The following is a 144,179-nucleotide window of genomic DNA, read 5'->3' as shown; positions in this document are numbered from 1 at the left end:
AAACAAAAATGTGTTTCCCATCAGACTGATAAAAACGCTGCTCAGAGGTGTGGACTGCCAGGGCTCATCTACTACAGTGCAGACCCCCCACCTTAGACCTATTAGAAAACTACTGTCAGCATGCTTCTCACAAACATTCTAAAGTTTCTACAACATTTCTGCTATTGTCTATTCTACTCGAATGTCCTGCACTGTGTTCGTGTGAAGGAGTAAGTGTGTTTTGTATTGATTGGATTTGAATGCATTGTCTATGTGTGAATAGGAATAGTTCATATGGTGTTCAGTGTTTTGTTTGAGTGTGTGTGTGTGTGTGTGTGTGCATAATCCTCAGCAGTGTGTGGCCCATTGTTCTTTAATTAGTGATTTTTTAGGCTCTTTTCATCAGCGGTGACCTTTGACTTTTTAAACAAAGTGCAGTAACGTCCACTCGAACAGTGAGGAGGCCGGCCTGCCGTGAGTTATTAGGGTCGATTAGTCACACACAAACACGCACACACTTCAGAATGAACAAGTAGGCGCGTGCTAAACACACAGACACACACACGCACATGCTTTTTTTGTGTGTAAATGAGTGCAGGACAGGTCCTGTCAGAGTGGTTTCATGCTCTGTGTGAAGAGGGATCAGCTCCTGACAAAACAGATCAACCCAATGCTAATCCTTTACTGAGCTCGTCGGAGTTCCGACCAGAGATGGAAAACATCTAGAATTGAATGTTGTATTACTGCTAAAATAATGCCAACAGTTTCTAATAGTAAACCTTCGAAATCCAGTTTAAAATATTTATGCAGGCTATGGTTACTAACAGTGTTTTCACTCCTGCCTTATTTGGTCCAGACCTTCTGACTTTTCAATTTCCAATATAGAAGATGTGGAAGCTGCTGTGGATCATGGTCCAGACCAAAGGATCAAACTTGGTCCAAATCAAATCAAATTGGGATTGATTCGATTGCAGTGTTAAAACACTTTTTTGCATGGTTCAGACTTTCAGACCGACTGCAGGATGTGAAAGCAGGCTATCGCCACCATTAAACAATAGAAGGTGAAAAAGAACCAGTGTTGTCTTGGACGCTGACACTCTGGCCCAAGGATCACATGGTTGAATCCTGGGTTATGCTGCTTCGCCATCAGCAGTCAGAACCTGAGAGAGCACAATTGGCTATGCTGTCTCTGGGTGGGTAGATGGCTCTCTCTCCCCTCATTACTCATGTTGTAGTGCTGGCTGGCACAGGCATCTGTTGGCTGATGTATCAGAGCTGGGGATCTGGCGCTGTCCTCCAAGCGCGTTGACTGCCTAGTGATGCTGCATTGGCAGCAGTTGGAAAAGAGGCATATCGGAGGAATTATTATTACATTGTTCTTATTACAAGAGTGTTTTTTCTCAGTGATTTTATTTCCAACCGTGTGTAGATATTTCATCATTTCCAGTGGAAAATGACTTTTTCAGAGCTTTTCTCAAGCATGGAGGCGCTCGAGGAGGCATTTAGTTACCTTACCTTAGGAAACCTCAGTGAAATTCAGAAGATCAACCAAAGGACTCCCCAGAGGCACAACACTGCTGGAAACAGCCTAGCCTATAGCATACATACAGGAGCATATATAGCATATATACTGAATATTTTTAACTTTAAATTTCTTTATTATCATCACATTTTTTGGAGGTGAAGGCAGTGCATATCTCGAGTAGCCACTCCCATCTCAGTCATTTATGCAGAGATTTTACATGTAGTAAAATTGCTGCACCTCCCCATGTACAACTAATCCCATCTGAATAGGGCTTAAGACTGTATTTCTTTATATATTTAATTATTTAGTTTTCATTTTCACAATTTTCTCCCCAGTTTGGATCGGCAATTACCCAACTCATACACATTCTCCCCCTTGACATGCAATGCTCCCAACACTGGGAGGGTGAAGACCAACACACGCCTCATCCGCAGGGTGCTCAGCTAGCCAGCGTCACTTTTTCCCAACTGCTGCCAATGCAACCAACACGCTCCAAGGTCAACAGACGCCAGTGCTTGCCAACCTTGCACTGGAATGAATTGGAGAGAAAGCACCATCTACCCACCCTGGAGAGAGCAGGGCCAATAGTGTTTTCTTGGGGCCCCGGTTGCCAATGGCTAGCAGCATGACCGAGATTTGAACTAGCGATCCTCTGGTCATAGTGACAGTGCCTTATTCCGCTGGAGTAAGATTTGATTGGACTTGAAAACTGGACATAAACAGAACAGCAGAACGCATGCTAACCTAATATCCACAGTTGAGTTGTGTGAATCCTATTCTAACTTAATACCTGCAGCACGCTGGGCCTCTGAGTAAAAACAGAGATCTAAACTACAGCAGGGAGAATTACCTGCCTTCTTCTTCTTTGTTTTTACCTCATATATCCTTTATTTTACAACTAACTGCTTTGAACTTCTGCAATGTGATTTCTACCGGCATCCTGGCCTGCTAGGCCTTTGCATATGGCATGTGTGTGCGTGTATATGTGCTTGTGTGTACATGTGTGTGCCACTAGTCTGATTAGATTAGGTTCAGAAAGCTCTGTGCTCCTATTGAACTGCGACTGAACTCCAAACTGCTGGAGCCTTCATTCTTCCCCCTCTGACAGACAATAGGCTGGGAATTGAAATAGAACGGGCCTGATTAAAACGTATAGTCAATGAACACATGCTTTATTGAGACGTATGCTGACATAGGAGCCTGTTTACAGTCATTTTCCGTCATACATGCGACAACGTAATGCAATACAGAGAAAAGAGAGCTATTAGTGAGTTATTGCGAATGCGCGTCCGAGACCTGCGCATTGCATGTCAGTCTGCAGATTCATCTGACACTGATATTCTTTTAATTTCCCGCGGAAAAGGATGCCGTTCCTGATCGGAATTTTATGCGCAGTATAAGAGAATGCCCTTTTTTTCCTCATAAATATGTTAAAGCGGCTCAAACATAAAGAGATTCTGAAGCAGGCCAACGCAGGCATTTGCAATGCAATCGAATAAAAGCTGGAATGGCCGAGGCCCATTTGGACAGAATTCCCAAAATGACATCATGACCATCTCCTGGACCTCTATAAGAGAGTAAGAAAGAAAGAGAGAGAGACAGAGAGAGAGAGAGAGAGAGAGAGAGAGAGAGAGTTTGAATGGGTAATTGAATTGCAGAGGCTGTGCCTTTGTGCATGTGTCAGTGAAGGTTTGAGGAACACTAATACTGACACACACACACAGATACAGATTCTCTCAGCACTGTCACGCTGCTTTCTGCACCTTTTGTATGTCTGAAATGAACGCAAAAGCATGTCAACATGGGCTGTTCAACAAAAGCACACACACACATGCACACATACTTGCTTTTAAACAATGTCAGGGCCATATATACTTACTATATGTAAGCTAAGTATCAGGCCTCATATATGCCTTATATACTGTATATCATCACTTATGCACAAAAACCTTGAATCTCCAAAATGCCAACTTTACAGGAGAAAGAACTAACCTTCCTAACTTTTAATGGAAGTCAATGTGAAAATATTTTATTCTAGGGCAATTTGGAGCATTCGTATTGGTCCATTTATCATGAAAATTTTACACAATGTAAACAACATTGGCCAGATTCAAATTCTGTCAAAAATGCAAAACGGAAAAATGGAGACACAAGGTATGTATGCTATGTAAGTACCTATATGCAGTGCAGGTCAGTGGGTTTCATGTTGGGTTGCAGTGTAGAGATGAGTGGTTCATGAGAAAGCTGGAGTTTGTCCACTAGTGCAAAGCTCAGATGGCTTTTGCTGTGTGCAAGCTCCCTGCCACTAGAATCATGTCAAAAACACACTACGTGGGCAAAAGTTTTGGGACACCAGCTCATTCCTTGTTTCTTTGGAAATCAAGGACACAAAACCGAGTGTATGTTGTCTCTACTGTCCACGGAAGGGTTTCTGCTAGATTTTGGACTAGATGTCTACTAGATATCCAAGTTGAATGTTTGTAGAAAATGCTGCCTGCTAAAGTACCTTCAACTTGCTGATGTGTAAAGGCAGCACAGATGTATCCCTCACTGCCTTACATATCCCATGAGCCTCTGAGTTAGCACTGGCTGGTTTCAAAAGAAAAAGCAACATGGCGGAAGCAAGCAGCAATCTGTACTAACATACAAAAAGTTATTTACGATTATTTCCCCTAATATTTTATTTCTGATGGGAAATTGTCCGAGTGACAGCTGAATATTGGCTTTTTATGTCAAACGATTTAAATTAGTTACGACACCAGCTGACAGTGATGGTCGTATTCTGCCAATGTCATGACGTAAGAGCGTCTCCAATGCGCTGCAGTTGTGGGTACCTTTATCACAATGCTACCTTCTAACACACTGACTCATAAGACAGCATAGGCAGCAAGGATTCAAGGCAGTTGCCTTCCGTTTCAGACACAGCCTGGAACACGTTTTCGGTGGTCTTCTGAAGGTTGCTTGCATCAAGGCATGGTTCACACCAACTAGTCTTTCTTGAGTAGAACAGATACGTCAGTGCCTTTATTTAAAGGGCATCCATACGCAAAGAGCCCTAGCCCTTTTTCTTTCACTTCCCTGAGAAGTGATCTCTGTATTGATCAGAATTAACCCTCAACCGCAGGAGTGCACATAATATTCATAAATTTGATGAGCTAATGACAGCGCTAAAATATTTATTCACATAATAAGACCAGTGTGTGTATGTGTGTGTATGTGTGCGTATGTGTGTGTTGGGGGGGTGGGGGGGTTAAAAGGTGGGTGTGATTTCAGACAGATTATCAACAGCCGCTCTGTGACTCCCATAAGCACACACACAAGTCATAGGCATGTCCTCTCTCTGTCTGCCTCTACGTGCCTGTCTTTCTCCCTTTTGTAATCCCACGCCTGGCTCTGTTTTTTTTCATTCTCTATCAGACTTTGTGTCTTTCTCATTATTACTGTCCACATAATATGGACACATAGTGGGACACCTTATAATCATTGAATTCAGGTGTTTCATTTATTTTCATTGCCACAAGTGTGTAAAATCAAGCACTTAGCCGTGCAGTCTATCTGTCTGTCTGTCTGTCTGTCTATCTAGATCTATATATTTATATATCTATATATCTATCTATTCACATGTGTCAGTTATTCTTATTATTTTTCTTCTTGTTATTATTATTTGCTGGCAGTGCTGTAAGCAGTAAGATCTGTGGTTCTTTCTTTCTGCATCCATCTCTCTTTTTCTCATACACACACACACACACACACACACACACACAAACACTCTCTCTCTTTCTCTCTCTCTCATCCTCACACAGACACTTCCAGCCCGCACCAACACACCGTCAGGAATAGTTCCATTGATCGGGCGGCTTTTAAAGAAGTGACCTTTAAAAAGAGGGGCTTTTGCTTTTCAGTGATAAATCTGAAATATGGGGCCATCTGCAGCAGGGCAGAGAGATTGGCAGGCCAGGAGTGTGTGTGTGTGTGCATGTGGGGTCGACCCGTGACCTTTTGATCCCATGGCAGGCGTGGGGTTGCTGTAACCAGAGAGATGGCACAGGGTAGGGCGGGGTCGTCTGTCCGTCGCCGTGGCGACAGGAGGCCCGTCGTCACGGCGATGGCAGCACGGGCCGGTCGATGGACAGGCTTTGGCAGGCCTGATGCTGAAAGAAGAGACGAAGAGGAGGCTAAAGAGTCCGGCTCCTGTCAGACTGACCAGAGACCGCCGGGCTTGCGTGCTGACCTGAGATCAGATTCATTATTCAGTTCAGCTCAACTGTAATTGTAACCCTGTTTGTGATTAGCTGACTCACACTGCACAGTGTGTTCATATGTTCAAGCATGTGTACACTGGAAACAGGGCTGCATTACATGTTTCAAGTTTAAATAAAGAATCATCCAACGTAATTGCTGCCGTTTATTCATCTGGAAATAACACACATTTTTAATTCAAAGTTAATTTAGTAAGTAAATCTTTTCTGCCAAAACACTTTTTTTGTTTTTACTCATCCTCAACTTACACTACTGTTAAAAATTCAGTAAAAATTGTGAAATCATTGTTTTTAATACTGCAAAATAAATATATTTGATAAAGGATATTTTGGTTTGCACTATAAGTAGTCTAATTACTGTGATGTTACACATTAGTAATACATGCAACAACAATACAAAATATTACTGGTCAAAATAAGTATTCATAATTGTATTGTAAGTTCTCACAATTAATAAAGGGAATGAAGTTCTAAAAATATTATTATTTAGAAGAATAACATTAATACCCAAAAAGAAGTTCTATTAACATTATTATTCAAAATAAGTTCTAATAACATTAATATCCAGATTAATATCCAGAAAGAAGTTCTAGTAACATTAATATCCAGTATGAAAGCCTATTAAAAGTTCCTTCAGAAATCTCTCTCTCTCTATATATATATATATATATTGTACAAGTTTGTTATATATTTTAGGTAAACTAAAGGTAAACTTTAGTCATTTGAGTCTTTTTTGTATATACACTATATGGACAAAAGTATTGGGACATCTGCTCATTATATCTTCTGAAGTCAAGGGTATTAAAAGAGTTTATACTGCTTTTGTCCAGGGAAGGCTTTCACTGCTTCACAGTTCAATGCTGGGGGTCTTTATACCCCTCTAGCTCACACCTGGTATTAGGCATGGTGTAAATTGGTTCAGGTTTATCTGAGTTTATGTAAACAAAATAACAGGCAGTTGTATTGTTGTGACAAGTTGTGATAAAAATGTGGATTTGTTGCTTAATTTTGCTATCTTTTCAAACTTCCATCATAATTAATCCTCACCCGCTTCCTTTGTTGCGCTTCCAAAAACGCTGTGCTGTGTCTCAGCATCTGCAGGCTGTAGTTTATAAGACGTCCTTTAGAAGGGTAATTTAATAGAGTATCAATACAGGCACTTAATTGCACAATGACTATTGACAATGCCTTTAAACAGCTTTGTGAAGTCAAGAATTACCTAATGGAGATTGGATTGGCCAACTTGCCACTATTCAAGGCATAAATTGAGTGTGCCATCAGGAGCCGGGCCATTTGAACACACTTTAAAACGTGCACGCCTCTCTTTGATTAAAGACGTGTTTATCTCCGAGTCTGAGCGATCAGAAAAGCAATTAAATTGACTAAAAATAACAATGACTCCATTCACTCCATTATGCATGCAAGCCTTCAAAACGGAGGGGCTTTTTATTGTTTGTTTATTTCTTTGTTTGCTCTTTTATACACTCACAGTCCACTTTATTGGAAACGCCTACCTTGTACTTCCACTCACTGGCTACTTTATTGGACACCCCTGCCTTGTACTTTCACTCACTGGCCACTTTACTGGAAACCCCTTACAGTTCCACTTGTACTGTAGCTCATCTGCTGCTGCACTGTTATTCAGCCCCTCTCTATTATTTTCATCACTGGTCAGTTTCAGATCACAGGATTGCTGTTGACCAGATATTGGGGTGAGGTGAGAGCGAGTCCACCACCAAAATAAAAAGAAAATCCAGCCAAGAGCAAATCATTGGTCAGTAACTGGTCATTGTTGAAGGACTGTAGGATGGCTAACAAAATGTGCATCAATAGGTGGGCTACAGGGTCTACAGGGAGGAGAGTAAAAAAGTGGCCAAAGGATATAAAAAATTTGAGGTCAGAAGATTTCAGTTTCTCATTATGAGCATGTAAAAATATTTCATTATACATAATTTATAATATTTTTAAGAATTTATTTTTGCTTGTTTTAGGAAATTAGGCTTGAAAGCCCTGTCAGTAGCACAGTATCAGTATTTGACAAGAAACCAAACTGTGATAGCTAGACAACTGGGCCAGAACATCCCCAAAACATCAGGCAGGTCTTGTGGGGATTTTCTGATATGCAGTGGTCAGTACCTACCAAAATAAAGTACAACTGTGAACTGGCGACAGGGTCATGGGCACCTAAGGCTTATTAATGCGATCCATGGAGGCCCCATGTCACAACTTACAGGACTTAAAAGATCTGCTGCTAATGTCTTGGTGCCAGATACCACAGAATTCCTTCAGAGGACTTGTGGAGTCCATGGCTCGAATGGTCAGATCTGCTGTGGCAGCAAAAGGGAAACCTACCCAAAGTTAGGCTGAACGCTGTATATTTACTAGGGGTGGTACACAAGTACTACTGCCAAAGCTTTTTAAATACCACACTGGACAAAGCTTGCTAGTTTGTTTGGGATATAAGACTAATGTAGCTAACAAGCAATGTTTGCTTATTAGCATGAATTATCATGGTGCTAACTGCATGCCTAAATCATCACACAATCACCTCAATCTGTGTGGAGTTGTTCAGTAATCTCTCATAGGCTTGCTTATGTGGTGTAGCTGATCGTAGCTGGTTGAAGTTGTTATATGTAGATTCTACTTCTGTTGTTAGCTACACAACAAAGCATAGCGACATAGTTTAGTTCTGTGCTTCAGCAACACCATTGCTAATGCTTTTACAAACTGACTACAAACACCGGACTGACTAAAAACACAAGTTGTGTGTCCCCAAACTTTTGACTCACCATCGTGGCTGAAACACCTGGAATGGATTTGATGTCCCAAATCGCAATAGTCACTTATTGAATCCCTGCGATCCGCCTGAGCGTTTGAGAGTGGTAATTGTTATATGGATCTCACCCGACCACAAAGGGCAGAACGTGAGAATAGTCAATAGAGCATTGATCCCACACCATGTCTTTCTAGCTCCGTCAGATATATGGAAAGTGAGCGTACATATGCCGTATGGATCTCCACGAATGTTTGCTGGGTGATGACATCGCAGGCCGTGTCTCAGGCGGGATCCTACCAGGCTGCGTATCGACGCTGTGGCTCAATATAACATGGCTTTGGTAAAAATCGGCCCTGTGGGCGCTATGAAGCCTTTCCTGATGTTGTGGTTTTGGAGGGAAAGCCGAGTCTCTGCTCTGTTCTGTTTGTACTGAGCATGTATAAAGAGGTTTAAAGAGGTTTGGTTAGAGATTAAACTAGAGATTAAACCCCGTTCTTTAAATGTAGTGGACTGGGCTACACATGTTTGGTGTTTAATGTTTGCTTCTTCAGTTTAACGCTGGAGCTACAAGACAATCACAAACTAAACCTGCTTGTAAAGATTTTGTTAACTGTAAATTATAATACTTTAGGTTTCCTTATCTGTGTGAACATTTAGATTTTACTCTGTGTTCAATTTAAACTAAATTGCAAATTTCTAGCAAATATTCACTAACTTCAGATAATATGAGAAATGAACTTTTTGAAAATGAACACACGTTTATTAACAATTGCTTTCGCACAGTCCAAAATTAACAGACTGCGACAGTGTGTATTTTTTTTATTAGAGCCTGCTCTCTTTTCTGTGTTTTGTGGAGGTGTTAAAATCAGGCTAACCAATCAGACCTCCATTGTCATGTCAAATAAATGAGCATCGAGATGGCAGCAGAACAGCTCATCTTGTTTGTAGCAGAACACAAAGGCTTATATGATAAGCAGCAACACGCTGACTATACAAATGCAGAGGTTAAAATAAAATATGTGGTAGAGCAGAGCTGAAAGACTGGTGATGAATTTACAGTGACTTTACAGTATGTAGCCCTTTTTTGTCGTCTAGGTGCACCCTAGTATTATCATGTCCAAAAAGAACCGTAAAGAGTGGAAATTTACACAGGCTATGGAGTTTCTAGCCCCATTTACAGAGCACGAAGGCAAAAACTCCTCAGACTGGGTGTGAACATTGCACTACATTATGGTCCGGACCATGCTTCCTGGCTGAGGCAAGGAAGGAGAACTCGAGAAATTTGGGCTGGAGTTCTGGGGGCTTCGAGCTGATGGGACCTGAAGCCAGGCCAGATTTTCGTCACGAGAAGGAGAGGGGAGAGGAGCAGTTTTATAGTGAGTAGTAATGGAAAGAAGAAGTTTGGGCGTGGTCCTTCTCTCAAACTTTTAGTTATTACATAACTCCATTAAAAGTTGGTTCATTAGGAGATCACAGGTTTGATCCTTGGTGTTGCCACAACCATCCATGTTTGGAAGGCCCATTACTGAAACAAGGCAGGCACTGGCACTGTACGCTGTCAGCTGATGACAAATTTAAGAGTTTACATTTTCATTCAGCGTCACATAGTCTGGCCAGTATCGCCCTGTACGACGCATTCCATCGAGCTAAGTTCAGGTGCCTGAACTAAGATGCACTGTTTACATAAAGACAGCTTAGTTAGTCTCTCAGTCTTGGTCAGGCGAATACAGTATTAAACCATTGATGTGCATGATGTGCTTCTAGAAAAAGATACAAGCTTCTTCCAGGTTTCTTTAGTAAAGGCAATGTTTACAGGGTTCTTCAAACTGGTGGGAAATGTTTTGTAGATGTTTCTATGAAGAACAACCCTAACCCTAACATGTAATGGTGATTCTATAAAGCGCCCAAAGAGCCCCAAAACTGTTATGAAAGAGCCACAGTGTTGTAAGTGTATTATTCTGTGTTCAAAACAATAAAAAGTCTACAGCAAGTTTGCACCTGATTTTTCAAATGCTTTCTACAGTTAATGTAAAATGGCAAATTATACATGGTACCTTTAGGACTGAGGGAAGGACAAACGCGAAGCAGCTCATGTTTCAGGCCAACCACATTTACTGGTAAGGACAGTGACCGCAGCGACCAGAAAAGGCAGGGACACCCAGTCATCAATCAGAGGTAAAAATAGCTCAGATAAACTTTCAGATAGAAAATAATGATGTAAGGCATGTTTAGTGTTCACACACTGACAGTCAAAATGAGTTGCTTAATGTTGTTTCTGGTACTGGTTACTAATTAACAAATTTTTATTTTATTTTTTTTATAAAAACACACCAGTTCTTTTAATTCACATTTTTTAGTTCTGCATCTCAGTTTGGCCAACAATACATGGGCCATTCTAGAAGTAGGGGGAACATTTTGTGTCTCCCAGATAAACCTTTATTAAATATGTTTTGAACAATAATACTAATTACATTAACGTTTCACAATTAATGATGTCAGTTATGTGGTATAATTTCACAGCTCTGGAGTGGCCCTACAGTCTATCTGCCATTCATCAAGTGTGAGTAAAAATGTGCCAGCAAGGACTACATTGTCAAAAGACTCCCAGTTTGGAAGCATCATGTGACAGGGGGAGTCCCAAACTGCAGAAAATAAACATTTGTCCATCTGAAATTTGGTGTCTGAAGTCCAAATTGAGTCAAATCATGAGTCAGTCAACATATGACTCAAGTGTGAGTCAAACTCAAATCCCCATCCCTCGACAGTTCCCTCGTCCACGGGCACTGTTTCCAAAACGCTGCAAATAAGTAAATTCAAGTGTGAACTGCAGTGAACACTAATGCAGTAAATAAACCAGTTGGTGTGTGTGTGTGTGTGTGTGTGTGTGTGTGTGGTTGTGTGCATATGTAGTTTTGGTGCAGTGGCCCCAAAAAGCTCTGTATACTCCAGCAGGCTGGTACTGCTGTAACCTGAGCTGCAGCATCTCAGGGGAACCGAAGCTAAAGCCATCACACACATACACAGACATACACACACATACTAAACAGCTCATATGAACGACGCATCTGTTCACACACAGACACACACACACACACAGGCAAACATGCTAACACATACATCATGATCAGTGACATACAAACAAACATGAAAGTATGCGCACACAAAGGGGCTAACATGTCCTTACACAGTGCTCAGAGACCACCATTCACTAATTTAATGGAGAATTATAGGAGATGTTTCTGAGGAGGTCAGACAGAAGACAGAATTCAACTTTTTACTCCAAGAAATAACAACAAACAAAGGTTACAAACAAAATTTTAAAAATGAATTAAGGATTAAAGATTCAGAGAAAATTGGAACCTCCCTGAGAAGCTTAGGCTATGTTCATGCAGCAGGTAAAAGTTTCTCAAATCCGATCCGATTCATCTAATGTGACCCAGCTGTATTATTTATGTGACAGTTTCTGTTCTGATTTAATCCACTTTTATATGTGGTACTGAAATCTGATAAATATGTAAAACGTGGCAACAGGGCTCGGTCAGAACAGCCAGATCGGAATTCATTCAACTTTTACGATTTGATATAAGCCGCATTAAAAATATAGTGTAAACAGCTTTAAAAAATCAGATTGGAGAGGAAATCAGATTTGGGGCACTTCACCTTTACCTGCTGGGGCACTTTACCTACCGCTAATCTGAAAACATCCACAGGTGTTTGTGTCAATCCTTCCACTCTAGTTTTAAAAGGGTGTGGAGCTGGACAAGAAGCTCTTACTGAGAAAAAGATGCTGCTGCCCTTAGAACAATCAACTGACCAGCCCAGAGTCCACACCTCATCATCATTTAATGTGTTTGAGAGGACTAGAGAGGAACCAGAAAATGTCCTAAGCGTAACCTCCTGTAGATGTCTGCAGAAGACCTGTCCTGCAGAGGAATCTCCTGCTGTAATAAAGGTTAAGCTGGACCATCTAAACACTCAATCTCTGACATTAGATTTCAAAGCATCTTGGTCCTTCTTGTTTTCTGTCTTAAATAATGCACTCCTTCTGTACTGATCCCTTTCTGATTTCCTCCAACCTACAGCTTTGTAAAAGATTTCAGTCACACGACTGCATGATTTCTGCACCTTCACTCCACAGAACTCCAGAACTCCTCAACACACAGTAAATAAGCCAGTGTGTGCTGCGTAAAGTAAAGCCCAGGTCACGTGAGATAAATGGCTGATTAATCAGAGAGGCTGTTACGTAAACTCTCCGCTGTTTTCACACCTGCTGAAAGAATCCACTCTGTGTTTGAGCAGATTTCTTTATCTGAGGGACGTTCCTGTGGTGTTTGTCGATCTCAGAGCAGTGTGTGATTAGCTTCAGATATCAGTTCTCTTCAAACAGCAAATTACTGCAGAGCATTCTCTCCACATCGGGCCTTTTATCTCTTTTAACGTCTGAAATGGAAGAGCAGATTGCTGAAATCAGCATCTGGGAGAGCTTCGCTGAGCTGTGCATTCTGATGGAGTTAAAAATAAAGCCCTCCAACACCACCAACGAGGGAGAGAAGGCTACTTAAGAAAAAAATGCAATACTGGCCTCTCTCTCTCTCTCTCTCTCTCTCTCTGTCTCTCTCTCTCTCACTATATATATATCAATTATTAGTAGTAGTATTTTTATAAAAATAAAAAGTATAACACATAATTAAAATAAATACATTAAATCTTAACAAAATTTACATTTGTCTTATTCTTTGTGCATTGTTATGCTGCCTGAACCTGACCAGACATACAGTTTGCAATCCCATTACATGCTACAATTTTAGTTGCAGTCCAGTCCACGCTCTAAAAAATCCCAGTCCACATTCCCCTGACCTTGATTCGTCATTAGCTGATGAGTTTTGATTGACAGCGGGCAGTATTGGGCAGCCACCTCTGCCCGAGACCTAAACCATCGGCTTTCCACACAGTTTCACAATTTTCACAGTCTGAGAGGCACTCTGTATGAGTGTGTGTGTGTGTGTGTGTGTGTGTGTGTGTGCGGTTGCTCTGGGTCTGTCTCCTTGCTCCTGTCGCCATCACCCCATTTGCCTGAGTCAGGCCCGTCTGTGAGGGGGTTCGTGTTGCTACACATGGGGGTCTTCAGACCCTGTCCCGTTCAATAAAACCCTTCTGTGTGTCCTCTCACAGCCAGGATACGACCTGAAGCTTATTCACACTCCTCCTCGGTCTCCTCGGCCTCCAATCAGGCTCCACTCAGAGAAGAGCCTGTGATATTAAAGACCCTACATACATGTTCTACGTTTTACTGTGTGTGTTCTAAACCACAAACAGTCCAAATTAATTTTTACATGATCGTTGTACATAACCTCTTTTTTTCCTTAGACTTAAACAGCCTCTGTTCTGATTGGCTGTCCTGTATTGCCTTATTCTAAAAGCAGTCTGACCTGAAACACTCTTTATGATGTCAGTGTGAATGGGCGGAGCTAAACTGCTATAGGCTGAATAAGGGTATATGTAAATACTGTATGTATATATGTAAATCATGGCATAAAAAACAGTTAATTTAACATTAGGTTATGGTTGCTAAATAATGAAAAATTATTTCATTAATAGATGTTTAGTTTTGTGCTCTTACTGCTCTACCACACCTGATTTGACTTATTAGTTATTTGCAGGTTTAGCCAGTCTGGTAGAGCAGGAAACCAGCAGACTGTGCTGGACTCCAGCACCTCAGTTCCCCAACTGTGGTTCATATAGTGCAGACACCATATTAGTGTAGACACATTATTCTGGAAGCAGTGTAGTGACTTGATAGAGGTGTACTTATAATAATAGCGTAAATACACTGCTTATGTAGAAATAACAACAGTGTAGACACAATACGCTGGTATATCCTATATTAGTGTATATGCACTACTAATGTAGACACCTTCTTAGCCATTTACTGCAGGTTTATTTGGTGTGTAAAAGCAGGAAAAACAACAAACTGTGTTGGACTCTGGCTCTTGATTTCCTACCCCTGGTGTAGACACAAAGCTAAAGCAGACACAATATTAGTGTAGACACATTGTTATGGAAGCAGTGTGTTATAGAAATTAATAATAGTTACTTAACTAGTGACTTCATAGTGGTGTAAATACATTAATAGTGTAGATACACCACTAGTGCAGACATTATTATTTAGGTACACTAACAATGTAAATACACCACTAGTGTAGACATAATAGTGGTTTAAGTACAATAATAGTGTAAATACACCACTAGTGTAGACATAATAGAGGTCTAAATACAGTGTTAATAATAGTGTAAATACACCACTAATTGCAGACATAATAGTGGATTAGGTACGATAACAATGTAAATACACCACTAGTGTACACATGATAGTGGTTTAAGTACAATAATAGTGTAAATACACCACTAGTGTAGACATAATAGTGGTTTAGGTACAATAACAATGTAAATACACCACTAGAGTGGACATGATAGCTGTGCAGATCCCATATTAGTGTAGATACACTACTAGACACTTTATTTGCATGCACTTACTGATACTAAACTTAACATAATATTAGTGTAATACAGATGTACATACAGATATAAATATGCAATATCAGTGTAGGTCCACTAGTAGTGTAGACACACTGGTATTAGATACATTTCTCTGCTAGATACAGTGCTGTTGTGGACAATGGTGGGATATTCATAATATTAGAACAGGATGGCTAAAGCAGTAAGTTAGCAGCACACTAACAAATAGTGTAAGACATTGGTAAGACATAAGTGTATTACATTCTGCTAAATGGGCAGAAAATAAATTGAGTATAGAGTGTGCAAAAAGGTAGAGCAAGGCCTATATTGCTGCAAGGTGTAACTACGAAAGCCTTTTTTCCTCCTTTGCTGCTGCTGTACTGTACTGGAGAATGTCCCGCCATGATCTGATTGCATCTGAGTGACGCAGATCACAAATTAGCCACATAAGGTCACTCGGAGACCTTGGCGCGTGGCAACTTAATTGTATTACCATCGGAAAAAAACCTTGCCGCCGACACTACCGCTGTTTCCTCTGTAACACAACACAGGAGTTCTTTCGATAACTTCATCAAATGGATTATTAATGCAGTAATCAGGTATTGATCTCCATATCAGGCTCTGATGGATGAGCGGATTGAGTGATATTGGCTGCGAGGGAGGCGAGTTTATCGCTTTATCGCAAATGATGAACGTCCGCCAGGCTTGGGTCAACGCCATGGAGACTCCAGTGGACGGAAGAGTGGAGAGAGCTGGAGGAAACTGCTATGGCAGCGCTGAAAGGCCTAGTCATAATGCAATAGTTAATATACTACAATGTCTTAACGATTAGCAGTGCATTGCAGAACATTGTTATGCAATCCAATTTCCACAATACAAATTCTCTCCAAGTTTTTGGGAAAAGATAACTATATAAGGTCCCAGAAGTCCAAGAACAAGGGGGGGGGACACACGGGCTGAGCAATTGACCTTTGACCTTTCACCTTTCCTCCCCCCACCGTGCGCTGGCCGGCTGGACCAATGTGCAGATTGTGAAAAATCAATCTGTTCAATCGATAGGGAAGAGAGATGGAAAAAAATGCTGGCGCTAACTGGGCTAAATCGCTTCTGCGCTGACCAGCACGTCCCTCAGCGTAAAAAGAGCAGGCGGAAAAATTATTTATTAAGGCTGAGCGGAAAATTGAGTTTGGTTTCGTGGCTCTTTCTGCGGCAAATGTTAATCATCAATAACTTTCTCTGATTTCAGAATGAAGGAGTGCTCCCCGCTACGGGGGGGGGGGAGCCATTTTGTGGAGGTTTTCGAGCAGCGATGTCGCAAAATGGAGCCCAACCTCAGCAGGAATGGCTCATGTGGGAAGAGATTTGGGGCTGCGGTGTGCAGTAGCAGTCGAGGGAAGGAAAGAGAGGAAGGACGATACACACTCTCACCCTTTTATTACTCCAGTTCACTGGGTCATACTAAATTTAGCATCAGCTTGTAAGCTGATTAGTATAGAAAGGTAAGACCTTTATTTATTTGCTTTATAAATGACATGCAGCCCCACAATCGTGCTTAAATATGTGCAGCAGCCCACCCAAGCCTTTCACAAGCCTTTCACATTATTGTTTGCATATTTTTGTACTTTTGAGTCCTGTTTTTTTTTTCTCAGTCAGTCAGGTACCAAGGCTGTGACCGAAATGGATCCCTACTCCCTCGTAGTAATGTGCAGTATAAGGGAGGGTCTATTTCCTTTACTAAGTAGTGGTAGAAACACTAGACACTTAAAAAGGTGCACGTATTTGTCACTGTAAAGTGTACAGCGAAATGTGTCCTCCGCATTTAACCCATCTGGTAGTGAACACACACTCACACACACACATGTGTTAGGGGCAGTGAGTACACACACCCAGAGCGGTGGGCAGCCAACTCCAGCGCCCGGGGAGCAGAGAGGGTAAAGGGCCTTGCTCAAGGGCCCAACAGTGGCAGCTTGCCGAGCCCGGGAATCGAACCCACAACCCTGTTTTCGATATCCCGGCGCTCTAACCGCTGAGCCACCACTTCCTCATCATCAAACAAACACGTGGGTGGCTGACTGTGTTTAATGCTTCGTAACCACACCAAATGAATTCTGAGGAGCAACATAAGCCCACCATTAACAAACTACATGGAAAAATATCTAAAATTCACAGTGTTCAATCATCACCGTAAGCAAACGTCATCGGCTCCAATTCGTTCCACTGTCTGGTGCGTAATCACAAGACTACATTCAGCTGATGTAGTGAGTTATGTTGTTTACTATAGATTATGAAAGCATTGTGGGAGATTATAGTGCTCTCAAAATCACGTTTCAGTTCCACCTGATGTTTTTAAGAACATTTAAAGGCCTGTGTTACATTTGGATATGTTATGTCTTCATTTCATTTCAATGAGGACACAACAGGTTCATGGTCACTTTAATGCACCAGACTCTCATTATTCAACCCTGCCAAGATAAATGCAGTTTTCCATTCTAGTTTTCAGAGATTGTTTCATTATCAGATTCCATGAGCCGGGTTCAAAGGTGGTCAAAGTAATTATGTAATTATGACTATCATGGATGCTGGTTTCACTGTGAGCATGTGTGTGTGAGTGTGGATGCAGGCTTATTTATCGGTAGGTTATCAATTACAGCTGACATTATTACAGAGTACATTCTCCTCCTGTTTTGAGGTTTGACAGTGTATAACACACTGGTAACAGCAGTAGACAGACAAACAGCCAATCAAATCTCACATGTTAATGAGCTCATGCAAATTAATTATCAACAATACACCTGTTTTGGAGCCTAAACAGACTGAAAATGTAGAATCAGAACCACGGTAAACACAAGACAGAGGAGCAGGATATTTTGACATGTCTGGCTTTCAAAGCTGTTCTGTATTAATGAGCTCTGAAATCCTTCTCAAGAAAGTCAAGTTTAAAACCAGCAGTCCAGATAAGAACACTACAACTGCAAAAGTACGATTTGTATGCCTTTTAGAGTTTCTATGGAACTGCTGTATGGTGTTCTTCTCTACACCTCTGCCTTATATGTTCCGTTCCTTGGGAATGATGCTTCATTACAGTGGAACAAACAACCATCATATAACTTTGAGATTTCTTAAGTTAATATACTGTCATTTATTTCACTTTTCATTGCCTCATCTTGAGCTTTTCCTGAATACTCAAGTTATTTTATTCAATTCTAACTAGCAGTACACATGTCATGGAGTGTCTTGTGTAGGTAACTCTCAAATAAAGTGTTAATGATTTGGGGGTTTTTGTTTACATCTGTTGACTCAGTGCTTTCATATCCTCAGAGAGACTGAGGATCAGGAGGTTAGATAAAGCGGCCTGCAGGGCCTGCTGTCTGGAAGCTCATGACTGTAAGCAGAAGCACTCCAGAAAGCGAATGAGTGCTTAAACTCAACCGAAAAAAAGTGCTTCTCCACAGCTGTGCTGATGTCATGCATCTTAATTATCGTGAAGCTGGGGTCGGCCCTGCGGCCCCTGAGCCACGCCATCCCGCTCTGCCTCATCTAATCAACACACTCTCGGGTCTCTTTCGCCTCCGCGCCTGCAGATAAGCATCAGAAGGCCCCCTCCTCTCTCCACCACCAACCCTTTCGACCCCACCACACCACTCAAAATCTCCAGTTTCAGGTTTCCGCTGCTTTTACTGTGAGGATTTGCATTCATTTGTCCAGAAATGAAATAAGCAATAATCAAATTCCATAACACACATTCCCCTGCTTTTAAACACCAGAACAGCAGGTGCATTGCTTTTCTGCTATATATTAACGCAGCAGAGAAGAGAAAAAAAGACTGTGCTTGGCATTCGTGTTTATTTTGATGAACCACTTTCTCTTTAACTTATGATTTGTAAAATATAATTATTAGATTTCAAAACATTTTAAAACTTTACCTCAAAGTGTTCATTTTTCCCATGAAGTCCAATTATTATTGTGGTTAACAGGCATTATTATTTTTACATGACTATTTTCCAACCACTCTTTATCCACCACAATACAATATGACATTTTTGTTACCGATATATGTAAATGGTCTCGGCTCTGACTGAGTGCCCTGTGCTGTACCCTAGCCGAAGTCATACTTGGACAATACTGAGCTTCATCTACTCATTTCAGATGCATGGATCATTTGGAAGCTTTGCTGGTCCATTTGTTTCCCAACAGCCAGAAACAGAACAACACTTAATCACTTTTACCAGCATCTTCCTCTCCAGTAACTGTCTGCTGAACAATACCTCACATTACTGCAACAAGACTGGGTGGTGCTAAACTGCTGCAGGCTGAATTGGTGGCTGTAGATTGAATGAGTGAAGCAAACCTCTGGTAACCAGAATAGGTGGAGCTAAATGGCTGTAAGTTGAATGGGTGGGTCTAAATTTTGGTAAGTCGAATGGGGCTAAAATGAGGTAAATTGAATGGGTGCTAACCTCTGGTAACCTAAACAGGTAGGGCAAAGCTGAATGGGCAGTACTAAATGGCTGTAGGCTTAATGGATGGAGGTAACATCTGGTAAGCTAAATGAGTGGGGCTAAACTGGTGTGGGCTGAATGGGTGGGGCTACACTGCTGTAAGCTGAATAGGTGGCACTAAATGGCTATAAAATGAATGATTGGGGTTGAATTGCTGTAGGTTGAATGGATGGGGCTCAACTGGGGTGAGCTGAATCAATTGCCCTAAACTGCTGTAGGTTAAATGGGTGGGGTTAAACTGTGACATCACAACCATGTTAAATCCAAAACATACTGTACCAGCAGCTTCATTTTCAGGAGCAGGAGGATGAGGAAGAGGAGGAAAAGGGAAGGGGAGAACAGTGGCACCCAGAGAGTGGTGGATTGATGGACAGCATGAAGTTACAAAGGGCTACACCCCCCACAACTACACCTTCCTAATGACCACAGTACAGAGAAAGAAATAGAGACAAGAAGGAGATATACAAGAGAAGATTCAGAAGGGAAGAGAACTTCTTGGAGTTCACAGATCTGACTCTCGCTCTCTTTCTCTCTCTCTCTCTCTCTCTCTCTCTCTCTCAAATGTACATAATTTATATATTTTGTATATATATTTTTTTTTTATCACTCCTATTATATTTAGCCTAATGAAGATAATTGTAATGAATATAACTCCACCCCTCCTGCCCTTTCTCTCTCCCTCTCTCTCTGAAGGTGAGGCTCACCTCTGGCCCTTGCTCTCTCGACCGTCTCTCTGTCCATCTATCTTCAGATGCCTCCCTCTGCCTCCTCCTCTTCATTCTGCAGCCAACCAGCATTTCCTATTGATTTATTGATTGCTGTCTGCCTGTGCAGACTCCGCACTGCCTCCCTCGCTGCATAGATTTTTCTCCTCTCCTCTTCCCTCTCCTCCCACTCTTCCCCCTCTCCTCTATTCCCCGCTTCCTTTCCTCTCCTCCTTTCTCCCCCTCTCTTCTTCTTCAACCCCAGCTGGGCTAAGCGAGTGGGCTGGAACCTGTGTTAGAGCTGAGAGAGGCCAATTTACCTCCACAGATCAACTTTACTACTCATTCACAGTCTCTCTCTACATCCCTCGCTGTCTCTCTCAATTTCTGTCTTTCTCTCTTTCTCTCTCACTCTCTCTCTCTCTCTCAGTTAAATCTAATGCATGCTGGTTTATTGGCATGCTATATAATTATATGTTTGTACTACCTAAGCTCAGGGCTGCAAAATATAAAAAAAATAAAGATTTTAGATTCACCAAAAATGCAATAATACTGATAATATTGTAAAACTAAACATTTTTGGTTGTCACACCAGCCACAGGTAGGCCTCCACTTATAGAAGCAAGTGGGGATTCTAGAGAACAGGCCATAGAGTTTCTGGAGCTGAAGTGGAAGACAGGTGGTCTCAGAAACAAATTTACTTACATGTAATTAATAAATAGACAGGCAGAGGGACACATAGACAGACAGACAGACAATCAAATACATGTGCACGTATACAGTAAACACATACACACTCTCTGTAGCACTGTGTGTGTGTGTGTGTGTGTGTGTGTGGGAAGGTGTCAGCAGGTTCAGTAAATTGGATCAGAAGGAACGGATCTGTGGCCTCGCTGATGGCAAGACCAATCCATCAATACACTCCGTCACACACACAAGCAGGGGGTGTGGAAACGAAGAACACATGCACGTCCGCTGGATCACTTTATAATACACCCTGTTTCCCCCACAGTGGATACACAAACACCCCTCTGGCACAGTGGAATTCTCCTATAGACGTATGTTTTATTTATAGAGTGGAAATAAAACAAATGAGCATTTTTTATGGAAGAACAAGGGTTGAAGTTTAACCTACATATTGCTTGTTTGTGTCCTGTGCTGGGTCGTGTGACAGACTTTGATTCACCCTGATTCACAGTGCTACTGTGAACTTCCTACGGCTCAACTACATATTTAAATGAATCTGACCAAGAAAGTCTGAAAAAGTGGAGAAATAGTCAAAATCCCAAGGATTTCCAAAATGTATAGGATGAGGTTTCGGTATAGTGTATAGATAAGCATACCAATATAATAAAGTTAAAACCCAGTTTGTTTTAAAGCAAATAATTGTTCATAAATAACTATATGTGCATATCTTACATTTTATAAAGTGTGTTATAAAGAATATTATAATATACAGTATATGATAATATAGAATATTACACATAATAAACATCGTAGCTGCATTGTACTCAATGGCTAAGGCAACTGCTCTTTCCTAAACACATCAATAACTCAAACCCCAAAACACTCACCAGACTTTTAACTCCATTAGGTTTAAAAATGTTGAAAATTCTGCTCATCATTTCATTTTTAACAAGGCAACCAATAAAACGAGAGTTCACCTGAACTGGAGTGAATGCAGGGCTGAATGGTGGGACAGATTTACTCATGTTTGTGAAAATGCTAAACGTGAAGTTCAAGCTGTTCTCAGCAAGGTTTGGTTTGATACTCTGCTGCTTCCAACACTGAACAGGTTCACCGCTGAGATCCGGGCAGTGCTAAACAGCGTGCTGACGCAGACGTGCAGGGTCACGCAAAGGTTATGAATTTTTGAGCAACATGCTTCGGCCAAGACAGCCTATCCTGTCCGTGTTAGAGAGACTTTCAGACATGTTAACTGCCCTCCAATTGGCTGTGCTGAAGCCCGGTGAAGATTTTTGAGGAAGACTAAGACCTGCGAGAACTGTTTAACGATGAAGGTGAAAGTTCAATAGCTGGACTTGACGACGCACTAACAGTGATAAAGGCCTGACCGGTGTTTGTTTCTCCAGCATCTGAATATCTAATATCATTCATAAAACTGAGGTATAATTACAGTAATACCATCAAGATCATGCTGATCGCTGAACTGTTGGTGCTGGTGTGCTGATCTTCGACCACCAGTGCAAAAATCTCAAGATAAACCATTCATGTAGTATTGCATAACTAATGACATGCACATGATATGATTCTATCCTCCTGGTCATGGTTGCGGTGGGTTCAGAGCCTACCCAGAATCAACAGGTGCAAGGCAGGAATACCCCCTGGACAAGCCGCCAGTCTATCGCAGGGTACCACACACATCTATTCATTCACACACTTGCACCTAGTGGCAATTTACTGGAGCCATTTCACCTGTTTTGGAGAGGTGGGAGGAAACCAGAGTACCTGGAGGAAACCTGCGTAGACACCACCTCACAACTCCTCACAGACAGTGACCAGAAGAGGTATTGAACCAACAGCATTAGGCCTGTAGCTCACAGGTAGTGCAAGCATGACACATGCGCTACCTGCAGTGCCACCTTGCCACCCAAACAACATTTCTGCAAAACCAACTACTGCAGCTATAGAGCTGGGAGGTGTGTTGCTGGTTGGTGCTGGTTGCTTGCAAACCTTGGTCCTCGAGCGATGCAACTGCATCAGACTTCATAATTAATAGAGTGGTCATTTTCCACAGTGTATTGTCATATTTTCATGATGCATGTTATCATTTTGTATTACAATTTCACAGTTACACACCTGTGATAACTGGACAGACCAACCCCCCATTTCAAACTGGACTTTTAGACCCCATTTACACCTGGTCACTTCATGTGACTAGTGTCTGAATTGTATACCAACGCAATCCAGATTTTAACCACATGCATTTACCCTGAGTAGTCAAATGTAAAAGTTACTGAACATAGTCAGACTGAAATCTGATTGCTGGAATATGCAAATTTGTTCAGGTGTTACAGGTGTTTTGGTTGTACTGGGAGGGTTTTGGTTGTTGAATGTGTCTTGGGGAGATGGATCCGTTTATCCTGCTATAACATGTGGCTCAGATGTGTTTCAGACGCCCCCTGAAGTGGTTTGAGTGATCAGGTTTGTATCTGGTTTAAATAAGTCTTGCAGTTTTATGTGGCTTGGCCCCTTCCACATATAATCCTGATGCTCAAGACATATGAGGCTACCAGGTGTGAATGGGCTACTAGATCCCACTGTCTTACAGTATTTCAGACTGCTTGGGGAATGATCCACAACACAGGCAGCCAATCAGAACTGAGATCGAGTTTACTGAGTTCACGTCTGTTGGTTTTAAAAGTACAGCCGGTTCACTTCTAACTTCTAAGCAGTTGGAAATTGCTCATGTAGAAATGAGTTATGGCTGCTTTTGCTACAGAAACTCATGTAAAGGTAAGAAGTGGGTGTCTGGGGGGACACAGCACAAGAAAAATGTAGGATATGAGCCCTTTAAAAAGTCTTTAACAGGATGTGTTGGAGAGTGTCCCTGGCGGGGCATTGTGGGTATTTAGTGTCAGCCGCCGGTGTCCACAGGGAAGGCACACCTTTCTTTCGCTCACATCTCATCTGTCCTGCTCACCCGGGCGTGGGCGCCAGATCTGTGGCCAAAATCCCCTCAAGACTCCCCACCGGCTCTCAGTAATGTGTGTATGCAGAAAGGTTTTAGAGTGTGTGTGTGTGTCTCAGTCAGTAGGGGCCGTTAAGGGTTTCCACCTCCTCCTGTAGGTGTGAAGCACTCTCTAAACTAAACTTCTCTAATTTTTTTTTTTTTTTTGGTCCTGATGCCTGAAAAATACTTCCGCCAGACTTTCTTTTTTTCCGGATGACATCACCCGGCGATGTGTTCATCCGACTCTAATTGCTTTTGGATATGACGTGCCGCATCCCCCTCTAGACCTCCACCTAATGGCTCCATCAGAATAAATCTAATCTTCCTAAAACTTCAAGCTAAGTCTGATCACGCCGCTGCCAAAAAGTGCATGTTTGATGTTCTTTTGAACTCGGTTACGGGGAAGGGAAAAGTAAAGATTCCGCAGGAAAATGTATATATTACCTTTGATTTTGTCTGTTTTTCGCGCAATATGGGATGGCTTTAGTGGGATAAAAATTGATTTTTAAGCTTTTTGTGCATTAGCACGACTTAAGCTTTTAAGTTTGAAATTTTATTTGCTGAGGCCATTTCTGATCAATAAGCAAAGCCCCAATATATATCTCTGATGCAATAAGAGCAAGGCAGAGAGAGGAAAAGAGCAAGAGAGAGAGGGAGAGAGAGAGGGAGAGAGAGAGTAGAGTTGTCTTCACAATAATGTTTCTTATACAGTTGAAAAGCCACTTTATGTGGACCATGTGTTTTGATATGGCCTAAATTCACCTGCATTCTTATATTCCAATTACCTTTGATTTTTCTTTTTTGCCTCTATTATTAAACTACAGTCATTTATTTTGGCCCATTTTTTATACTACCTTTTTCCAACCATTAGAATTAATCAGGCTGTTTTTTACTGTCCCTGAACTACTTTATGCAAATGAAATGAGCTGATTGGCTGTCTTCCATTGTGCAATGTGTCTCATTCAAAAAGCAGGCTAAATTAAATACTCCTTATAACTTTATAACATTAAGGTACGTGAATGGGGTTAAATAGTTGTAGGCTGAATAGGTGGCTGTATATAAATCAGCTGTTTTTGGTGACATCACATAAACAATGAGACAGAATGCTTTACAGACAGAATGTTTTAGCAGCTCATTTCCATATCGTTGTTATCAGGTCAAAAACTCAAAAATCCAAAATCCATATCTCCAAAATGATTACTTTACAGGAGAAGGTAAAACCATTCTTAACATTCAGTCATTTTGGAGCATTTCTATTGGTCCAGTCAGTTTTTTTGACACAATGTAGAAACATTTTAAAATATTTATTTTATTTGATAATTTATCATTTATTTATTGTAACCCTTGTCAGTCTCTTTAAATGCAAATTCAAAAATGTTATTATATGAACCCTTTAAAACTTGAAGGAGCTTACTGTAGTAAATGTGGTTATGTTTTGAAATGTTATTATGATTAAGAACAATTGAGAAAATAATGAAAATACTTCTACGTTGTACTTTTAAGCGTAATTTGCTGTTTTGAAAATAATAATAATCATAATAATAATAATAATAATAATAATGATAACAACAATTTTACCACTACATTAAATGTTTGATATATTGCTTGAGACTGAAAGGACTCCATCAAAGTGTTTTAAACCTCAAAGCGAGCAGAAGAAATTAAAACTAGCGATTCTGCCGCTTGATCATACCACAGCAGAATTTTCCCATGGGATTAGACTGTGCTAGACTTTTGAAGGAGCTGGAGAAGTGTCTTAACTAACTTTCCTGAACCTTTTGCCCCCTCTTAAAAGCATCTCTTCTGTTTGAGTTTCAGAATAAACTGAATTTCAAATTAGATAAAAGGCTTTGATAGAGAACTTTGGTCTGGCACCGCTTATTTCTATCCATATTCATTCTCCTCACCTACTTGGTACTCATCACTCAGTGACCACTTTATTAGAAACACCTGCCATGTGCTTCAAATCAGTGGTCATTTTTAGAACCCCCTACTTTATGCTTCTGGCCACTTCATAGGAAACCCTTTGAAATTGGAAATACCTTCTGCTTCCAGTCACTGACCACTATTAGAAACCCCTTCCTTGTGCCTCCTCTTACTGACCACTGTTTCAAACCCATTTCTTGTGCTTGTACAAGTGTATTAGGTATGTCAATGTCACTGCTAGGTTGAAAGTGAATCATCTTTGATCTAGTCTATATCTAGTGCTATGTGCTATATATTTTATGCAGTGTAAGGGACACAAATACCAAATATGATGCTAGCTGCATGACTTTAAAATATGTGGAGTCGTTCAGCAATCTATAATAGCCTCTAATAGCCTCTAATAGACACTGTGTGACTCACTGTAGTCTATTACCATGGACTGAAGTATGTCATACAGAAAAGAAATGTTCCTTTCATCACACCTCTGTGTTCCAGACGCGTGTAACTTTCTCCACAGAACTCTCAAGAACTCTCGATCCGCCTTATTTACCCACAACATCTTTAAAAAGCCTTAAGCCATTAGCGCCGCAACTTTCTCATCAGGAACAAAAGAGCTGCCTGGACACATAAAAGTCCATTTCCCTCTCATCTCTCCATCCAACTCTTCCTCCTTTAATAACAGACCGAGAAGCAGAGAGTTTTAAGGCCGGAGCCTTGTGCCGAAGCCCACGTCTTGGGCTGGAGAGCCCTTTAGACGCTGGGACGCTGCGGCTAAATGGGGTTGAGGATGAATGGAATCTCAGCCGCTCGTCTTTTCTTCCACTTTCAGGGCATTGACTCCCGAGTACCTTGGAGAAAGCTGAAGACGCTGGAGCTTAAAAGCCCAAAGAAGCATTTGGAGAGAGAAAAAGAAAGAGAGGGAGCGTGTTGAAAGAGTGTTGGAGAGCGAGCCAGAGTGAGCGTGAGCGAGCGAGCGAGAGAGAGGGAGAGAGAGAGAAAGAGAGCTGAGAAGGAGCTTCTTTTTTTAAAGGAAGAGACGGAGTGTCAGAAGAGCATAAAGAAACAGATCAAGGGATGATGAGAGTGGAAGGAGCGCTCTGAGAGGCTGAGAAAGTTGAAAAGCAGCACTGTAGAGAGAGGAGGGAGAGATTCTGAGAGAGCTAATGGCCCTTAGACGGCTGTGACGAGTACAGCGCCTCACAAGTGCCCTCTTCTCAGCTCTAAAGCCCAGTTTGGTCTTATCATTAGCGGCTCTTTGAAAGAATTTACCGATCGTGCTCTGAGGCAACGCTGAGGGCCTGGAGATGAGTGGAAAAGTGTGTTTTCTGTGTATTATTGTAGGGCAGAGTAAATACACATTTGTTTGCATACTCCTGGGTCCCGCTGATATTGTGGTTACATTTACTATCTTCATTCATCTGGTAAATATGTTTTGCTAAAGTGTTCACAAAATGAGATAAAGTACACTACAACCGTACCACTGTATCCAGAACTAGCTAACATAGGTACTACATGGCTATATATTTTCCTCTGTGTTGGAGAGGTTTGGCACATAGCTGATAAATTTTTTACATTAAAAACAAGAAGAAGAAAAAAACAAGGCAGGAGTACAGGTTTGGTTTGACACATGCAGGGATCCAACATAGGTAGGCAACAGCCCACATACTACAATTTACATTGATCAGCCATAACATTAGCATCCCCTGCCTAACATTGAGTAGGTCCCCCTTGTGCTGCCAAAACAGAGCTGAAAATTTGAGGCATGGACTCCACAAGACCTCCGAAGGCGTCCTGTGATATCCGGAACCAAGACGTTAGCAGCAGATCCTTTAAGTCCTGTAAGTTGTGAGGTGGGCCCTCTATGGATCATATCAACGAGCCTTAAGTGCTCATGACCCTGTTTTTTCATGGACCACACTTAAAACCCCACAAGACCTGCCTGATGTTTTGGAGGTGCTCTGACCCATTACAGTTTGATTCTTGGCAAAGTGGCTCAGATTCTTATGCCTGCCAATTTTTCCTGCTTTTAATACAAACATCAAAGAGTATATTTTGACTTTTAGTAAATGATGGATGTGTTGTATTTATTGCTAACTGTATAAAAATATAATTGACTTACTTGCATAAGATCATAGATTCTCAAATGTCTCTTGGCTTGGATATGGAGGTTCTAGGAATAATGTGGCAGGAGGCAGGAGCATCACTAAAGATTGATGGATGGGAGGCTAAGGCTTTTGTAGGTGAGTCTGGGTGCATTAAATACGGAAATGGCCTTAAAATCTACATATCTTACATATCCATATCTTAATTCCCTAAAATGCTTATGATCTGCTGGTGGGCTGAAAGTGTTATTACAAACATCTATTACCAGAGAATAGCCCCACTAGAAGTCCCTATAGTTGCTGAGTAATAAGACTTAGTGTGTGATAAGCCCTTCTGTGTTATAGGTGTTAATAACATTACTAACCTACCTTGTGGGCCTCAATGATTAATCATTTTCATCTGGGCCTTTCTAACAATGGCCAGGGGTTCCTGAACCTTTGGATAAGACCCATACCCTGTTCCCACACTGTGTGTGACGTAATAAGCAAACAGATGCCGTATGAGGGAGGTGACTTGGTGTGGTTGTAGACTAACCAGTTGTTGGAGGCCAAATTTAAATCCAGAGGTGATGTTTTCTCATCAGTTAATCATCCAAACATCACTTAAATTCCTGCCCTCTGGAATATTTGTGCCTTGTGGTCAACACGTATACACTGACACACACATACAGACTCAAAAGAGCGGCGAGCAGCTGGACAGCTCTATCTCACACTGATTGGGCCTGATTGGATGAGCTGTCCGGCAAGGCCTCGCGGGAAATGCCCTGGCGTGGAAAACGAGGGTTCAACTGGCCTGGAGGTCAAACCCCCCCCCCCACAAAACACACACTCTCTAACACACACACACACACCGCATGGACTGCAATCCACTCCCCCAGAGCTGTGTGTTTGAACGGGCTCTTTTTGAATGGTGAGATATGGGTCCCTCTGTCCCTGAGCTTCTGATAACACGCACAAAGCAGCAGCGTCTCTTCTCTCCTATTAGATACACAGCTTATGAAACTCTCTCTATTTCTTTCTCTTCTCCTCTCTTTCCTCTCTCCACTTCCTTTCTCCTCTTATCCTTTCTTCTCTGCTTTTTTCTTCTCTCCTCCTCTGTCCTCTACTTTCCTTTTCTCATCCCTCATCATCCTATTCTCTCTTTTATTGTCTCCTCTCTTGTCCTCTCTCTTTCTCTACACTCTCCTCTTTTCTCTTCTCCTCTCCTCAATTCTCCTCTCCTCTCCTCTCCTCCATTCCTTCCTCTTATCTTTTCCATATTCCTATTCCCCTTTCCTTTCTTATCTTCTCTTGTCCTCTATTCTCTCCGCTTCTCTTCTCTCCTCTTCTCCTCTCCTCTCTGCTACTTTATTCTCCTCTCTTCTCTCCTCGTCTCCTCTCTTATATGCTTCTCTCCTCTTCCTTTCCCTTCTTAACATCTCTCTCCTCTATTCTATTCTCTCCCCTCCTCTTCTCTCCTCTCCTCTCTCAACAAAAGCAAAAGCTCCTCTCTATCTTCCGGAAAACAAGGCTTAACCCACATTACACTTTTTACCTTGAATCAATGCTATAACAATGATGATCATTGTGTGTGTGTGTGTGTGTGTGTGCACATGTGTGTGCACGTGTGTGTGTGTGTGTGTGTGTGTGTGTGCATGTGTGAGAGAAAAAAGAAAGAGAGAGACAGCCTCTTTAGCTGCTGATGAAGCCCCTGAGGCCTTTTGTTTTGTACAGAATGAAGGTGAAAAAATAATTCACAGCTTAATAATCAGGAGGGCCCAATCAATAGACAGAGGACAGCAAAGTTCATGTGAGGTGTGTGCATGTGTATTTGTGTGTGTGTGTGTGTGTGTGTGTGTGTGTGTGTGTGTGTGTGTGTGTGTGTATGTGTGTGTGTGTATCTGTGTGAGTGTATAATTTTGTTTGTTTTCATGTATTTTCAGGACACAAAAAACAGGACTAACCTTCAAGTCACCCATAGCATACACACTATATGTCCAAATGTTTGTGGACACCCCTTCTTTAAGTTGGACCCATTGCTGAAACAGATGCAATTGCATATACAGCTAGTCTAGTCCCTGAAGAGAAATACTGTCAATAGAACAGGACTCTCTGGAGCAGATAAACATGAACCTGTTGGCACCATGCCTAATGCCAGATGTGGGCTAGAGGGGTATTAAGCCCTTTTATTAAGCTTCATGTGCTTACAGGACATGCATGCCCCCATGTACTGTGTGTGTGTGGGTGTGTGTGCACCAGGACTATGTGGACACTAGCTGCTGCTCTCTGGATGTAGTATCTAATTAGATAAACCAAGAAGTAGTGAAGAGGAGAGGAGGAGTGGTAGACTATAGGTCAAGAGTATTCATCTCCGGTCATAGAGGGCTGGTGTCCAGCAGTTTGTTGATTTCCCTGCCCTACTGGACTAGAGATGAATTCCCCTGCTCTACCTTCAGAACAAAAGAACAGGTAAACACACAGAACACAGAAGTGGGTGGCAGTAATAATAAAATGTATATTACTATAATGTAATGTTTTTTTTATTTTAACATTATAATATTATGTGAGCATTCATTTTAACAAACAAATTAATAAACAATCTATAATTAATCAATGAAAACAGAAGTTTTCATATACACTATATTGAGAGTTATTTGGTTTGGTACATTCAGTTTCTTTTTGGGGTTCAGTATATTCAGGTTTATTTGATTCAGTATGTTCAGGTTTATTCAGTTCAGTATTTTCAGGTGCATGTGGTTTAGTATATTCTGGTTTATGTTGTTCAGTATATTTAGGTTTATTTAGCTTATTATATTCAGGTTTATTTGGTTCAGTATGTTCAGATTTATTTGGTTCAGTATATACAGATTTATTTGGTTCAGTATGTTCAGATTTATTTAGTTCAGTATATTCAGGTTTATTTAGTTCAGTATATTCAAATTTATTTAGTTCAGTATATACAGATTTATTTGGTTCAGTATATTCAGATTTATTTAGTTCAGTATATTCAGATTTATTTAGTTCAGTATATTCAGATTTGTTTGGTTCAGTATATTCAGATTTATTTAGTTCAGTATATTCAGGTTTATTTGGTTCAGTATGTTCAGGTTTATTTGGTTCAGTAATTTCAGGTTTATTTAGTTCAGTTTATTGTGGCTCAGTATCTGATTATTTCTGCTGGGATACAAATGCTTAGCTTATAAAATCCTCCCTCTGAGCTCTGGCAGCTTTCTGCACTGAATCCAATTGAGTATAACGTCTTCTTATCAATATTTAAATCATGTTGGTATCAAAATCGATCAGGTCGCTTTCGGCCTAAAGGCACTCCAGGTTGCCAGATTGCGCCCCCATGTAATTCATATCCTGGGCAATATGCCGAGCTAATTTTTATTGAATTGTTGTTGTAATTTGAATACGCTGAGTGAGGGGGTTGGGGGGGGATCTTGGCCCAGCAATAAAAGGAAGCTGAACTGCCAATCAAATATTTAGTAGCAGAATTTGTTTTGATTGTGGTTGTTTTTAGAGGGGGAGTTTGGGGGAGGTTTGGCAGGGTTTATTAGTGCTAAGCTCTAGTTCGGCCTAAAATAAGATGTTTCCCCATTACCCTGTATGTGGTTGACCAGACAAGCTTTGTTTGATGTCTAAAATTTGCATCCTTCATGTTAACACTGGAGCTTACACTCTACCAATTAGCATGGTGCTATGTGCATTCATAGGTCATCCCACACTCACCTCAAAAGGCAATGCTTGGCTAAGTAATACTATTTGTGCTACACTAAGCAAAATAGCAGAACAGTGGCATGTTTTAATATTAAATATACACATTTAACTGCAACTATATGATTGGAATGCTAATTATATTATAACTATGAAACATCTGATGATTTACATAGAGCTAATAAGTGGGGTATAAGTTATACAATGGTTTTTATGTACATATCTGTGGATGGTAATGCATATAGCATTGTGCGAACTTTTTGCATTTTTGCATTTTTTTATTGTGTCAGAATTTCATGATGAATAGACCAATAGAATTTACTTGGAATTAAGTTGTTTTACATTGACTACCATTAAAAGTTAGGAAGGTTTTTCCTTCTCCTGTAAAGATGATTTTGTAGATGAGGTTTTGGTGAGACAATGTGAACATCTGTCCAATCTTCCATATCAACATGCATGCGTTGCAAGCTTGCATTACTAGGTAGCTACAGTAGCCTTATAGCTCCAGTGTTGGTGAGTAAGATGTCCTTGTAGATGTCAGTGATACAGCGATTCCCCATTAAACAATACTAATCGTTTATATTATCGCTGTCCAATGAAAGTTGTAAGTTTATGAACTTAATAAGTTTATTAACTTAGTCCAAGTAATTTGGAGCATTTCTATTGGTCAATTCATCCAAAATTATTTACACAGTGTACAGAGCATCTACATGGTTCAAATGATGGAGAAGACTGAAAATGGACAAAAATAAAGAAGAGACATGCTTCTCATTGGACAGCAGCGATATGATAATCTGTATATGAGCTGGAGCATCAACAGCAGAACTGGTCAGTTTTTTGGCTTCATTTTAACTCAGCAGAAAAGAAAGAAAGAACAGGCTCGTACGTTTCTCGTCCTCGTCCAGCCAAATGCCCCATCTGGTAAGGCTTCCACGGCTCGAAGGAAGGAAATCAATAGCAATAATTTCTAAGGTCTCTGTGCGACACACACACACACACACACACACTGTCACAGACATGCGGAGCTCCATTTTCTTTTCCTTTGTTCACATTTCTGTCCGTGTTTTTGATTTATTGGGTCCGTGCACTGACCATACCATAGGAAGAGTCCAGTGCAGAAGTGCAGTTATCACCCAACAAAACATGATGCTAATTCATTTTTTAAACTAATGTTTTTTGCCTCTTAAAATGTTGGAAAGGTTACACCTCAATCTAAGTGGTAAAAGGCCTACAACGGCACCTGCTGACTGACCATGTGCTCAGCAAATAGGCCAACGTCTAAAAGTAGGCCAATTAGACTAAGTATTCATTTTAAATAGCAAACATTATCTCAGAGACATTATCCCTGGTGTAGATGGCAACCACAAACTAGACTAGTAAATGCTAGCTAAGGCATTAGACACACATTCATAGCCAGAGCATATACTGTGTATATTTTAAAGTAAAAGTAAAAGCCTCTTACTACATGCTTCTAGTGTTTATACACTAGAGAAATATACATCTAGTTGTTGAAAATTGTTTACTGGTGTAGATTTGCCACTAGAAGTGGTATGGTAAAGCAGATAGGTCTGTAAAATTGGTGTTTTATGTGAGTTACCATGTTTTTATTGCCATATGAGAGATGTATAAGGCGTTTTATTTTTGTTGGATGCACTGTGTTTTTCCCCAAGTGACAGAGAGCAGTTTGAATCTGTACCTGCACTCTGTAACTGCACAGAAATGATAAAACGTGAATGATGTGTGACTGATTCCTGTTTATGTGTTTTCTTGCCCAAATAGATTTTGAGCAAAAAACAATCAATTAGCCCATAGGTTCTGTCATTACTTTTTTAACAAAAAGGTCTCTTCGGTCTCTATTTGAGTCTTAATTTCTTTTTTTGTTTCCATCATGCTCTTAGAGATTTTTTCTTATTTTGAGACTTGATTTATCTCTGTGGATTTTCCTAATGTTCCTAAAGAGTTTCTCTTTTAAGTCTTGGTTCCTCTCAGAGGTTCTACTTCATGCGTTTACAGAGTTTCTTCTGACTCTGTCACCTTTGACACTAAATAATACTAAATAATAATAATAAATTCAACTGAAATCTAAACAAAAAAAAATTCAAAAAAAATTTGAAACTGACCTAAACTGAACTGAATTGACATGAACAAAACTGAACTCAACTACACTGAACTGAATTAAGCTGATTCAGTGGAGTTGAACTAAATTTGAAGTAAGTGGAACAAGCAGTTAGGTCAAGTATCTAGTGATTGCCATCTTAGACCTAGTTTACACCTGGTCACGTCATGTAACTAGTATTAGTATTAGATACTGTTAAGATTTGAACCACATGCATGTACACTGGGTATGTGGGACGGAATATGCAAATTCTCTCATTCCCCAGCAATTATTACTGGTGTTTCGGTTTTACTGGGAAGAGTTTTGGTTGTTGAATGCATTTTGGAGAGCTGGATGTGTTTACACTGCTATAACATGTGGCTCAAATGCATCTCAGATCAACTCCTGAAGTGGTTTGAGTGATCAGATTTGTATCTGGTTTAAAAGCATATAGGGTGTGTTTACACTTGCATTTTTTATGTGGCTCGGCCTTGTGACCAGGTGTGGTCTGTACTTCAGTTTATAATACCAATTGACAGAGTCAAACACAGACTTCTTGCATTTCAGACCTTTAGCTCTGTAACTTACAGAACTGTGTCACAATTATTCTGGTCCGTGCTACAGCATCACATTTTCAGTTCCTCTTGTTACATCCTGCATATCCCACAATCCACTGCACACCTTAATTGATTTCTGTTGTTTAGCACAGGGGGAAGAATCGTATTGATCGACGGCACGGACACCACTATTTCCAGATTAGTTAATCAATCAATCAGTGGCCCATCACCACGGCGATCACTCTGGTTAGTTAAAACAGCATTGAGGATTATGCCGCCCAGCAACGATAAATAATCTCTGTACAGCGCTGCTGGAGTGTGTGAGTGTGTGTGTGTGTGTACAAACTACGATTGTGTGTGTTGTTTGTCTTTGTTGGTCTTAAAGCATTAGGTCATCCCTGTAAGCACAAGCTGTGTGTGTGTGTGTCTGTGCGTGTTTCCTGGCTGAGTTCAGCAGGTGCTGTTGTATTTAAAAGCTGCAAAGGTGGACATGTTTCTACAGCTCAGAGCCCTCAGCGCTCTCGCGCTCTCTCTCTCTCTCACACACGTGTCTTCCTGCCCCCCCCCTTCTCTGTACCCCCCACCCTTTCTTTCTCTCTCTCTCTCTCTCTCAGCCATTTTTTCCCACTTACTCTGATTAAACCTCTGCTTCTCTCAGCAGCATCATAACAGAGCAATAGCACACACATAAACACCCCCAAGGCCAGCAGCAAACACATCCAAGTCACACACACACACACACACACACACACACACACACACAATCACACACACACTGACACACACCTACACAGGTTTGCACTGATTGATTTAGAATGTAATTTTAGCCGGTGTTAATTACAATTCAGCTTGTGTGTGTGCTAAGGATATACACACTATCTACACACTACATGGACAAAAGTATTGGGACATCTGCTCATTCATTGTTTTGTCCAAAATCAAGGGTATTAAAAACGTGCCTTTGTTGAAGTAACTGCCTCTACTGTAGATTTTGGAACATTGCTGTGAGGATTTGATTGAATTTAGCAACAAGAGCATGAGTAAGGACCAAATGTTGGATGATCACTACCCCACCTCATCCCGAAATGCCCCAGCTTTTTCCAAAAGTATTGGATGGTGCACCATCCATCATTCCAGAGATGCTGGGGGGCTTTATACCCCTTTATCTACACCTGGCATTGGACATGCTGCCAATAGGTACATGTTTATTTGCTCCTATTCTATTGGCAATACTTCTCTACAGAGTATACACAAGCTGTGTGTGTGCATTTGCACATCTGTGTCAACAATGGGTGAAACTTAAAGTAGCTGAATGCCTTATTCCAAGGGGTGTCCACAAACATTTGTCCATATAGTCTATAAGATGGCTTTCCGTCTTTCTGCTCACAGATTTGAGCTTGACCCTGCATCTGGTCATACGGTCAGTGTGGCATTGGTCAGTAGTGTGTGTGCATATCCTTGCTCCGGTCAATGACATTGACCTTAAAGGTCATCAGGCAGCAGGATGACCAGCTGTCCATTTCCATTTTGAAGATGCTGTTCAACCCTCCCCCCTCCTCTCTCTCTCTCTCTCTCTCTCTCTCTCTCTCTCTGTCTCTTAATTCACTGCTTTGGTTTTTCCTCCTCCTTCTTTCCTGCAGCCTCTCTGTAAACAGTGCAGCTCTGTGTTCACCTGATTGAAATGTGTTCACCATTATTTCCACGTTAATCAGCTATATGACAGCAACACTGCAGCCTCTGTTCACTGTGATGATGCTGATTTTATTTATGTGGAAATTGTTTGAATCGGGCAAATTTAGCACATTTCTTTCTTTTACTCTCTGCTGTTCTTTTGCCTTATGTATATTTAAGTGACTCTTAATTATAAATGTCTCTCTCTCTTGCTCTTTGCTTCATCTCACTTTAGCTCCCTTTCAGCTGAAAAAATGTTGCTCCATTTACTACTGTTGAGCCACGTTCACATTGTTTTTTCTTGGTAAATGTTTTGCATGCAAAATTTCATGCATTTCAATGAGATTTGTGGCGACAGATGAATTTCACACACACAACTTCCACGCGAATACATTTCTTATAGTAACTGTCTCTACTTGTCCAGGGAAGAAGGCTTTCTACTAGATTTTGGAGCACTGCTATGAGGATTTGACCGCATTCAGCGACAAGAACGTGAGAAGTGAGGTCAGGCTGTTGGATGATCCCCGCCTCACCTTTCATCCCCAACTCACCCTAAAAGGAGCACAACTATTCCACAGAACATTTTTCTAACCCACACCTGAGACTGACATTGTGCCAATAGGTTCATTTTTATCTGCTCTTTTTATCTGCTTATTTCATCCAATACTGTTAAACCGCGTCCCCACAAAACTCCATGCATTTCAATGAGATTTGCTGCAACAGGCGAATTTTGCATACCTGACGTCCAGGCGAATAAATTTCACTTGCAAACTTTTTTTTCTCATTGCATCTCTTTTTTATTTTTTCTCTCTCTTCCTCTCCTTTTGTCTGTCTCCTTCCCTTTTTTTCTTTCTGGACTCTTTCTCTTACCTTCTCTTTCCCACGTATTCTCTCTCTCTCTCTCTCTCTCTCTCTCATTCCTGCACTCTAAGTGAAAAAGCTGTTTATACACACTGGTGGGCCCAGCACCCAGAAGGTCTGATTTGCAGTTGATCTGTGGAGTGTATGTGACTGCACTGAGTGGGTGTATGTGTGTGTGTTTATTTGTGCGGACTCTGATCTAGCGTAGGGTAGATATGAGCTGTTATGGTGTAATGAGAAGCCATTTGCTGAGCGGCCCTCTCTGAGCGTCTCTAAATCAGTAGAAGGACTCTCCTCGCTCTGCGTATGAACTCAGAGCTGCTGGCTTCATCCCTTCCAGCTAATCATCTCTGATCACATCCAGCGTGCAGAGAAGAGCTGGAGTTAACAGCTCAGACAGCTTTATGACTGCGCCTGCACTCTCTGACTGAGACTCCATGTGGTTGACCATCTTTCTATATTTCTCAGTGAGGACCACACCATTCTCTTCCCAAACATTGTCATCCTTAATTCAGTTTTACCCAATCTCCCACTATCTGTTCATTGTGGAGCCGTTTCTTTCTTTTAACTGATTCAAATGCACATCCACACCACAGTGTAGTGGGTGAGCTGCATGTGGATCACCATGTGCTACGATCACTGTATAAAAGAACCTCCATGCTGCCTTTATTGTTGGATGCACTGCGGCAGTTTCTGGGCATGCATGCATTTAAGCTGTGGTGGATACACTATCTTGTGTAGTTAACTCTTGAACAAGGGCATTTTTACACCTACAGTTGCTTTGCCTTGGTCCAAATCAGTTAATGAGTTTGTAAACTTGGAGTGTTTTCCTCTTGGTTTGGTTTGTTTTCACACAACTCTGCTTATTGGTCAGACCTGTCTAGGTCCTGTGTTCTGGACATGTGCATTATTATTCTGTGCAGTTTACATGGGCTAACAGCAGTGATGGCACTTGTTCATAGCTGTACTAATTATCTGAGCAACATACCCAGATTAAGGGAGCCATTGCTCAAACTTGCAGAGTACACCTGATAGTTGGGTTGGGTCGAGGTCAGATCACATTCTTGCCACAAATGAACTGCTGCAGAGTTTGTTTGGGACTGGAGGGAGACAACCTCTTCTCAAGGACCTTGATGCAATGTTTTGGCCATGGCAAAGTGCGACTACTGTATTCACACCTGCCCAAGCTAATCGCATTGATAGTAAAAACAAACCAGTGTAAGATTTGACTCCTGTTGTATCAGTGCAGCACTAAGTGTGATAAGTCTGGACTAACTGTCCTAAGACCGCCGAAGTAAAAAAGTATTTACTTCTTACCTGATCTAAAGTGGAAGTTTAAAAATGTACTACTTTTTATGTATTCATGTACGTACAATAGTGGCTTTGAGAATTCATGTTGTTACATTTACAGCTTTTAGCTGAAGCTCCTATGCAGAATGAAGTTAGGAGAATGTGGTGTTAACTAATGACTCTTATTGGTGTTTGGTCATTGGTCATTGAGCTGTAATGTTGTATAAAGCATATAGTAGTGGTTAAGTGGTGATGTTTATTCATAATTTTTTACGTCATTGCTATGAGCTGTGTTAAAAAACCTGGAGGCCTGAATGAACCCCCTGTGAGGTGCTGAGGTGTGGAGGTCATGACCTCCCGTGACAAGCTTTTATCATTCAGCAAGAAAAAGATGCTGATGCTCTGGTGTATTTCTGCATTTTGAAGATGATTATGTTTTATTGTATGAGTGATACAGGTGAGAGAATAGTGGCTGCGGTGTATTCAGAAATCAGTGAACACTGAATTCTATTTCTGCTTCTGCTCACTAACAGTCCCATACTAATCTGACTAGTACACAAGGTGAAGCTGAAGGTTTGAGGGCTGTGATTAAGGACAGGTTGTTCTGAAGGGTAAAGTAAGGTTGAGGTCAGCTTTAGGGGGTTAAATATGTCTAATCTGGCATCCAAAACATCTACTGCTCAATTCAAGTCATGACCTGGTGGAGAGTGAGAGATATTAATATGTTAATATTATTATATAATTGCTTCCATCACAAAAAGGGCAGCAAAACCAGCAGACCAGGGGCCACATTTAGGAAAGCACACTAACCACTACATATTGTAAATGTTGTAAGACAGGGGTATTTAAATCTGGACCTTCAATCCAGTTTCCAGTCCTGGACTTTGTAATCCTTGGTAATTGTGAGACTCTCACAATCAATTACATGAACTGTTCTCCTAACTTCTAGTGAGAACAAGATTCAGGACTGGGAACTGGATTCCAGATAAGATCCAGATTTTAAGATCTGGTTCTAAGAAGAATCTCTAAATTTGTTCTTTTTTTCAAACAAGCTTCAGACTATGGCATCTTTCAAATACCATCAGTTTTTATGTGTGTCGGACTAGGAACCACCGTTCAAGAGCACCAGAAGCGGAATTCTAAAACAAAAACTGGGATTTTAGAGTGCTGATCTTAAAATCAACTTCAACTCCAGAATAGGAACACAGCCTTGCTGTCCCAGGGCAGTTAGTAGACTCTGTGAAGAGGAGGAAACTCAGGCAGGAAGACAGAGCACCACTGGGAGGGCCTTCTTTGCCCCCTGGGGCAGGAAATGGATGATCCACTTTCTTTAGCCCGTCACCAGCAGGTGTGCTTAGCCTTTTTACTGGCTGCGTTATGATGATGGATAATCAGCTGTGTGTGTGTGTTTTTTTGTGTGATAGGGTTATGTATTATAGTTGTTTATTGCATGGCAGGATACGTAAGTGAGTTAGATATGGATACACTTTCATATGCATTGGACCCTATTAAGCTGGATTCCTTTCTATGCACACAGCTGGCTTGACCATCCATGGCAAAGTGTGTGTACACTTGTAATGATTTGCTTAAATAATGGCGCCCTTCAGATTTAATAGATGGTGCTTGATGGACCTGCTGTGTGTAATATGATATCTGGATGGAGGGTCACTTCAGAAGGCCACCTCCTCATTTCTGACTGTTCATGATTCGTGATTACACCTTCTTGCAGTGTCCTGTGGGGCTCTCACAGAAATAACCATCTTATTTGGCTTTTTTTTTTTTGTCCATCAAGCAACATTATCTGTAATCTGAGGTTTTGTTGTCAGTATATTTTTTATTTACTGGCTCGATTAGAAACGCCTGGAATGCCCATAGTGCTCTGTTTTCTTTGATGGTTTCTATTATGGGAATAAGGCCAAAGGCTGCATTTATAATGTCAGCACTCACCAGCACCAAAAGCTTTCACGTATTTAAACCCTTTTTGAGCCAAAAGAGTTTCAATCTGTGCTTTTAACAATAGCAGGAAAAATAGAAAAGTAAACTGTCAGCTCATCGTTTAGAGAAACCCTACTCTTCATACCAGAGAAGACACTTTGAGCCTATTTACATCAAGTTTGTTTAATGCATCTTAAGTATCAAGATTACATTAGTTTTTTATTCACACAAAGAAATGCAGGTGTAAATGTACCCAAAAAGCTGATGGCAACTTGGGCTGTGTCCAGAAAGTACCGTTACGCAAAGATGATTCTTAAATGGTCGAGCGAGCATCACACTAAACACTCTCTCTACTAGTTAAGTTAACCTTAACACTAAGATGCGTTTGGGAAACTGGGTCCAGATCTCTCAAGCCACTTCAGGAGGTGAATTGAGACGCATTTCAGCTTTTCTGACTGTGAGCCAGGCTTACAGTCAGCAGAAAGGTACTAAATTCAAATGGGCTGCTGAAAAGAGCTAAAATATGTTGCCAATCCTGAGGTTCAAGATTATACTATATATACTATATTTCCAAATGTATGTGGACACCCCTTCTTATAAATGCATACTTACAGTCACTTTAAGTTGCACTAATTGCTGACACAAATAAGCAAATGCACACACACAGCTTGTCTAGTCCACATAAACATGAACCTGTTGGCACCATGCCTAATGCCAGGCGTAGGCTAGAGGGGTAGAAAGACCACCAGCATTGAGATTTGGAGTGGTGGAACTGTGTTCTCTGCAATGACAGTGGTGCTCCAGACAATATTTTTGGGAGGGGTTGGGAAGTTAGGGATGAGGTGCGGCGGTGATCATACAAAATCCTGCCCTCCCTAATGCCCTGAATGCAATCGCCAAAAGCAATCAAATCCTCACAGCAATGCTCCAAACTCTAGTAGAAAACCTTCATGGAGACAGTTACCCCAACAAAAGTAGGATACGTTCTTTTTAATACTCTTGGTTTTGTAAGAAACAATGAATGCCCAATACTTTTGTCCCCATGTGCATTTTGTAGATCGCTGACTCATACAATTGCTGATTCAAACTGTTGTGCAGAAGAAATGGCCACAAGTGGGGTCGATTTGATCACTTCTCTCTAGATGTACCATGTACATAATACCAACCCGTGTTTTTTTTTAAACCCAAAACCCCCAAAACTCTTTATTAAGCGAAAATGCAAAAACAGCCTGTTTTAAATGTGTTGTTTCTCGGATGTCAAACCCAGATGATTTACACAAGTCAATATATTATTATAATTCATTAACAGCAGTTTAACCCCATGGGGGCATAACAAGTGTTTTAGCCCTGGCTGCTTTTGGAGTGTGGCAAAATACATGGTGGCCAATCAAAACAGAGCTCTTTTACATATTATATCAGTCTTAAAGGCACAGTAACAAAACAGCCTGTTTATTTCTAAAGAATAAACAAATAATTTCCCTATTTTTGGCACATAAAATGAGGCATGTCATAAGTGAACCTTTAAATAAAATACAAGAAAATGAAGAATATAAGGCATAAATGGTTTTGGTAAGATGTATTTGGGCATTAAACACAATATGATAGCAAACACAGGTCTGCCTATGGGGGCAGGAATTAAAAGTCATTTTCACTAGAGAGTGCTTACATGTCGTCTCCAGGGTAGGTTGGTTACTGGAGCGTTTTCCAGCCCAAGGTAAAAGAGGTTTTCTCTTAGAATTTCAGCTGAGTTGAGCAAATCCAGATTATTAGAGACTCCATGTTATGGGATTATAGCCTTAATTGATTCTCAATCAGCTATTCTTGGTTTGGGGTGAAAGCTCCACTGAAGCAATTCTCAAAAATTTCACGCTCCTCATTTTTTTCAGATTTTGTTGCCATGGTCCCTTATAATACAGCGAGCTCCCTGAAGCACACACTGCTTCTGCATGGCTGCAACGCTGCACTAGGTTATTGATTAGCGTTGCGACTCCTGCAGAAGAAAATACCCCCTTGGTGGGAGCACAAAGACAGAAAGGCACACACACTCAGCGTGTATCTGAACGAGCTGCTGCTTTCTGCTTTTACACAGACGTCCTGCTGCATTTTTAGGTTCAGCACTAAACCAGTGCATCACAGTAAACCAGTGAATGTACGCTCCAGATTTAATGAAATGAAAATATGTTGACAGTAAGTAAGCAGCGTTTTCTGTTCAGAACAAATTGACTACATCATCAGTGTTTCTCCATACAGTGCATCTCCAGAAAGGTCAGCAGGAAGGAGAAGGCAAAACATTCTTAACCTCTAGTTATGACATAATGTTTTATTATAAATAATCCAGGAGCATTCCTATTGGTTCGTTCATCATTAAATGTTCAGACAAACATCTGCTGTGTTCAAAAAATAATAAAAAAATAATAATAAAACTGTGTTCAAATGGCTCTCTCGATAACACGCTCACTATTCACTACATGGCACTTTAACTGGAACTCCCTCTATTGTACATTAGCTGAGTACTGTTCTCTCTAGCTGAACACTAGCTGCTATACTCATTACTGCACTGTACATCTTGTTTACATATGTGATGCTGTTTACAACACCAGACCTGGTCTACTTCAGTATACACACCTGAACTCCCTGTAATGTACATGCACTTCACATCACTGCTCTACATATTTATTCCATTTTACTGTCGGTATAGTAACTTACGTAGGATCTTAATCCCCCAGCCTTTAATGCACCCACATGCATATATTTGTATTTACTGTATTGTATTCATTGTCTTCTGTACTTATTGTCTATGCACCCTGTCTCATGTCTTGTCTATTGTCCTTGCACTACCGTACCATTTCTCTTTCCCTATTCTGCACCAGACACTTAGCCTAACAGTGCTTGGATGTACTGTACAACCCTGTATTAGTATAATGACAATAATTGAATTGAATTGAACGCATAATGTTTGCTATATAGTGGACTAACTAAGCAGCAAACAAGCACTCATTACAATAAAGGTGCTTCAAATGGCTCTTTGAGCAATACCATATAAAAGCTGCTTTTAGTTCCATGATGAAGAATTTGTGAGATTAGTGAGTGTGAAGAACCTTTCAAATGTCTAAATAACCTTCCCTCTATGTAAAGGTCCTTCACACTTAAAATCTTTATTGCAAACATAGTTGGGTGTGGGATGAGACAATTTTCACAATCACTGCCTGGAAAACAGTGAATATAAAAGATGAGACAAAAATGTCTGATGGACTAAAACTTTATAAGTTATGAGTTATTAAATCTGTCTGTGAATAATGGTTTAGGATTAGGATTAGTTCAGTGAAAACCCAAATGAACATGGTTTATGGGTCTTAGGTGGTAAACTAGGGAGTGACATTTGCCAGTAAGGTTTCAAACAACACTGCAAAGTAGCTTTCACACTGTAAAGTGCACTGTTTCTCTAATAGGGAGTGATTTTACAGTAGATTGATGACAATAACCATACCTGTTCCAGGAAACTGAAAACCACTGTTTTTTAAAGTTGGCTATGGCTTCTTTTAAACACTTGTTTCTAGAAATAGAAGAACTATTTATTTCTACAGAATATGTGACATTATGCACTGAAAATATATTTCTCTAAACGTCTGCATTGGCCCGTGGTTTTAACTGGTTAAAATTCCAGAATGGTGGGATCGTTGACTTGTGAGAAACTTTTACTTGGTAAATGCTGCAGCAGTGTTTACATGGCACTCAGAGACAGTGCTAATGATTTAACCAGCAACAAGTCTCGGTCAACAGTACAACACAATGGCTCTTCTGATAGGTAGGATTAGCTGTGTTTGCACACGCACACACTTACACATGCAAACTGCAGAAGCCAGGTAGATCAGTTACACAGTAGGTTTCATAGTTAATTCTTTATGATGTTTTCGTTTGTCAGGGAGCCAAATATGATAGCACTGATGCCTGAACTTTAAAAGTGGAATTCAATTCCAATCCAATTTTTCAAAATATCTGCATAACTTAGTGGTTGAGACTCTGAGTCGTTCAGAGTGAGTTTGGTGGGCTTTAGGGGGTTCGGTTAGCCTTCTGGGTTCTATTTGTAATGTTGATGATGATAAAGTAGTAGTTATTCAGATAACTATTTTGCCATGCAACATACATGTACCTCTCTGCCATGAATGTATCAAAAATGTGCTATAAAATGTGAAAACTTATTTAGTATATTTAGTATATAAGTATATCTCAGGCATCAGGCAATATGTATGACCACTTACTGTATTAACTTTTTGCGAGGGAGCTTTTAGTGGCATTCAACTCAACTTCAGACATGTCGTTCCATTCACCTCCACTGTGAACAGTTCTGACTTCTGTTCAGATTTTACAACAAACCCACCCTGAATTTCTTAACCATTTAATTATGCATTAATATAGAAAATCAATGGTTGGGATTCCCCTTTAGTTAATTGTTTTTGTTTTGTTTTTTTTGCTATGTGATTTCTAATACTGTAGGACTCTTTTATCTATAAACATGAACTAAAGTCAGAATCTTGTCTGTACTTTTGTCCATGATGAGCCAAACCATTGTCAATAATATTGTATCGTTCCCCACTGATCAGTTGATCATGGCTGAAGCGTTAGCATCTCTTCTGTCATAAACACAAATTCCTCGTTCATCATCAAAGCTTCAAAGTTTTTTTTATCTCCTTTCTTTAGTTGTGCTCTGGAGCTGCACTTTATGTCCAAATATTTGTGGACATCCCTTCCCTTGAATGCATTCAGATTCTTCTCAAGTCATCTCACTCACAAGGATTCTGATAACACATAATACAGTTTTATTTAAAAATGATCAAACCTACGTGACAGCCATAATATTAGCCTCAGTCCTTCCTAGACCTTCATTTAGTTGAATATATAGATGAGAATGTTCTTAAACACAGACTTATTTCTGCTATTTAAGGAAATAGTATTATAGACAGATTAGGCCAATCAATGTGGCTTGAGGCCAGTGTGGGATTTGGTGTACACATAGCATTACAGGCATTAGTGCTAATGGTGCTTTGCTTAGTGGTTAGCTCTTCAGTCTTGCAGCTTCAGTGAAAAACCAGAATATGTCTTGACTGATCAATTACATTTGAGGTAAACAGGAGTATCGAATTACATTTCTTTATGAAACCCAGGCTTTGAACAATGTGTGTTTTATTGCATTTATTTTTATAATTTTATCTATTTATCTAACTTTATCTATAATTGTAACTTTTCCCAGTTATCATTCATTTACAATTTTCACCAAGTGGCTAGGACTCCCACTATCACCTGATGCCATCAGTGTTGCAAAAGAGCTTTGAGAAACCTTCAAAGAACCTTTTCTTGAAGGTTCCTCAAAGCACCTCATGAGTTTTCTCCACAGTTTCAAATTGAAGAACCTCCTAAGGTTCCTCAGAGATACTATACTTATACTTTTAACAGTGTAGCTTGACTTTCCTCTGCTTTTGCCTTAGCTAAAAGACACCTGCACTGGTTCGCACCCAGAGAGCTAGGCCATTTGTAATCTCTGGGAGTACCAGCCATGGATGGTTGTGGCATCAATTGGGGACAAATAGATAGTTCTTTGACTTATTGGCAATTGTGGAAGACTTTTTGGTGTTATACAGAAAGATTCGTGAACGTTCTTCATCAAGTGCCATTTAACCAGGCAAAGAACCACCTAAACACCTAGATGGTTTTTGAGATGTCATGATTCTTTACTAAAGAACCCTTGAGAAGTGCTTCTTCTATGCCGCTGCTCAAAGAACCATGTGTGGCCTCCTTATTTTGAGTTGTGCATTAACAAACAACATGGACCGAATCAGATTCTCCTGCATTCTCATTGTGAGAAGGCAGCACTGGAGTTGGAGGCTGAGTTGGGCTCTATCTCTACCATCAGACCACTGATGAGCCTCTTTAGTCGTGTTGTTTAGTGCTGTAGATACACACACCCTCCTCATTCATTATTCATGCTGAACCATCAGCCTGTAAAACTCCATCAGGCCTGCATGTCCTCCGTGTTCTGCGGTTTCCAAACCAGAAACAGGGTTTCAGGACAGGAAACGCTGCTGGACACCGTCTCCATTTCACCACACGAGCTGTTTCTCTTCTGCGGAACGAATTTTTAGTCGCGGTATTTATTTAATGTGAGGTTATATGTTTATGTGCTTACTGCTGCTGTAAGCTCATATTCAGACGAGAAACTAATACAAAAGCCCCTCCCTCTGTCTTTTTTCTCTCTCTGAATTTTAACACCTTTCCTCTACAAAAAAAATCAATAATATATTTGGTCACGATTTGGTGCATAGAGGTGATTTTCACAAGCCGTTCCCTTCTTGCCAAATCCAATTTAACCCATTAAACTCCACACTCCCACTCCTCGCTCTCATAAGCCACACAACGCAGCTTCATATTGATTTCATACTGAATAAATAAGACGTAGAATGAATATGGGGGGAAAGAAAAGGCTTGGGCAAGAAAGAGATGAATTTACGAGCAATGAGAGGAAAGGAAAAAAAACTGAACACGGTTTGAACGTTTGAACTTTTCAAAAATATGGATCTCCACCAAAAACAAATCTTTATTGGATCTTTACACACATAGAAATTTATATCATCTGCTCGGACGTGCACTGTCAACCTATCTGTGACGTTAATGACGCTATTATTAATGTTCAAAAGCCGGTCAAATAAAATCCCTCTAAAATACAATTGATCTGCAGTTTTAAGTGAAATATAATTTCCATCTGAAAAAAGTCTTTTAATAAATGGATTGTTAGTTTACACAGTTTTACAGTTTTACTTATTTCCTTTACACTACACATCCTAAACAGGCAAATAACTAATATCCAATGTCAAATGATACGTTTTTGGGATTTGCATAGGCATTATTTTACGCTAGGGCCCAAGATTTATTAATATCAATATTAGTATTTGTATTAATATTAGTATTACTATTACTATTGTTGTTGTTATTGTTGCAGATATTAATTATACAACTCAACTTCCTCAGTGTTGTTCGTAGCTTGGCTAAACAATAAATAAATCAAAGTAAAATAAATAAATATATACATAAATACATAATAATACATCAAAGCCTGCAAATCCGTTCAGCGCGTGCTCATCTCACGCACACTTACTGTGTGTTTGAACGCGTGCATTGCGTTGTGCCCTGGTTTAATTGCGTGTGTTTAATGCTGTGTTTTTAAATGCATATGCAGGGTGGGTTTTTTTCCCTTGCTGTCCTGCAGAGCGCTGCGCTCAGCCCGCAGCTCGCGCGGATCGAAGGTTTCGATTGAAAGTGGAGCCAAATTTGCATGCTGATCCACTCCAGCGCGCGGAGGGCTGCCGAGCACACACGGCCGGGAAACGGCGCGAGGGAAGCTTCGGGAGAAGTGCTAAGAGGAAGATGGGAACTAGATGGAGAAGAAGCGCAAGAAGAGGGATAAGAAAAGACAGCAAGGGGTGAAGCACGTGGGAGAAAAACAACCGAATCTGATCGCCTTGTAAAAAAAAGGACAGTGTCTGAAGATGTCTGCCAGGGTTGGGTGTTTTTTTCTCTGTTGTTTTTGCACGATGGTGATGATGAGGATGTGGATGGGCTTGGTGCGCGCGGAGCTGAGAGAGACCTGGGGCGAGCTGCACTTTTACTGGACGGATGCGGTGACATGTGGCGCCCTGCAGAGACCTGGAGACGTGCAGACAGGTTTAAAAACTGAGGGAGGGGTGTGGAGGGTGTGTGTGTGTGTGTGTGTGTGTGTGAGGGAGGGGGGGCAGCTGCAGAATCCGCGAGAGCGATGGTAGCAGAGCAGAGGGATTTACTTGATGCTATATTACTTTATTAATATTCATATTCAAGTCTTCAGTTTTATATGCTTATATCCATATACACATACACTGTATTACAGCATTTACCTCATATATGTTACACTGATATACCACTATAGTGCAATATAGTATAGTATAGGACTAAATATGCCCTAATTATGTGCTATGTTAGTCTATTATTACGAAATGATAACAGTATTATTACCTCATCATGTTTTACATTACTATAGCAGTATATACTTTATTTATATGCTACACATATATACTTTTTCTCTCTCTGTATATATGTATATGTATGTATGTATGTATATGAATTATATTCCTAGAGTATGAATACTTTATTACTCTATATTTATATACTATTGGTGTATGCATCAGATGCTTTATTACCACACTATTATAGTGTTATTATATGATACACCTTTTTTACATTCCCTATTTATTATACCTTATGTGCTATACAATTACTATAGCTGTATTTACCTATTTGGCATGCTGTTACTTTAGCAGTATGTACTTTAATTATATGTCAGAGTATACCTTATTCATATATTTCATTATCTTGTCATTAGCAGGTAAGCATTTTACTAATTTTACATTATCATTATATACCTATTACACATATATGTAATAGCTGATATATACAGCTTATTGATTCAGATTAATACATCCTATGTAATATTACTCTATCAGTATTTACCTTATATGTGCTATGTAACTGTTGCACTATATGAAATATTAATTAATATTAGTAAATGATTATATTCTTATATATCATTTATTTGGTTTATTGCTTTTTTGGTACATTGTTCATATAGTACCATATATATGTAATTATAATATCAGAATGTACCTTATTCAAGGATCCAAGGAGTCAAGGAGAATTTGTTGTCATTCACATCACATGTGGTGGAACGAAATTGAATAATAAAATAATAATAATTGTAAAAATCAAAAGAAAAAAAAATATATATATATATAGAATATAAGAAAGGTGATCTAGAATACAAAAGATATATTCAAATACTTTATTATCATTTTAGTATAATATATGCTACATTACACATCTTATTCATATAGCTTATATACCGTATTGCTTTACATAGGGTGTATCAGTATTTACCTTTTTCATAGGCTGTATTACTTTACTGCTGTATATCATTTTCACTAATGCTGCTCTAGCAGTTAGTGGCTCTGAGCTGGGCAGACGTGGTATCGTGTTTACTGGCTGAAACATCATCTGTAGGGCATTATGCTCACTGGGAGAGGTTATTATTTTTCTCATATCTTGGATCACTTTAACCCTAATCCATAACCATAAAGTCAATCAGCCCAGGCCCGATCTGTGGTCTCAAACCTGTGGTACTGTTGTAATGTGCTTTTTTCCCAATACTTTTAAATGACATGTTAACAGCTTACATTTGGGTTTGTGGGCTTAGTGGTTACACAGCAACATCAGCTGATCTTAAACACTGAAGGTGTGATTTTAAAGTGGCACACTTTGATGTTATTTGGTTTAAACATTAACAAGAACCAGTGTTGAATTTAACTGATTGAATCGGTCGGGTCCAGAATGATCAAAACACTGTTGATGTTCATACTGTCAGAGTTAATCCAACGCTGTAGATGTTAATCCACTTGTATCAGGTTATAGACCATAGCAGCATAACCAGAGCTCATTACATCTGACCCAAGAGTCCGACCTGAGGTTCATCTGAACTGTACGAAACTGAACGAGCTGTTCAAACAGTTCACTGGTATTAGGTGCTGAGCTCTTAAGATCTTGATAATGTTCTTCTGTGATGGTTAAAGCAGCCTACTGGACGCACTATTACAGGATTTGGTTCACTTGGCCTGCCTGGAACAAAGAAGGATCCATTTAAACTGATTGTATGCTGGTTTCACTTGCTGCTAAAGTTTAAATCAGTGCTTAAACCTGTTGAACCATTATTACAGCTTAAATGAGATGATTGCATGAGGATAAAATATCATTTTTATTTCACATACAAAGACAGGTTTGTAAAAAAAAAAGCCTGTGCACACATACCCTCAACATTTTCATAATTATTGCAGCTTTTTGGTAACTAGTTTTATCATATTTGGCTCTAATTTCCACTCGTTGTCTTTTATTTAACCAGTTTTATTTAACAGCCCAGCTCACACAGGGGGCTTGCGACATTTGCTGGCTCTTTTTCTAGTCCGGTGTTTTGTGGTCAGTGAGCAACAAGACTGAAAGCTGCTGTACAGCATGATTCTGCTCTCTTTTAAACACAGGAATGCTAAACTCTGAGGCCTAGGAAGGTTCAGGCTGTCTGTTTGTATTTGCATTGACCAAAGGTTGCTAAATTTGAATTAACTGACTTCGGGAAAAGCAAACAGTGTCTTATCTGGTGGTGCTGTTTTTATCCTTTTTTGGGGGGATTTGACTGTTTGACATAAAGAGCAAGCCCAAGCACGGTGACAGCATAACACCATCAATATATAATAAATAGAAAATTACATAGACATGGATTTATTGATTTGGCCAATTGGCTAAATTATTTAACCAATATACAATATATTTTTGATATTGTAAATTAGTTCATTAAAGTTTATACAGTGTGGGTTTCCTTTCATGGCCTCTAAATTCAATTTGCGTTATATTAGATTTTGTTGCTGATCTGAGAATATTATTATTAGTAATATTGTATATGAATATAAAAAACAAGCATATTTATGTTGTTTATGTATGTGTGTGCGTGTGTGTGTGTGTGTTTTCCTTTGAGTCGTTTACAGGTTTGAAGAACCTCCAATCAAACTTCCAGAACCCATCAATTAGCAATCAATGAATCTATTAAGTAGTTAGATGCTTAGCCAGTCTGAAGTGGGCTTGGAATTGTGTCTTTAAACTCTCCTTTCAGCTTAAACTCATTGATCAGGATAATGTAGTCCACTATCGATTGGCGCATATATCACTCTCCAACACCCCCATCAGCTTCACACCCGCACACACACGTACAGACACACAGGGCTTCTTTTTGAGTTTTTTTTTTATTTATTTATTTCATTTCGTTCTTGTTTACAAATCCAGTTCTGGGCCAAAACGGGAAGTTTTACCTATAAAGCCAGGCAGCGTATAGGATGAAGATAAAGATTTACTTTGAGTAAATGTTCATTTGCGTTAATAATCGCTAAACAAATATACGTTAAAACGTCACAATATTCCATTTCCAATATTGATTTAAAATAGCCTTTAAACGACTGCGTTTTTATTATATTGTTTTAAATGGGCTCATCGCGGGGAACACGACAATAAAACAACAAAAAAAGGTTTTTATATTTGAAATATTAGAAATATTAGAAATATTAGAAATTAAAAATATTTTTTTTGTTTCTGTTTTATGACGTTTTCTTTTTTTTCTACAACAATGCACGTGTACAAGTGCACCCTATATATTAATGAAAATATAAACACACATGTATCCGACCTTTTAATATCACTTTCGTTTAAATAAAAACGACACAAACTACGTTCAAATTTAAAACGAATAAAAAAAGAATTAAGTTAATCAACGTCGTTTTCTGCTTTTCCCGTGCATTTTTCTCAGGGTTTAACCTGAGTGTAGAACACGAGCATGGAAAGCTTATTTATTTGGAAATGTTCTCCTTCGTGCTCCGAATGGCTTTGCAAGTGTGAGATAAATGCAGGTATTCCGAGCTGAGCACCGTGTCGGGGTTTAATGGTTTAATATGTGACCATCTCATTGATCGCACTGGTTCCGTTGGTGTCTGAATGATCAGGTAAAGCCTCACAGGTTTCGCCTTTGTTCCAGTTTTAAAACAATTCAACTCATTGTTCTAAAACAGGCTTAATTCAGAACCTGCAGACGGATGGCTTGGATGGAGTAATGCAGGTGTGTAGTTCTTTATAAAGTGTTAGAGAGAGAGAGAGAGATACATTTTTTGATTTGATGGTTCATTTGCTGCTTTCATGAAGAAGCTACTGTTCTGTTCTTTTGAGTTAATAAAGTCAGAAATGAGATTTAAACAATGAATGAAACCAACTCAAATTGTTCTGATGGTCTGAAACGCTGTGGAGAATTACTTTTCCCATTTAGCATTAAAGAACAGAAATGTTAATGAATTAGTTTACTGTTAGCCAAACTATATATGCATGTAAACAAAGAAGAAAGAAGACCTAGAAACACACAATGAACACAAAGTACAATAGTTAATATAAAAGTACTCGTAAAACTAAAGATCAGTAAACACAACAGAATGACGAAAAATTGCATAATACATATACAGTATGTTCAATAGAAATGTAGAAGTAACGTAAATATTTACAAACCGACAAACAAACAAATAAATAGATGATAGCTAAATAAATAAATACATTAATTTTCGGACAATTCTCAAATCTTTTGAAATTTTAGTTTTGGAATTTAGGCTGTTGCACGGATTCCAGGCCTGTGTGTTGGGTTTGAGGTGTATTTGAATTTGCATGTATTTGAGATGTTGCATGATTTGTGTGTTTGCTTATATGTTTATTTAGATGGTAAAAGTCGTGTTCTTATGCCACCCCCATTAATAACCGCCTCGAGCCTTTACCTTTTAGGCCTGCCGTTTGAAACACCTTAAAGAGAAGGGTTCGCGTTTCAGGACCCCCCACCCATTCACACACACATCCTTGCGCGTCATGGAGACTCGAGTGTGAATGAGAAATATCGACCAGTATGAGAATGCGCGCAGATGCGACTGCTCGCTGAAATATCCTGCCTGAATATCACATTTACCTCACACTCATCCCAAACTCATCACACTGCTGACCACTCCGGGGGGCTCGGGAGCTTGGGGGCTCATCATTGCGTAAAGTAACCCGCAATATATACCTTGTTTGTTGCTGTGTGGAAATGAATGCAAACATGTTTCAATAAAGCTGGATACACTGAATCTTCACTGCTGTTCTGTCGTGCATTTTTACACGTTGACCCGAGCCGCACCCTTCTGGATTCGCACCACTGCACGTTTTTAATCAATTCCTCAACAATACCATTCTTTACCAATCAAATAATCCAAAACGTCGCCTTGACTTATAATTAGTGACAGTTTAACTTTATTTAACTCGGGAAAGCCACGGCCATTGTTGCTGACCCTAACAGATGTGAGCAGGTCCCTAACAAACCACACACACAAAAAAAAAACTCTCCAAAAGTTAATCTGCCCCCCCATCCCGCGAGCAGCTGTTGGCTTCGCGAGTCTTGAAGCTTCACCTTTGACATGTGGCAGAGTTGGGGGTCCCGGACTACTTCTGTGTGTTGGGAGGGGGGGGGGGGGGGTAGGGGGGTGTTATGGGGTGAGGGTAAAGTGATGGAGGCCCCAACACTCACCGTGCCAAGCTGTCACCCAGCTGGCCAACTACGCATGCGCCAACTGTCCAATAAGTTCGCTAATTACCACTAATTAGTAGCATGCTAACCGCGAAACATGTAGCTGCCTGCTGTTGTTTAGTCACGTGTTCATCCTAAACAACATCAAAAGAGCGAATTTCAATTCTAATATTGTTAGCAGACGGTTTTTAGTTAATTGGGAATTTTTTTAGTCACTTGTAATCAACTTATATTTATGAAATATGATGTAAAACTGCACGCCCCATTGTTTAAACAAAACAAAAAAAAGTACACCTAAACTACAAAGCTCCGTAGCCCATAACTGGCTACTGAAGGGATCTACTGCTTGTCCTCTAGGATGTAAATATCAACTGTCATTTCCAGAAGAGGATGAATCTTTGATATTGATAAACAGGCGTTTTTCATGAAGCGTGTCCTCCTCTGTTCATTCATGAGTGAGTGCTGAATGAAGTTCACTCGAGCAGCTTTAATGTGCTGTTGGGGGGAGAAGGAGGGGGGCAGAGGGCGGGGTTTCCCCTGCTAAGCTTGGTTCGTTACTCTTAGCTAATAACCCAACAATGGACACATCTGCCCCACTTACCCGCGCGCGAAAACGATCTGCCCCCGCAGCCTCGAGCTTCAGGCCGGGCCTCAAACGCCCCTCCATTAATCCATATCTCATTTACGGACCAAATGTGAATGTTTGAAAGATAAAACGGGGGAAATGTTTGCTTTTGTGTGAGGGGGTGCTGTTAGGCTGTATGTTAAAAAAAAAAAAAAAAAAAAAAAAAAAAGCACACGCGTCGTTTTTGAGTCATTCTTTAAATAATTTATTTGCATTCATTTTATTTAATGTACTTATTTTTGTGTAAATGTTAGTTAGTAAAAAACAGTAGAAAACATAATTTGTGTTGAATGTACACACCTGATATCAATGATGGAAAAGTGTTTAATCATTTGAATGTAAACACTACTGTAAACTTCTGTCATATTAAAGAGCCAATATGCTACATTTTTATTATTTTATTCAGTCCACTATATTTTAAACTCTTGTATCTACCAGAGCAAAACCGGCTGTTGCTGTGCCTTTAAGACTCCAATATGTAAATTAGCTATATTCTGATTGGCTGTCATGTCCATGTGGGGCTGAAACACTGCATTGTAGCTTTATTGTACTGAAGCTAAACTGCAGTACAGTGAATAGGCAGATAGGCTGTCATAGATGCATATATTGTTTTTATTGTTTCCATATTGAATAAAAAAAATAAAAATGGAAAATAAGCTGCAGACACTGCAGACTGTAGAGAAGTTCTATATATACCTATTTTTTATATTATCAGAATCAGAATCAGAATCAGAATCAGAATCTCTTTATTTCACCAAGTATGTTACCCATACAAGGAATTTGTCTTGGTGAGAGCAACACGTATGACAAGTAACAAAGAAACACAGAACACAGTCTTAAACTAAAAGAAAATTACACTAAACAATAAATAGGGTAGGGGATAAATTAAAAAAAGTAGAAAGTACTAAAGGTAATAAAGGTAATAAAGAGCTGAAAGATGTATTTACAGAAAAGAAAAGAACATTATATACTTAGATTTCGGCTCAGATAGTTTTTTGAATGAGGTAGCCAATCAGAACACATCAGAACACATCTTATTTACATGTATAAGGTTCCTGGATGTTGGAAATTGGGCCATTCTGTCAATGGTTTTGGTGCATAAACCCATGTAAACATTATAAGTGGATCTCAGTGGAACACAATACAAAGAATATGTAGGACATGGGCTCTTAAAAAGCTCAGTTTCTGACAACAGTGTTGAGGTTCAGCCATTAAACGTTTCTCTGGTCATTTTTACTGCCCTTATTTCGATGCAAACACCTCTTTATACACCTTTACCTCGATATTAATCATATTTCCAGGGTTCTAGTCTGGTGATTTAGATGTAAACATTCAAACAACATTCAAGCAACTCTACATGCACATTGATGGCAGGAGCGTTAAGGTTAACTGGAGATCTCTCAGAAGGCTAGAATTGCATTAAGATGGTTCTTACGAGTCAATGAGCTCTTTTAGCAGTACATAGAACCCTATATCCAGCGTATGACGTGTTCACGGACAGGTAAACACCTCTCTCAGCAGCTCTCCACGTGCTTATTAATGTTTACAAGACCTCAGAGTGAACCCGGATGTACGCCTCCTCTCTATTAAGGAGGCTCTCAAATAGCCACTATTTGCATGTACATTTTCTTCACATGGTCAGTCCTGCTTCCATGACCAGAGTAGCCTTCATGTACAGTATTAATCAACACCACGCCCATCCTGTTGTTCTGTAGGGCTCAAACGCTACTGCTTGGCCGCCCATTAAACACAACAGGTCATTAAAACTGGACACATGCAGTAATTGGGGTTGATACTCCGCTTTAAAGCGATTGGGGTAACTTCCTTAATAAGTGACGTCAGAGGCGGGAGGCGGTGTGGTTGAGAGGGGGGTTGGTCTGAAGTGCGCATGCGCGGTGTGGGAGAGCCGCAGCGCTGTAGCAGTTGGGCAGAAGAAACGGAGAGAGCAGCAGCAGCCATGGCTAAAGACAGAGAGGAGTGGACAGGGACGGACAGCACGGCCGATCAAGCGCTGCCGAACGGACGGGGGCCTTAAAATTGTTTTAATTTCTATTTATTTTAATGTTATCTTTTTTCATTTTTACAACAAAGCGGAGGATACGCTCGGAAAAACGACATAAAAACTGGAAAACATTTTTTATATTTATTCACACTGAAAGAACAATTTTATGAAGACGACTTCATAAAGGGAACTCAAAAATAACAAAAATAAAAAATAAAAAATTCCGACCGCAACTAAGAGCGCACAGAACTTGTACCGCATGTGAGGACTTCATCGTCTTATACATCATCTACATCATCATCATCTTCGTCTTCTGCTTTTTTTGGACGCCCCCCTCCTTATTGCGTTTTTTTTTATTAATAATTTTTTTGTTTTTGTTTTTTTTGCTCCTAGCCATTGAGATAGATGGTTTGCCCGCAAGCTCCAGCGCGCCATGAACGCTCAGCTGTTGATGGAGAACATGGGCGACCTGAGCCATGATCCGGACCTGCTGCCGGGCGAGCGGACCCACCGCGGGGGGGGGCGTCCCGTGGTCATGGAGGGCGGCGACTTCCTCCACCAACAACACCAACACCAACATCAACACCAACACCACAGCCAGCAGCCTCAGGCTCAGCAGCAGCAAGGGCTGGCCAGCCACCTTCACGCTGCCATGACCATGGCTTGTGAGGCTCCTCCTGGGATGAGCATGAGCAGCACCTACACCACCCTCACTCCCCTGCAGCCTCTACCCCCTATCTCCACCGTCTCGGACAAGTTCCCCCACCACCATCACCACCATCACCACCACCACCACCACCACCCTGGTCATCCGCCGCCTCCCCCTCACCCGCACCAGAGGATCCCGGGCAACGTCACTGGGAGCTTCACCCTGATGCGAGATGACCGGGCTTTGGCCTCCATGAACAACCTCTATGCGCCGTACCACAAGGATGTTGGCGCCATGGGCCAGAGCTTGTCCCCTCTGGCTGGGTCCGGGCTGGGCGGCCTCCACAGCGCCCAGCAGGGCCTTCCACCCCCACCGTACGCCCACCCGGGTGCTGACAAGATGCTTGCACCCAATGGCTTCGAGGCAGCACACCACCCTGCCGTACTGGCCAGGCATGGGGACCAACATGTAAGCCCGTCAGCAGCTGTGGCGGCGGCTGGCATGGTCCAGCTCAACGGCCTCCACCACCACCATCACCCGCACCATCACCCTCACCACCCTCATGCCCACCTGGGCACCCCAGGACATGCCTCTGCCCTCGGGTCCACCCGGGAGCCTCTTGGCGGGGCACAGGTGGGCTCTGCTGGAGCTCCTGGCACCCCAGGACCAGTAGAAGAGGTGAACACCAAAGAAGTGGCGCAGAGGATCACCACAGAGCTGAAGCGCTACAGCATCCCGCAGGCCATCTTCGCTCAGAGGGTGCTGTGCCGATCCCAGGGGACCCTGTCCGACCTGCTCCGCAATCCCAAGCCCTGGAGCAAGCTCAAGTCGGGCCGAGAGACCTTCCGCAGAATGTGGAAGTGGCTCCAGGAGCCTGAGTTCCAGAGGATGTCTGCTCTGCGCCTCGCAGGTGAGCCAGCAATAGGTAATGGATCCCTGATTTTTTTGATCTCTACATCCCATCCATCCATTCATTCATCCATCCTTCCATTCATTCAACCGTTGATCCATCCAAGCATCTTAGCTCTCTTCTTTTCCTTCAAGATTTGGTAACTGAAACAGTCCAGGTATTTCAGGCTTTCTGCCATTTTTACTGATTAACAAGTTGTGTGTATTAGTGCTGTGTGTGGGATTCTGCAGCTCAGTGTCTCCTCTTTGTCCCTGTTTGTGGTGAACTGGTGTATTGAGCCCCAGGCTTTGTTACCCTCAACCCCCTTTTTGCTCTGGGGGCTGCACTGAGCTACCCCATAGTCATGATGTGTTCACAGTTGGAGCTTTAGAAAAATATGTTTGGCTTTTATGCCTCTTCTGGTTTACCCTTGATCTTTGGGTGTTGGTGTTACACTGGTCCTCAAGCACCAGCTGTGGTACTTCAGTTGTATGTGTTGGACCATCCAGAGCAAGGTGATTCACTGTAGCAGTGTCCTGTTTGAGATCCAACCACACTCACATTTACCATGACAGTGACAACCATGACAACATACAGAACCTTTGCATGCCTAAATGTTTCCTTGCCTGGTTAAATTGTTCTTCTGCAGACACCGGTACAGATCAGTCTTTATAGAACCTGTTAAAATACCTCTCAATAGCGCCAGAAAGGGTTCCACTATAGTTCTGAATCTGATGACCCTTATTCTGTACTTTATAGAACCCTTTTTGTGCAGCATTGTGGTGGATCCGAACTGTGGAAACTGGGCCGGTAAAATGTAAAAAGTAATGAAATTCTGAATGGTTTTCTGTGTGTTTCATCATTTCCATTTTAACCGCTGTTGAACTTGTGGTTTTGCTCAAAGATCAGTGGTTTTGTAGCGGGGAACGCGCGCGTGTATGTATGTATGTGTGTGTGTGTGTGTGTGTGTGTGTGTGTGTGTGTGTGTGTGTGTGGTGCAGCTGGGTGGCTTTTGTGCTTTCCGTGCGTCAGTTGGATGTTTAATGGTTTTGTTTCAGATCTTCAGAACCTCAGAATGATCTTTAATTCGGTAATTAATTAGGATCCCATTAACATGTCTCGCGAGACGTGGGGAAAGCACAGCAAATGGACACACACTCAGTAACATTAATTAATTATTGCGATTTTAACGCAACAACGTGGCGTTATCTAGTAGTCACTATATTATTATTATTATTATTATTATTAATAATAATAATAATTATTATTATAATACATGTTAAAAATAATGTATATTTGAGAAGTAACTCAAATAAAGCAGTGTGTGTGTGTGTGTGTGCGTTGGTGTGTGTGTGTGTGTGTTTGGCTGCAATAATGTGGTGAAACTCCACCGAGTACTCGTTTTTATTATAACGACCTTAGTACATGTTTATGTATTTACCTTTTATTTAGTTGCATTAATCAGCAGTGCAGGGTAAACGCGCACGCGCGCGCGTGTGTGTGTGTGTCTGCGAATTATTTTGTCTTTTTCTACTTTCTTTCTTTTTTCTTTTTTGCTCTTTACATTTTTACTGACTTTTAATTCAGTGCCGTAGTTAACATTTATCACTAATAATGCTTTATCATAATATTTAGAAATAATAATGCAGAATAAATGAACAGTGTTAACTATGTTGCAGAAGTTCTGATCATTTTTATTCGTTAGACGGTTTAAATGATTTAGCTCGTGCTCACATCTATATATTATATATTATTATTATTATATTATAATAACACTATATTGAAATATAATGCTAATATTAATAATCTACATGCTAATTCAAACTAATGCATATATAGCGCATACCTCATAACAATAATACTAATAATAAGAAGAAAAACAATAATAAGAATAAATATATTGCTGGTATTATTAGATTATTATAATCGTAATATAATACAGCTCTATACATACTATACATAAATTCTGCTAGTTATATGATTTTAATATTAAATGAAAAACTGCAATAATAACGAGGGTTATTTTAATATATGTGTGATTAATAATGAGACTGTGTTTTGTTCTCGCGCTATAGTAAGTAAATCCTCAGAGCACGAGCTGCGGGGTTTTATTGATCCGCTCTGAAATATTGATTATTCAGATTTCCCTTTTTATTCAGCTGCAGGCCGAATGTTCCTCAGGCAGTCATTTATTTATTTGATATTATTTTATTTTCATTTGGAAGCTCAGAGCTGTATTATGTTGGATTATAGAATATATATTATATATATTATCTATATAGTTTTGGTTTAGATTTTAATGTGCTGTTGATTTCATTCAGCGTTAGTGTGAGTTTCTGCCTCTGTCTGACTGTCTGAGGACTGAGATTCAGCTGCAGTTGTGGATCATCCTGTACCGATCCGATTAAACCACACCATATTCACCTCGACTCTCTAAAATGAGCACGAGCTGAGGGCAGCGCGAGCCTCCGGGAATAAACCGCTTCGCTTATTTGAAGAAAAGTGTAAACACGACAGAGGAGTTTTCTGACGGATTATGATGAATCTTTTCATGATGAATTTGTAAAAACGCAGTTACACAACACACACATGTTATTAAAATGTAAAATATGTATTTATTAATGTGAACTGATCGGTTGACAGAGCACCTAACACAGGTAACATGTCTGTGAGTGGGTGTATTAGTGTGTTTTATCATTAAATGATGAGTGTTGGCTGCTAATGACCTTAACACGCATTTATTTATTTATTTATGTATTTATTTATTTATTTATTTATTAGTGTTGAGTTTGGTTGAAGCTCTCAGCGCATTTGTTGGTTTGAAACTGTGTGTGTTTGTTACAGCGTGTTTCAGCTGCAGTCATGTCTATTAATTAATTATTTAATTAGTTTGTTTGTTTGTTGTATTAATTAGTGGTTTGGTTGGAGCTCACAGCACAATTAATGTGTGTAGTGTGTGTGTGTCTGTGTGTGTGAGTTGGTTTGGCTGCAATCAAGTGGTGAAAGTCTGTGAAGTGATGTAATTAATTTTTAATTTAATTAATTAATTTATTTGCTTATTTATTTATGTATTTCTTTGTTTGGGTTTTTTGCATTTGCCTTTTTGTTGCATTAAACAGTAGTTGTGTGTGAATGTGTGTGCTTTGTGTGCTTTTGCAAACAATTATAGACAGATAATGTTTGTCTTTATTTAATATTATTTAATATTAACATTCCAATTCTCTGTCTCTCTCTCTCTCTCTCTCTCTCTCTCTCTCTCTCTCTGCCTCTCTCTCTCTCTCTCTCTCTCTCTCTCTCTCTGCCTCTCTCTCTCTCTCTCTCTCTCTCTCTCTGCCTCTCTCTCTCTCTCTGCCTCTCTCTCTCTCTCTCTCTCTCTCTGCCTCTCTCTCTCTCTCTCTCTCTCTGCCTCTCTCTCTCTCTCTCTCTGTGTGTGTGTGTGTCTCTCTGTGGGATTGTGTAATGAGAGTGTTGCTCTATCAGCGCTGTGTGTTGTAAATGATTAGCAAGTGGACAGTATCAGTGATGAAGGATGGTGGTGTTCAGTAAAATAAGGCCGAGCTGTGTTAATATTCAGCCAGTGGAGTCTCTACAGGAGCTACAGGCCTTCACTGCCCTTCACTCAGCACTTTATCACTGAGCTCTCACACAGATATGTCCAGACAGAGCAGGCTGGTTTAACCCAACTTTCACCCAAGAGCTGGCCTGTGGACAAGAGGACTACAGAGGGGTTTCTTAAATACATAAATGTGGAATTCAGCATCTTGATGAGCACAATGAGTAAGATAGAATTGAATAGAATCTGTTGGTTCATTTATTCACTTATATGTATTAATTTTAATTTAATATCCATTTAATATATGGGTTTTTTCTATTATTATATGTGACCTTCATTGTTTCATTGTTTCATAGTTAATAGTAGTTTATACAAAATATATATTTCAGACCTAAAAAATGAATTATTAAATAATAGCTCATATAGAAATGGAGTTTAACCATCATTTTAGTCATTAGGTCTCACTCTAAATCTGTTTTTGAATCTTTATGTTCATGTTTTAGTCAGACCCTAAATCTGGCTGAGTCTAAAGTCTAAGTCTTATTATGACCCTTAAACTGTGTTTTAATTTCGGTATGTCTAAAATCAGTATGATTCTGAGTCTGAATTGGAGTCTAAGCTCAGTTTGACTCTGTGTCTTAGCCAGAGTATTATTCGGAACTGTGTCTGAAGTGTGCCACAATTTAAGCTCAGTCTGATACTGATTTTAAACTCAGTCTGAATCTGAGTCCAAGTCTATGCCTGAGTGTAACTCTGAACTGTGCCCAAGTCTAATTCCAAGTCTAAATCTAAGATTAGAGTCTGGGTCTGAGATAGTGTGACTTATTCTGAGAACTACTTCCAAATTGTGCCCTATTCACTATCTAGTGCACTGCTTTGGTCGTCTGCCACTTTGCACTTGTCCAAAAACACAGTGGAGGATATGCATGCCTATAATTCCAAAATGCACTGCAGTAGGTTGGATACAAACAGTGCACCCTAGAATTTACAAAAATACCAAAGTGCATTTGTTTAAAGATGCACAGGCAGCTTGTCTGAGTGTAATGCTGATGTGCGAAATGATTTACTTAATTAAGGGATTTTTGACTCCTGTCTTCACCTGAACTCATTACTAGACTTATCTTGTCGCTATCAGACTGTGAGTGCCCTCGTGTGGCAATGTCTGGAACTACAATTCAGGCAACATATCCTGATGCTTTAGGATATTGGTTCTCAAAGCTGTCCTCAGGATCCTCAGATGGCCCACATTTTTGTGCTACCTCTGTGTGTCGTGAGTTGGATTTGAGGAAAATATCTGGACTGTCTGGAGGTCCTTGAGGACCAGTCTGAGACCATACTGCTGTACAGGGGTTCAGAGTTAATAGCATCTACTAATTATCTACTAATTAATAAGGCTTTGAAAATCAGCACCATGGATAGTTCTCTCACAACATGACCTGAGTTTCCCAATGTTGTAGGTCTGCTATGTATCTTTCAGTGTTTTCTCCAGTATTGTATTTACCTTGTCTTCTCTTGGAATATCTTAGGATTGAGCAGATGAGTATATAAGTGAAATAGGTGCCTACATCTATTCTATAGGCCGAATAAAATGTGAGATGACACTGTGTTAGCAAATTAATATTCATTTTTAGTTTTGTTATGTTGGTTATTTATTGTAATTCTTGGTATCTTAGTAAATTTGCACAGCTGGGACCCTGACTAGAAACTATAATGTCTGTATTAAAGTCTATGGGAATGTGCTACTGCTCTTGGTCCAGCTGTCCAGCCAGGTATGCAGACAGCACTTCTAGTAACTCAAATGAGCTAATAATGGAAATTCGTTTAGATTGTGTAATCTTCATTAAAGAGCATTGACTCACCAATGCTTTTGTGGTTGGATGCAGTACAGTCCTCACTGCAGCTAGCAGGGGTTACAAAAATAGTTCATTTTCACACCTTGATGAGAAGTGAGGGAGAGTTTTATTTCCATGGCTGCTTTCAGAGTTGGGTTTCAGTTCTTTGGGTGAACAATAAACTTCGAGTAACTTTCTATAGGACTGAGTCAAACATCTTCGCCGGCCTGCAGAACACACCATTTAATGTGATTTCACTTAGAACCGGACATCCAAGTCAAGACCCAATTAGGAATCTTTATGATGTGCCTGGTGTACATGGAGTGTACATGGCATATGTTTATGTAGATGACATATGATATCTCATTATTAGTACCATGACACTGGTGACCATGACATCATTCATCATGCAGTCATTTGTAATTTCAAGTTCTCAATGATGCATCAGGGCAATATATCTGACATAGACCTCTCTTTGTGTTTGTGTTTTGTTTTTGTCCAGCCTGCAAAAGGAAGGAGCAGGAGCAGGGGAAGGGTGAGCGTGGGAGCGTCTCGAAGAAGCCCCGGCTGGTCTTCACCGACGTCCAGCGACGGACTTTACATGCAATATTCAAAGAGAACAAGCGCCCGTCCAAAGAGTTACAAATCACTATCTCTCAGCAGCTGGGCCTGGAGCTCGCCACCGTCAGCAACTTCTTCATGAACGCGCGCCGGCGGAGCCTCGATAAGTGGCTGGATGATGGTAGCTCCAACTCTGCCAACTCCTCCTCCAGCACTTGTACCAAAGCGTGACGGAGTTGTATCCGGCTGCAGACTGACTGTCAAACCTTCGGTGGAAAAGCTTTAAAACTAAAGAAAACTTAACCAGAGACCTTCTGGGAAGTGTTTTTTTGCCCTTAAAACTTGTACAGTACTGATATTTATAATATCCAAAGAAAAAAAAACAAACCAAAGACTTCTTTGACGCGTATTTAAGACTTCGTTCGTTTATGTCTGACATACTGCAAAAAAATCCCCCCCCCCAAAAAAAAACAACAAAAAAAGAGTTACTCTCAAATCATTGGTTGTACGACTTCTACACGCGCCCCTAAGGTCATTCTCCTTTGATGTGATTGGTTGCTTTCATGGACCTTCTCCTCATCACTGATTGGACGCTGAGTCCACCGTGGAGTGATTTGTTTGTTTTTGTTTTAGTTGTTTTTTCCTTGATGTGTGATTTGAGGCGTGTGACGTCACATGAATTTAAGCACTGTGTCCAATCGGGCGGTCCAAGAATCTAAAGAATCTGGCCTGTGGAGACAAGCACAGGTGTGATGACATCAAACAAATACACCTGTGTGTGCTTCAAGCCTCTACGACACCCCCACCTCTCCCCAAACAAACTAAAAAAAATCTCTGTGGGGGTCGTGGATGTTAACAAGAAGCTGTAGCATCTGTAGCAAGTATTCCTAGAATGCCACACTCCTTTGTAGTGCTTTCTTCCTAACTGTCGGGAACGTAGGAACCAGTTATTGACACATTTGTGTTTGCATTCATCGTGTTTAACCAGTTTACATTTAGCAATCGTATGAAACATGTAACCAAAGAAACCCTTATGGGCCAAATGATATGTTCCCCATAAGCCTTCGAGTCTCACCCCAAAGAAAACGTTCAGCTCCAGCCTAGTTGTCAAGCTCAGATAGTGACGTACCCTTAGCTCGCAATCAAGAACAATGTGTCACGTTGATGTCATGCCTCAAACAGCTTTAACTGAGCGGGTAACTACTTACATCATACCAAAAAGCACTTCAAAGACAAGTATTCACACTTTGTCTACACCATTCAAACCTTTGTCCTTCAGGGAGAACTTTGCTAGCTTTAACACGCTTTGTATCGTAACTATATATTTAAAACAATGCCAGCAGCTAAACGCCAAAGATTTGAACCTCACAGGGCAGTATCAGTGTCTTTATGCATAATATAATCAACCAATCATACGTTTCCATAGCCCTGGAGGGACTTCATTCCTCTGGACTGGCAAGGAATAATCAAAGCGACAAGCAGGGATAGATTGTTAGGTAGCAGTTATGCCGTGGACTGACAGTAGAGGGAACTAAACCTCGGAGTGAATGTCACAGTCGAAAAGAATTGCTCAAAAGATGATGACTGATACTCTCTCAGCATCAAGCATCTGTAGGTCCTCAACTGGCTTTGTTGACAACCTCACAAAGGCCTCCCATAGTGGTTAAGTTCTTTTTTTTTCTCCACACATTTACTATCGCAGTCCCATATGCTCTTAATGACTTTACATCTGCGGATTGTGTTGCCATAACATCACCTGAATCTTCTCACTCCTCATTCTAGTCCAAGACTTAATGAGCAGAGTGGCATCTTGCATCGTCTTGTGGGCAGATCAGGTGATGTTTTGTGGTTCACCATCAAAATTGACAGGGTAGATTCTCTTCAAGGACATCAGACACAGCTGGCTAACATCAGTGTAGTGTTCAGTGATGTCAGAACGGCTGAGCTTCATTCTTTCTGACTGTCAGTGTAGAAAACCCGATGGCTGTCAGTCCACCACAATCAAACAGCCCTACCATGGTCTTCAGCCCCAAAACCCCCCACCAATGTTAGGATTTGTTGCATCTCCTTCTAAACCCATCGTTTCTGACCTTCATCAGACATCATCACAACAAAGCTTTTTTTTTTTTTTACAAAATTCATTCTCAAACAGCACGTTAGAAAATGCTGTCCATGTCTAAGTAGTGTCTGAAGTGTCCTGCATGGCCTTTCCCATTACCAGAACAGCCCATTTTTATTCAAAGCCACAACGACTGGAAGAACGCACAGGTTTATGTGAGGCTTTAGACTGGAACTGAAAAACTAGATTCTATGCATTACGAAGTTCGGAAGAAAGCACTATGACCTTTTGCGATTTCTCGCCGAGAGTGGTGCATTCGGTGTGGAGAGGCCTGGTCGATAGACGGCACTCCAGTTCTGTCACAAGATATCTGGCCTTGTTGTCTCTTGTGGCTTGGTTAGCTTTAAACTGAAGAAGTAGATTCGGAAACTATTTCGGAAAGTGTTTCAACAGCGAAGCAAAGAGAAAAGAATGCTGCTGCTTCTTCTTCATGTACAAAAGAAGGCCAAAGAAAAAAAAAACGGAAAAAAAGAGCAACAAAAAAAGACGAAAGGTGTGTTAAGACTTACTGATATTTATAGTGCGAACCAAAGATGCTACCTCACTCAGTTTCCATTGGTGATTTCTATCACGTTAATGATACCAAAGAATACCAAAGATTTTTTCTCTTTTTGCACGGCCTATATGAATGAAGTGGTGGATAAATAGATGGTGTGATGACCCCCTTCCCTCCCAACGCCCCACCCTTTTCCCCTCTCCCTCCTGTCCACCTTGCCCTTCCCTTTCACTCAGTGTGGTCCCATTCTCATCCGTGCTCATGTGACAGCGCCCTCTGCAGACACGCCCGCAGACTTTGTCGAACTCACAGGACGAGTGCCTTGCTTGAACCAAAGTGTTAAACCGCTGTTGACCTCTCTATTTTCACCTTGTACTCTTGGAATACCTCAGCCTCTAGAGGGGCCACTGACGAAGATGATAAAAAAATAATAATAACGGAATTATTTTCTCTCTCTCTCTCTCTCTCTCTCTCTCTCTCTCTCTCTCTCTCTTTCTGTCTCTCTCTCACCGTGGTGCTTTTGCCAGTGCAGCCATGCAATGAAAACATACCAAAGGAATTTTCTTTCTCCACCTCTTTGTGCTGATAAACCAAAGCTCCTCCTTCTTTCCCCTCTACATTAAGCCCCCCCAAACACACAATCTAGACCCACCCCCACCCCTAACCACCTCTCGTTGTTCACATCACCTGGTAGGCGTGTCCACCGTTTTTTGGGCCGTGTATGTCTTTTACCGATGTCTCTGAATACCTCATAGTAATAAATTCTTACAGTTCTGTTGTATAGAAAGTCTATGTGATTGAGGCAGAACCTAGTTTGGTAATTGTTGTCGTTACTTTAAACAAACAAACAAACAAACCAAAAAGATCTTTATGAGTATTTATTTTGAAGGTTTGGATCAAGTGCTCTGGTCAATGAAGGCAAGTTTCTACAAGGTTGTGGGTTTAGGGAACTTGCAGGGAAGGATAAAAAAAGAGAAGCGTATTTTTTATTATTAAGACGTTGTGTTATTCCGATGCTATAAGGATGGTAGACTATTCTTTTTTTACAGGGTAAAACCAACTGCTGTGATGCTGTGTTTCTATTTTTCTCCTTTCTCTGTTTGCGTGTTTGTGATTTTCGTTTAATTTAAATTGAGTTTTTCTATCATTTAATTTATGTATTTGTAGAAAATATAGATTTGTATATAGTAGGATTTTTGAGAAAACAAGAAAAAGAAAAACAAAGAAGACCAAAAAAAAAAAAAAAAAAAACACTAAACAGGACGTTCCGTTTTTTATGTTACGGCCTTCCGTCGGAAGTGCAGATGCGCTGGAGGTGTGTGGTTGGTTCGTGTCTCGGCTGGCACTCCATTTTGCGTCGTAAAAACACTGCCAGACACGTTGGCGTTCATGCCATCCTGCCCCCCACCCCGGAAAACACAAACACACACTTCTGGAGAACATTCTCCGTCACTCCACAGACTAACCAAAAAGCAGTGCACTGCATTTTCGGTTTTCTTTCCTAGTTCACACGTCCTTTTTCTGTTTCACTTAAATCAAAGGCTCTCAGTCCTCGTCCTGGAGTACAATTGCTACGGGTACTTGTAGTGTTTTCTTGCGCAAACGCTTGCTAATGAGCTGACGAGTTGAATCAGGTGCGTTGGGGCACTAAACACTTGCCAGACAGTGGTACCCCCAAGGCGAAGATTGAAAAGCGCTGATGTGAACGGTTGTTCCATGGACATTACTGCACATCCAAAGATTTCTACAAACCAAACGGTTGGAAAATATGTGTGACACGTGGGACGAAAAAGCACTGGCATCTGTGAGGCAGACTTGAAATTGTGTCTGCACGGGTATAGGAGGGTAGAAGGTGTGTTTAGGTACTTTGTAGACGAATCTACTGGTGAACGTGTACAATCTGAGGCTTGTGTGTAGCCTTACACTCTTTTGCTGTGTCTTGCATACATGGGATAGAGCCGAGACGGGGCAGCGGGTCTGCCGGGACAGGAGCCATGTCACTGGGTGCATTTTTAGTTGTTTTGACAGAAGTGGCGGCGCTGTCTGGTTCCGTTCTGCGGTGCACACTTGTGTGACGACAAACGAGCAAAGTAATAAACCTGCGAATGAAAGTTTTACCAACAAATCAGTGTATGTGTGTGAGTGTGTGAGTGTGTGTGAAGAGTGAACGCCTTCCTGTTTATTTGATTGTTTTCTTCACTGAAGAATTAGCTTCCTACTACACTCTCTTGCCAAAAAGGGTTCTTGGAGCGATGCCATGGAACAACCACTTACCATTCATTGGATGGTTCTTTAGAGACGAATGAATTGTGAGTGTGAAGAATCGTACAAAGAGTACAACGTAAAGGTGTCGATTTTTCAACTCTGAAAGGTTCATCACTCTCACGGCTCTTTTGCACAAACTGGTCCCCAGATTTTACCATCTACAATCAAGGATAGAGTAAAAATGTAAGCTGTCTAGGGATCCATGAGGACTATTTTCAGAACCACTGCCCAACAGGGAGCTCAACATGGTTCTTCTGTGGCACCCAGTCCTCAGAAGCCACCTTATGTCTTCATGTTTTTGCTCTATACCAGATCACATCAGATCACAAGATTAGAGCAAAACACTGTCTGGTGGTCCCCACTGCTTTTTTGTATTGCCCATGATGCACAATATGTAGACAGTAGGAAGTCATTTGAGATGCATCCTGATGTTCCTTTCTGATGTTCTGACTTCTTCATTATGTGCACATGGCAGGGTGGCTTGTTTTAGATGTATGAGCCCTGAGGTTCTGAGTATTCTGCTCAGATGTTGAATGCTAGGGCAGTAAACTCGGGAGTCTGATACAAGAATCTGCCATCCAGCTATGCAGCACATCTGCAGGAAGTCTATGGCAGCTTTTGGTCTCATTCCATTGGTGTTTAATCACACTCTTAAAAAAGTGTCTATAGGTGACCCCAAAGGGAGATATGTCTGAAAAAGTGGTTTGTGCAATTGTTGAAAGGTTGTATACCAATTTAAGGGTTCTTCTCAGAACCTTTCCACGACCTAGAGGTTCTGTGAGCTTCTCATTTCCCAAAGTTGCTTTCCAAAGAACCATCCACTGAATGGTGCTCTAAGGAACCAAAAGTGGTACAAAGAACATTTTGGAATATTCGATTTTGAAGAGTGACAGTATCTTCATCTAGCAGGGAATTAGATGAGGTAACTACCTACTTGTTCTTGTTTTGGTTGAGTTCAGTCTTTACACACTCATACACACACACACACACACACACAATACATTGCTTCAAGTGCATTGCCTCCGTTCTCTCTGTTACCACATTAGGAAAGACTGAACACAAATGTGTATGGTAACCAACACTGGCGGAAGATCTACCTAGTTCTTGCAAAGTTCACCCTCAAACCACGGCTCAGAGTTCATATCTGAAAAAGCTGATTAGTTGGTGCATGTGCAGCTGATGGGGGTTGGAACTGAACTTTGTAGATAGGTGGATTGGTGGAGTTGGTGACCATTAATGTAACCCCTTATACTGAAGGTTCAATCTTAAAGCTAAAAATTGATTGAACTAAAACTGAACTACAAAAGTCCTGTAGAAAAGGAGTGATTGTGCAGTTACAAGCAAAACAAAAAAAGTGGTTGCTAGGTTGTCGTTTGGCAGTTGCTATGGTATTCCAGGTGGTTGCTATGATGATTATTCAGCAACTACTACAAACTGAACTGTAGATTACATTCAGATCCTTACAGTTTAAGGGGTTAAACACACGTAACGTCCCATCAATTGCAGAAGGCAAAGCACGGTTCCCCGGGATCCGCCTCCTTCCCCTCCCCTCCCTTTTCCCCCTACGAAATCTCCTCCTGTCCCGTCCTGGCAGATTGTAGTGCGTCTCTTAGATAGCTCGTTGTACGTGAATGTTGGGATTTTTGCTCGAATCATTTCTACCCGTCCCAGTTGGTTGTCGTGGAAAAGGAGTTTCCGTTTGATACGAAAGGCCTGGCTCTGTGTGCCCTACAATATTTAGAGCGCCTATGACAATCATCTGGAAAACAAACAAAAAAATCATGCTTTCATTTTCTTTCTCTCTTCCTTTCTTCCTTTTCCTTCAAGCGATGATCATATTTAAAGGCTGGAAGGTTTTTTTGACTTGAGAAAAAAAATGCTGTTGTTTTTTTTCTTTTTTTTCTAAAGCAGTAGCTCTAACTGTGTTACCATGACTAGCTCAGCACTTCTTCTGTCTTTATTTTGTTTGGGTTTTTTTTCTCTCTCTCTCTCTCTCTTTCTCTCTGACTATGAATCAGAATCATCTTACCCAGTGCTTTTTTCTGTACTGTATGTCTGGTAAAGGGAAGCGAAGCCTTAGGCCTCCCTCTCCCGCTGTGTTTCTGTAATGCCTCTTGCTTTCAGTTGCCATTCTGCTTCAACGAAACCTACGTGCTTTTTCTTTCTCCTCTGATTTTGCTACTGTTTTCTCTCTCTCTCTCTCTCTCTTTCTCTCTTTCTCCTTCTCTCTCTCCCTCTGCCGTGCAATATCATTTACTGTGTTTGCTAAGCAAGAAAAAAGAGAAAAAAGAGAAGCAAGTGATGATGTCATCATGCTTTTTTCAGTGTTGAAATGTTTCAGCATTTCTGTAGTCACGAAAAGTGTAGAAAATAAAGAAAAAGTTGGGTTTTCCAGCACAGCAAAACCAGACTCCTGTTTCTCTGTCGTTTTAACTTCAGTATTTTTTTTTATTAATATGCAAAGCAGTGTGGACAAGATTTCAAACATGAACCCACCACAACATAAAGAACACCTAAGTCTGCATAAGAATTAACCCACCCATTCATAGCTCCCCTGCCACTAGCAATGATCCCAACACTAGAAGGGTAGGGACTTAACACGTCTCCTCCAATACAGACACGCTCGGAGGAAAGCGCTGGTTCCCCCGCTCTGACGCACCAGCTAGCAGACGCCTGTGCCAGCCAACCTTTAAAGTAATGAGGGGAGAGAGCGCCATCTACCCACCTGGAGAGAACCCAGCCAATTGCACTCTCTCTGACTCCGACTGCTGATGGCAAAGCAGCATGGCTTGGGAGTCAAAAACTGAAATCAGATCGTAGTTCAAGCAACTCACAATCGCTGGGGAGACGGGAAAATGGAAGACAGCGGTGAGGGAGGTTATCAGTGGCGGGACGGTGAGGTAACAGACCTCATCCATATTTGGGGTGATGTCTCTGTTTAAAGTGCTGTGTGAACGTAGCCAAAAAACATTCAGTGCTTCAGTGTTTCAGTGCCGGTTTTGATGGACGACCCGTTTCTGTGTTTGAAGTATTGCACAAAAAACACTGTGGTGAAGGCAGATGTCCCTGGTTCAGCTAGCTAAACATGGGCAAGAAGAATCTAATCCATGAGGGTGGAGAGCAGCAAGCTGTATGACCCTCAGTGTTGAAAGTGCAGTGCAGGATTTTTAGATTTTAGAACTGTAGTATGATCACAATAATACACTCGAGGTTGTGCTACACCATAAATGTCGACACAAGTGTGCTGCAGTCATAGGCACAAGGCCAGGTATCTCACAGAAGTGCAACCTCAAGTGTATTAAGTAACTATTATTACATGATAATGATATTAAAAACTGTTAGCATATTAATCAGAAATCCAAACATATTCTACGAGTTTAAGCCAACCGGTAGTTGGAACATGTGTGCAAACACACATTTGAAAACAGTTCAATAATGAGGTTAAAGGACAGAATATTTATTGCACTTCTTCTCAATGCACCCTTTACCAAGGCTGCCTATGCTCAGTGTAAGTGTGATCAATTTCTCCTAAAAAATGAGGTCATAAATTCCCCCATTACAAAAGTACAGTAAATAGCAGAGCCTTGGAGAATTAGAAGAATACATTTTTATTTAATAGAACAATGCTTGTATTAAAACTGCAGTTTTATAGTGAGCAGTGTCCAAAACCAGACCCTATTCACTATATAGTGAACTACTTTCGAATTCTGCCTGTTTGTACTGGTACAGAGTTTTCAATGTACTGTAATGTCCCACGGTGCTCCGTTATACATAGTGTACTAACAAGGTACCCTAGAGGACATGGAATACCCATAATCCATTGCGTTGTTTGGTTTAAAGATTGCATTGCTGTTAGCTTAAAGCTAATGTACACTATTGTGTATATACAGCTCTGGAAAAAATGACCACCCTACATGATCAGTTTCTCTGGATTTACTATTTAAAGGCAGTGTGTTTAGGGAAATTAACATTTGCATTGTATTTCATAAACCATGGACAACATTTCCCCTAAATTCCAAATAAAAATATTTGCTATTTAGAGCATTTATTTAGTGAAATGAGAACTGCTCGAAACAACTGCTCAAATAATGAAAATAAATGATTGTAATAATTATAATGCAAAGACATTTAATTCTGAACTTTGAGAGTGTTAAGAAATCACTATGGTGAAATAACCTTAACTGCCAATCACAGCTTTCATATCTTGGCCGGCTCTCTAGTCTTTAGTCTTTCACATTGCTGTTCAGGTAACTCAGGTTTTATATATAAATAGTATATTAGTGGCAGAGATCACCAATAGTAAGTACCCTCCATTTAAAGCTAGCAGTCTGCACTCGCCCGCTGGACTTCATATCCAGTGGAGTAACTGGATGGACTATATACTAACATAGGCTATGAAAAAATGGTGCTTCTAATGAAATACTCACAGATACACTGCAGTTCTCTGTGAGATTACCTCTCTCACTGAGAATACTGAATTTTCAGGATGCATCTTAAGAGACACTGCACTTGCGAGAAGTATATTGATATTAAACATACTAGATGGATCCCCAGACAACACATAACAAGAAATAACAGTATGTCACCAACCTGTACAGAGGCTTGCAGTGTGGACTGAAGTGGAAAAGGAAGGAGTAAATAGGTGACAAGTTACAACAATGCTCAGTTTAGTGTAGAATAGCACTATATAACAGTGTAATGTGAACAATACTATGTGTGGGGTAAACCAGTACACTACAGTATGGACAGTACAGTGCACATTAGGGCATTTAATAAAAAACAGCATCTCAATAGCAGAGTTCAGTGTCTGCTACCTCTGCAATTTCACTATAATGACCACTTGAGGGCGCTCTGATTCTAAGCGCATTAACTAAGACACGGACTGAGGATTTGCTGTCAATTCAAAATGAAATAGTAAAAAAAAAAGCCTCATTTGTTCAAGTTAAAAAAGTAAAACATTTAACCAGATATTTAAGAAATGACAAGTCACCCCCCTCGTCCACAGACCTACAAAACAAACTACCAGGTTCTTCTAATTTTACATCTAAATGGCCTTGAGGTAGAGCACTGCACGTCCTACCTCTGAGGACAGTCCTAGACACATTACAGACTGCTCAATCATTTATACGACTTTATTTCGCTAAATAAAAACTCTCTTTTACTCAGTTAATTATTTGTATTGTAATACAGCCACATCACCACTAGATGGCAGCGCAGTAGAGGCTAAGAGCTAGAATCAGACCTTTCAGCTGTGTTAAAGGAAAGCCTGGCCTTAACATGACCAGTAATGTTATCATAAGGAGGCAAAATACTTACTTGCTCAGTTATAATAATGATTTCAACATATTTATAAACTGCAGTGGAAACCGTTTACTAAAAGATTTCCCCATGACCTGCATAATTTAAGATAAATTCAGAGAATTATTATACAGGATAATATACAGACTACTAATAAATTACTATAAAATAATGCAAAGACATGTTGTAGGGGGGAAATAATACACATTATGATATATACACTATATTAATATATAGGTTTATACCGTTGCATATATTGTATATAACTATACAATATGCTATTGTATATTTATATATTATATAATGTCAAAAATGGCAACTTTACAGCAGAGGGAAATAACTTTCAGTCAATGTAAAGCTTAGTAATTTGGGCGTTTTTCTATTGGTCTATTAATCTTTTATTTTATTTTAAAAAGATTTTCTTTTGACAAATATTATTTTTGCTGGAATATAGATAATATAGATAATACTAAGAAAGTACCACAGGCCGAAAGGGCGATTATATACCTCAGGATAAGTATGTAAAGTGGGAATTTTAATTTTTTTATGATTTTTTTGCTTTTATTTACAAGCAAACTTGTTTTTCCCGTTTTTTAAACACGTGGTCAAATCATTAAATTTAATGGGACAGATTAGGTGATTTTAGACTTTTCGCTTAAACTGATTAAACTCGCTTTTTTTTAGACATTTGATCTAATAAAAAACATTTCTTAAATTAATTTAAAAAGCATTTAAATGTCAGAATTAGAGATTAGTGAGTTAAATCGCTCTGAAACGCTAAACTCTGTAAATCTCGGTCGGGGGTTTTCTCGGCAGGCAGGGAATCACAGCTGGGACAGAGGAGCCAGCGCGGACTTTATTTGGACGCCACCGGTCGCCATGGTAACAGAGTCACGTGAGGCCGAAGCCAGCGCAAAGATCCTGAAGAATGATAGGAGCAGCGAGATGACTCACTCTTCTACACTTCCGGTCTCCAAAACGGACCAAAACATTTCGATGCTCCTTTCCAAGCAGACGTTTAACATCTCAGCAGTCAGTTCATGTGTTAAATCACCTCAATTTCATGTCTGTTCAGTGCTCTTGTTGGGAAACATGCCAATTCAGGCGGGGGCCAACTGACACAGCTGTAGCTTAGCAGGGGATGCTAGCAGCTCTAGGTTGCTTGTCTTGGAGCAACATTGCAGAGTCTTGCATTCATGATGTCTTAATATTATTAAAAGTAATACTCTTACAGTCATACGTTGAGCATGAGTGTGTTTTGGTCTTTTTGGGGACCAAATGCCCCCAGAATGATGGAAAGCATGACTGATGACTAATGTGTGAGTGTTTGTCCTCAGCTGTCCAGAGAGCAGCATGCAGCCATGTCCCAGTGAAGCAGGGGGGGCAGAGGACACCATAAACCTACCAGCAGATACTACATAACAGTGCAGGGACTTTTATGATACTTTTATTATACATAAAAATACATGTTCTCATTTCAGCTTGGAAATAATAAACAGGATATACGGCAAGTTGTTTAACTCTCTTTTTATTAAGTCCCCAGCTGACTTTTGCACTATTTGCCGAATTATTAGGTGAAGGTAGCCACAGTTGCAGGTAGTAGGGTAAACTTTCTCCATGCAGGAACAGAGAACTGCCCACTTATGCATATCTAAATACCAAATTAACAGGTTATATGTCTGTATACATTATATGATCATTATATAATCAAAAACAGTCGAAACACGGGGTGTTTATATAGATGCTGCTATCCTTAGTTGCCCCTCTCGCTCGGGCCAAGCCTCTCTACAGCAGAGCGCCACTGAGGAAGTGATGTTCCGGGGAGGGCGGGGCCTGCGCCAGATCACGTGGCCGCGCTGAGCTCCTCATATGTGTTTTGACAAGCAGCGAGGCAGGAGAGAGAGGGGGCGCCTACGTCATCCACCAGCTCAGCTCAGTCCAGCTCAGCTCAGCTCAGCCCAGTCCAGTCCATCAGCTTCAGACATCCAGCTAATTCTTTAAAAACTCCGCAGGATCTTCCGCAGGGGGGGTGGTCGTGCCGAGTGGGGGTGATCAGCGTGGCAGGATCCAGCCCTTCATCTAAACCCAACTTCTAACCAGTTGCGTCTGGGGGGTCCGCAGAGGCTCGAGCAGGCTGTGACCCGAGAGGGAGAGACGGTGCTATGAGGGGAGAAGTGGTGAGGGCAGCTGGAGACATGCGTCTGTATTTGGACTCAGTGTCCCCCTGATACTGCAGCTCAGACTGCGTTGAAGGCTTTGAGCAGCAGCAGCAGCAGGAGGTGGAGGAGGTGGTGGAGGAGGAGGTGGAGGAGGAGAAGGTGGTGCAGTAGCAGAGAAGCTCTCTTCTGTTATTATTGTACCTGTCCGGTGTGGGTTGGAGCGGGGGCTGGGATGGTCGAGAGGGGTTTGCTCTCGCTGCAGTTGTCTGGCTCCACATTCGGCCGACCAGCCTGCTGAGATCAGCGTCCCTCCAGCTTTTGGTAGCTCTGTTGGTGGAGCTGGGAGGCTTTGGCAATGGGGGCATGAGGAGGCGCAGAGAGCAGCTTTGGAGGTGGCGTGTGACCTAGTTGGCCAAACAAAGGTGTCCTCGACCGTTTGTCTCTGCATTCATAGCTATATAGCTAAAGCTGGCTCGTGAGTGGTGGTCGTGGCGTTTTTAGGGGGCGTTCAGGCTTCATGGACTAGCTAGTTCAGCAGCAGTGAACGGTGCTGGTGCTGGTGGTGGTGGTGGTGGTGGTTGTGGCCCCAGGAGGAGGAGGAGAAGCTTGAGACTGAGACTGAGCTGCTGAGAGGGGCGAAGGCATCCGGATGGCTAAGAGCCACGTAGTTAGTTAGTCTGAGGCTTTAACGAGAGTCCTTCAACACCACAGCCGAGACCCTTAGGAGACCCTTAGGAGACGGGAAAGGAAGACCCGAGAACCAGCCAGGCGACCTGGAGGACCTCACGGTGGCCAGCATGAAACCTGAGCGAGGTAAATAACCATCCCTAAAGCCTTCAGTTTCCTCTGAAACCTTCTAGCATGCTCTCCAACACCCCCAGCAGGGCTGCAATGCCCATTTCTGGCGTGTTGTGCTCGGTGTCTGAGCTGTTAGCCTTCAAATGCCATCAGATCCAGGGGAGATGATCATCATCATCATCATCATCATCATAATAATAACAGCTGACTGGGAAAGTAGACGATGTGCTGCGTGTCTGTGGATGATTTTTAACAACGACTGTTCTTTTAAAGTGGTGGATTTGGCTGCTAGGAAGGGGCAAAGTCTCCATTAGTGTGTGTTTGTGCGATTCTTTGTATCTAATGTTTTTAGCGTCGCCCTCTGTAGCTTTCACCAAAGGAACAAAGCGTCCTACATGGCGTTGAGTTTATGCTTTGCAGCGCCCCCTATGGGCGGATCGGCGCGGCTTGTTTGTGTACAGTGCAGATTGTTTGCATCCTGTGCTTGTGTGTGTGTCTGTGTGTGTGTGTGTGTGTGTGTGTGAGAGAGAGAGAGAGAGTGACTCTTTGTGAGGACCAGATATCTTCATAATGATAAGAAAACATGACAGATCTGTTAAAGTCAGGTCATTTTGCCCCTCATCAGGCGGTTTTCACCGCAGAACCCAAAAACTAAAAAGTGATGGGTTGAGTTTTGGTCACCGGGAGTAAGATTAGGCTCAGGCCCAGGTTTAGGAGGTTTAGGTGTTGGTGTAGCATTTCTTGGCGTGGATTTAAATCTAGTTAAATCACAAACAAATGTGTGTGTGTGTGTGTGTGTGTGTGTGTGTGTGTTCCTCTCCCTCTCTCTTTTTCTCTCTTAATGATGGGTGTACATACAGTCTGTAGAAGTGAGGACATTTTTAAACCATTAATGTAGCTAAACGTCTTGAAGCACCTCCAGGTCCGGAGGTTGGGTTAAGGCTTAAAGCCCCTAAATGAGTTTCGTAAAGGTAACCATGACAACTCAATGAATTCTTTGCCAGGCTTACACTATTGTTATAAGACAATGGACGTCCTCACAAATATGTCGTAAGTACTTGTGTGTGTGTTTAACTCTCTTCTGGGGGCCAAAGGTCCTTCTAATGATGTGAAGGCATGCCAAATCTGTACCCCCTCCCCCCCGACAAATGCAACTTTGATGGCAAAACTAGAAGGGATAAAAGTTGTCTTTTGGTTATTGAGGTTAAGGTTAGGCTCAGGTTTAGGATTAGCATTAGCTGGATTAGTCATGGGTCAGAGGAAGTCCTCACAAAGGTGTACCACAAAAAGCCTGTATGTGCATTTAGCTCTTTGTGAGAACCAAATTGCAGCACTGTTGTGAAAAAGGATAAGAGGTCGATCCTGTGTTTGCTGTAGCTAGGGTTAGGGTCGAGTTAGGTGGAGCACACCAGCATTTACCTACAGTCACACAGAACACAGTGGAAACACCCCATAAAGCCAGTAATACAATTGTGTTTGTATGATGTTCTCTTGTTTAGGTTTGACCAAAGCCTGTGGATCTCACCTGCACACCTCTTCATGATCACATGACACAAGGCAAAAATGACATGTTCTCTTTGCTTGTGAATTGCAGCTTTTATGTTTTTATCATTTTTAGCTTTTCAGCAAGGCCTTAATGTTTCGTCTAGGGTTGGTTTTCTGTTCTGGGTGGTAGTCAGTGACATTGAGTGGCTCTGATTAAATTCTCCTGATTAAATCATTAAAGGATCAATCTGGAAACAGAGAGTCTTTGTCTAGCGACATGGAGAGACTTGACTCCTTGAGCTTGCTGATTGGTTTCAATCAGTGGCTGTACAGTACAGATTAGCATGACATTACTCACAGACCCTATTCTGCATTGTTTGTTTAAACATATTATTTAATGCACAGTATGGCCTAGTAAACGTGTCTGTATTTAGAAAAGTTAACAATGTAGCCACTCAATATATCACACTCAAGACATAGAGCATCCTGCCTTTTATCAGTAATGTTCAGGCTTTGCGCTGTTCGCACATGCATTGTACCAGAATGCACACGTTCACATTTACCACTAAAATCCCATAAAAAATGTGTTGACAGCCTTCATTTCTAAATCTTCTTCTGTAAAAAGTCAACAGCATCACTTTTAACAGTGTAATTAGATGAATCATGCACATCAGAGTCATCAGTCAACAACTCTGGGAGGAACCTCAGAAGGCACAGGTAGATATGCATGTGCCCAGACTAAACTATTTTAAATAGTTTGCTACTTTGCTAAGACGGCACTAATAGTCTTAATGCAAGCCCAACATTGGTAGATCAGACTGCACAGTATTTTTTCAATATTGTTCACAGTAGTCTTTCATAATGTTCACAATGTTGGGTTACGCAGTTATTCTGTCATTATTTTTTTGTGCCATGTTTTGATCGGGAGGCAGCGCTACATATTTGATGCCTACCAATCATAATTCACGTCCTTGTGTGAGTTCATTGGTTGTTGGTGAGGAGGGTCAAGAAACTGCCAATCATTGCTGCAGAGCCGCTGTGTGCAAGGCTGGCGTTTTTTGTGTTTAGAAAACATTAAATAAGAAGTCGATTGGGTGTCACGAAGAGGACAGTAGAAGGACAGTATGGGCTGTCTGTCCTTCAAAGGGAACTGGAGATAACACTACATACATGTAGCTACCAGGTTCAGTGTATGTAAACCGAATGTCTTGTGGACGAAAAATGATGGAAAAGGGTTTATCCTTCTGTACTCGGTCATGGTAGTACCCTTATAAAAGGTCAAAAAGGCAGGGGTATCGTTGCCACAGCTCAAAAAATCTTTCCTTAGTTCCTCTGATGTCAAATCGCTCTTCGTTGATTATGTCACACTACATGACTCGTTCCTTATTCACGGTACTCGTACTCTGACCAGACACACAAAATCTCCGACAGTATTGTGTCAAAAACTTTCTGAATTTGAGTAATCTAATCCCAGCACAATACAGGCCGATGCTGCTCTGGTATAGAGATTTAATTCAGGCTAGGATAGGCCAAGCTTAGCTGACAAGTTAAATTCAGGCACTGGAAAGCTTTAGCTAATAGGTTTAACTCTGGCAAACTCAGGATAGCCTTAGCTAACATGTTTGATTGAGGCTAACTCAGACTAACCCTAGCTAACACTAAGGGCCCTTGAATACTACTGGTCCTTGGGGAGTGAAATTCAGTATTCACCATTTGTATAATTAATGATTTATACAATAACATAAACAACATTATAACACAAACCAACACAGACAGAATATAAACGAATTCACTATACAAACATACTCTAAATCTCAAAAATCTGTTTAAAAAGTTTGATTATATTGTACTTTATTAAACCCTTTAGTTTTGATTAATGCCAGTTTTCAGGCAATTAATGGTTTGATGCAAATGCAACAGAGAAACAGTGGTACTGTATTATCTGCACTTGAAAAGAATGAGGTTCTGAAGAAGGGTCAACACTAATCACCTGGTTAGCAATATTTTGGTTAAACCTCAACAAACCTGAGGAACGTCTGGATTGCAGATGTGTTAATGCTCTCTATACTATCACTGTTGATGATTCCATAATATTACAGTCAAGCCCAGTTTGCTACTCTATTCATGCCTTTATGCCATGAACTTTGCATTTAAAGAGTTTCAGAGCCATGAAAAAATGAAAACTGACACAGTGTACAAACAGTTGCGAGTAAGAGAGTGTAAAGGCACTATGTCTAAATTACCAGCTTCATTTGTGGGGAAGAAAATCAACAATCAAATTTCAATAGTTTAGAAATCAGTTTTTCTGCAGTAGTTTAACACCCAAGCACTTGTCCATAAGGTGTGTAAAGGTACTGAGCTTCAGTGAGTGGCATTTCACTAGTTGTTAAAACTCACTGTCAAGCAAACTTTCAACCATGCAATTCTGTTCCATCTGGTCTGTACAGATTGCTGCAGTTGTTTAACAGCGTTTTCAGGTCAGTCACCCCCTAAAATACTGCCTTACAGATTTTGCAGGGGGCAATTTACTGCTCACGTAACGATCCCCCGCTACTCACGTCAAAAACTCCTCTTCCTGATACAATACATGCATAAGAGCCAGTATCGGCACTAATGCCAATGTGGTATTGGCATTGGTGCCAGACCAACAATGAAATTAGCATCTGGGAAAAAAAGTGAGATGTATTGTAAGTCACTGTAATGCTCATGTTGGGATCACGGTAATACTGTTCATTGCTGTAATTCTACATATGACAATCATCTTTCTTAATTTTCATTGAGTAATAAAATGTGTTAGGTTAGCCTATAGCCACATAGCCAAACCTGTGCCACAGAACTACTGCGTAGTTGTCCTTCAGCCTGGCAATTCTATGTCAGAACCTACTGGTTCTATTTTATGGCCCTAAGAATAAAGCAGGTCTGCTGCAAAAGATAGCCCAAGTGTGGATCCCATACAGCATGGTGCCTCTTCTTGCCATTGTTATTGAGAACATACTGTTCCACTGATGCAAATAACAGACACTCTTAAGTAATTTCTTCTTCCACCGCTTTCCCTTTTCTCTGCTGTGTGTGTGTGTGTGTGTGTGTGTGTGTGTGTGTGTGTGTGTGTGTGTGTGTGTGTGGTTACTACATTGTATTCAGCATTTTCACACTAATTTGGCATGCCTTTTTTTAAATAAAAAAAGGTCCCTAAGCTGGGATTCATGAGAGTTCTCTCACTCTCAGAGGGAGATGTATAGACAAAGCCATGCCTTTGGGATTGGTATGGTAATGATGTTTGCCCGAGCCGTGGCCTCCTATGGCGGTGATGTGTTGTCTGTAGCGCCAGGGTGACAGTCACAATAAACCCCAACGTGTAACAGGATCATGCGGCCTCTTCTGGAATCCCGCCTCAGAGACGAAAAATCAATTCGGCCAGGGCAGCGTCCAATAAACATCTCGTGTTCGACATAGTAAACAAGCTCGTATTTTTTCTCGCTGCCATTGATCCGGACAGAGTGACTGAAACAGTCGAGTGACTGACATCAGTCATCAAAAAGTGTCTCCAGTTCTGCGGTTCCTATCTGCTGTCGTTTTCGAGGGTTTACGAGTGACTAGGAGTGTGTAGAATGTTCGTACCTCATGCTTGAAACAGTGGAGTGTCTTTGTGAAGTTACACTCTGAATGTTCGGTCACGCTGAGGAACGAACACCATGTGGAAACGTGTGTGCACTCTTTCACACAATCCACACAAAGATGATGTCATATTCAGTCAAGGCTGAGGAACTGGCTGGAGTACAGTGCAGTCAGCTGTTAGTTTCTGGGCGTAGGTTTTGGTGTAGTTTGAGTTTGTTTTGGTTTGTTCTCTTCCCTGAGCAGAAACCCTGAGGGGAGTCCCCCCTCAGCCCCCACCCACAAACACACATTGCTCGCTGAGCTGAATTTGATGTGTTAACAGCTGCTAACGTCCACACGGTCAGCTCTGTAAAGCCTTTGTCTGAAAGAATCTGAGAAAGTGTATAATTAGGCTGTTGAGGCGAATACTGACATTTCTGCCATACTGAACAGTCCGGGAAAGGCCTGTAAAGGCACGTTTGGTTGATGTGACGTAGTACCTTGCCCTCTCGTACCGATTTCTGGCTTTGCTACTATAGCTAGAACTGCAAAGGTATTCACATACGTATCAATATGCATGATTTACTGTATTTTGTTTTATTTGGTCAATGTTTTTTTGTCATTTAAAAAGCAGTGTGAGAATTTTTGTATTATTTTCAGTAATGCAATGTTGTACACCAGAGATGGGCAGTTCTGGTCCTGGAGGTCCCAATACCCACCCGATTTTGTGCTTTTCTTGCTTAAACACACCTGATTCAACTCGGGGTATCTAAGGTACAGAGGCTTTAATTGTGGATTTTGTCAGAGCAGTATGGAGCTTGCAAACAGGTGGGCCTCAGGATGGACTACTATGGGTGAAAAGGGTCAAACTTACTGATATTGATATTTTCTTTTTAAAAGCAACTATTCTTTAAAATGTCATATACATATTATCAAATATAAAGTATGATTTTCTTGTTTATCCCTTGGGAACAGGGCAGACACGTGAATGTTGACCTCCTACCTATAACCCATATGACCATATCTTCAGCAGCAAACCAGTGCTATAGAGCCTAGAAGCTGATTGAGGTACTTTTAAACATCAAGGACTGGGACAGGTTTAAAAATATAGGCTCAGCTTCGTCCAACAGTATACCAGTTTAGAACGGGGCCTGAGGCTGGAAACTGTGAAGAAATTGACGTCCCTCTCAGTGGTGCTCTCAGCAGCGCGATTGCGTAATTAATCAGGGTCACTCAACCAGGACATGGCACCCGCTCTCGTTCTCTCTCTGTGTTGCTCCAGCCTGGAGGAGAGGGGTGACATCACTTCCTGTGTGGTCGTGATCTTTGCCGCCGGCCTTTGAAGCATCATGCTGTTGCCTGCTGGTTCGCCCTCGCTGATCTCGGACCAGTTTTGCAGCTACTTCCTTAATATGCAGCGAAAGATGAGGGCGAGGAAAGCAGATCCCGGACGAGCCCCCCAACTCAAAGGCGTCTCTTCCGCAGGGAGCCAACCTGCGGATGAAGAACCATCTGGGCCTGTTGGTTCTGGCGCTCTGGGAGACAAAGGCTTGCTGTGCCATGCTTTTATTAGAAGCCGTGTGACTGGGTAAAGGCTTTGCCACACCAGTGCGCTCACCCGCTCCCAAAAATATCAGTCTGGTCACACTTAAATAGGCACAGGGCTTGTCATTGAGTTTATATGGTAAACAGGGTGGTAGGGTGTTGACATTGTAAAATTATGCCTCTATCTTTGAAATATATTATATAGTAGTCTACCTAACTAGAGCTATATATGGAAAATGACCACATGGCTAAGTACATGTCTGAAAAAACAAGTAATTTCTTATGTAATTGCACAGTGTTAAATACTACTGTATAAAAACAACTATAAGAATCAAATTGGGACCAAATGACACATGATTTCTTGTTAGTCCAGATCCAGTACAGCTGCATAGACAAAGAAATGTTAAATCCAAATTATAAGGGTACCTGTAAAGAAGGGTGCCCAAAATGTACATCTTGTTTGAAATCCAGTAGATCTTCGAGTAGAGTAAATGAACAGATATCTGGTAAACCAGAATAAAAATAAATAAAAATAAATAAAAACAAAGTGAGCAAAGGCCTCTGGGATTAAAATGTAGATTTACTTTTGGGATTTACTCTGTACTTTGAACTTACTCTATTTGAAAGTAGTGCTATTTAAAAACATAAAGTCTCTAAATTGTTTGCCTGTTTACTTTCTCCATCTTCCCTTGGCACCTGCACTTGTTAACCAAGTACTTGACATTCACTTGCACTTTCCCAAGCTGACACCTTTTGGACAAGACATGCTCAGTTTCATCTTTTAATATCCCTTGTTGAGGAGTTTAGTCAAATATATGTATTTACCATGTTGTAACTCATAAAAGCATAGCTAGCCATCTTGCATAACTTGCTAGAGGAGTTTGTTTGACAGAAATGACTTTGTAAATGGTTCTAAAGGTGTAGAGGAACCATCTACTGACTGACAAGCAGTGGAAGCTATAACCACCAACCCAAAGGCCCTACGTTCGATTCCTCATACACACCACATTTCCCTTGTGGAACTCCTGGTATCTGGTGCTGAGGCTACGATATACCTGATTCAACTTGTAAATTAATTACGACTGTGAATCAGATGTGGTTCACTGTGCAGCACTGCAACCTTACTGGTTCAGAGTTTGAGAACCTTTCTCTCCAGCAGGGTCACTTTTCAGCTTCATGTATCCACTCCGTAGAGTAGTGACCCAAATGTAGGTTGAAGAGAAGGTTTGGGGTTTCTGACCCCTGCTCAGTCTCAGTTCCACCTGGCTGGGGTATCTTGCAGTTTTATTGGGGAAAGTTTGATCTAGGTTACAATGCTGGGCAGAACATTTTTGAGTGTCATCTGTACTCCATTGTTGGCCTGTCTGATTTTGAGGTGAGGCTCAGGCAGTTGTTTGGCTCATTAGAGGAAGATGTTTTTCAGTCAAGTTCCACTGAATTTCCTCTGGATTTCTTCTTGTTAACAGGGAATGCACAGTCCAAGTAAGCCTAGACATTACAGCCACCCACAGCTCTTTCATAAAGGAAGATGTCCTTCAAATGTTCATTCTTTCAGTGTTTTAAAATTAAAAATAGGAGGATTGTTGTTTATTTCCAGTTTTCTCTCACCAAAATAAAGGTTTTTCGGTCGGCCGGTGTTCTGCATAAGCGCACACTTTTGAAGAACTCAGAATACTGCTTTTGCACTCAAGCAAAATCAAGCTGTCTTGTCATAATAAGCGTTTTCATCTCCGCTTAGCAGGAGCAGGTTTTTAAAAGCACATAGAGGGATTACATTTATGTTAATTTCTCACCCCAGTGAGCGCTTTTGGTAAACATCATTTGCTCCGGATGGCTCCTGGACTGTCAGCTGTTTCCTCATCCCCGTCTCAATTTTTGATAAGCTTTTTTAAAGAGCGTGAGAGATCTCCAGATGAGGAACAGAGAGGGGCTCAGAAAGCCTGAAAACACCCAGAATTATTTGCTTGTTTGGTGAACACCTCAAGCAGATCCTGAGGGTGGTTTCTGATGAAACTCGTTTTTCAGAATTGAATAGCTTCTCTGATCAAGCATCTTCGACATCAATAATAATAATGCCATTAATATTATTACTGCAGGCTGAATAGACAGATATATGCCAACACACAAACACAAAAACAATGCGTCTGAAATGTGTAGCTTGGTTAATATTTATATAGACATTTTTAGTGTTTTGAAAAAGTAACACTGCTAATATAAGAAAAGGAAGGATTGTTTTGCAAGTTTTGCATGCTCTGGTTTTGGGCCTGTGCCTGGCTGGGTTAAGTTATCTCAGATAGGTTTGGTTACGGCTCTCTTGGGAATCTGGCTTTTTTTTGCCATTGATTTGCCATTGACTCACTTGTTCAACCTGTCTGTGCATGTGTTGCTGCTTTACCCGAGTCCAATAAAGGGCTGTTAATTGATTTGTGACCGGGAGCCAGTCTCTGTCTGTTTTAGGACTCAACCTGTTTTGTCTTGCTGAAGGCTCGTGCAGGACAGAGTGGCTCTGAATAGCGCTGTTGGGAAGGTAAAACTAGACCTGGTGTTACTGGACACTTGGTATGTTCTCTCACTGCTGCTGTTATGCAAACCCTCCGCACAGCTTTGGTTTACACACAAGCCAAACTGAGAGCGTCTAGAGTGTGTAAATGTGTGTAAATGTGTGTATACTGGTGCCTGAGGGTAATGTCCCTCAACCTTGATCTGCCTCCTTCTAACTAATAATTATGGCAGTTTAATGCTTTGTAATTTTGCTGTAGTGCTGAGGAGCTGTCTGGGGTGGGGTGATATGAGGATATGTTATTGTTATTGTGATAAATTATGTCACAAAACTTTTTTCGGAGTGTTTGTTGTGTATGGCAAGTACTCCTGGAACACAGAACACCTGCATGGATCACGTAAAAAGGCCAAGTACAGACCAACTATAGAAAACCTGTAAACAATAACATTCCCAATATATCTGCTTAATGTACATATTAAAATGTATTAAAAAGTATTTTACTAGTTTTTTGCTTGTTGCTCTTTTCTGTTACTTTTTTAACAGATTTTTTGGGAAAGGGTTAAAGTCAAAGGGATCCTGTGCTATGGCACATGAAGACTGATTGGCTGTTCATTGGCTTTGCAAAGTTGTCCATGTGCCATAAGGTTATAAGAAAACTTGAATGGTTGGGGCTAAACTCAGCAAATACATAGTGTTGTTGTGACGTCACAAAAATAAAGACGTGGGCTGTATTGGTTAGTGAACTGTACATTCCCGAAACAGGGTTTATAGGTTTTACAGGCAATACTTAAAAATGAATATTAATGTTAATATATTAATGTTTTGTCTGCTGACCCGTTGTCTGCTGACCGCTAACTCTTCCAAAGGCCAGTGTGTTCATGGATCTTCTGTTGCTATTGTCAACAGGATTCAGCATTGGTCTGGCTGCATCTCAAAAAACACACGCACATACAGACACACTCACACACACACACACACACACACACACAGATCCTAATCAGCTGATTGTGTGCAGTGGAAAAAGGACACTGTTACACATGGACACACAAACACACACATACCTCTCCTTAAGTGGAGCTGAAATGAAGTGGCGGCTCTTCACCCACTGACCCTGTGGGTGATTTGTGACTGACACTTAGAAACAAAAATAAAAAGATGAGTTAATTTTAGGGCAAAAAAAAAGCATGTGAGAGGTTTTGAGAGTTGCTGAGGAATGTCCCTAGACTGGTGTGGGATAGAAAGAGGTTAAAGGGGAAGCAGCCTCTTTAGTTTGTGACTTATTATGGTTGCTGTGACTTATTTTGGTTGTTTTTCAGCCAGAGATAGTTGCTTTAATTCCTCATGCTAGATCATTTACCTTTAAAAGGCCATTATCATTGAAAACAGAGTAGAAAAAAACAGCTTGATATAGTATTTATAGAACTTCTACAATACTACTACTAAAAACTTCTACTCAAATAATCTCATTACTGATATGTAAATGCGTTGTTGCGATGTTACAAAAGCAGCACATTTACATATATCCGCTTAATAGGTCTGCTGCATTTTAGCCGCACCCATTCATATCGCTTAGTCCTAAGGGATAAAGACAAGTTGAATGTAAAATAAAATCACTAAAGTAAAATAAAAGAATTCTTAATAGATTTAAAGAAAACCATTTGTGAATAGGACTTGGGGTATTCCATCATATAACCATGTAAAACCAGCAAGTTTTTGTGATCACATGTGGCTCTATAGTTTTATGTTTTTGGATTGCAAAAAGAGAAGCTTTACTGAGGCAAAGTTCATCAGACGGACCACGTCAGACCAAAATTGAATTCATATAACTATTAAGCAAACTGTTTGTTCTGGATCAACTGGGATTGCTCAATCTGTCCTCATGGTAAAAGAACGGAGCCATGAGAGGGCAGAGGTGTGTGTGTGTGTGTGTGTGTGTGTGTGTGTGTGTGTGTGTGTCTGTGTGTGTGTGTGTGTGTGTGAGAGAAATATCTGAGGTCACAAAGATCACACTGACCCAGCTTAGTTCAAATGAGCTGACCTTGCAGCTTTTTAACAGGTGGACCTTCTCCTTTCAGACTGCTACTTGATGTGCCCCTAAATGCAATACATTTGCACCATTTTCTCCTCCTTGCTTCCTTTAGTTTTGCACTGGAGCTGTAATGGGGATTTTGCAGGAGAAGACTTTCATGGAGAGTCAATGTAAAATAAGAATTTATTCCAAGTAATTTACAGCATTTCTATTGGTGCATTCATCCAGAGTTGTTGAAATGTCAGGATTCAAACCATGGGGAAACCATCTAAAAATGGAGATACATGGTTTTCATTGGACAGCAGAGAAATTTATTTTATTTCATTAATGTCTTCATATATTTATTAACATGTGCTTAAAACACAATCCCTTGTCTCCCTACAAAGTTTTGAGTGTGTTTCTGATTCATGTCCCAGTGTAATGTCGGAAGTCCTTGTCTTACCTGAGTCTCCGTCCCATTTGCTAATTCATTTCAACTCATTTGGGAATGATTCAGTGTGACGCAGTAGGCTGTAATTTGATTCACTAATTATATGCCTAGAATTTGTCTGTTAGACAGCAAGACAATGGTCCTCTCATGGAACTAACCTCAACCAACTCATGTGGCAGCAAAACCGATGGTGTTTAGAGACGTTACATAAGCATATTTTAACAAACCGGATCAAAGCAGCTCTGTGTTTTCAGATTAATACTTGAATTTCAAAGAGTGCTTTTAGATGGGCTTAAGTGTGTGTGTGCATGTGTGTGTGTTCGCACAACCTCTCTGTGTGGGCTTCCTTCTGAGGCTGTACAATTATGACAAAAATAATTAACTGCATTTAGAATGAGAAACAATATTACATTGTTTGATTTCTATTTGATTTATCTGGTAACAGGCATGAGATTTACTGTATGGCACCATTCCTAAGGCTACATGACAGAGTAACCTTAAATGATACCTGACATAAGTCTAAATAAACGTTTGTAGAGGCTTATTCGTTAGTTATCTCAAAGTCTACACTGGTCAGCACTTGTGAAAGATTGACATGGATTTGGACTGACATTAGGTAACGCCTCCTGGGTTAAAATATCACGACATATTACAGCAATTGAATTTGTAGCTCAGTTTTTCTGCTATGTCAGGGACATAATGGTGATTTAAGTGGCAACTTGACAAGCATGGCTGATTGCAAGCAAGCAAGCGAGCAAAAACTGAGCACGGCTCAAAAGATGCTTTCTTTTAGTTTTGAACTGTAGCTATGTACGTAGCCAAGAAACCAAATAAATCAATTAGCCCAGAATGTATTAAATACAATAAATAAATAAATAAATGTTTTACTAAAAACAAGGTGACTTGCTCTTTTTTTTTCTTATTTAAATGTTAATATACTGAAAGTGTTGCTTACTTATGCCTTTATCAGCAAAAACGCCCTATTTAAAATCTAATTATGTTAACAATGCTAACTACATTAGCTACATTCCCATCCAAATATTTTTTTATGACAACATATTAACGCTTCAAAAACGCTACTGGATGTTGCTATGGATTTTTTAATTCATGCCTGAATTAATTACATGAATAGTTTGCAGCGTTTGGCTCAATAATGTACAATGTCGTACATTTCCGGATTGTTATGGCTACTGCACTTGCACAGGTGTCTACATCGAGGATGGGGGGGGGGGGGTGACCCTCAAGCTGATTGGCTCCCTTCGTCGAAGGGCTGGACTTTATTAGTAAACAGATGGCATGTTGAGCGTTCTGAGAACTCCCATTCATGTTCCAACCAGTAGCGGGTCTCCTTATTAATAACGTATCTGAATTTGTGCAGAAAGTCTATAGAAACTTTAGCTACTGTTCCTAAAATGGATTTAAAAAGTTTATGAATTGTTTAAAAAAATTACACTCTTTATTCTGCCCCCTTTTTCTGCTCTGGCTCTTTTACTTTTTCTCTCTCACTGTCACTTGTCCACCCCCACTGGCTTTCTGCAGTTTTTTTTCCTGACTGGTGCAGAAGCTCTGAACACTCCTCCTCCTCCTCCTCCTCCTCCTCCTCCTCCTCCCTCTCCCTGTACTGGAGCTGCTGGATTTGAGCCTATTACATAATGGGCATTAGTGGGACAATAAATAGAATCTCTCTCTCTCTCTCTCTCTCTGTTAGCCCTAAGGCTATGCAGTACAGAAATCTCCCTTGAGGGATTTAATTTGCGGAGGATGATTTCCCATGGTGCTTTTTGAATGAGTCGGAGGTCGTCAGGCTTAAAGCCTCTGTGTTTTTTTTTGTTTTGTTTTGGTGTTATTTGGTAATGCTGGCCATGCATCAGTTGCTGTCAGTGTCCAGAAAGCAATTTGACTCTTCTGAAGGACATACTCATGTCTTGTCGTGTCCACTCTGGCTGCTCTAGAGTGAGCTGTGGAGTAAAGGGTATATATGGTGCTTCCTCAGGGCCTGATTCATTAACTCCAGCACCCTTGGTTTCTCCCTGGTGTATTGAGATGTTGATGGAGTTAGCTGTAATGGAGAGTGAGTTAAGTGTATAAAATCCCATTATTAAAAACCTATTAACATGTGTAGAGCTGCAGGAATGTCAACTGTCCACATGGCCTTCGGTGTATTATAACATGTTTCAGCACGTTGACACAGTCATATTAAAAAGTGACCTCTTTTTTCACTATGGTTGAAAATACAAGCAGCTCTTTACATTTTGTGAATATTTTAGGATAAATGCACCAAAAGCACTTGCAGTAAAATCTTCTTTTGGTAAATTTTGTTAAGCGATCATGGGCATCTGAAGGACGGGACTATGCAGGCATTTACTCCACCACTTTTCAAAATACTGGGGTGACGACACACCAATAACTCAGTAATAGAACCCATCAAAATCTCCATTTCAGTTTGAAGGCAGTTTAATTTAGTGGCAGAACCAATAAGAAACTCTATTCCAGGTTGGGGATGGTCTAATTAAGCAGCAGAACCAATCACATTCTCTGTTTCTGTTTGGGGGGTGGCATATGTCCCTCAGTGCTGGCATTGTTATTGACCTTCAGCTTCAGAACCACCTCAGATCAGCAGAGAACTGTACCCAGTCGCTGTATAATATAATGAATGACTCGCTCTCGTAAGACTAGATGAAAGGGAACTGTGATTTTATACTTTTATGATTTATTTTTTATGACCAATACAGAGGTTGGTGTGAGCTCATGTATGATATAATCCAGAAGCGTTCGTCTGAAGGTGACGTTTCAACTGCATTGATTTGTATAATATTAGAATTGATTATAATCAAGTCTATTCACATGCAGTAAAGTGTGCACTCCTGGTCCAATACAGTGGATCAAAACCCAATACGTGCAATAAGTCTGACCCACATTGGATCCTTTGTTTTTACTGCTTCTTATACACCACTGTGTATAATTTAAAAAGTGAGCAACCATCCAAGAGACATGGTTTTTATTTTTAGTATGTCTGTAAGCAGAGGGAGCCAAGTGAGGCTAAAATGATGTTATAAAACTTGTAGACGGGGGGGGGGCTTGTCAATGATGCCAGCATCTCTGGCCATGGCAGGTTTGTGTCAGGTGTCACTGTGCATCGCATCCACTCCGAACGCTGTAACAGGATCAGCAGCTTGCTGGCCAGTGACCGTGACGAGCAAGCCATGATTTCAGGCCATATGCACAGCTTGCTGATATTACCTGGAGTTGTATCACATCCCTGTGACAGGTTTGATAAATGTGGACCTTGATATTCTACATGTACTGATCTAGAATCAGTTTTTCTTTTATATATAATGACGACACTTGAATGGGCAGAGTTAGCAGCTGCAAGATCAATGGGCAGGACTACACTCATGGTTGGGACTATACTGCTTTAGACTAGGGGTGCGAGACTAAAGTGCTGAAGACTAAGTGAGCGGGCCTAAACTGCTGTAGTCTGAATGGGCGGGCCTAAACGGCTGCAGACTGAGTGGGCAGGGCTAAATGACAATAGGCTGGAAGGATGGCCATGTGACTGACCTCACAACCATGATGAATTTAGAATGGGCTTTACTTGTGAAGCTTGCAGACTATTCAGATTTTCCCCCACATACATACATTGCAAGTCTGGCCTTAACTTTCCCGAGGCTTTTTTTTGTGTCCGTTTGCTCGTATATATCAGTGCAGTCAGCTGGCGGATCCAGCCTTCAAGAGCCAACCCATTCACTCATTATTGTTGACTTCCTCCACTTTTCTAAAGATAATTACACCCATGACTAAAGGCCATACAGGGCTGTGTGTGAGTGTGCGCACTCCCTCGGGAGCTGCCTGTTCCTCAATTCATGATGATGTTTAATTATGTAAACGGTATCCCGCTTTCTTTTACCCGCGGCTAACGAGCGAGAGTTGATCAGCTTGATTAAAAGCGAAGAGACCTCGCCGGAGCTAAGATCATTACTGCCCAATAAAGTTGGGTCATGATTTTTGGTGCTTTTCTGTTGGTTTATGGTGTCCCTTAAACTCTTTGAGGCGCACTAAAGCACAGAAACTCGTTATGTGTGTGTGTGTGTGTGTGTGTGTGTGTGTGTGTGTGTGTGTGTAAAAGTGTCTGCAGAAGCTGGACTTCTGTAATCTATACAGCAGCTGAGTTACTTCGAGCAGAAGGAGGATTTGTTCTCTCTCTCTCTCTCACGCTCTCTCTCTCTCTCTCTCTCTCTCTCTCTCACGCTCTCTCTCTCTCTCTGTCTCTGTCTCTCGACCCACAGACAGGAAACTGTTCTCAGGTTCTGGCAAGAGTCCTCTGTCCAATCAGAGCGCAGGGCTTGTTGCTATGTGCGTTCACAGTCTGCCCTGCTTTAGCTGTGAGTGGAAAGTTTTTGGGAGGTAACTATCAGGGCGAGATGGCTTTGTTTTGAAACCACAGTCCTCAGGCTGCAGCCTTTCCTCTGAAAAGCAGTGAAGAATAAGAAGAACAAGAAGACGAAAAAACTAAAGATTACTAATGCTGAACTGTTCAAAAAAAGGGTTACATTAAACTGACACTTGACTCGACATTTACTGCTACTTTCTTACGTTCTAAATGAGACAAAGTTGTAAATAAGCTTAATTATATCATTTTATTTCTTTTCCTTTATTTATTAGGCATATAAGCTTTGACTTCTACAAAAACCTGCAGTTGTTTTGAGTTATAAAAAGTTTTATGGTGTGTGTTTTATTGTGTTAGTTAATTGTTAATGCCACAGCTTTGGCTTTTACTTTGTTAAAAATGCAAAGTAAGCAAGGTAAGTTTGCAGTTAGGCTACCTAGTACAATCTGCAGTTTTGTCAAAGGGTGAGTTTAACTGATTAGATGCTTGATCCAGTTCACAAAATCAACACCAGAACAGCCTTACCCAGAGACATCGCTCATTTAGGAAGCTCTGATGAAGCGGACGCCTCTGTGCTTGTGAGACTTTTAGGTTAACTCTTAGGCCAACGTCTTACCTTAGAGCTAGGGCTGGGCGATATGGTAAAAATACTATATTACGATATTTAAAGACTTTTTTTGCGATACACAATATTCATCACAATACATATAATCACATACTCAATACATCAGTAGCAGCAGATTCTTAAAAACTACAATTCAGAGTTATTTTTAATAACATCTGCTGCTCTTCATCTAATTAAACCAGTCTAATTACACTGTTAGTAATGAAACCTGCAGCTGATCAGTGTTTATTAAGCACTAACAGTGTCCTCGTTATGCTTAGAAAAGCATATTGTTATCACAATAACAAAATTGATCACGATACGATAAAATATCGTCACATTGCCCAGCTCTACTTACAGCCTCATAAACACCTGACGAATCCGCTTCACCAGAGCTTTATAACCAGGGTTTCCCTCCACAACATTGCATAAGCAGATAAATGGACGTTTGAGTGGATGCTTTAAATGCAGCACGTTCAGCCATAAGACGCAGGTCGTCTGCTTTGGAAGGCGATGGATATGACGTTATATGGTGTCCCACAACACTGATCTTTTTGCATAAAAGCTAGTTAGCTCTGCTCTGAATAATGTTAAATAGCCTGTTGGAATATTGGGTTGGTATAGCTAGCTGGCTACTTTATCATCAGTGTCCACAGCAGTAGCCTACTTCAGACTGCATTCCCTTTAAATACGAGGCAACCGTTAACCGTTTGATACGACATGACCGGGAGGTTAATAAATAAGCTAACTAGAGTGTAACGTGTTTGAAATTTTAAAAGGTGTGTGTGTGTGTGTGTGTGTGTGTGTATATTTCTACAATATACACAATATATGACAATTAAACTTTAGCCTATGTCTTGTTTATAAGTCAGAAAAGCAGTTTAGCTAGCAATTAAGTTAACTGGATGATTTGTTTATGGTGGGAAGTGGATGGAGAGGATGGGGTTAAGAGGCTAAGACAAACAGCTGCATGTGATAGTTAAGTGTGTATTGTGTGTTATCTTGATAGATTAACTCATATTAGGTAAGTTTAGCTCATTTATAAGTTCAATATGTGGTTAAGTGGCTAAGATAAACAGGCTCAGTAGCTGAGTGTTAGTTGAAGATTTGCCTAAGAAAAGAGAGAGAGAGTGTGTGTGTGTGTGTGTGTGTGTGTGTGTGTGTGTGTGTGTGTGTGTGTGTGTGTGTGAACTCTGAACAGTAAATGCTCTGTACATGGAGGTGTAATGGCCTCTTTGTGTTTCTGTATTTAATCAGTGGGCACAAAGTCTTCATGGCAGCCAGTGGGAATTACTGACCCGCACCCAGAGGCTTAGTCAGCGAGGCCACGATGCTTCTGTACAGGACGATCTGAGATACACACACAGATGCAGACTGATGCCAGGCTTTTTGTTCTTCCTCTGCCATAGATCTGGTGTCCTCTAGAGTTTAGTCAGCTTCTGGTCACAGCCTGTTATAGCAGGTAATTATAAGCATGTATTTAGGTCAACCGGTGAAGCTGGCCTGGCCTTTTTTTTTTTTTTTTTTTTGCTTACTTTTGTTTTTCCCATTTTTCTTTTATTCTCTATCTAGTGCTCTCTCAGGCATATGATGAAACTGTGTGTGTGTGTGTGTGTGTGTGTGCTTGGGCCACACAACGTGTCATTTGTTAGTGGTTATGATAACACTGGCCTTTGCAGTTCTAATATTACAGAGGTCTAACATAAGCCAATGAGGCAACTAACCAATCACGGCATTGCAGCAAGTGTTCTATGGATGTCCAGATGCTCACACTATACATAATGCACATAGTCCCACAAGTTACATGTCCAAAGGTTTGTGGACACCCACTGTAATGAAGGCATTCAACTGCTTTAGTCTAAACCCATTGCTGACACGAATGTGCAGATGCACACACACACAGCTTGACTAGTCCCTGTAGAGATATACTGCTAATAGAATAGGACTCTGGAGAAGATAAACATGAACCTGTTGGCACCATGCCTAATGCCAGGCGTGGGCTAGAGAGGTATAAAGCCCCTGAAAGCAGTGGAACTAATACTTTTGAGATGTTGTGTTTTTTTTTTTTGTTTTTTTGAACAAATATTTAATCTATAGAATTGTTTGTTTATAAATGGTCATTTGGTTGTTTTGTGCAGACTCGGCAGGTGCATTTGCACCACCTCTCTCAGACCTGCTGTAGCCAATCCCCTTCATTTTTCATAGAGAGAGAGAGAGAGAGAGAGAGAGAGAGAGAGAGAGAGAGAGAGAGAGAGGAGAGAGAGAGAGAGAGAGGAGGAGAGAGAGAGAGAGAGGAGAGGAGAGAGAGAGAGAGAGAGAGGAGAGAGAGAGAGAGAGAGAGAGAGAGAGAGAGAGGAGAGAGAGGAGAGAGAGAGAGAGAGAGAGAGAGAATATGACCCTTCGTCATCCTCTGGAACATGTGCTGTTCTGGAATCTGGAGGTTTTCCGTTAAACCGTCTCATTAGCCGTGCAGAGGAGAGCGTGCCGCTGGGTCTTTTGTCCGTCCCTCTATGTTACATCACTGAGTCCTTTGTGAGCGAGCACTGGGCTGGCATTGAGTTAGACCATGCGGTAATCTCTTGCTCTATTTACAGGCCCTATTATAAATATACAGGCAGATGTCCACTACGTCAGAAGCCCCCTATAGCTCTTATATACAGTGGCATGCAAAGGTTTGGCCACCCCTGGTCAATATTTCTGTTACTACGAATGCCTAAGAGAGTAAACAATGACCTGATTTCATAATAGCATGATGGCACATTTCTTTTGTATTTTGTAATTTTGCTCTCTCTAGCTCCGGCTGCTGATGGCAGGCAACATGAACACTTGCAGAAAGGCTAATCCTGTATATAATTTCAATCCCAATCTAATAAATGCTGCTCCTGAAAGCCTTAATTAAAAGATATCAGGTACGGTAGATTTGGGCTAAATCTGAGCTATGCAGGCCAGGCAGATGCCTAGGAGTGCAGGTTGCCTCTTCTGGTTGCTGTAAGGTCAAGCAGGGCTTTTGCAAATGCTGTACTGTTCATGCCTGTGGAAGACCCAGCACTTCTTTCTGATATGTGCCAATACTGTAATGTAAATGGCCTCAGACCAAAAAAAAGGACAATGTGGATTTGAGGATTTTGATCTTCTTTACATCTTCCACTTTTTATAGACAGTATGTTGTTTACTTTTAGGAATTGCTGGTCTTATTATTTGGGTCCATTCTTCACTCTGTCAGTGAAGTGTTCCCCATGCAACTGGCTGCAACACAAGCACACATATGTAACAGTTGGAGAGGTGTTCTTTTCATGATTGTCCGCCCCCTTTTCTCTCCAACATACCTTTACTCACTCTTAACTTTATCACTAGGACTTGTTACAAGGATGCACCATTCTCATTTAGCTGTTCCGTTGTATACTTTTGATGCTGAATTTTGTGGTGAGGAAGCAGACAAGTCTTTTTCTGATGACTCTTCAGTGAGGTCATGTTTGTGCAGGTGTCACTGCACAAAGTCTGCAAAATCATCCTTTTGCAGTCAACCAGGGATTTTCATTTGCCTTTCTAGCAACCCTACATCCTCTGAAAAGATTTTTGTTCCGTCAAACCTCAGCTTGACCTCCACTGTTCCTGTAACGTCTTCTTACAGTATAAAGTAAATATTCCTAAAGCCAGAAATAATTTAAGTTCTAGAGTCCTATGCAGCTGCTTAGAGGGTTCATGACAGATGATTGTTGGGACAAGGTTTGAGGAGTATGCATAAAACATAAAATGTGTGTCTCCTGGCCTTCATAGCAATGACTGTGAACAAGCAATAGCCCTATCAGGGCAATTAGGCTCTGAGACCTTTAGGAACGTGCCGGACAGCTCAAATCAGGTCCCTTTTTTACTTTAAAAGTGTACAAAGTAAAAATAACACTAATAAACACTAATCATGCTTAAGATGTTGAAAAAATGGTTTAATTATTTTAAATGTCATGCCTTTTGGAGATAAGCTCATGCTGTATTCTATTTACAGTTACAGATATTTTAACCAGGGGTGTTCCAAACTTTTGTTGTTTTTCGTTTCTCTGTGTTATTTCCAAAGTGGTTCTAATGACAGGCTGCATGCAGTGCATGCTTCAAATGAGGGTTCAGCCAAAAATCAAACTTCCACGGTTTTTACTCGTGCCTCAAATGAGTCGATTAGCCAAGACATGTTTTAGGCTGCTGTGTTTTAACTGCTTGCCTAAATCATCACACACATGGTATTTTACTTATGCGGTTGTTGGCACTATATGGTTATTGTTTATTAAAAATAGTACAACTAGCACAAAAGTATGGACAAATATCAAGCGTCCAGTCAGCTAAAGAAAACATGCTTTGGTGATTTCATACATTTGTGGTGGGAGTTGTGTACATGTTAGATGGATTCATTCAGGGGTGCATTGTTTGTTTTAGTTAGTAGTCAACAGTCTACATACAACCAGGTAAACATTAATTACCATATTCAAATGCTTATATCCAAAACAAGCAATATTCTAGCCTAGCATGTTGCTATAAATATTCTAGTGTTGAGTGTTACTATAAGTATTTTAGCAGAATATCTCCGTTCTTATTTTCCTATTTTTTCTCCCCAATTTTAGAATTAGGCCAATCACCCAACCCACTTATTAGTAACCTTCCCCCTATGTCATGTAATTCTCCCGGACACTGGAAGCTCAGAGACATGCTTAACCAACACGCTCAGAGACAGGCGCCTGTGGTGACAAGCATCACACTTGAAGTGATGTGGAGAGAGACCAAAGCCTGTTGTGCTCTCTCAGGCTCTGGCTGCTGATGGCAGGCAGGTTGAACACTTGCAGAAAGACTAATCTAATATACGCCGCTCCTAAAAGCTTTAATTAGAGCGATTGGGTACAGAAGATTTGGGCTAAATCAGAACTGTTCAGGGCAGGGAGATGACTAGGGACTGCAGGTTGTTGCCACTTTGGTCGCTGGATGGTCAAGCAGGGCTTTTGCAAAATACTGGATTGTTCATGCCTGTGCAGACCAGTGCTAAATTGGTGTTATTGCTGGTTGCTGGTTGCTATGCATCCCTTATTGTAATGTAAACGGCCTCATGTGGGACTTTTGTGTGCGTTTCCGTGACGGTTGGGCCAGAAGCACTGTACGTATGACCCTGTGGGCAGTCCAGTGTCCTCAGCTCACACACACACACACACACTGCAGTACTGCTGTTCTGCTTTCACTGAGCGAGTGCTGACATCATACTGTCAAATCATCAGCAGCTATGCAAGGACACTACACCTCTCTCTCTCTCTCTCTCTCTCTCTCTCTCTCTGTCTCTCTCCTCTCTCTCTCTCTCTCTCTCTCTCGTCTCTCTCTCTGCTCTCTCTCCTTCTCTCTCTCTCTCTCTCCTCTCTCTGTCTCTCTCTCTCTCTCTCTCTCTGTCTCTCTCTCTTCTCTCTCTCTCTCTCTCTCTCTCTCTCTCCCTGTTCCTGTCTGCTGTGCAGTAATGATCCACTGCAGTAATGGCCCAGTTCCCCTTCTGCGATTGTGAAAGAAGCACAAACAATCTGTAGACAGACTCGTAGCTGAACCCTCGGAAGGACATTGTGTCAGCAGATTACGTACTCTGTGATGCTTTGATCCAGTGAACTCACAGCTTAGCTGCCCCAGTGTTGCACAGTGTATCGAAAAGTTTGCTCCCTGATTTGTGTGGGACTTGATGCCTCCTCATGTCTTAACAGGTTAACGCACCAGATTGCCTGGGTTTACAGGCGCACTTTCCACTGAGCCACTGAGCTGAAGTGGTTTGCCTTTCCGCAAGCGCAGAAATCACTGTGTCTGTTTAGAGAGTTGGCCCTAAACCTGGTGAATGAGACCGTGACTAACCCCAGCCTACTCTTCAGTGTATATTTAGACTATTCCTCTTTACACACACGGATGCACACCTGCCTCGTACAGTCCATGCTTATCATTTTAGTTCAAGTAAGTGTGTGTGTGTGCGTGTTTACATGAGCATGAGTTGATGTCCCTAGACAGCCTTCTTGTTGCCATCTGATACAGGTTGAGGTCAGAGTTCCTGGTCTCTATGTTCTCTCCATGACAGGAGATTGATGAGCAAGGCCCTGCTTTTGGACCAACCTCTTTTTTTGCAGTGATCAGCTTCCGAGGCAGTCAGTAATAGCCTAGTCTGTTTCGCTGACTAGCGTGAACACTAAGGGGAAAGACAGACTGCAAGTCTTAATAACAGCTCTGTTTCATTTCCAGGCCGCCCTGAGACTGTAACCAGATTTTCTCCACCAACTGTGACCTTTTGGAAAAATAGGCAACTGGGGGGAACCCCAAGAGATAATTCTGAAATATTTATCAAAATATTTAATCAGATTCATTTATACATATGACATCTTTCAACCACTGTAAACTGGCTGTTTTGTGCTGAAAGATACAACCTGTACGTGTCTAGTACGGTAACGCTAGCTGGCGTAACCTGACCTTAGTATGTCTATCAAAACACTGTCCATTCCAAATTGCATGTGATTATACCGTGGCTTTCTGTGGTCTGGATATGGCTTTAACTTGTAGTATTGTATAGTGATGTGTGGGGCGCTGGGGAATTTAGTAGTGTTTGGAGTCATTGAGTCAATGAACACGTTCAAACACTGGTTTCCAATTTTAGGATATAGCACCAGTGTGCAACAGGCTTTACGCTACATTGCAAATACAATAGCTAGTTTAATCTGCCTTTCTCTCTTCCTCTGCTCCCTGCCTTTATTTTACTTCTTGAAATTAAAAGCCCTCTCCACAGTTTTATCATTGAGATTCAATGATTGAGATCATTTCATACCCTCGGCAGCTGTTATTTGGTTTTAAAAAAAATAGCTGTAAAGGAACCTCAAAGTAGCCTCAGTTTTGGCTCAATGGGAATAATAGGTCAATGTTCAGGATATTATAGATTTTTAAAAAGTAAATTTTTAAAGTTTTCAGTTTAAATGAGAATTTTTAAAGTTTAAAAGTGAGTTTTATAGTGTGTAAAGTGAGTCAAGTGGTTTATTCTTTTAAAAATAAAAGTTTGAAGTGGTTTCTTTAAGCCATGCCCTAGAAGAACCACTTTTGTCTCAATTAGGATCCATGTTGGGAATAAGGATAGTTGAGTGTAAAAGAACCTTTTACTTCATACAAACCTAGTCACTTTATTGACTGTCCAAACTATACATGTCTTCTACATTTTTATATGGAATCGTGATGATGATAAAACAGTGGCATTTTTTTCTGGGGAAAAATAACTTTTTCTATTGGGCCTGCTTTCATCGCTCAACGCCCCGCATGTATCCCTCCACTATGAAGCGGATTTTAAAAATGCGCTTTAAGCCATAATCTTCTCAAACCCTATGGTAAACTGTGTCTTAGGCATCAGCAGTGTACTCATAACCATTTGTGTGACAACTTTCTATGAGGGAGCTTTTAGATGCCTGGTGCCATTCACCACTATTGTAAACATTGTGAACTTGCAGCACGTTCCACACCAAGCCACTCTAAATGATTCTGTTTACCATCTTAACCATCAAATTATGCAGGAATGGTGGATCTCCCCTCCAAACACTAGCCCTGCAAGCATAGTCTTGCGACAGGGTCCACTGCACACAAAACCAATAATAGAGACAATTATATCATCAAGGAAGAAAAAAAAAAGAGTGAGCCATGCTTTTAGGTCACTAGAACATGAACAAGAGGCCCGCGTATGCACTCGCGTGGTGAGCGCTGGTTGAGATCACTGTGCATTAATCGCTTGGGTTTTTTTAGCTTTCTTTTTTGGGCCCAGTTTGCTAGAAATGCTAATGGAACCACCTCCCCCACTCCTGCCTGGTCTGTTTATCTCTTTTCTCTCTTTCTCTCGCCCTCTTTCTTTTTGCTGAATGATCGTTTGTATATATATTTTTTTTTTCTAGTCGTTTGACCACCCTTGCCCTATCTGCGTCTGCCATCCACTTATGTTCTCCTCATGTTCTACACCTATTGTGTGCAGACTCATGATAAGCTCAGCATGCACGTATGTGTGTGTGTCACAGAGATACACATGCCGTTTAAATTTATCTTAAGTGCCTAGTAAGCAGCTTTGCCTGTAATCTCATGCTACTGCGCTAGTGCAGCATGTGAACCAAATGCAATAAACACACACCGGTCACAGTCCCCATCGGTCACTTTTGAAATTCATCAGTAATCTATGATTAGTACTTATTTTTACATTTGGAGCAAAATGTGAAACAGATCAGATGGGATCTTGTGGAAATTCATGTCAATTCGTTTAAATTCTGCATTTGTTCTAATGTGGAAATACAGTGGTGTGTAAAAGTCTTCAGTAAATCAACTGCCTAACAACTGTGCAAGTGGACCCCCAACTCTGCCCCTGCAGATAAACAGCACGTAAGCTTTCATCCTTGAGAGAAAGGTGAAAAGGCTCCATGTTCACTTAGATTGAGAACATCCACAAGTGTTTGTGTCTGTCCTTCACTGTGAGAAGACCACTCAACACGTGGGTCTGAAAAGATCTGATCAAGAAGCTCCCACTGAGAAAAGCAAACAGACCAGTTATACAAAGAAGCTGCTGCTCTTCTTAAAATAATGGACTGAGCCGCCCAGAGTCCAGGCCTTAACATCGTTGGATGTGTTTGGAGAACTGGGGTGGCAAGAAGCAGAACATGATCTGACTTGCAATCAGGTGACAGAGCGAAAAGCAACCGGTCATTTTCTACAGAAGAACGCAATTTGTAGCCGCGGTTTAGCGACAAGCATATCACCCCTGTTAGCTGTTGTATCAGAGCTGGGGAGCCGCACCTTCTCCGAGCGGGCTGGCTACCTAGCAGTGCTACATCTGACGCCACATGTGTCAGAGGAGACCTAGACTTCCCCCTGCTAGTGTTTGGGGTATTGCTAAGAATTGGGGAACGTTCACATGCATGAGGAATGTGTAATTGTGTAGAAATGGGGTAAAATTACGATTAAATTATTAAACCAAAAAAAGAGAAGAAAGTTACGGAAAGTGAGTCTACTGAAAGAATGGAAGCTAAAGGTGGGTTCTCTGAGTCGGCGGAGGCTTCGGAGTCATTTTCTGACCAATCATCAGAGATCACCAGAGATCATATGTGCTGAAAAGTGAAGCCCTTGTACTTCAGGGCTGTTTTGACTGGAAGGTGGTCTCTCCAAAAATGGAGAACTGAAATCAGAGAAGGTCATTTGACAAAGTTTTGTGTTTTTGCTATGAAACTGATGTTGCTATGATAATGTCCGTAATATTTAATGGAAGCTTATACGCCACCAGCTAGTATGGTGCTAACTGCATGTTGCCTAAATCACCACACCCGCCTCAAACCATTGTTTGAGGATTGTTTAGTAATCTCTAATAGACTCGCTAATGTGTTTTTGACACTTTATGACTCACTGTTATCTATAAACAAGTCTATTAGGAAGGTTAGAGGCAAGTGTGGGATGGTTTAAGCATTCTGCTAATGCAGGCTATAAGCTTCAGTTACTTGTTAGCTACATTAGCCTACATACACCAAACATGTCTTGGTTGATTGACTACATTTTGGCGGGGGGGGGGGACTGTACTAATCTGACTTTTGGTCAAACTGAGAGAGAGTTTGTTCTGCTGGTGTGTTCAGTTCTGGTGCTTCAGACCACATTACCCAAGAGAACACAACCTCATTGCATGATTGTGAACCGGCCAAGCAGCCAGCCACAAAGGCCCAGTAATGCACAGTTCAGTCACTGACCCGTTCATGCCACAGTCCAGTAAGCTCCCGCCCAGTGGAGATTAACCCGAAATCATCCTCATAATTACATAAAGCGAGCTGCGCCGCTGTCTCCTGACGCACAGCCCTGACTGGGAGGACAGAAAACGCAAGGAAGCATCGCTGGGCTTTTTGTACTTTCCTCCAAACCCCATGGTGCAAGTTACGTAAGCCTCAAGCTCCAATCTGTCCGTCACAGCTACAAATCAGCATCAGGGACCCGAGCAGCTCCACAAAAGGGGGTCTGATTGTGTCAATAGCAAGGCTAGATTAACCAGCGAGATTAGCTTTCGGCAAGAACGTTTTGTAATAAACATGGGAAGTGTGTGTGTGTGTGTGTGTGTGTGTGTGTGTGTGTGTGTGTGTGTGTGTGTGTGTGAGAAAGTGAAAATCTGTGTGTCCAAACATGCCTTGTTTTCTGACCCAGTAAGTGAGACAGATCTAAAACAGCAGAGCATTGTGGGAAAGAGCAGCTGGGTCAGCCTGTGGGCTTGTAGGTCATAATCGCTGGATTTGATTGGCACATGATCCGCCGCAGCTCCTTCCCAATGCAAATGCAGCGCTGCCAAAACCAAATTCACCAGTGCAGACACTGCTGAGGAAACTGCCCTTAAACTGTAGTTAAATATATCTTACCACAGTCACAACAAATGTTTTGGACACAGATTTCACAGACGTCAGTGCCCATGAACCCTAAAGAGAGACCATACCTACATTTAGAGTGTTATTAATATTCACCCTAATGAGAGACTGTAGCTCCACCTCAGTGTATATCACAATACCTACATTTAGAGTGTTATTAATATTCACCCTAATGAGAGACTGTAGCTCCACCTCAGTGTATATCACAATACCTACATTTAGAGTGTTATTAATATTCACCCTAATGAGAGACTGTAGCTCCACCTCAGTGTATATCACAATACCTACATTTAGAGTGTTATTAATATTCACCCTAATGAGAGACTGTAGCTCCACCTCAGTGTATATCACAATACCTACATTTAGAGTGTTATTAATATTCACCCTAATGAGAGACTGTAGCTCCACCTCAGTGTATATCACAATACCTACATTTAGAGTGTTATTAATATTCATCCCTAATGAGAGACTGTAGCTCCGCCTCAGTGTATATCACAATACCTACATTTAGTGTTATTAATATTCACCCTAATGAGAGACTGTAGCTCCACCTCAGTGTATATCACAATACCTACATTTAGTGTTATTAATATTCACCCTAATGAGAGACTGTAGCTCCACCTCAGTGTATATCACAATACCTACATTTAGAGTGTTATTAATATTCACCCTAATGAGAGACTGTAGCTCCACCTCAGTGTATATCACAATACCTACATTTAGAGTGTTATTAATATTCACCCTAATGAGAGACTGTAGCTCAACCTCAGTGTATATCACAATACCTACATTTACAAAATGTTATCATGACATAACAGAATTAGCAGGTAGCATTGTTCTCCAAGCGAGACTGGAAACAACAACAGTGCCGCCTTGCTAACATGCTAACTTTCGCACGAATACAAAATAATAGCATTGTTTTTTTTATTATTATTTTTGGACAAACATGAGTTTTTAAATAGATTAACATTTTCGACTACAGACAACATATTACCTTTCAACTGTTGTTAGGTTGATTATTCTATATTATTTAAATAACTGCAGTTATTTATATAACTGCTCCACCCATATCACCCCTACACTTCCTGTAGTGTACAGTCTGCCAGAATGACCATAGCTGTGTCCAAAACTGTACCCTGTTGACTAAATAGTGCACTACTTTGGGGTTCTGCCATTTTGTAGTGGTGTCCAAAATTTTTTTGGTGCACTATAATAATCCCAAAATGCACCACAATACCTCCTGAGCACTTTTTAAACCAAACGATAGAAGCCTGTAGTGTAGTGTTACTGTTCGTCAGAATGATTATTTGGATGGATTATTTTTACATGCTGAAGCTTTTTAGGGCAATTTTCAGTCAACACAGCAGCAGTCATATCGCCCCCTATGCCTCCTGTTGTGTATTACAGTCAAAGGTGAATCATATAACCATTTTATAGAGCACTTTTTACATAAATATTTGTAAATAGAAGACATATCACCCCCTACATTTCTTGTAGTGCATTACAGTATGTCCGCATTAATCATGTAAACGTAATAGGGCATTTCAGAGCTTTCATTTGAATAATTTGTGACATGTTTAATTGTAAGTGACCCATTTATCTGGTTTATGTATTTGTGTTGAATGCTGTTTCATGCCTTTAGATGCTGTCACTCTGAATGTCTGACCTTTCTGTTTGTGGCTCTAAAGCTGTTATGTTATGTCACAGCCATGTTGTATTTCTGTGCGGCCTTCGTCAAATCTGATGTGGTTCGGCCCCACAGGTTCAGTTTACACTCCGTGAGTGTGTTTGGATGGATGAGTGTACTCAAGGCAGTGAAGCCAAACACGCCAGGCTGTTCCTTTGGCTGGGTGTTGGTGTACAAATCACAGCAGAACATTTTGTTTTGCCCCTGTCCTGCGATCGTGTGTGCGATAGTTTCTGTCTGTGCATGTGTGAAGGGCACGGACGGCTGCACCAGCTGATCTGCTGGCCGAGTTCCAGTAACACACACACACACACACATACATACACTAATGATAATACCGATTTGTCTTTGTGTTACGCTTCCTGAAATAGCTCTCGGTTACATAAGCCGTGCCAGCTCTGCTCAGATGTAGATGTTACATCTACACTCCTTGACCCGCAGCAGAGTGGTCAGCTGGTAACGTTGGGGCACCCTGAGTGTGTGTTTGCACTGTCGTGTGGGTCACGAGGAAAGGGAGATGGAAGGAGAGGAGAACTGTAAAGGAAGAGGCAGAATAATTATCCAGCTTTAAATGAACCAGGACCTCTCTGTTAAAGCGATGGTTTGATAAAGTCAATTTTGCCCAAACGTGGAGCATCAGCCAAGACATCTGAAGTGTGCTTCTTTTGCCTTCGCACTCAAGCTGCAGGGCTAAAGTCGCTAACAAGCAGTGGATGTGTGAATTCCACCAATTAGCATGGTGCTAACTGTCTGCCTAAATGAAATGCCGCTCAACACAGGTTTAGACCCAATTACAGCAAGCCTATAAACAATAACCGCTGTGTAGAAACCGCATAACCTGCATCGCAACAAGTACATTATATGTCCAAATGTTTGTGGACACCCCTTCTAATGAATGCATTCAGCTACTTTTAGGTAGACTTTTAGTTAAGCTCTCACCCTGTTTGAGGATAAGCTTCACAAGTTGGGAGTTAGAGTTAGAGTAAGACTCTTACACTGCTTGTCCAAATGTTTGTGGACACCCCTTCTAATGAATGCATTCAGTTACATCAAGTTGCACCCATTGCTTACCATGCCTAAAGCTAGAGGGGTGTAAAGCCCCCCAGCATTGAGCTGTGGAGCAGCCATAAATAACTAATTATGACTGGCTTTTACTGGTTGTTTAAACATTAGGTTTCATAAGAAAGTCTGCAACACTCATTTTTGTAATGAATTCCAAGTCTTGCCGGGTAGTGTTGCTGTCCTCTCGGCGTCACAATGTGTAGTTACCTAGTTGAAGAGCTCACCACATATGTGGCACCATCATTCCCAAGAACACACTTCCACTGCTCCAAAAGGAAACCCAATAGAATAAGCTAAAAAATGAAATGACTGATTAGGTAAACTAGATCTTTGATGGGAAACTGGAACTGGAAATGCTGGCCTTTCTCCAGGAAAGCACTGGGAATGGTTGAGCGAACACACTCTCACACAACGATCACAATGGGTTGATTATTTGTATGTATTCTTACATATAAACTCTTACTGCCCAGATATGCGGCCAGAGAGAGAGAGAGAGAGAGAGAGAAAGTAAGAGAGCGAGAACGAGAGGGCATTGTGTGTGTATTTTATCCCCTTTTATACAGCTTCTCCCCTACACTCTGCCCCCCGCACTCGTTTTCTTTTCTTCTCTCTGATAAAGCATTACCTTTCCCCCAGACGAGCCACAGCTCTCCTTACGCTCTCTGTCTCTCTCTCTCTCTGTCTCTCTCTCTCTCTCTGTCTCTCTCTGTCTCCCTCTCGCTCCCTCTGTCTCCCTCTCTCTCCCTCTGTCTCTCTCTGTCTCGGTCTCTGTCTCTCTCTGTCTCTCTCGGTCTCTGTCTCTCTCTGTCTTTCCGTCTCTCTGTCTCTCTCTCTCTGTCTCTGTCTCTCTCTCTCTGTCTCTCTCTCTGTCTCTCTCTCTCTCTCTCTCTGTCTCTCTCGGTCTCTGTCTCTCTCTGTCTTTCCGTCTGTCTGTCTCTCTCTTTCTCCACACTCTTCTATAGCTCAAACAGTCTGGTAGTTTTTAAACCTCATAAAATGTCTTCTCACATTTGTAGTTTCTTTGTGGTGAAAGTGAGAAGTGTGTGTTTCTCCCTCATTCTGTTGTTTTTTTTTTAGTTTCTCCTTCCCTCAGTCACCCCCACCACCACCACCTCCACCTCCACATACAGCTGGCAGTTTTACACTCACACTCACACTCACACAGCCCCTTCTCTGAATGATGTAGTTTCTCCACGTGCACGCAGCACGTGGGAGGAGTTCCCTGGAAGAATGTGCGTGACTGTCCTGCCTAACACACACGCATACATACCCACACCCCACACACACCCACACACATGCACACACACACACCCTCCATCTCACATACATACACTTGGCACCCCCACAGATCACAGTGACACTCACAGCACACAAAAGAAAGCAGAGTACACAAGAGGCGAAAGGACACACACACACACACACACACACACACACACATTCTCCCATATGGGCCGAGGGAGTTACTGAGTAAAAGACTAGGATTACACTGTATTTGCATCAGCTGGCTACAAAACAAATGCACCTCTTTTAGGAGGTGCTGTAAGCGCACGTACACACCCACACACACAAACACTCACACGTTTTTATATAATGTAACTGAATGTAATAAGAATATATCCCATATGTATTATAAGTACCTATATGTAGTAAAAACATATCCTGTATGTATATGTATGTAATGTAAACATACCCCTTTTGTATTATATACTTAAGTCCACAATATTTGTCCACAAATATACCTATAGGCAAACACACACATTTTTTAAGACACACTGCTAAGTCTTACTCCTTCGTGCCAAAAGGTCTTAAAGCTGTACAGCCTCAGGGCCTAGCCGTCAATAAACTGATAGCAGTCAAACAATAAACAGGAATAAGCTGTTTATTTCCATCAACATCAGGAATAAACACTGTTATCTTCGCCATGGCCACTCTGAGTTTTCTGCTTCTCTCCCTGAGTCTCTGAGTCTTTGTTCAGCAAAATCACACGAGATTTGTCATCAGCTGATTGCTCTGGCCGAGACTTGGGCAGCACATGGCTCAGCTCCGCCCCCGACTGCCTCACATGGTTGGCAGCTGCTTTGCCTGGCTCCGATTGGCCAGTGCGGGTGTACGTTCCACCTCCAAGCTGAGAGGGCTTTCTTTCCTGGTGCTGGGGGAATCTGGTACAAAGCACAGTGACGTCAGAGCTGAGAGCAGAGAGAGAAGCGACTCCACAGCCAAACAGAAGTGAATTACATTCATTATTTTCATAAAAGCTGCAGAGCATTTGTAATATTTTAATATACTAAATTAACAGCAGCAACAGATTGCACAGATTGTTTAATTATTTCAGTTTAATTTCATGCCTAAAATGAATAGCATGCCCATATCTAACCTTAGACACAATATACTGTATGCAGTTAAACACATAAGGAAGTAGACCTACTTCCTCATCGTGACTTTTTTGTGTTTAAATGTTGAACAGATGTGCAGTGTGTTTCAGCACACAGTAAATTATTTAGTTTATTTATTATTAATTTATTCAATATAGTAAGCATTTTATTGTAGATGTTTTTCAATGTTCTTGATACTATCTAGACTACATAGCGGTATCGTGTATCGTGACCACCCAAACATCAAAACAAGTAACAAATCAAAGACAAAACCGCACGTATGCAACTGTTCAAAAGCTAGTTAATGCTTTCAGTAAAATAAAGCTACAGTCTGTTTGATAAATGCAGATAAATTCTATGATAAATTCTATGATAATAATATGAAATAACCTTGAAATAACCAATGGGTTTTTTTTATGTAGATGTACATAGATGTAGATGAGATGAGTCTTGTGGAATTAATATTCAAAACTGTTTCAAAGGAGTTGAGCAGAAAACTTAGTAACAGTGCATGAGTAACAATAACAGTACATGAGTTCCCCTTTAATAACATTAAATAAAACATCTGACAACATTATTTGATGACTATTTTATAATATAATATTGTATAATCTTCCTTGTGTACATTCATTTATATATATATATATATATATATATATATATATATATATATATATATATATATATAGTATGCAATTAAATCTCCAATGGTTTTTTTGTTTATAATTCTGAACAACAAATACATAAAAGGGTTCTCCGTAGTTCTACAAATATGTTCTTTGGCTTGTTACAGTAGTTTAAACCATTTTTGGTGCTATAAGATGTTTATAAAAGAACCACATGCAAGTGGTGTTTTATCATAGAGAACCTTGTAACCAGGCAAAGAGGCAAAGAACCATTTAGGCCTTCAAATGGTTGTTTGAGTTGTCATGGTTGTAAACAGAAGCTCTGCTGTTACTAAAGAACCTCTTTTTAAGGGTGTGTAAGAGACTGAGGGTCATTGTTCATGTATTGTCTGAATTGTGTGAGGCAGGTTGGGCTGTTAGTGCTTGGAGCTCTCTGGAGCTTTTGGATCGCTGTGAATGGCGAAAAGCACAAAGGACAAAGTCTGTAAAGAACAAAGAGCAGAGGAGCCAAGCAGCTGACCAGTAATCAGCTTCGTGGATAAACCTTATACCAGTGTCTCTGCCTATTTAGAGACTAACCCCAGTCACCTGTGGGAAATATATCACCCGTGATAAAACGTGAGGCATACGGTATTGACTTAACCTTCGGCCCCTGTTAAAGCTGGTGCGTCCTTAAGTTTGTGATGCAATGCGTTCGGTCACTCCTGGTTTTTGGTTTTACAGGCCATCTTTTCCATTTTTATTCTGACCCGAGACTGGTTTTCTAGGGATGTAGCCATCGAACTGTATCAGATGTTATATCCTGGCTAGAATATTAGCTTGTAGCTATTGTTTTAGCTTGGAGCTCGCCTATTCATTTGGGGCTAGCATGTTCATGGGTTGTTATTGAGTTAGTTAGGGGCTAATATATTAGCTTTTAGGTATTTTGTTGGCTTTGGGATATTATGTTAGCCTGCATTGACCTTAGCTTGTCAATGTTGTGTTAGCTTGAGGCTGACACATTCACCTGTGGGTTAAATTAAACAAATAATTAACTGAACATTAATTATGCGTTTTTAAAATGTGTAGACGTGTGTTTATCTGTGGAATATGTGGCTTATTTACAGTAACATAAATGCATGTCATTTCAACAGGGGTGCCCAAACTTTTGCACTCATCTGCACATGTAGATTCACATCTTTACAACTTTAGACAGAATTACAGTATGTACAGACTTCATCAAATAAAATACAGAAAGCTTCATACAGTGTTCAGTGCATACGTACATAACACAGCACTCCCACACAGCCTCAGTAATGTGTGCTTGGCATTGCTGAGCATGTCCGTGTCTGTCTGTAGCTGTTCAGCGGTGCCCCCTGGTGGCGAGGTTGACTTCCCTGAGCCTCCTGTTTGGCCCTGAACGGTGTTCTTGTCTCCCGGACAACAAGGCTCAGCTGTTCACACCGCTGGCCACTGGCAACTGCACCCACATGACCGCGGAATAGGTCAACACACACATGCACACGCACACACACACAAACACACACACGCACACAGGCAGGAGTATAATGCCCTGCTGTCAGCTACCTCAGGCTAGCAGCTGGATTTCACATCGCTCCCATTCTGAAGGCTCCTACACGTCAACACCCCCGAGGACAGCCTGTTTGATTCGCTCAAAAGGCCTTTCTCCAAGTGTCCAGCGCTGACCAGCTGTAACTTTAACCCTGTTAACCTGTTTGTATGACTTTTTAGAAATGTTGTAGTGAAAATATGCATTTTATTCGTGGTCATAATTTGTGACTGATGGGAAATTTCAAAGATCATTTAATCATTAAAATAATTTACATGAGCAATAAAATAAATATATAAATAAAGAAGTAAATAATTAAATATTGATGAACAGTGAATCAAAAAAAGACACAGAAAGTTGTCTGAAAATATATTATGGGCATTTGACACACCTTTAAATGTAACCAATATGTAAAGCTGATACTTGGTGATGGTTTTATTTTTAAGCAGAATTTTGCTATATTTGTAACCCTCTATTAATAAATGTTATTTAAAATGTTATGTAAAGCTGCAGTCACGCAACTTGCAGTTTACTTCACCTTGCAAAACAGCTGTAACTAAGCCTGGACCAGCAGACTGGCCACCACAAAAAGCCATTCATTTTGGTGCAGTTAGCATGCTAATGCTAGCTAGCAGTAACAACATGAAGTGAATATAATTCGATCCTATAACTGAATACTGACCAGTGCTGGAAAACCCCAGTCACAGCAAAATAAACGTGTCGAACCGAGCTTAGCTAGGAGCCAACTTAGCAAGTAGCAGCCTTCTGTAACACGGCTACTATAAACAGTAAAACCTATAACACAGCAAAACTGTAAAAATATGTTACTCTATAATTAAGCCAGATAATTATATACTCTCTACATTTACAGTATTTTAATGGTTGACTACAGTGGGGTAAAGTTGGAGCTAGGCAATATAAAGATTTTTTTTTTTCGCATTGTCATGAGTTTTGTTATTGTGATACACAATATACTTTTTTACGAATATTGAGAATATTGTTCATTCTTAATAAGCATGGATCAACTGCATGTTTCATTACATACAGTGTAATAGGATTTGTTTAATTAGATAAAGTGCAGCAGATGTTGAATAAAAAGTAGAGAGTATCTGAATAGTAGTTTTAAAGAATATGTTGTTACTGATGTATTTAGTCTGTGATTATATGTATCGTGAAAAATATTTTATATCATGAAAAATTGTGATAGTATTTTTACCATATCGCCCAGCTCCTTGTGAAGTGTATGTGTAGCTTTGCTGTTAGCGTGCTGCTTAACTCGCCACCCTAAATAACAATATCCCAAACATAAAGTTATTTATATATATTTACTTTAAAACTATTTAAAGTTTTTACTTTACTTAGGCTACAGTCAGTGGGGAAGAAATGGTTGGGCGTAGATGCTGCGAGCATTAGCTAGCACTGGAATTTCCTTCATTTTGGGTCTTGTCACGAAGTTTCACAAGCAAAATGTGTTGACTTCAGACTTTGCTGACTCAAAATTCAGTTGAAATGAATGTAATTTCTTTTTAATGGGATTTTACTTTTAGATAAGCCAGTGTGAAGTTTAGAAATGTGCATGAAGGGTGTAGGATATTTGCATCGGTTCGCGTTTCCAACGTTGGGTAAAATCCCTGTAGCACAACAACAGCACTAACTCTAGGCTAACACGATTTCTCTACATTTGCCAGTCAAACTGGGTCAGACCCCAGTTCACAGTAACCTTTTGTTTCTTAAGAGGTGCTGTGTGGGTTCTGACTCCTCACACAGAGTAAAAGGTGTGTGTGTGTGTGTGTGTGTGTGTTGGTTTATTTTAGGCTTGCTGTGTACATGCTTGCCCCTGTGAAGAGCAGCTGACGTTTACCAGCTAAAATTAACAGAATGTTAGAACTGGAAAAGTGGACACATTCATCCACGTGCAGCACTGTGTGTGTGTGTGTGTGTGTGTGTGTGTGTGTGTGTGTGTGTGTGCGCTTTAATGCATTTGTTGGACCACATCCCCCAACTACAGGACATTAGGTGACATTTGTCTGCTCTCTATGAAAAAAGCACTTTTTCACCATCAAAACTGCGGCCTTAAATAAAAGAGACCAAAGCTAATCTTTTGGTTACTGGATTTAAGGGGATCCTTTTTTGGGTTTTTGTTTTTAAACCCAGCCTCAGATCTGATCTGCTTTGTCTATAACATGTGGTCAATTTCCATAAACAGTCATTTATAGTTTACCCTAAACTTTAAAAAAGAGCACAAAACCTGCTGACTCAGAATTCACTTATAATAGAAGTCAATGGGCAGTTGCTTTAAACCTTTAAAGGTTTGCGTTCTGAGCACAGCAGCATTTATATACACTCAGACTACAGAAGACCATGGAAACACCATACCCACACACATGCAACCCAGCACACACTGGAGGATGTGTTTGATGGCTTTAATGTGCAGTTGTGTAAGGCCTGACTGGGGTGGAGCACAAAAACACGTTACCGAAATAGACCAGGCTGCTCTCTACCACTATTGTCTTTAACATGAGAGACTCCAACCAATCATTTCTCAGTTTAACCATAAAAGAATTAGAGTCAAGCTGAGTAAACACCACTTCTGAAGACCATCACCACACCAGTGACTGACCATAGATATCTGAAATGGTGATAAATTATATTTTTTATTTACTTTTAAAAATATTGTTATTGGATTGTGTATTTAAAACACTAGGGTTATACACACAGAATATAATACAATCAAACAATTTCCACAATCAGCAAAATTCAATCAGCTTTAGGGATTTTTAGTGCAGTTAAATGGTCACAAAAGGAGACCTATTGTATTCCATCTCACATTCCTCTATATCCAGATCAAGGCTATCTAGTTCTAAACAGGTCTACCCATCAAATGAACAATCTGGAGTATTGATGCAGAAGAATGTGTAGGCAGTGAGTCATGTGAAGAGGCATGGTCAGGTCGTAATCTTTCTGAGGAAAGCACTGAACTTTTCTATAGCTTGCTATGCTGGTTTATCTCAGCTGGTATTTCATGCAGGACCGGTCAGGAACATTTGGGTAGGTTTAAACACTAACAACTTTATGTTCTTTGTTGAATGCATTATTAGGTTTATTTGGAGAAGAATAATGGCATTATGGGTATTACTTTGCATTAGCCTTTGTTATAATGCCAGCACTCATCAGCATTCGAACCCTTCAGGTGTTTAGAGGCAAATTCCACTGGTTTTACATACCAATGTAATTCAGTGAGATAAACTCATTCAGAGTGAGTTTGCTATCAAATGGGTCAATGAAGAGAAACCTTACTGTATAGTAGGGATGATCAGAACCAGGAATCGCAATGACTGCTTTACAAATACAGCAGTTTTACTTACACTCCAAAACCACCAGTATGTCCTCTATTGTACTTGTGACATTTGTGAAGTAAAATAGTGGCAGATCTGAAAGAAAAAAAATGTTTGGGGGGGGGGGGGTAGTTTTATATACAACGCTCTGCCAAAACGTTCTCAACACTTTGATAAAACAGTGTTTTAGGCATCAGGCAGTGCATCTCAAATATTGGGTGTAATAGCTTTCTGTGAGGGGGCCTTTGATGCTCATTTTCAGTACTCTTTATAAAAAAGAGCCAGTAGTTGTTGCCATCCAGGCAGATTTTTCCCCAGAAGTGGTTCTGTATTGTTTGTCTGATGTTCTTCTAGATCAGGTAGTGCAGGTACACCCATTGCAGTAATGATGGAACACACACCTGGGGCCAGTTAGCAGCTCTATGAAAATGCATGGCACTCCTGCAGTGGAACTTCAGCAAGTGAACTGGCCTATTTTCCCCAGCTTAGTCTCCTACATTTCCTACATTTAGCAAAGGGTGTGTGTGTGGGTGTGTGTGCGTGTGCACGCGTGTGTTTACTCAAAACAGCCGGAGGCCGCCTCCTTCCAAATAGCACAGAGATGTTTTTATGTCATGATGTTGGCTTCACTGGAACTGTGAAATCAGCTGTTTTGCCTGTGTGTGTGTTTGTGTGTGTTTGTGTGTGTGTGTGTGTGTGTGTGTGTGTGTGTTTATGAAAACAAGAGATTCTCAACCAGTGATTGAGTGCTGAATTAAGTGTATAAGGCAGAGTTATTACAGCTTTAGAAAAACTCCACCACAGATTTAAGAACGAGTGTAGAAGTTTCTGAATGAGCTACAGCCTGAATTTAGTTATCCAAAGCTGTCAGAGCTTCTTCATTGGACCATTAATTGAAGATATCATTTAAAAACACAGCTGGCTTTACTTTGAAATGGGTATGACATTTATGTACAGTTTCCTCCTTACTGTACAGTTACCTTTGGTTCGGCTAAAAATGAGATGTACCCAGTTTACCCCAAATGTAGTAGATCAGTCGAGACTTGCATGTCTAAAGGTGTCTGAAGTTTGCTTCTTTACTATTAGACTAGAGCTCTGAAGCTAATGTAACTAAAAATTAACCCCTGCTCGTCTGCGTTTTGTTTTCCAGAAGTGGCGGAGGAGTTTTTTGAGTACGACGCTGAGGAGTTCCTGGTGTCCCTCACGCTCCTGATCACTGAGGGACGAACGCCAGAATGTTCCGTGAAGGGTCGGACCGAGGGGCTTCACTGCCCTCCCGCCCAGTCTGGGATGCCCATGCTGACCAAACACGAGTGCAGCGACAAACTGCCACAGGTAGCCAACACTTTTACCCCACTCTAGGGTGTATTTTAATGCAAACCTCAAATGTAATTTATCAGTAAATACATGCTTGGTGTAGCCAACTGCTCATACCCCACCAATCAGCATAGTGCTACCTATATAGCTCACATCTTCAGTCATTTGCCTCAAACCATGGCTGTGTGCCAATTGAGTACTACACACAAATACTATAAAGTGTATATACTATATGCTAATCTTAACAGTGCGGATTTGGCAGGTTAGTACACAAAAACTAGTCAGTATTAGTAATAAGTACACAATTTGGACACACCCCATGTGTTTTCAGTTTGGGAATCTCTAATAGACTTGCTTATCTGATTTCTGAGCCTGTATGACTCACTGTTCTCCATAAGCATGAACTGAAGTATGGAGCAGAATGGAGCTAAAAACAGGATGGTGAATCGGTCATTGTAGCTCTGTAAGAAAGTAAAAGAGCTGCTCTATTTACGCTGCTTTTGTTTTTGTTTGTTTATGTTTGTGTTTATTTGTTTGTTGTGCTAATAGTGCCGTCAGGCGAGGAGGACGAGGTCAGAGGTCATGTTGCTGTGGCGAAATCACATCCCCATCATGATCGAAGTGATGCTGCTTCCCGACTGTTGCTATAGCGATGAGGGCCTGGCGACAGATGGCACGGACCTGAACGACCCAGCGATAAAGCAGGACGCTCTGCTGCTGGAGAGATGGACTCTGCAGCCTGTTCCCAGACAGTAAGACACGTACACAAACACATATATACACACACACACAATTATTTCCTCACACACTCATACACACTCGCACCCATACGCAACCACTGTCTACATGTAATCTAAAAGCTGGACTTTCAATTTTACCAGTTGTTTGTGATGTTTCTAGTTGTTTATGTATTTATTAATTTGAGTTTGTATCTTGATTAATTGAATAATTTGTGAAAATGTTCTGGAGGGATTTGAGAGGGGGAATTGCAATACCCAACCCCCCAAAGGAAATACCTTTACCCCTTCACTTATATCACTTAGGATATGTATTTTTAGTATGTCCCATTACAACAAGCTAAAATGAAATAACAATCACAGTATAAGACACCCTCCCCCTGCCCGCCCCCACACCTTTCTACTAAATTTTTATAAACAAGATGATCATTTTTCCACTAATGGAAGCTTTATGCCAGGAATCCACACACAGCATCAACATGTTTTGGACACAAATTCCCATCACTGCAGCTTATATTCCTCTTGTGAACATTTTTAGTTTCAGCAATTATTGCAGTCAGTCTGAACTCAGTATATTATTAGTCCCCGCTCTTGTGGCTTTGCCGCTTCCTCTGTAGTTATGCAGAGTGTTAGCAAAACAGAAACTGTCTCTAAGACTGGAGATCCATGGCTTCAGTAATAATAGATCAGAGTACATGTTGCATATAATATACTATTGTGTGGTAATTTTGCAGAACGGAGAAGCTAAAAAAAAATAAATGGAAATTCCTTATATGTATTATATCTAGTGGTTAGGGAACCACCTTTGGTTTCATGAAGAACCATGTTTTTAATAGAGATCTGGGAGTGTGAAGGACATTAAAAAAAAAAAAAAAAAAAACACACCCTTGATATAAAAGTTCTTTACCAAAGGATTTCCACGCTCACACACTTACAAACATGGTTTTTGGATGATTTCTCATAGAAACATGGAAATCAACTTTACTTTTAAGGGTGTAGTACTTGTAGACACTATGTTATATTAAATTATGATAAATCAGGTCAAGAAGGCCAGACAATGAAAACTGCATCATTTAAAAGCATATCATCACTGTCATGCGAATACCTTGGATCTCCGTTTTTGTTGGTTTGCCCTTTTTGACAAAAAGTGGATCTGGCTGTTGTTCTTCACATTGTGTCAGAATTGAATGCTTAATGGACCAATAGAAATGCTCCAAAGTGACTGAATACAATCTTTTTTACATTGACTTCCACTAAAAATCAACTTTATTTTACTTCTCCTGTAAAGTTGCTACTTTAAGGATTTGAGGTGTAGACCGCATGACAGCAACTATATCATTCTGTGCATATAACTCCATAAAATAGTGTCCAACCAGTTCTGTTTCTTGCTGTAAAGAGAGCAGTAGACTGTATTGTTATCATGCAACCTGGCTGCTCATCATTTTCAATTAATTAGGTAAATTTTGAAGGCTCATTCTGCTACAGTTAAGTAATCGAGTTTATTTGAGTAACCCGGGCAGCATTAATAATCATAGGTCCACCTTTATAGAAAATAAAGAGATTTTTTTTTTTGCCTCTAAGAATAAGAACCCTTATTAGGGCGTCATCCCCAGAAACATTAACAGCTTCAACAATAGCAGCTTCAGTACAGTTTTCTTAAGAGAAAAGGAGAAAAGGTGTTGGCCCACATCCTGTCCCAGCACACAGAAGCTTTACATCATATCATAAACACACACACTCACACACTCCTGTACACCCCAGCAGAAGATTTCATACAAACCACCAATTCATGTGAAAATGATGAGGCTACATGTTAAGTGCACATGTATGTACACAGGCACGTATACACTCATGTATGTACCTCACTGTACACCTGTACAATGCTCCCCTTCATGTACACACAGTAGTTATATGCAGACACATGTACACATGTGCACAGCATTCAGGTACAGTCCACCTATTCATATACACACACACATTCAGCAAATTGCAGTATTACACTCAAAAACACATTTTAAATTGCAAATGGCAATCAAGTTGGTGTAATAAATAATTATTACTGATTTCTTTAACACTGTTTACCCATCAACCCATCCATAAGAGTGCTGAATGAAACCCAGCTGCTCATACTGTATGTGGCTCTGACAGAATCCACAATTGTAGCTCCTCTCATTCAAATACAGCCTTTAAGTGACTTTTAGAGCGATAGCTTCATGACTTTCAGCAGACTACTCTGGACAGCATTCACAGGAGACCTGTGGACAGCAGCAAATGAACAAAAGCAGTGGCAAAGTGGAGCCTACACTGTAACAAGAATTGTAAGAGTAAGAGACTTGCATACACTGCTGCTCTTACTGAACAACCAAGACTGGAGGATTGCAGGATTTTAGTTTATATTAGTTATTCAATAAGGTCAGAAGTAAGACATTTGATTTGTTGCATATGTATGATTAAATGAAAAAAAAGAATAAAATAATTAGCACTACAATTAATTAATTGTTTGTGTATTCTGCAGGAGTGGTGATCGTTTCATTGAGGAGAAAACTCTTTTGCTGGCTGTGCGTTCCTACGTCTTCTTCTCACAGCTGAGCGCCTGGCTCAGCGCCTCTCACGGCATCGTCCCCAGAAACATCCTCTACAGGTGGGTGAATATGGTGGTGTCTAATCCCCCTCTGAAAGTATGAGTGTACTTTCTTCCTATATTAGAGATTATAGAGTTTATGTGTTATCTCTTTAATGACAGATACATGGTTTTCTTATGACTGTGACAATGCATTTGTGTACATTTTTGGGCTGGTGCATCATCCCTTTCCATGTTTTTTGGTTTACAGAATAAGTGCAGCTGATGAAGAGTTGATATGGAACTTCTCCCAGACCCCCTCTGAGCATGCCTTCCCCGTGCCCAATGTTTCCCACAGCGTGGCTCTAAAGGTGCGGGTCCAATCACTGCCCCGCCAGCCTAAATACCCCGTGCTCAAATGCAGCATCCACTCTGGTCTGGCCTTCTTGGGCAAGCGAACCTTCGACCCCGGGGATGGAGCCTACCGTCGACTTGAGCCAGTTGGAGACCCTCCAAACCCTCTCCGCCTACAGGGATCTCCTCTTTTCTGCAGATCTCTACATTCCCCACTGCCTCAATGCAACAGTAGCAGCCCTCTGAATTCCCAAAAAAGCAGCAGCCCTCTGAATTCCCAAAAAAGCAGTAGCCCCCTGAACCCCCGTAAATGCCCCCAGCGCCCTGAGTCACCCGTCCCACCCAACAAAGCCGTAAAATGGCTGTACTCTCGAGCCAATGGTGGCTTGGGTGTGCCGCCATCATCTGAAGTCTACAGCTCATGCACTAATGGTGCAGAAAGCCCAGGAAAAACAGAATCGTCTCCGATACGAGGATTCAAATCCCTCTCACTTATTGATCCCTCTGGCTCTCCCAGCTCAAGTCCCCGCCCCACTTCAGGGGGCGAGACCAACCCCCTGATAGGTTCTCTGCTTCAGGAAAGACAGGAAGTCATTGCCCGCATTGCTCAAAGGCTGAACTTCTGTGATCCCACAGCACCGCACCTTCCAGACGCTCTTTTCTCTGCGCCCTGCGACCCATTGGCCCCCAAAACACCCTGGAGCTCTTCAACCAGGGATGAGGGGCTGTTTAAGAAGACCAAAGACCCTAGTATCCCTTGCCCAATCCCACAGACACATGAAAGAACTGGTCCAGAGGACCCTGAGCACCTGGAGCCCCCGGGGTACCCAGAGAGGAGCCGGACTTCTCTCTTGCGCACTCCGCTCAGTCCCAGGAGCCGAGCAAGGGCAGACCAGGCTGACTCTGGAGAGTCCGGGACCTCCAGGGCCAAACCCACAACTTGCCGGAGGCTACTGTTAACTGATCCAAAGGAAGGGTCTTTAATAGCAGATGCAGTGCAGGATATATCACGGCTAATCCAGGAGAGGCTCCAACAATCCCAAGAGCTCCTGCACTCTACCTACAAGCTGTGCCGTGAGCCAGTGACCACCAAACCCTCTTCAAATAACCAGAACCAAGGCCAGAACCAGAATCACCAGAAACAGCTGAGCCAGAAGCAGAACTATCAGCTAAGTGGCTGCAACACTAGCAGCGCTAGCCATTCAAACGGCACCGTCTTCCCACCCCATCAGAATTCTACCACAAATATTTCCAACGGAGACTTAAGCACAGACTCGTACATTTGCACAGATGCCAGAAGGAGGGGTGATACTAGGACTTCAAGTGCGGCCTGTTCCAAACCTGAAGAGCCTATCATCGTTAAAGCAAGATCACTAACACAGACCAGTCACCAACATGCACACAATGCCAAAAATGAGCCCTGGAACTCTCTCATCAATACCACCAGCCCCAAGAGCTCCCGTAGCTTGAACGGGGCAGTCGGGGCCGAAGACCTCTGGGATTTTCAAACCAGAAAAGAGGAGACCTGGGGAAGAAGAGTAGAGATGCAAGCCCAAGCCAGGTCCACCATAGTGGGGCAAGATGAAAATCAGGATCCCTGGGCCTCTCTTTCCAGTACACCCACAAGCCTTACCCAACGCACCCCAAGCCCCGACTCAGCCCATAGCAGCACCCCACACACCCCACTGGTAAGTGTCTACCTGGGGGTTTTGTACCAAGTGTCTTGGTTAAGATCACCTTCAGCTTACTTAACTATAGGGTGCAGGGACTGCAGGGTATAACATACCTAGCTTGTTTTTGCTTTAGCAACATTAGCATAATTTGCTTCTTTGTAGGTGAAGTATACCCTTGTATCTTCTATCAAATGTAAATGTCTTGAAAAACATGAAATTTAAATAGATTTTCTGGACTTTAATCATAATAATGATTTAATTTTTGCTGGTGTACAACACATGTATTTGAAACGTGTGTAACCTTGCAGGCAGCCAGACTAATATTTAACCTTAAGTCAAACTGACACTTGGTCAAAATCAAAATCCAGTAACACCAGGCTGTGAGACTGAAAAGAATTTTATGCTAATTTTGTCTCACAGAGAAGCCCCGCCTCCCCTTTGAAGCCATGCAGTAATTGGAAGAAGCAGAACAGGCACTCCATCGACGGAACGGCCACCAAAGCCTTCCACCCATGCACCGGCCTGCCTCTGCTCTCCAGCCCGGTGAGAGTTTTGTTTTACTAGACTATATTCTGTTACTTACTTCCATGCAGTGGCAGACTGTGAGGATTAGAGGTAAATAACCTAAAATAAAATAAAAACACATCTATAAAAAAATTGGAACAGCTTTTCCATAATGCTAATTTATCCATGCTGTTTCTAATAATGTGTTGCGGCTAAGCTAGTGCTGGTGCTCGTAAGTATTTATTTTTTGGCTGTTTTTGATTGAACACACGTTTGAAGACATTCCATATGTTTTATTGAAAGACATTAGCATCAGCTTATAGAGTCCTGGCACAGAGCTGCCACCGCTTTCACTACTGCTCCCATTCACAGCTAGTGATGTTCAATACTTCCAGAAGGGCTAGAGTGGACCTTTTACTCAGAAAATTGGCCCCACCCTGTGGAAGTCAAAGTGTGATTGGTTGATTCCTTAATTCCTTAATTCCTAGTAATGTTGCTGGTTAATCTGGCTTGCAAGGCATTCAGTCCAGCTTTTGAAGGCCTAACCAATGAATGAGCTTGCTTGGCTATATCTACCCAAATTCCAAGGAGAAATCCATCCTGATTGTTCATTCTCGTATTGTTAAAGTTCCCAGAAGTCTTCTCTGACACACTGCATTGTGTCTTGCACTACATCTCAATCCACTCATCTGTTGGACTGCACTGCATCACAGGCCATGCACACCATCAAAAGTGTAATAAAACAGAGCCACGTTTGTCATGTGACTCACTTGCCTCTGAGTCACTTCCTGCGTGTCTCCAACCCCGTCCAGACTCTCGCGTGTATTTCCTGTTGCCGGTAGCGACTCGTCACACTGATGAGAGTATTATGGGCTGGATTAGCCCACTTCCTCCTCCTCTGTGCCACATCTGCTATTATTAAACACACACAGGCCAAGTCAGCTGCTCTGTGTTTTAGCTCCTGCGGCTGACACAGCCCGTGATCATCATGGCCTGGCTTTGTCTCTGACAGAAAATCAGCTCTACTCAGAGTCGTCACAGCCTTGGAAGAGTCATAACCTCTTCTGTTCTCAACACACCATAACTCGATCTTAAATACAGCTGTTTATCACACATATTGCACTGTAGTGTCATTGTGAGACATTTGTAGTCATTAAATTACTCATACAAATCCCTGTCATGGTGGTGAATTACTACTGTGATTGGGCTCAGTGTGTCTGAAAAAAGAGTTTATGCAAAGTTTAATGTTAAGCTCTGGGTTTCTCTGAATTGCTTTCTGGCCTATAATTATAATTTATAAGTAGCTTTTAAACATTAGAGGCACGTTATTTACAGCAAATGTTTGCTAGTTAATTCGTTATTAATAAATTTATTTTTATCAGAAAGAAGAGGCCACAGCATACCCTTATCTTTTAATTCTGCTCATACTTCCATGGTTTGTAAATACACTCTTAGCAAAATGGCTCTATATAGTCCTAAAAAGGGGTTCTTCAGCATAGATAACCATTTAACCAGGAAAATAATCATTTGAGCAAAACAGTTTGGAGTTCCCAGAGGTCTTCGCCCACCGACTGCCCCATTCAAGCAACAATAGCTCTTCATGAGAGAATTCCAGGGCTCATTTTTGGCATTGTGTGCATCTTGGTGACTGGTCTGTGCCCACATTCCTGCCTTAACAATGCTTAGGAACAGGCTACACGCTAAGGCCTAGAATCACCCCTACCTCAGGCATTTGATTTTGCACCAGACTACTCCTTCAGTTCTGTTAGTGCTGATAGACAGACTACTGTAGATGTGCAGTGCAGATTCCCCACTGATAAGTGAGGTTCAGTGAGGCCTTATTTATGCCTGTAGCATCTGCCGTCAGAGAGCAGCAAACTAAAGCTTAAACAAAGATGATATTCTTGTGTCAAAACCCTGAACTTGATGCCAGGTTTGACCCCCTTTTTCATCTTCTACTGCCTAGGTTCCTCAGAGGAAGAGCCAGACCGGTTACTTTGATTTAGACACGTCTCTGATTCGCTGCAAAGGAGTGCCATGGGCTGCCAGCAAGAGGTATGACCTCAGTGCTTTCTCTGTCTGATTGTCTGCCAGCTCCTCTATCTGTCTGTTTTTATTTTAAGGCCTGTTCTCACACACTGCCATCTACTGAACACTCTGCTGTAGTTTGAAAAGCCCTCACAGAGGAACTCTCTCAAAATGGCTGCCTGTGCCTCCCAGTAAAGATCTGCTCTCCACACACAAGTATTGTTGGAGAACAATGGTGCTATAAGTGTGTACAGGCATTATTACTATGTGTATTGGTGTATTAGGCCTACATATGAGCTCATTTATTGCAGCTCTCAATGGAAATTCCTGACTTGTACCTTATGTCATTTTATGAGGTCCATCTACCAAATGGATCCACGTTGTAGATTTGCCTCCAATTACCACTGTAGAACCACCAGATAGTATGTGATAGCACATGGGTGTGTGTGTTGCTGGTCCAAGTGTATCAGGTACATCAGTGTCACTGCAAGGTTGAGAGTGGGTCAACCATCCAAATAGTATATCCCTCCAATAGCAGCTCTGTGGTCTGAAACTGGCCACTGATGAAGGACTAACACAAACTGTGCATCAACAGATGAGCTACACTCTGAACTGTACACCAGCAAGGTGGAGCTCCAGGAGAGGGGTTTCTGATAAAGTGGCCATTACACATATATCGAGTGTTCTTTGGATCATTTAACTCACCTATGTGTTTGTGTTTTTGTGTGTGTGTGTGTGTGTGTGTGTGTGTGTGTGTGTGTGTGTGTGTGTGTGTGTAGAATGTGTTTGAAGAAGTCTGGAGATGCAGATGAACCTTTGCAGCTCTTGAGTGCCAGCGCCCCGCCCGCCAGTCTCAGCCTTCTGGGAAACTTTGAGGTACGCACTGACACACACACACACACACACACACACACACACACACACACACACACACACACACACACATATGGGTGTTTTGCTTGGGGCTCCAGAGCTTTCGAGTCAGCCTTACTGTTTTTACACCTTCTGTTACTGAATCACTCGCTCACATAATGAATCGCTCACTGACTCACACAGTGAATCACTTACTCTGAGTGAATCTCTCAGAAGATGATGCTCATGCATGAAGTACATTTGGCTGCTTTCAGTTACATACCACTGTTCTGACACATTTGTGTGTGTGTGTGTGTGTGTGTGTGTGTGTGTGTGTGTGTGTGTGTGTGTGTGTGTGTGTGTTCAGGAGTGTGTTCTGAACTACCGTTTGGAGCCACTGGGCACGGTGGAAGGATTCACTGCTGAAGTCGGTGCCAGCGGAAGTTTCTGCCCCAGTCACATGACCTTCCCTGTGGACGTGTCATTCTACAGCGTCTCTGACGACAACGCTCCTTCTCCGTACATGGTAATGAACTCGGCAATGTTTCAGTGTGTCTTCGCGCTCCGGTCGACTCTACGTACTGTTCTGTATATTCTTTATAAGGTTTGGAGACACCTTTTCTCTCAGAGTCTCAGATACTGCGCCCACGCATCAACAGAGCATCTGATAGAAACGTTGAGCATTAAGCTGACCACAACAATCAGGGTTTTGTCAGCTACATTCTGAGTGGCTGTATGTACACCTGTGTTTCTCTGTTTCTTGAGATTGTTTACAATCACCTCCTTCTACACACCACATCAAAACAACGAGCCGTGATTGGTTGTTTTTCATGTTAGTCAAATGGCCTCTTCCTGTCAATGTTGGCTGTTTTTTGTCCATATTAAGCAGTGAAAGGTATCCCAGGCTCTCTGATAATGGGCATAAGACTGTTGCGTGGGGTAACTGCTGCCTTCCTTTGGATTTATCAAGAGATATTGACCTGTGTAAATATTACTGACCGTATCAGTGACCGGGTTAGTGTTGAAAGACCAACTAAAGCCATGCATTTGTGTCCTTAGTGTGATGTCAGCACTTTTTAGTTTAAACCACCTTTGGGTGAAAAGAGTTTCAATATGGTTAAATATGTAAAAGCTTAAACCATTACAGAGGCAAAACCTGCTCTTAATGCCAAGGAAGACACTTTGGCATGCAAGAAGTTGAGCTAAATATAGCATGTATTGAAGCTAAATGATTAGCACATAGCTGTTTCAGCTTGATATTTGGAACTGTCCTGGGGTGTTTATTGAAAATGAGGTATGATGTTAATCTGGGGCTTTGGAATGATGGGTGACTCCTGTTCTCATCCTGCAGGGTGTTATAAACCTGGAGTCACTGGGTAAAAGGGGCTACCGTGTGCCTCCATCAGGAACTATTCAAGTGGTAAGAGTCCTATAGCATTCATATTCTCCACACTGTTGTTTTTAATCCCAATCCTATAACCCTCCTCAACCTGATCTTCCTCAAAGCAGCATTGCAGGGTCTCCCAGTGACCCAGGTTTAGAGACGTTACTTCATATTTATGTTGTGGAGAATGTGGTGTTGTGCAGTTCAGCTGCGACACAGTTACAGATTACAGATTGTTTACAGGATACAGAGCGATGCCTTCTGTAATTTAGTAATTTTTACACTGCTAACCTGCACCATCTGGTGGTGGAGCATGAGAACAGCATATTGGCACAATGTTGTTTGTGCGTGGGAGCAATTTCAGTCCTTATTCAACCCCAATCAGATGATAATCCATCAAATTTGTTTGTGTGATTTTAAATTTCAGACCTTATTCAACCCCAATAAGACGGTGGTGAAGATGTTTGTGGTGATGTATGACCTGAGGGAAATGCCGGCCAGCCATCAGACATTCCTGAGGCAGAGGACCTTCTCCGTCCCCGTCAAACGTGAATCCAACGGCCACAGCAAGAAGCCCCTCACCCCGCTGGGGCAGGGGCGGACCCTGCGCTACCTCATTCACCTGAGGTGAGTACACCTGTCCTGGGAAATTATCAAATGACGAGCGTGGTTTACTGGTGGGAATATGAATGGCATGTCTGATAAAGCCTGAGAGACTAGGAAAAACAGGCATATCTTAAATAACATGAGTACATTTAATTATGGCAAATGGTTTTACCCCATAATAAGTGACTGGTAACAGGGTTGATGTTTTTGTTTTAGACCTGAGCTCCTCATTGAAGACAATAATGTTTCTTATAACTACAGAGCATGTGAAGATCTGAGAAAACTGTTAGATGATAACTGAAGGGTTGGTTCTTGTGAGTGACATGGTCAGCATGAAAACCTAAGACATTTTTATGAGGTCTGAATTTAAGGCTAGACAACTGGGTTCAAGTATCCCCCCCAAAAGGGGGCGGTTTGCTGGGAGCTACCAGTCTGCAGTGGTGAGTTTCTACTGATGGTGGTCCAAGGCAGCACAGACCGCAAACAGGTGACAGGGTGTCGGGTCCCAAAAGCTTGTTGTTGCTCTAGGGGAATAAAGGCTATGCCGTCCAGGCCAACCCTACCGAAGGGCTGCTGTGGAACACAGTCACAGAAATGTATAATGATCGTTAATTAGAGGAACATCTTGCAACACACAGAGCATCGCCCCCTGCTGCCTGGGGGCCTGTTTACCCGCAGACCAGTCAAGAGTACCAAATAAAGACCCCTGTTCACCACGAAAGCACCTACAGTATACACACGAGCATCAGAACTGGAAGAGGGTGGTCTGGTCTGATGACTCCAGCCTGGTATGTGTGCACTGTTTACCTGTTGGAGGTGCTACAACAAGAAGTCTTTAAGTCCACTTGCATCTGCTGGAGTGCTCAATCCAGAGGTCAGAGGTCTTGTTGATGGAGCTGTTTTGGAGGCACATGGAGGAACAACAGCACATTGGGCATGGGTCATCAGTGTGTCTTCCACAGGCCTACAAAAATGGAATGGCCACCAAATAACTGCTTTCTAGTGATTACCATACCTGACCATCTGTTTCACCTTGATGCATTGCTCCTATAGTCATCTTGCTGTAAAATAATTTGGCTGAGATATGACTGATGACTTTATTATTCCTTATCTCTTCTTTTTTTTTTATCCCTCTCAGGTTCCAGAGCTCCAAATCTGGAAAGATCTACCTCCATCGGGACATCCGGCTTCTATTCTCACGCAAATCCATGGAAGTGGACAGTGGTGCTGCCTACGAACTCAAATCCTTCACAGATTCACCCGCCGACCCCCCCTTTTCCCCTAGATGTTAATCCAATCTGACCCAGTCCATCTAATCTGACCTAATGTAATCTCACTCCAGCGTAGGGGCCTTACTCAATCACAATCCCTCTTATTTTTGCTTGTAAGGGAAACTTAAACAAACAAAAAAAAAAAGATTTGCTCCCGTACACACACATATGCAGTCTGAAAGCCACATTTCCTTCAAAAAAAAAAAAAGATACAAAAGAACAAGAAGAAGAACAAAACCTGCATCATCAGATCATCGGTGCTTCATTGTCCCAGCGTTTTACAGCAGCGGACAGGTTTCTCTTTTTTTGACATTTTTTGCAGTTTTAAAGCTCATTTTTGGAGCTTTGGTGCAGTTTTGCGACGAGAGAAGATACTGAAGTGACAAAAAAACGACAACAACAACAACTATGGACCATTTTTATTTCTAATGACAAGAAGAGACAAGGTAAAAAGTCAACAATCGGATCAACCCCGAAAGAATAAACGACTTTGGATAGAGCACTGTGTACCTCCACCAGAACTGGAAAAGAAATTAGTAATATTCTACTATTTCTTTCTTTTTGTACTGTTACCGAACCACTTTAATCGGAAGTGTTGCAATAGAGAAAAAATCTTAACTAGCTTAGTGTTTACATATTTACTTTCAGTTATTTAATATTTAAATTGATATTTCATTTACTGCACATGTGACGCCTGTCGTGCTCAGCATTATGACGTAGTGCAATATGTTTCAATCATACTATGTATTTTTGACTTTATTATTCAGATCTGAAATAAAAGAAATATATATCTATGAACCAGTCTGTCAGGGAGTCCCACCGTCTCTTCTTTTGTTCCCGTTATCTCTCTCTGTCTGTCTGTGTGTCTCTCTCTCTTTTTCAGCATAGTTGCAGTTTAATTGACATATTGCCAAAAAACATTACATGTGTTGTGTGCAAAAGTAATTTTAATACCTCGTTTTATGGTATTTTTTAATATATTTTTTATATGTAAAATTCAGTATTATGTGTCCATATGGGTTTCCTCCTGCTTCCTAAAAACACAGGGTAGGTGGATTGGCTATGAATATGTTGGTAAATGGGTGTGTGTGCCCTGTTCACGCTCTTACAAATAAAGGTGCTTTAAGTGGTTCATTGAGCGATGCCTTTGAAAAACACTTTGTATTCCACAAAGAACCGTTTTATTTAGTTATCTCCTGAGTGGTTGTAGTATGTGTACGCCATTGTTATAAGTCATATAATGAACCAAGAAGTAATGAAAATACCCTGAGCTAAAGAAAACAAGGACGACGTCAAACGAAACTAAAAGGATTATGATGAGAATGCACCATTTTTTATGAATTATAATACAGTATATGCTGCTCAAACATAAACCGTAGCCTAATATTTATTTGTAGGATTATTTATGAGTTTTAGAGAACTGAGAATATGTTTAATCCTCGACCAAAAGATTATTAAACTTGGGAGCAGTTTTGCTTCTATATAAAGAGTTTAGTGACAAGAATAAAGGAGTCTGGATCTACAGACTGTGCAGTGAGTGAAGTTCGTTTCTGTGAGGTTGCCACGAGCTGCTTGTTAAGAAACTGTTGGAAGAAGGAAATGCTAACATTAAGACATTAAACGGTTCCTCACGGTTTCATGCATTTTTTACTTTATTTTCCAAACTGTAAAAGCAATATAACACTGTTTGCTTCATCGCAGCCATGCTGATGTTTTACGAAAACACACTCCCTCTCATGTCCTGCTGCTTTAATTTAGCATAATAAAATGACACTTCACAAATTCATTTTTCAATTTCCAGTTTTACACATCAACATTTAGTTCACATGCACTTACTGTTTTTTCTTACTGGCTGTTCTTAGCAATCTGTGTCTAAATTAAAGGAATACTAGATTATGTTAAATGTCTTATTTTGCAGTAGAGATGTGACCCAGCTCACAATAAAACCATATGATGTTTTAGTTATTGCATGTTTCTTAAGAGACCCACAAGGCTTTTGATTCCAGACAGAAGAAGAAGACAATGTATAACTGCACTTTGAGGGATCTCGACTTTGTGGTATTATTTAAATAACTAAACACAGTCCACGGTGAAATGAGCCAGATAGGGAGCACGAAGCTGTACAAACTGGTTTTGAATAGTGTTTTATCAGACAGTGACCACAACAGAAGTCCAGTTACAAATGTAAGCAGACAGGGACGTCTAATCAGCCTTGATGTGTAGCCACCATTATCAGTCAGTGGCAAGTTCAATGCCATGAACCATTCAGCTCACTGTGAGCAATGGTCGCTTTTGCATACTGTTTCACACCCGGAATGATTTCATCCCAGTACACTCACCAGTAGAAGCCAGGCCACTATGTAGGTGTACAGTTACAGACTGTAGCTCATCTGTTCCTGAACAATGTGTCCGCTCCCCTCTACACCTTTCATCATTGGTCAGTTTCTGACTTATCACTTCTGGGCTTTTACCTCATCAGTGTATTCGCTCACCTTTATTCTGTTATTATGTCATTAGTGCACATTGCATGTAAATTTCTAAATGAAACTGCTTCAGAGTATGTATCAAAACTGCTAACTGTCCAGCTCTCTCCTTGTAATACCAAAGACCATGTCTTTTTTGCTGTACTATCACCTTGTATTACAGTAAAGGTTCGAAATAGATTTTTTACATTATTGGGTGATTCTTCAGTTGAGGATTATTTTATCTTAAAAATAAAATAGCAATTAGCAAAATGTAAATGTAAAAACAATGTTTGCATATTAAAATATTGATTTATTTGTGTGACAGTGCAGGATTCCAGCTCATTTTAATGGGTTCACTTCTTTTTTTGGTGTACACAATAGAGCTCTACTGCTGTCTTACAGTGGTATTGACTGAAAAACACTTAAAATATGAATGTATTAAAAAAAAAAACACCTGTCATTACCATCAGTACAACCAGATTTGTGTTGGTAATCAAGCGTTGCGATCATGGATTTCACAACACTAGTCAACTGCCAGTATAAGATTACCTTCAAATAAATGTAAATGATGGGAAAATTATACATAGTTTTGTTCATGTATCATGTTGTCATTTCATATTTTGCTGTAATGGTATAAACAGCAATGACCCTAAACAAATTCCTCCATTATCAAGAGGAGTATATGATCAAATGACTCACTGTTCTGTATGTCACTTTTCTCTAGTGGCAGAAATGTGCTCCCGTGTCAGTTTTTCTTTCCATGGCAAAAGTGTAAACAAATGTTGCTTAAATTCCTTACAGAAATTACAGTTGGATGATGAAAAAATGTGGGCATGGTAATATACATATAATATATAATTTACCAAATATGCATGATAGGAATGTGCATAATACATTAAGTTTTCTTTTTAATCTATTATAAAAACACAGACATTGTTATTAGGAAGCACGTAAGTATCAAAGTTTGGGTTGGTAACAAGGTTAAAATAGCAAAGTATCAATATGTAAAACTTTCAAAAATAGAAACAGTAATAATGTTTTAAAAAAAATATTGAAAATCTAAGCTATTTGTTTCACAATATTTCTAACATGGATTTATAAAACTTGAACATATTTTTGAGGTAAATGTGTGACAAATGATTTTAGAGTGTTTCTGCATTGACTCAGGTACAAAGTTAGTCCACTTTCTAGTGCTGATAAAACTGTGTAACATATCTTCTCTGTCCGTTCCTCCCTCCCTTTCATTAGGACAAACATACATTATTCAACAGACCTATTAGGGAGAATTCAATCTAGGCAAATTTTTTTTTCATGAGGATCAGTGATACCTCTATTAACAACAGCTGCGACTGAACAGACTGCATCTTTCCTGCACCCAGCTGACAGGCAGGTGTGTTTTAATACACTGATATTTTAAACATCTACAGTCTTTAGTCCTCAAACTCTCTCATTGTTCCTGTAACACAGTACCATGAAGATGGTGACTGCAGCAGTGAAGACTCTCTTCATCCTCACATCGAGTGCAGCGCCAGTAATTGATGAGAAACTGTGAATCTGAGAATCTGTTTAAGCTTTTATAAACCTGAAGTCTTGTATAAATGTGGAATTTGTAAGGTGATTTTACATTACGATTTTACATTTAGATAACAACATAAAATGTTTAGAAATGGGTCTGGTTCACGAAAACGTCCACTGTTATACAATCTTTCCTTTTATGACAGTGGGCCTTTTTTTTCAGAAAACAAATCCTCCTAAAACCCACTTTATAGTTCTTGCAAAGATTCTGAGATTCAAGTTTTCTTTATTGGGATTTGTTCATTTTATGAGGGTAATAAGATCCATCATTATAAGAGCAAAGCTGATGAATCTAATTTTCTTAAGATTTTTATTAAGACTTTTCTCAAGAACTAATTTAGAGACTTCATAGAAAGTACTGGATAAAAATGGGGGAACGGGGACCTCTAAGATGCCTGAAATCTCAGACAGTTGGATAAGCATTGGGATTAATATGAAGAACACAAAGGACTTAAGGGATTGTGTGTGAATATGCAGCTGAGCAGCTCTTCTGTTGTGCTGTTGGTACTGTTGTGCGCCTCTGATGTTGAAGCTTTAGCAGTTTGTTTTAAGATAAAAAATATATAGAAGCCCATTTCCACCCCTTACTTATATTCGATGTGTTGGGAGCAGGGAATTCACTAAAAGTGCAAAGCAGTGGGCCTCAAGGAGTGAAATACTGGCATGGGCCAATTACCATTAATTTGCCAATGGCAACAGACTAAACTGCTGTTTAGATTTTGTCGACTATTTTGTCTTACAGCCACACAGTTCCAAAAATAACCATGCAGTTGTGGTGTACTCTTATCTTTCATTTTGTTTCTGATTAAGTGACAACATGAAAATATGTTATATTATAAATATGTATGTGTATATACAGTGAGTCCAAGAAGTATTTGATCCCTTGCTGATTTTCTTCGTTGGCCCACTAATAAAGACATGATCATTCTATACTTTTAATGGTAGATGTATTCTTACATGGAGAGACAGAATATTAAAAAGAAAATCCAGAAAATAAATCTAAGGAATATATATTAATTGATTTGTATTTCATGGAGTGAAATAAGTATTTGATCCCTTAGTATTCATTAGCAGTTCTGGCTTTTACAGACCAGTTAGACACTCCCAATCAACTTGTTACCTGACCTGAAGCCACCTGTTCTCACTAATCACTTGTGTGAAAAACACCTGTCCACAGAATCAGACAGATCACACAGATTTCAAGTCTCCAACATGGGTAAAACCAAAGAGCTGTCACAGGACCTCAGAGTCAGAATTGTTGACCTTCACAAAGCTGGAATGGGCTACAAAAAGATTAGTAAGGTGTTGGATGTGAAAGTAACAACTATTGGTGCAATTATCAGAAAGTTTAAAGAGTATAACATGACAATCAACAGACCTCGGCCCGGTGCTCCAAAGAAGATTTCGCCTCGTGGGGTGGCAATGATGCTGAGAACAGTCAGAAATCGTCCTGCAACCACTCGGCAGGAGTTAGCAAATGACCTGAAGGCAGCTGGGACCACAGTTTGCAAGGAAACAATTGGCAACACTTTGCGCAACAATGGATTCACATCCTGCAGTGCCCGAAAGGTACCCCTGCTGAAGAGAGCACATGTGGAGGCGCGCCTCAAGTATGCCAATGATCATTTGAAAGATGAACCAAGTTATTGGGAGAAGGTTTTGTGGTCAGACGAGACCAAAATTGAACTTTTTGGCCTCAACTCCACCCGCCATGTGTGGAGGAAGAAAAATGCTGCCTATGACCCCAAGAACACTGTGCCCACCGTCAAGCATGGAGGTGGAAGCATAATGTTTTGGGGGTGTTTCTCTGCCAAGGGTACAGGGCTACTTCACCGCATCACTGGGAAGATGGATGGAGCCATGTACCGCACAATCCTGAGGGACAACCTCCTCCCCTCTGCCAGGGATCTGAAAATGGGCCGTGGTTGGGTCTTCCAACATGATAACGACCCTAAACATACAGCAAAGGCAACAAAGGATTGGCTCAAGAAAAATCACATTAAGGTCATGGAGTGGCCCAGCCAGTCGCCAGACCTCAATCCGATCGAAAATCTATGGAGGGAGCTGAAGGTCAGAGTTGCCAAGCGACAGCCCACCAACCTTCATGATTTAGAGAGGATCTGCAAAGAAGAGTGGGCCAAAATTCCCCCTGGTGTGTGTGCTAAACTTGTGGTTAACTACAACAAACGTCTCACCGCTGTGCTTGCAAACAAAGGCTTTGCCACTAAGTATTGAGTGTGTTTGGCAAGAGGGATCAAATACTTATTTTCCTCATTGAAATACAAATTAATTAAAATATATTCTTTAAAATTATATTCTGGATTTTTGTCTTGATATTCTGTCTCTCCATGTTAGAATATATCTACCATTAAAAGTGCAGAAGGATAGTGTCTTTATTAGTGGGCAAACAAAGAAAATCAGCAAGGGATCAAATACTTCTTGGACTCACTGTATATATATATATATATGAGCAACATAGAATCCTTGAAAAAAAGTGCCAATCCAACTATTATATCTATAATATATATATAACATATATATTATACATATTATACATATATATATATATGTACTGTATATATCATACTGATTACATTTTACTGACGTTAATCCAACTCAACCGAAGTAACCTGTCCAGTTAATATCATACATTTAATGCGACTAAAAACTTTTAATAACTGGCATGTTGACAATTGCCATCTTAAATACTGATGGCATAACTCTGCATTACTGCATTAGCAGTCACTTTAGCATTTAGCTAACATAAAGCCACACTCAGCAGCAGAGAGCTCCCACAGCCAGGCCAGACAAGTACAATACAGTATAAAATACAACTGGCCACATAGGGAAGTGTAGCTTAGGGGGGAAATAACTACAACAACTATGCTGACTGATGATGAGTGATGGCGGAAATACACGCCCAGTAAGCAAATGTATGGTTCCAGGAGCCAATGGTAAAGGTGTGAGTTTTACTCATCAAGGTTGCACTGCCCAAACATAAGGGGCTAAATTCATCACTAAACCCAGAACCCCAGTTTTGATGCAAAACATGATTGATGTGTCACACCAGCATTTTTTCTTTATGTAAAACCAACAGCCACTCAAAACCCTTTTTTGATTGTTGTGAAGAGGAATGTTTTCAGCCAGAAAGAAGGACAACACAGCTGAAACCGTCATGCACGTCCACAAGACGTATTCCTGAGATCCTTCACATGTCACACGTTTGAATTCTGAAACTTTCCTGCACATATGTGGATGGTGCTGTGGACCAGAAGTGGTCCTAGTTCTCATGGTTCGCACGGTACAGATCCTATCTGCAGATGTCTTCAGAGTTGCATATTTGCTCGATTATGTGATGAAAACACACAAATTCAATAATTACATATTTTTATTCTGTGTTTAACAAATGTAAACACACACTTCCGTACACATTTGTCATTCACTCTTTGCAGATGTACAGTCAGCCAAGGGAGATGAACATGTTTTACGCTAATTGCAAACGGAATGCTGTATCTTAGAGTTGACAAAGTCACATTTCATGACACTGAGTTTTCCTGCACTTTCCAGTCTGTGAATAGTTTTACACTTTTTAAGTTCTGGGTGTTTTTCACGGAACATCTGCGGAAGCTTTGTTTTTCTAAACCTTTCATAAGGTGGTATTAGTACTTCAGCTTCACTTTTAAACGCTGAAAAGGCGGATATATCTGCACCATAGCATGTGGTGATGACAAAACAAGTCTCTTTACCAAAGCCTTTCAAAGTGGATATGCGTGAAGAAGACGTAAAACTGCCAAATCGCATTAAGTCGCCTTTTATTTCATAGCTTTCTTTGGCAAAACGGAAAGTGGTTGGGCATGTGTCCTTAGGTTTAAGCAGTTGTATGGCATGCGTTATCAGAAAGTGTAAAGAGATCAAGCCAAACTTTATTGTTTTGTAGTCGCATATGCCATTCCGCATTTTGCCATTAAGTTCAGTGTAAAAGTTGACATCGGTGTATACACGAAGGGCTATCCTTCTCAGGTCTTCATTTGTTAATTGAGAGGTAATTTTCCCATTTAAATAAAGATCTGTTTTGGCCTTTTGCCAAACAGTTTTGAAGTTTTGATTGGACAACTCCAACTCTAGGTGTTTAGATTTAACCAGTTGATACATTTGATCAGTGCATCCGTTAAATTCATCATCAATGGATTTCAGATATTCGTCCATGTAGATCTGAAAAAATATGGAAAACAAGAATTACTTATCTTGAAACATTCAAGATGTGTCCATTTTCATGTGATGTATAAGTAATAAGCATGTGACTGGCTGGGGCAAAAATGCCTATTTTTACAAGACTATTTACAACCCTGTTACTTTCTTTTTTTCCTTTCTACAATAAAATACACTGATTTAGCTTTTTTGGTGGAAGAATTATGAGCTCTGCTTTCATTGTCTGGTTTACATCACTGCATAGCCTAGCATGGCCTAGCATAGCCATTAACACATCACAGCATTATTTTTTGTCATTTCTGAGACCTACTGGACAATGTTACTGAATTTGAGCTACCCTTCTGCAAACAATGGCACAGGCGGTGATGGGACAAGGAGGGGTTAAACATGGGTCCCATCTGGGTTGTATGGGGCCTAGATGGGTCCCAAGTGAGATTAAAGTGGACTGTAACGATGGGTCCCATTTGGGAGGCCCAATTGGGTTCCAGTAAAACGTATGTTCAAACCCACTCAGAGCCCATGCCCACCCAGAAGCCACCTAGCCCATGTTCCATAAGCATGTTTGCTGGGCTCACAGTACTCTTTAAGTTGATTGTAGATTAATCATGATCAATTTCATACTGTAGCCCTTGTAATCTTCTGGCACTACTGCAAGCTTAGCTAGACAGGTCATTTATTTAGTTCTTTCATTTTCTTCCTGATCCAGATAAATAAACATACATTTGGCATACACTTGAATGTATTGACGGTAAGTAACCTTTTTGCAGTTTAGACAATTGCCCATATTTCCACCTCTCACTACTGGAGCCATGTGTATGGTCAATACAAGGATGGTGAAGAGCCGCATCATTGCACTTTCTGGCAGCGTCTTCATTGTTAACCTAAACTGGAAAGAAACACTCCACAATGAACTCATATGTCTCTGTGATTTTCAGAATATTAAACAAAAGCATAAAGGTATGGGTACTTTTTTATTTTTATGGAAATTAATTATTTGATTTCCTTTTGATGTTCTTTTTTATTTGTATTGCCAAATATGGCAGATCCACAATGAAAAAGCAAAGTATATTTTTTCCTCTTTTATCAAAAAACACGCATTTGCATTTTTCTGAAACCAGATGTTTAAGGCCATCGTTAAGGCAACTCAAGGTCTTCTATGATCTTCTATGATTTTTGGCAAAGCCATATCCCTTCGGGATCTGAGACAGTTCTGCCCCCTTTTTGCGCACACATCTCTGAGATGCCGTTGCACAGAAACCCCTGTAAGGAGAAGAAAGTTTTCCTCGAGGAGCATTAGGAGCATTGAAAATGGCTTGAGGCGTGTCCTCCAGTCACTGACCATCAAGGTGAGTCCCAGGGCTACCGCCTCTTAAGGGGCCCTTATATGTTTAATGCAATGGTTGTCTGTCCGACCTCAGTGCTGTAGGCTGTGAGTTACCTTTTTCTGTCACTTTATTGAAGTTGATTAATTATCATAATTCACAAACAAACTGTAAAATAATGCTGTTTCACTGCAGAACGTTTAGTGTTGTCACTTCATAGAAAATCTTTGATGGTAATAATTTAAATAAAATAACAGCTTTTCTCTGCAGAAACATTAATGTAAAAATGTAAATGTATTGTTTTGTCACTGAATTTGAATTAAGATATTTGACTTTAATTTTTCCGTTTTTTGTTTTGCAGCACTGCTTTCAGTCATTTGAACTTTATGTTTGCAATATAAAATACACTTTCATGAAAAGTAACTCAAATGAGAAAATGTGTAGTAAAAATAACATTCTCTTAAACAATATGTCGGAGTAAATGACAGACCAACCTTTGAAGTCCTCTTCTGGTTTGTGATGCTGTTATGAGCCTGGACAAGAAAGTGTTTGAAGAGAACATGCACTATGACTGTAACCTTGACTGTTACTAATCCATTTAATACATTTCCCCTCACCTTACTACTGTCTCCTCACTACAGTAACTCTATTTCTATTTTTTTGGCTCACTGCAAGCTGAGCTAGACAAGTCATTAATATGGGTCTTTCATGTTCCTCCTGATCTGGATTTGAAAAAATAATAATAATAATATTTTTTTCACTTCACTTCATTGACAGTAACCCCCCTTTGTATTTCATTACTGGAGCCATGTGTATGGTCAATATGGGAATATTGTGTTGTCTGTCCGCACTTGTTTGTTTGTGTTGCACTTGTGTTTTGTATGCACTGTCTATGTTGCACCATGGTCCTGGAGGAACGCTGTTTCGTTTCACTGTGTACTCTGTATGTAGTTGAAATGACAATAAAACCCAATTGACTTGACTTGACTTGACTTGGAATGGCGAAGAATCGTATGCTCTCTCTCTCTCTCTCTCTCTCTCTCTATATATATATATATATATATATATATATATATATATATATATATATATATATGGGCACCACAAAAGGTTTCTCACAGGAAAATCATTTTTAAATTTGAAGATACTTTAGATCCATTTTTTTTTTTTTTTTAAAAGGAGAGTACAACTGCACTTACTTGCAGAATTTCACTTTTCACTACTGGAGTCACCTGTCTGGGGAATACAAGAATGCAGTGTCTTAATTTGTAACCTAAATAGAAAGATTAACACTGTGCACTCATATGTCTCTGTGATTTTTAGAATTCACTTTTAAATTGTAAACAAAGATAGAGTATAAAAAGTTTCTTGTGTGTTTTATTTTCGAGACTTACATAAAAGCACGAGTTAAAGCATTATAATTCTGATATCTGTCCTACAGTCAACAGCATTAGCCCTTTTTATCTTTTTCTAACATAAATTTCCAACTTAATTGATGCAGGGATATGCATTTTATTAAAAGCTACCAAAACCACACAGCACTACTACTCATATGCCAAGACCCATTTCAGTTAAGGATGGCATTTCATAATGACTATGCTTTTACTACTGAACACACAATTCAGTTACAAACTAAGATCTAGGCTTAAAGAATAAACTGGTTATACTTACTTCTAAGCTGAGTAGAAGACGTGATCGCATCACCGGGCTCTCTAACATACTTATAAGGTTCATAACATCATAAGGTTCGATATTGACATGTATAACTTTGCATTCATTCAAATACAGCTGAACAGCTGAATACAGCTGTGTGTGTGTGTGTGTGTGTGTGTGTGTGTGCGTGAGAGAGAGAGAGAGAGAGGGAGAGAGAGATAAAGAGAGAGAGGCAGAGAAAGATTATGCTTTCGAAAAATGCTGACAAATTAGATGTTGGGTTCAATATTAATTCTTTATATGATCTATTGGTTCACCATATTTATTGTTATTATTATTATTATTATTATTATTATTATTATTATTATGTTGCATGAATGTATCTTTTAAACAAAATGTGCTGGTTGAAGCAAGTATAAGAACCTTATACAGCATTGGCATTACCAGCATAGCATCAGTGGGCATTTAGAAATGTAGGGTGAGCAATGTAAAAAGCTGCACAAAACACTTGCACAAATACACTATGTCCAAATGTTTTTGGACATGTTAAGTTACACCTATTGCTGACACAGATGTGCAAATACACACACAACAAATTTGTCAGCGTTAAATGGTGTGATGTAAATCTGCTGGTTCCAGTGAACGTTGTAGTGGCATTCCAATGGAGTTTGTCATAACTACCATTCATAAAAGTCAAAGTAGTAAGTAAATTAGACAGCAGCAAAACTGCTGATTAACAGGGTTATCTCAAACAAGCTACCCCCCCCCCCTTTGTATCATCAATTACCCAACCCATGCATATACTCCCCCATCACATGTCACCTGGCAACCAGCACACTTGGAGAAATGCATCATGTTCCTGGCTCTGGTGTACAGGCCAGTAGACGCCAGCGCCGGCCAGCATTACACTGTAGTGATTTGGGGTAGAAAGTGCCATTTACCACTCTGGAGAGAGCAAGAGCAAAGCAATTGTGCTCTCTCAGGGTCCCAGCTGCTGATGGCTGGCATCATGACTGGGAAGTAGCGATCCTCTGGTCATCATTTTGGTATAAAGTAAAACACTGCAGCTCCAAAGTGAGGGGTGAGCAACAATAAAGCAGTCCAGAAGCTGAACCAACAAAACAACAGAATGAAATTAAACCCAGAAAGGGATTAGGAACTAAATGTTAAAGCTTAAATTGGAGCAGTATAAATACAGTATAAATAACAGGTGTTGTTAATTGATGATGAATATCATTGAGAAGAGGCACAGCCAGTCAGGCTAGAACTGGAAAAACAGAGACTTCCAGTGGTGACTCCTGGAATCTCTCTATAACATGATGCAGGGGTACCACCCTGAGGTTGTCTTTAAAAATTCATCAAGGGACTGAGGTGATTCTGTGTGAATGTGTAGCTAGGCAGCACTTTAAGGAATTTAAAAAGTACAAACTCCTGGTTTCTTGTGTTAATAATTGGTCTTTACTATGCTTATTATGTCACAGTTCTTGTGAAAAAATTGCACAGCACTGTATTCGAACCAGGAAAATGAAGATATGAGTGAGTTTTGTCTTTAACTAATGTTTTAGTTTAAGAAAATTAACCAAAGCCAGTGGCAGCAGAAAAGTTGGCTTGGGACCAAAAGAAAAAATCATCAGAAAATGTGAATGAGGAAAGTAATAACTGAGGGCTGAGGGCCTTATAAACCGTGAAAGCACCTACACACGGAGTGAAGGTTATTTAAATCTTTAAAATGTCCTTCACACCCATTTTACCAAACATTTTACAAAAAAAATGGTTGAATAGGGAACCATGACATCTATGACATGTTTAAATTACACAAAATGCACCTCTGTGTAGTACCTTTTGGTGCAATGGCTGTAAAATACGTGCACCTTTAAAAGTGGTTTCTAATTCTAATCTAAGCCGTCTGTTATCAAAAAGTGTAAGGAGATCAGTCTTTAAAGTGGAACAGAAACAGGAGGGGTTCTTATTGAGTAAAATTTGTTCCTCCATAATACTGGTATAAACCAGTCTAGATACAGTATAGAGTATTTATGTAATCAAACATAGATTAGGTCCAAGTTGATTTGGTGAACCAGTGAACCGTAACTACATGCTGGACATTCAGTTCTTTTCAGAAGAACTTAATTTACCTTTGGATTCACAACCAGCAAAAGTCACTATAGGAAAATGTAAATATATAAAAGCCATGACAGAAACCTGTGTAGTGATTGTTTTGGCAAAATTTGCAAACCAAAGTATTTTCCAAACCACAAAAAAACATAATTAAATATAAATATTAGATTAGAAGAATAATATGTTACACTGCAGGACCTGAGAACTTCTGCTACTGCTGCCAATATTTCAGTGGAATAACACATTTACTAGCAGAGATGGTTTCAGGCTACTCTAGCCATCTCTGATTTTCTCAAAATCAGTCATGTTTTGCATTAAGTGAAAGACGTCTGGGTAAATATGGAGAGAATGTTTACTAGGTGAGGAAAACTCAGAAACAGTCATGCTCTGTCTGTTGTTATTAATGGTAAAATATATCCACATGACATAGGGTCAGTTTTGCTGCAATTCTTTTTTTTTTTATAAGAGATACAGTTTATCGAGGAAGACTTACAACAAGAATAACCTTTGTATTCACTTTTTGTGATGGTCTGCATAAAGTCTGTGCATCCAGTTTATACAAGTTAATTAATAAATCAATGATTGCGTCACAACAGAAATTATTGTTTCCAATTAATCCATGCACATTTCATTGTGCTTGTCTTACCCACACTGTGGAGTTTGTGAATAGATTCACAATCACAAAACTCCTGTGGTATATCTGTAACAGGCTGGTTTTGAAACATTTCGTAAGGTGGTATTAGTACTTCTTGTTCATAAGGAAAATTAGATATGGCAACTATGCTTGCACCATGGCATGTGGTGATGATGAAACAAGTCTTATTTCCAAAAGAGGTCAACATAGGACTGTGTGACGAGGAAGCAAATCCACCAAATCTCACATCTCAAATCTCACACTTTGTTTTATGCGAAAGGTAAGCTTGGTGCGCCGATATGTGGTCAGACATGTGGCCTCAGGATTTAATGTTTGTATGCCATCTGTTATCAAAAAGTGTAAGGAGATCAGCCCAAAGCTCTGGAGGTATTTGTCTTTACCCTCACGCATTTTAGTGTTAAGTTCGTCATAAATTTCTTAATTAGTGTATGCATGTAATGCTATTCTTCTCAAGTCATCGTCTTGTAACACAGAGTCGTCTTTGGTTTCTAAATGAAAATATTTTTGGCACTATTCCAAGCTGTCTGAAACTTTGTATTGGATTTCAGCTCTTCCTTCAGTAAGGGCTTAATCTTCTTATACATCTGGCTCTTGCAACTATTTCCAGAAGAATCCTCAAACGCATCATCAATAGATTGTTGGCTTTTGTCCATTTCAATCTGTGAATAATAATGATTAATTGTTGATTTTTTTGTTTACAAACAAATAATTAGGATAAAGCTTGGAAAGGTACTCACGCCACTTCTTGCTGGATGTGCAGTGAGCATATAGTTTACTTTACCATCGATAACTGAATCAGTAGCTACGATTCAGGAGCTGACTTCAGATGGTATGTAAAGTGAAAGTGAAAGTTGCGCTCTGAGAGAAATAGCTGAGTCCAGAAAGGGGGGATTCATAGAAGACGACAAAGGTAAGTCTGTTCATAAGAGGTTAACAGACTTGACCTTTCAGGGCTGGAAAATGGTTTGTTGCTGGAGAGAAATGCCTATAAAAAAGTATGTTCACATAAAGGACGTCACTGTTCACTAGATATTTTGTCTGGAGAGCATTCTTACCATTTTTACCTCTGGTGTGTCTTATTTTGGACATTTCCTGGGTATTTAGGTCTCATTTCTGCTTCAAAATATATATTGTTTATATAGTAACTTACAAGAGGACAAACACGAGACCAATATGTTTATGTCAAATATATTCATTTTAAACGTTTGTTCAAGCAAGTTTGCTGGACATCATGACGATTTAAGGGATATGCTTGTTTTTGAGCCTCATCCAATCAGAAAACAGCACGTTTCCTTGTCCTTTTTCTTTGATAAGTAAATATGTAATATGTAAATAATCAGATATGTAAGTTTTAGCCTGGAGCCAAGGCAAAGCAGGTCATACGTTTGGTCTAAAACTTTCAGTAAAAATATAAACAAAAATATAAACTTAATCATTTACTTACATAACATTTGTTCATGTATCAAGTGTTTAAAAACTCAACAAATGAGCAAATGAACAGAATTACAGTGCATCACAACACCTCAACTCGTCTTGTATATTTATGGTCGTTTGTCCCAACTGTACCTTTTTTCTAAATTCAAATGTTCTTATCTGTGGAAGTGAGCACACACAAACGGCGCGTTGGCCAGCCAACTCAACTAACAGAGATCATAGTTTATAGCTGAATACTTAAGTAGCAGAACAGAAATTCCACTTATTCCAATTACTTATTAAATTAGTATGAAGCACATATGCATGCATATTAGTATGCATATTTATGATAAATGTAAGTAGAGGCTTTTAATACCAAGCTGGAAACTTGCCATTACTGTCTGATTGCTTGGATACTTAAGAATGTATTTTCAGGATTAGAGCATATAAATACCTGTTTCTTCAAACCACTTGCAGAATCTGTACTGTTCAGCAATTAAAAAAGTGTTGTGTACAAATAGATTTGCAGTTTTTTTTTTCCTTTTGGGAGAATGATGATTAAAATGTTATGTGCAGTGTAAGCAATACATATATATTACAATTAATGCAACATTGTAGTAGTAATAGTAGTAGGTCCTAGCTATGGGGAGCCTAAATCGTTACATGGTATATGTTTTTTCAGCTGGTTGAGATGCTGTTGTTAAGCAGCTGATATGGTGTCTCAGGTGGTTGCTAAGTAGTTGCTAGTTTACTAGGATCATAAACACAAAAGAGTTGGGGCAGTGTTGATATCTTAAACTGCAGGATGAGTTACCGGAAAATGCAGCAGAGAATTTACATGGAAGACTATGAGAACAATAGCAATAGAAGCTTGTTAGGTTGCATTATTTCAACTTTGAGGTAGTTAAGACATAAAGTGAGTTTCCTGCATCGTTTCAAAATGTTGGTGTTTTTATTAGCAATATTTTGAAAGTGGGGGGTGGGGGTCATTGGTGATTTTACAGTTAAAAAATAAAATAAAATCAGACAATCAGACAATGTGTTTTGAGAAAAAAAGATCCTCTGTTGTGTCTCAATAAAGCTGGAAGAAGTCACTTAACATAGTTTTAACATGTCTTTCTTGATCCTGCTTGATCCATAATGATGTTATCTGATTTGACTGATATATGCAACAGTGCAATAACAGTATACACTGTAAATAACAAAGCTGTTGCTATGTGTAAGTAACAGTATCTAGTTTGATTTGGCAATGTGTGTCTGGTTGTAGGTCTAAAAACCTTCAAGAACCTTTAAAATGAGTTCATCTGATGACGCTGATGACACTGAAAAGAATAAAAGGTAGGTAA

At 40.6% G+C, this 144,179-nt stretch overlaps 3 protein-coding genes, 1 long non-coding RNA gene and 1 pseudogene across 5 annotated transcripts; 3 read left to right on the top strand and 2 right to left on the bottom strand.

Moving 5' to 3' along the window:
* Positions 1–32,400: 32,400 nt before the first annotated feature.
* Positions 32,401–34,507, top strand: LOC140575102 (uncharacterized). The gene is made up of 3 exons (XR_011980787.1): positions 32,401–32,504; positions 33,353–33,405; positions 34,481–34,507. It is a non-coding gene; the product is annotated as an uncharacterized lncRNA (long non-coding RNA).
* A 21,350-nt stretch (positions 34,508–55,857) lies between these two features.
* onecut1 (one cut homeobox 1) lies at positions 55,858–70,685 on the top strand. 2 transcript variants are annotated; one of them, XM_072694661.1, is made up of 2 exons: positions 55,858–57,475; positions 63,342–70,685. In XM_072694661.1, the coding sequence occupies exons 1-2, from the start codon at positions 56,350–56,352 to the stop codon at positions 63,629–63,631; spliced, it is 1,416 nt and encodes a 471-aa protein (XP_072550762.1). In that variant the 5' UTR covers positions 55,858–56,349; the 3' UTR covers positions 63,632–70,685. The 2 variants fall into 2 exon arrangements, with proteins under 2 accessions (XP_072550762.1, XP_072550761.1); XM_072694660.1 differs by having other exon boundaries at positions 55,858–57,490.
* A 5,214-nt stretch (positions 70,686–75,899) lies between these two features.
* Positions 75,900–128,230, top strand: atosa (atos homolog A). The gene is made up of 12 exons (XM_072694833.1): positions 75,900–76,550; positions 115,291–115,475; positions 116,007–116,209; positions 118,710–118,835; positions 119,026–120,796; positions 121,202–121,324; positions 123,252–123,340; positions 124,093–124,189; positions 124,533–124,691; positions 125,517–125,585; positions 125,977–126,176; positions 127,294–128,230. The coding sequence occupies exons 1-12, from the start codon at positions 76,535–76,537 to the stop codon at positions 127,445–127,447; spliced, it is 3,192 nt and encodes a 1,063-aa protein (XP_072550934.1). The 5' UTR covers positions 75,900–76,534; the 3' UTR covers positions 127,448–128,230.
* A 6,725-nt stretch (positions 128,231–134,955) lies between these two features.
* Positions 134,956–136,549, bottom strand: LOC140575496 (erythroblast NAD(P)(+)--arginine ADP-ribosyltransferase-like). The gene is made up of 2 exons (XM_072695845.1): positions 136,433–136,549; positions 134,956–135,678 (listed from the first exon to the last, which is right to left on the bottom strand). Exons 1-2 carry the CDS (start codon positions 136,547–136,549, stop codon positions 134,956–134,958), a joined length of 840 nt encoding a protein of 279 aa, XP_072551946.1.
* A 4,808-nt stretch (positions 136,550–141,357) lies between these two features.
* On the bottom strand, positions 141,358–142,073 carry LOC140575495 (ecto-ADP-ribosyltransferase 5-like; annotated as a pseudogene).
* Between the last annotated feature and the right edge of the window lie 2,106 nt (positions 142,074–144,179).

The sequence above is a fragment of the Salminus brasiliensis genome, chromosome 13 (assembly GCF_030463535.1).
Source record: "Salminus brasiliensis chromosome 13, fSalBra1.hap2, whole genome shotgun sequence".
In the NCBI taxonomy this organism is placed as follows: domain Eukaryota; kingdom Metazoa; phylum Chordata; class Actinopteri; order Characiformes; family Bryconidae; genus Salminus; species Salminus brasiliensis.
This window is presented reverse-complemented; position numbering and strand designations above follow the sequence as displayed.

Coding starts and splice junctions, on each gene's coding strand:
- LOC140575496 (XM_072695845.1), bottom strand. CDS start 136,549: ATGAAGACGCTGCCAGAAAGTGCAATGATGCGGCTCTTCACCATCCTT. Junction 135,679..136,432: donor ATTGTCTAAACTGCAAAAAG/GTTACTTACCGT, acceptor ATATTTTTTCAG/ATCTACATGGACGAATATCT.
- atosa (XM_072694833.1), top strand. Junction 124,190..124,532: donor GCCTTCTGGGAAACTTTGAG/GTACGCACTGAC, acceptor GTGTGTGTTCAG/GAGTGTGTTCTGAACTACCG. Junction 126,177..127,293: donor CGCTACCTCATTCACCTGAG/GTGAGTACACCT, acceptor TATCCCTCTCAG/GTTCCAGAGCTCCAAATCTG.
- onecut1 (XM_072694660.1), top strand. CDS start 56,350: ATGAACGCTCAGCTGTTGATGGAGAACATGGGCGACCTGAGCCATGAT. Junction 57,491..63,341: donor CGCAGGTGAGCCAGCAATAG/GTAATGGATCCC, acceptor GTTTTTGTCCAG/CCTGCAAAAGGAAGGAGCAG.